Source organism: Hemitrygon akajei, chromosome 27 (genome assembly GCF_048418815.1).
Source record: "Hemitrygon akajei chromosome 27, sHemAka1.3, whole genome shotgun sequence".
NCBI classification, from domain to species: Eukaryota; Metazoa; Chordata; class Chondrichthyes; order Myliobatiformes; family Dasyatidae; genus Hemitrygon; species Hemitrygon akajei.
Genome location: NC_133150.1, coordinates 49,435,854 through 49,580,032, shown reverse-complemented (window position 1 = coordinate 49,580,032; position 144,179 = coordinate 49,435,854). Strand labels below are relative to the sequence as shown.

Sequence of the window (144,179 nt, the reverse complement as noted above, 5' to 3'; positions counted from 1 at the left end):
TATCTATTTTGCATGGACTGGAGTAGCAGCACAATCTTGGTGTCTTGAGCAATGGCAATAAAGTTCTGTTCTATTCTATTCTTAAATGCCCCTAATGTAGCTGCCTCTGCCACCACCCTGGCGTTACATTCCAGGTACCCACAACTCTGTAAACGTACCTCTGACATTCCCCTTGAACTTTCCACCAATCACCTTAAAATTAAGCCCTCCTCGTAATAGCCATTTCCACCCTGGGAAAAAGTAAAACGACAACACATGAAGGGTTTTGGCCCGAAACGTCGACAGCGCTTCTCCCTATAGTTAATAAGAAACCATCGTAGTGGTAAAGGAGCATTGAATGAACCTGTTTACTGCGAATCATTCCAAAAAACATTCCAGACGTTGAATATGAGGGGAATTCAGGGAATGTGAGAGAACATCTTCACTCGGAGGGTGATGCAAGTGTTGAGTGATGGAGGCGGTAGATGTGGGTTCAATAGTAGCAAGTCTGTAAGGAGTTCGTACGTTCTCCCCGTGACCGCATGGGTTGCTGCTCTGGTTTCCTCCTATAGTCGGAAGACCGGTTAGGGTTAGTAAATCGCAGGTGGGTTATGCCTGCGTCGGAAGTGTAGCGGTACTTACAGGCTGCCCCAGCATATTCCTGGACTGTGTTGGTCATTGACACAAGTGACACATTCACTACAAGTTTAGATGAAGGTGTGACAAGTAAAGCTCATCTCATTCAAGGAAGTTAGGACCGGTACATGGATGAGAGAGGTAAAGATGACAATGGTACAGGTGCAGGTAGATGGGAGATAGGCAAACAATGAGGCTGGACCAGATGGGCCGAGGGGCCTGTTTCTGAGTTGTATGACTCTATGAAGTGCCCTCCCTGTAGGTTGGAGGGAGGTCTGGCCCCTCTAGTGTTTTACTGAACACTGAGGAGCCAGCCCTGTGTTAAAGCCCCTTAAACACTGGACGGGTACTTTGTTTAAGAATAGTGATGATGCTTTGTACAGACTGTAGTGAAATGTTATTATGATCAACATAGGGAAAGATTGCCACAATTGTCTTTATGTAATATGAATAAGTTTACTTTTGAAATAAATAATGTTCTCAGATGTTCTTGAGCAAAGTGACCTGTAGAAAGGTGCAAGAGTAGGCCGTGCTCTCCTGCTCAGGGACACAACAGCCTCTGCTCCTCAGGAATGGAAGGGAGGAAATGGCCTGCCTACAGAAACAGTATTAATTATCTCACTTTAAGGACTCTTTATCTCATTCTGTCATGTTCTCGCTATTTGTTGCTATTTATTCATAGATGTAGTTGCATAAATAATTATAATAAGTAAATAAATGGACAATAAATGTCAAGAACATGAGATGAAGAGTCCTTCAACATGAGTCCATAGGCTATGGGAGCAGTTTGGTGAAAGGGCAAGTGAAGATGGGTGTAGTTATCCTCTTGTTTCAAGAGCCTGGTGGTTGAAGATTAATAACTGTACCTGGAGCTGATGGTGTGAGTCCTGAGGATCCTGCACCACCTTCCTGATGACAGCAGTGAGAAGGGAGCATGCCTGGGTGGTGGGGGTCTTTGATGGTTGATGCAGCTTTCTTGTGACAGTTCTTCATATAGATGTGCTCAGTGTTGGGAAGGGTTTTACCCGTGATGGGCTGGGCTGTCTCCATGGCTTGTTGGAGGATTTTCCGTTCAAGGGCAGTGGTATTTTCATAGCAGGTTGTGATGCAACCAGCCAATAAACTCTCCACCACACGTCTATGGAAACTTGTTAACATTTTAGATGTCATACCCAATCTTGGCAAACTTTACGGTAGTAGAGAGGCTGTTGTGCTTTGCTTGTCTAATTGCAGATACGTGCTGGACCCAGAACAGGTCCTCTGTAGTGATAACACAGTAGGATCTAAAGTTGCTGACCCTCTCCACCTGATTCCCCAATGGCTCATAGACCACTGGTTACCTCCTCCTGAAGTGAATAATCAGCTCCTTCATCTTGCTGTCATTGACTGAGAGGTTGTGTTGTGGCACCACGCAGCCAGATTTTCCGTCTCCCTCCCATATGCTGAGAACATGGATGGGAGGGCTATGGTCCAGATCAGGTCAACGGGACCAGGCAAAGTAACCGTCAGCTCGGAGTAGACGGGATGAAGCGACTGGTTCTGTGCAGAGGTCCTATGACTCTGCAGCTCAGTGGCTGAGAGGTGAGAGATGGGGGTAGGAGGGTGATCAGAGTGGAGGATAGGGAGAGGACTCAGGTGGGTGGAAGGTGTAGGGGGAGAGGTGGGAGTAGATCAGAGGAATGGTAGGGGTCATGAATGAGGCAGAGGTGGGTAGACAATCACAGCATGACATTGTGGTAGGAAGTCGAAAACTGATTGTGAGAGGTGGATGAATCTGATTTATTTATTGATTTAGAGGAGTGGGACAGGCCCTTCTGACCCAGACTGGCCGCATTAAATACTAATGCCAGTTAGACTGTATGGGAACCAGGGGCATTTATCAGCTCCAAGGATCGTTAGGAATGTCAGCTTAATCATCAGCACGCACAGAACGCTGGAGGAGCTCAGTATGTCAGGCAGCATCTGTGAAAGCGAGTAAACAGTCGACATTTTGCTTCTCAGCCTAAAACGTCGACTCTGCTCTTTTCCATAGATGCTGCCTGGCCTGCTGAGTTCCTCCAGCATTTTGTGTTTGTCCAGGATATGCGAATTTTCTCGTGTTGGTTAATTCTACTCAGATGGGTCTGTTTATTTATTTAGAGCTACAGAGTGAAAACGGTTCTACTGACCCAACGAGCCGCACCAGCCAGCAATGCACTGATTTAGCCCTGGCCAAACCGCAGGACAATTTACAGTGACCAATGAACCTACTAGCTGGCACGACTTTGGACTGTGGGAGGAAGCCAGAGTGGCCAGAGAAAACCCCCACGGTCACGGGGAGAACGTACGAACTCCTTGCGGACGGTGCAGGAATTGAACTCCGAACTCAGATGGCCAAAGCCGCAATAGCATTGTGCTAATCGCTGGGTTACCTTGGCAACGATGAAGAGCGATAACAGAAATGGCAGAACCAGACTGGATCCACAGCGGAAACCTGGGCAAGAACCGCCGTTGAAGGAATAAAGAAGGGGGTCATTACACTGAAACCGTCAGATTGAGCCCCTCACATGCACTGGAGTTTACAAGGCAACTGAATAACTTTGGCATGAATCTGATTGCAGACAAATTGCACTGAACAGGCAGTTCAGTTCACCGGTTGTCTTCCTGCAAGTGGTTACGACAAAAGATTTGGAACACAGTAAACGAAGATCATACAATCTGCTGGACATCTAGCAGAAGAGGAGAAACTGCTGAGATCATAGAGTAGGCCCAGCTGTTTGAGTATGGGAGGAGGAAGAGGAGAAGGCTTTTCAGCCTGAAGTGTTAACTCCCTCCCTCTTCCCATAGATGTGACCTCAGACACTGACTGTTTCCAGCATTGTTTGTCACTAGCCAAGTCATAGGCTTATAAAACACTTGGTAAAGCAGAATTCATTAACACACCCAAATATGATCATTTGTTTTCCATCCCAGTCAGCCCGGATTCAGTGGGAACAGTTCACTGCCATGTTCGATGTTTGAGCAGCTGTTGCTTTACAAAGTATCACTGCCCTCCCTCTTCAATGTTAACTCGACTAAACAAACTGCCTTTCCTCCCTGGAACAAGCTATCCAGCACTGTGATACAAATCACAAAGGGACTTGGGAATGTTGGTGCAGGATTCCCTGAAGGTTTATTTGCAGGTTGGGTTGGTGCTCATCGTCTTACACACCTCTATCAGGTCACCTCTCATCCTCCTTTGATCCAAGAAGAAAAGGTCGAGTTCTCCTAAGGCACACTCTCCAATCCAGGCAACATCCTTGTAAATCTCTTCTGTACTCTATAGTATCCACATCGTTCCCATAGTGAGGTAACCAGAATTGAACACAATTCTCCAAGTGGAGTCTGACCAATGTCTTTTTAGTTATAACATTACCACATGGTTTCTGAACTCAGTCCTACAGTTGATGAATGCTAACACACCATACGTGTTCTTAACAACACGATCAACCTGCACAGCAGCTTTGTATGTCCTATGGATATGGACCCCAAGATCCCTGTAACCTCCACACTGCCAAGTGTCTTACCATTAAAACTACACTCTTGTCTTCAAATTTGACCTACCAAAATGAGCCATTTCACACCTATCTGGGTTGAACTCCATCTGCCACTTCTCAGTCTAGTTCTGCATCCTGCTGCAGCCTCTGACAGCCCTCCAGACCATCTACTACACTCCCAACCTTTGTGTCATCAGCAAACTTACTAATCCACCCTTCTACTTCCTCATCCAGGTCATTTATAAAAGTTGCAAAGAGGAGGTGTCCCAGAACAGATCCCTGTGGAACACCACTGGTCACTGTGAATTCAATCAGGCTCGTAAGGCATGACCTGCTGTTACAAAGCCATGATAACGAGCCCTAATCAGATTATGTCTCTCCAAATGCTCATAAATCCTGTCTCTCAGGATCTTCTCCAACAACTTGCCCACCACTGAAGTAAGACTCACTGGTCAATGTTTCATGGGTTATCTTTACTCGCTTTCTTGAACAAGGGAACAACATTTGCAACCCTCCAATCCTCTGGTAGTTCTCCCATCTCTACTGATGATGCAAAGATCATCACCAGAGGCTCAGAAACCTCCTCCCTCACTTCCCACAGTAGCCTGGGGTACATCTCATCGAGTCCTGGCAACTTATCTAACTTTATGCTTTTCAAAAGCTCCAGCACATCCTTTCTCTTAATGTCTATATGCTCAAGCATTTCATTCCACTATACGTCATCCCCATAATTGCCAAGGTCCTTTTCCCTGGTGAATACTGAAGCAAAGTATTCATTAAGTTTTTCTGCTACCTCCGTGTACATGTTTCCATTATCGCACCTGACTGGTCCTATCTTTGCATGGCTCATCTTTTTGCTCTTCACATAGTCGTAGAATGCCTTGGGGTTTTCCTTAATCTTGTTCACCAAGGCCTTCTCATGGCCCCATCTAGCTCCTAATTTCATTTTTAAGCTCCTTCCTGGCACCATTGTAATTTTCTAGAGCTCTAACAGTATCTAGTTTCTTGAATCTTTCATAAGCTTTTCTTTTCTTCTTAACTAAATTTTCCACATCCTTTGTACAAGATGGTTCTTTTACCCTACCATCTTTTCCCTGCCTCAATGGAAAATACCTACGCAGTACGCCTGCAACACTTACACATTTCTGCCATGCATTTCCCTCAGAAAATCTGCTCCCAGTTTATGCTCCCAAGTTCCTGCCTCATATTATATTTCCCTCTACACCAATTAAAATGGGTTAGTGGGATTGGAGCAGGGGCAGGGATTCATTTTTCTGGATCATTGGGACCTCTTTTGGGGCAGGAGTGACCTGTACAAAAAGAACGGGTTGCACTTGAATCCCAGGGGGACCAACATCCTGGCAGGGAGGTTTGCTAAGGCTATTGGGGAGAGTTTAAACTAGAATTGCAAGAGTTACAGAGTTTGTCCAGGATGGATTCCTGTCACAGTATGTTGACAGGCCGACTAGGGGGAATTTCATACTAGATCTAGTATTAGGTAACAAACCGGGTCAGGTCACAGATCTGTCAGTGGGTGAGCATCTAGAGGACAGTGATCACCGCTCCCTGACCTTTAGCATTATCATGGAAAAGGATAGAATCAGAGAGGACAGGAAAATTTTTAATTGGGGAAGGGCAAATTATGAGGCTATAAGGCTAGAACTTGCGGGTGTGAATTGGGATGATGTTTTTGCAGGGAAATGTACTACGGACATGTGGTCGATGTTTAGGGATATCTTGCAGGATGTTAGGGATAAATTTGTCCCGGTGAGGAAAATAAAGAATTGTAGGGTGAAGGAACCATGGGTGACAAGTAAAGTGGAAAATCTAGTCAGGTGGAAGAAGGCAGGATACATGAAGTTTAGGAAGCAAAGATCAGATGAGTCTATTGAGGAATGTAGAGTAGCAAGAAAGGAGCTTAAGAAGGGGCTGAGGAGAGCAAGAAGGGGGCATGAGAAGGCCTAGGCGAGTAGGGTAAAGGAAAACCCCAAGGCATTCTTCAATTATGTGAAGAAAAAAAGGATGACAGGAGTGAAGGTAGGACTGATTAGAGATAAAGGTGGGAAGATGTGCCTGGAGGCTGTGGAAGTGAGCGAGGTCCTCAAAGAATACTTCTCTTCGGTATTCACCACTGAGAGGAAACTTGATGACAGTGAGGACAATATGAGTGAGGTTGATGTTCTGGAGCATGTTGATACTAAGGGAGAGGAGGTGTTGGAGTTGTTAAAATACATTAGGACGGATAAATCCCTGGGGCCTGATGGAATATTCCCCAGGCTGCTCCACGAGGCGAGGGAAGAGATTGCTGAGCCTCTGGCTACGATCTTTATGTCCTCGTTGTCCACGGGAATGGTACTGGAGGACTGGAGGGAGGCGAATGTTGTCCCCTTGTTCAAAAAAGGTAGTAGGGATAGTCCAGGTAATTATAGACCAGTGAGCCTTACGTCTGTGGTGGGAAAGCTGTTGGAAAAGATTCTTAGAGATAGGATTTATGGGCATTTAGAGAATCATGGTCTGATCAGGCTTTGTGAAGGGCAGATCGTGCCTAACAAGCCTGATAGAGTTCTTTGAGGAGGTGACCAGGCATATAGATGAGGGTAGTGCAGTGGATGTGATCTACATGGATTTTAGTAAGGCATTTGACAAGGTTCCACCCGGTAGGCTTATTCAGAAAGTCAGAAGGCATGGGATCCAGGGAAGTTTGACCAAGTGGATTCAGATTTGGCTTGCCTGCAGAAGGCAGAGGGTCGTGGTGGAGGGAGTACATTCAGCTTGGAGGGTTGTGACTAGTGGTGTCCCACAAGGATCTGTTCTGGGACCTCTACTTTTCGTGATTTTTATTAACAACCTGGATGTGGGGGTAGAAGGGTGGGTTGGCAAGTTTGCAGATGACACAAAGGTTGGTGGTGTTGTAGATAGTGTAGAGGATTGTCGAAGATTATAGAGAGACATTGATGGGATGCAGAAGTAGGCTGAGAAGTGGCAGATGGAGTTCAACCCAGAGAAGAGTACACATTGGAAGGACAAACTCCCAAGGCAGAGTACAAAGTAAATGGCAGGATACTTGGTCGTGTGGAGGAGCAGAGGGATCTGGGGTTACATGTCCACAGATCCCTGAAAGTTGCCTCACAGGTAGATAGGCTAGTTAAGAAAGCTTATGGGGTGTTAGCTTTCATAAGTCGAGGGATAGAGTTTAAGAGATGCGATGTAATGATGCAGCTCTATAAGACTCTAGTTAGGCCACACTTGGAGTACTGTGTCCAGTTCTGGTCACCTCACTATAGGAAGGATGTGGAAGCATTGGAAAGGGTACAGAGGAGATTTACCAGGATGCTGCCTGGTTTAGAGAGTATGGATTATGATCAGAGATTAAGGGAGCTAGGGCTTTACTCTCTGGAGAGAAGGAGAATGAGAGAAGACATGATAGAGGTGTACAAGATATTAAGAGGAATAGACAGAGTGGACATCCAGCGCATCTTCCCCAGGGCACCACTGCTCAGTACAAGAGGACATGGCTTTAAGGTAAGGGGAGGGAAGTTCAAGGGGGATATTAGAGGAAGGTTTTTCACTCAGAGAGTGGTTGGTGCGTGGAATGCACTGCCTGAGTCAGTGGTGGAGGCAGATACACTAGTGAAGTTTAAGAGACAACTAGACAGGTAAATGGAGGAACTTAAGGTCGGGTGTTCTATGGGAGGCAGGGTTTGAGGGTCGGCACAACATTGTGGGCTGAAGGGCCTGTAATGTGCTGTACCATTCTATGTTCTATGTTCTAAAATATAGAAAACCTACAGCACCTTATAGGCCCTTCGGCCCACAAAGTTGTGTCGAACATCTGACTATCTTAATGCAGTGCACATGAACTTCACTCAGCCTGTGATATTTCAAAGTTCAAAGTAACTCTGATTATCAGTGTACATATGTGTTACCATATACCACCCTGAGACTCATTTTCCTGTGCGCATCCTCAACAAATCTATAGAATAGTAACTATAACAGGATCAATGAAAGATCAACCAGAGTGCAGAAGTCAAAAAACTGTGCAAATACAAATATAAGTAGATAGCAATAGATAACGAGAACATGAGATAATGAGATGCAAGACCCTGCAGCAGATAGTGAGGTCAGCTGAGAAGATCATTGGGGTCTCTCTTCCCGCCATCACAGACATTTACACTAAACGTTGCATCCGCAAAGGAAACAGCATTATGAAGGAGCCCATGCACCCCTCATACAATCTCTTCTCCCTCCTGCCGTCTGGGAAAAGGCTCCGAAGCATTTGGGCTCTCACAACCAGATTATATAAGAGTTTCTTCCCCCTAGCTATCAGACTCCTCAATACCCGAAGCCTGGACTGACACCTTGCCCTACTGTCCTGTTTATTATTTATTGTAATGTCTGCACTGTTTTTGTGCACTTTATGCAGTCCAGTGTAGGTCTGTAGTCTAGTGTAGCTTTCTCTATGTTGTTTTTTTCTATTACGTAGTTCAGTCTAGTTTTTTTGTATTGTGTCATGTAAACCATGGTCCTGAAAAACGTTGTCTCATTTTTACTATGCACTGTACCAGCAGTTATGGTCGAAATGACAATAAAAGTTGACTTGACTTGACTTGAAGTGATCATTGGTTGTGGGAACATTTCAAGGATGGAACAAGTGAGTGTAGTTATCCCCTTCTATTCTAGAGTCTAATGGCTGAGGGGTCATAACTGTTCTTGAACCTGGAGGTGTGAGTCCTGAAGCTCCTGTACCTTCTAACTGATGGCAGCAGTGAGAAGAGAGCATGACCTGGGTGGTGGGGTTCTCTGATGATGGACACTGCTTTGCTAAAACAGTGTTTCATGTAGATGTACTTAATGGTTAGGAGGGATATACCTGTGAGTTAATGGGCCAAATACACTACCTTTTGTAGGATTTTCCATTCAAAGGCATTGGTGTTTCCATACTAGGCTATGATACAACCAGTCAGGACGAAGGGTCTTGGCCCGAAACGTCGACAGCGCTTCTCCTTATAGACGCTGCCTGGCCTGCTGTGTTCCACCAGCATTTTGTGTGTGTTGTTTGAATTTCCAGCATCTGCAGATTTCCTCGTGTTTAATGTATGATATGAGGGTTTCTAAAATTGTTGAAACTGATAGTGAAGGCGTTTGTGTTTTGTGCAGCCAACAACTGTGGTGTTCCACCAGACGTGGAGAATGCGAACTGTGATGTATCAGGCTACACAATTGGGAACTGGGCATACTACACCTGCGATGAAGGGTAAGCAGTGACTCTCCATTAGACCATATTACAACAGACGGCTGTTGAGATCGTGCCATTTGGTATATTTAAAGCAGTTCTTTTTTAGTCAGGTCATCAAAGGTTATGGGGAGAAGGCGGGAGAATGGGGTCGAGAGGGAAGAGCAGACTTGATGGGCTGAGTGGCCTAATTATGTTTCTATGTCTAAGTGTCTCAACACAAGTCTGACAAGACCTGCCTCGGGTTCTCCTACATCCAATGTTTAGCCAGCTATCTGCAAGGAGTGACCGTTGCAAAGAGAACTGGGAATGACGACTGGGCAGTGAACACTGAGGGTGATCACTGGGAGTGAACATTGGGGGATGACCGCTAAGGGTGTAACTGTGGTTAATTCCAGGTGGAGCCACTCCAAGCCGTCACTTCCTGGTGGAATATTAGAGTACAAAACAATAGAGCACAGGAACAATCCCTTCGGCCCATCATAGCTCTGCTGACCTAGATGTGAATTTAAACTAATGCCACCTGCCTACACATGGTCCATGTGTCTCCATTCCCTGCCTGTTGATGCGCCTGTCCAACTGCTCTTAAACTTTGTGGTTTTAACGACTAACACCATCTCCTCACACAGCATGTTCCGGGCAGCCTCCGCTCTGTGTAAAACAAAACTTGCCCCACGCAAGGGAAGAGTGGGCAATCTTGGGTTATTTTCTGTGCAGTATTGGAGGCTGAGGGGTGGCCTGATAGAGGTTCATAAGATTATGAGAGGCATTGATTCGGTAGGTGGAGTCTTTTTGGCCGGGTAGTGCATTGTTAATGGCTGGGGTCACCCGTCTTGTAAAGACACCGTCCAGAAGAAGGCAATGGCAACCATCTCTGTAGAACAATTTGTCAGGAACAATCATGGACGTGAGACCATGTTCGCCCACGTCATACAACATGGTATTTAATGATTATGAGAGAATCATGTAGTGGAGGACATGGGTGTAGGTGAGAGCAGAGGGTAATTCTTTTACAAAGAGACTGTCATGTGAATTCAACATGTGCTCATCGAGGAGCTAGAAGCAGATACAACAGCCATGTTTATGGAAGACAGGACCCTCCCCCCTCCCTCCTCTCACCCAGGTATGGGTTCTTCTCACTGCTACCATCAGCGAGGAGGTTCAGGAGGCTGAAGATCCACTCTCAGTGATTCAGGAACAGTTTCTTCCCCTTCCACCATTAGATTTCCGAATGGACGTTGAACCCACAAACATTGCCTCACTGCTTTATTTGCAGTACTTATTTATACAAACTTTAAAAATATACTAAATATGCTGACTGAAATTCAGTGAATTAACGTTATCTATTGCAATGTACTGCTGCAGCATAACAACAAATTTCACAACACATACCCAGTGATATTAAAGCTGATCCTGATTCTGAGTGGAGTTAGAGGGACTTATTGAGACTGGCATCGATATCAGCACAGAAGCGATGGGTTGAATGGCCTTTTCCTGTGCCGGCCTAGTTCCACACAATTGTCTCCAAAGCTGCCTCTACACACTCTTTTGGAGTTTAGAGTTTTGCTTCCTAATCTCCATTGGGAAAAATACCACCCATTTGAAAGGAATGGAAACCCATAGTAACTCAGTTAGTTTTGGTTTGTATGGGTGACACTGTGTGACCATCAAGATAGGTTTTTGATTAGCCGGGGCATGAAAGGGTATGTGAAGAAGGCAGGGGAGTTGGGATGAGTGGAAGAATTGGACCAGCCATGATTGACTGTCGGTGCAGAATCAGTGGGCTGAATGGCCTACTTCTGCTCCTCCATCTTCTGGTCTTATGGTCCAGTGTTGTTCTGCCGTGCACTCGGGTAAGCTATGCTGGCTCCGGAATGTGTGGCAACATTTGCTGGCCACCCCCAGCACAGTCTTAGATTTTGTTTGTTGTTAATGCCAATGATACCTTTACTGTATGTTTCTATGTATGCCTGATAAATAAATCTGAATCTTGAATCTTGTCCAGTTCATCTGAAGCCTTTTCTTTCAGCTATATTCTGTATGGGAGAAACAGGATACTGTGCACAAAAAATGGATGGAGCAAACCTTCTTTGTTTTGTCAGAGTAAGTGATGAATAGACCTTCTTCTCACTTGGTTGCTATGTTTTAAACCATTTCACTGTGAAACAATTGTAGAGAAAGTTAGATGTTGGCCTGTCAGGATAGTGGGGAGGGGAGATCTCTTCACTCAGACGCTTGACAGACCGTGATGAGCAAAATTCAAAGTAAACCTATTATCAAAATACATCAATGTCACCATATACAACCCTGAGTTCATTTTCTCATGGGCATTCACAGTAAAATGAGAAACACAGCAGAATCAATGAAAGACTGCACCCAACAGGGTGGGAAACAACCACTGTGCAAAAAGCAACAGAATTGCAAATACAAACAAGAAATGGAAACAAAGAAATAATAATACTAATAATAATAAATAAGCAATTAATATCGAGAACATGAGATGACGAGTCATTGAAAGGGAGTCCATAGGTTGTGGGAAAGTCTCAGAAATGGGGATGAGTTATCCCCTTTGGTCTAACAGCCTGATGATTGAGGGGTAGTAACTGTTTCTGCACCTGGTGGTGAGGTCCTGAGGCTCCTGTACCTTCTTTCTTCATTGTGGTGGGGGTCCCTCTTGTTGGATACTGCTTCCGATGCATTGTCTCAATTCATAATGGCAAGCATGCCGTAATCCTGCTTGAACTCCCTGTCAGCCTGTGTGGTCACTTTAAGGGAGCTATAGGCTTTGCACTGACATATCTCCGGTGACGAGGGCCATACCTTGAACAGTCAAGAGACCATTCACAGCATGGAATCCGGGGCCTGGAGTCACCCATCTCCAAATGGTACAGGTGATTGTCAAGGCTTTGTAGAGGAAGAAAGATCTCTGTAGCACACCTGGTCCAAGGCCACTGTCAGACTCTCTACACTAATCCCACTTGCTGACGTTCGGTCCGAATCCCTTTGATCTTATTGATCCCAGCACCTGTTGAAAAAGGAACAGATAGGAGTTGCTGGGAGTTGGGGGGAGGGATTGTAGCAGCTCCTGCAGCTGACAGGATACTCGAGGAGTGTCCTAAGTTTCTCAGGATCAAACTTGTATGCCAAGAGTTGTCTCGGTAATTGCTGGACATGATCATCAGAGTGACCACTGGGAATGTCCACTAGGAGTAACTGTTGGGAATGGTCTCCGGGAATGACTGCTGGGATTAACATCTGGGAATGACCACTGGAAGGGATAGCTGAGAGTGATTGGTGGAATTGACCTTGGGGCGTGACCACTGAGAGTGACCGGCTGGAATAAACACTCCAAGTGACCATCATAAATCAATTTGCTCTCGGTCAGTTTCAGGGTGGACGGAGACTTGTCTCACCTCCCTGCTCACTCCTGCCTGTAACCACTGGTGATGACAGTTCCACTCTCTGTTTTACAGAAATAAAGTGTGACCATCCACCGACAATCAGCAATGGCACGGTTACTCAGGGAGAGGAGTGGCCGTACAGGGCCAAGGCGAGTTATTACTGCGACGAGGGATATACCTTGACTGGTGAAGAGACCATTTCCTGCATGGATACCGGAGCCTGGAGTCACCCACCTCCAAACTGTACAGGTGATTGTCAAGGCTTTGTACAGGAAGAAAGGTCTCTGTAGCACACCTGGTCCAAGGCCACTGTCAGACTCTCTACACTGATCCCCATTGTTGAAGATCGGTCCGAATCCCTTCGATCTTCTTAATCCCAGCAACTGTTGAAAAGGGAATGGATAGGAGTTACTTGGAGTTGGGGAGAGGGATTGTAGCAGCTCCCTGCAGCTGACAGGATGCTTTGAGCAGTGTCCTAGGTTTCTCAGGATCAATCATGGATGTCAAGAGCTGTCTCGGTAATTGCTGGACATGACCATCAGAGTGACCACTGGGAGTGTCCACTAGGAGTAACTGTTGGGAATGGTCTCCGGGAGTGACTGCTGGGATTAACATCTGGGAATGACCACTGGAATGGATAGCTGAGAGTGATTGGTGGAATTGACCTTGGGGAGTGACCACTGAGAGTGACCGGCTGGAATAAACACTCCAAGTGACCATCATAAATCAGTTTGCTCTCGGTCAGTTTCAGGGTGGACGGAGACTTGTCTCAGCTCCCTGCTCACTCCTGCCTGTAACCACTGGTGATGACAGTTTCACTCTCTGTTTTACAGAAATAACGTGTCACCATCCACCGACAATCAGCCATGGAACAGTGACTCAGGGAGAGGAGTGGTCGTACGGGGCCAAGGCGAGTTATTACTGCGAGGAGGGATATACCTTGACTGGTGAAGAGACCATTTCCTGCATGGATACCGGAGCCTGGAGTCACCCACCTCCAAACTGTACAGGTGATTGTCAAGGCTTTGTACAGGAAGAAAGGTCTCTGTAGCACACCTGGTCCAAGGCCACTGTCAGACTCTCTACACTGATCCCCATTGTTGAAGATCGGTCCGAATCCCTTCGATCTTCTTAATCCCAGCAACTGTTGAAAAGGGAATGGATAGGAGTTACTTGGAGTTGGGGAGAGGGATTGTAGCAGCTCCCTGCAGCTGACAGGATGCTTTGAGCAGTGTCCTAGGTTTCTCAGGATCAATCATGGATGTCAAGAGCTGTCTCGGTAATTGCTGGACATGACCATCAGAGTGACCACTGGGAGTGTCCACTAGGAGTAACTGTTGGGAATGGTCTCCGGGAGTGACTGCTGGGATTAACATCTGGGAATGACCACTGGAATGGATAGCTGAGAGTGATTGGTGGAATTGACCTTGGGGAGTGACCACTGAGAGTGACCGGCTGGAATAAACACTCCAAGTGACCATCATAAATCAGTTTGCTCTCGGTCAGTTTCAGGGTGGACGGAGACTTGTCTCAGCTCCCTGCTCACTCCTGCCTGTAACCACTGGTGATGACAGTTTCACTCTCTGTTTTACAGAAATAACGTGTCACCATCCACCGACAATCAGCCATGGAACAGTGACTCAGGGAGAGGAGTGGTCATACGGGGCCAAGGCGAGTTATTACTGCGAGGAGGGATATACCTTGACTGGTGAAGAGACCATTTACTGCACGGATACCGGAGCCTGGAGTCACCCACCTCCAATCTGTACAGGTGATTATCAAGGCTTTGTACAGGTAGAAAGGTCTCTGTCGCACACCTGGTCCAAGGCCACTGTCAGACTCTCTACACTAATCCCACTTGCTGCTCTTCGGCCCAAATCTCAAGGACTTGCCTGATACCAGCACCTGTCCAAATGCCACAAGGCAGGAATTGCCTGGGGGTTGAGGGTGGCGATGGGGGTGTAGGACAGTGGAGGCTGTCTACACAGATTTTACTAATGCATTTGACAAAGTTCCTCATGGGAGGCTAATTGAGAAGGTTAATGGGGTCCATGGTTAATTGGAAGGTGGAGATTAACCCAGATAAATGTGAGGTGTTGCTCCTCAGGAAGGCAAATGCAAGGAGACAGTACAGTGTTAAGGACAAAATCCTTAACAGTTTTTCTGGGCAGAGAGATCTTGGGATCCAAGCTCATAGCTCCTTGAAAGTGGCTACTCAAGTAGATAGGGTGTTTAAGAAGGGTTTATGGAATGGTTGGTTTTATTAGTCAATGGATTCAGTTGAAAAATCTTCCAACTTTATAAAAGCCTGGTCAGGCCACATCTGGAATATTGCATGTGGTTCTGGTCACCCCATTATAGGAAGTATGTTGAGGCTTTGGAGAGAGTGCCAAAGAGGTTTATCAGGATGCTGTCTGGTTTACAGGGTGTGGCTATCGGGTGAGGCTTTCTTATTGGCCAATGTCAATTAGGTCAAAAACGTGCAAAATAATACTTAATACAGAGCACATGAACTTTAGGAGGGGGAAGGGGAAGAGTCAGGTATGAGAGAGTACCCCTGTGGCTGTACCCTTGACAATAAGTACTCCTGTTTGAGTTCTGTTTGGGGGGGACAGCCTACCTGGGGGAAGCTGCAGTGGCTGTGCCTCTGGCACAGAGTCTGTCCTGTGGCTCAGAAGCGTAGGGAAGGGAAGAGGAAGGAAGTAGTGATAGGGGACTCTATAGTCAGGGGGTCAGACACGCGATTCTGTGGACGCAGGAAAGAAATTCAGATGGTAGTTTCCCTCCCAGGTGCCAGGGTCTGGATGTTTCAGATCACGTCCAAGATATCCTGCAGTGGGAGGGAGAATACCTAGAGGTCATGGTACATATTGGTACCAATGACATCGGTAGGAAAAGGGTAGAGGTCCTGAAAAAAGATTACAGGGAGTTAGGAAGGAAGTTAAGAAACAGGACTGCAAAGGTAGTAATCTCGGGATTACTGCCTGTGCCATGTGACAGTGAGAATAGGAATAGGATGAGGTGGAGGATAAATGTCGTTGAGGGATTGGTGCAGGGGGCAGAGTTTCAGATTTCTGAATCATTGGGATCTCTTTTGGGGCAGGTGTGACCCGTACAATAAGGACGGATTGCACTTGAATCCCAGGGGGACTAATATCCTGGTGGGGAGGTTTGCTAGGGAGAGTTTAAACTACAATTGTTGGGGGGTAGGAACCAAACTGAAGAGACTGGAGAAGGGGAGGTTGGCTCAGAAATAGAGAAAGCTTGTAGGCAGTGCGAGAAGGAGGATAGGCAGGTGATAGAGAAGGGACGCACTCAGACCGAAGGCTTGAGATGTATCTTTTAATGCAAGGAGTATTGTGAACAAAGTGGATGAGCTTAGAGCATGGATCAGTACTTGGAGATATGATGTGGTGGCCATTACAGAGACTTAGATGGCCCAAGGACAGGAATGGTTACTTCAAGTGCTGGGATTTACATGTTTCATAAAGGAAGGGAGGCAGGCAGAAGAGGTGGGGGTGTGGCACTGTTGATCAGAGATAGTGTCACGGCTGCAGTAAAGGTGGACGCCATTGAGGGATTGTCTACGGAGTCTCTGTGGGTGGAGGTTAGGAACAGGAAGGGGTCAATAACTTTACTGGGTGTTTTTTATAGGCCGCCTGATAGTAACAGTGATATTGAGGAGCAGATAGGGAAACAGATCCTGGAAAGGTGTAATAATAACAGAGTGTTCGTGATGGTCCAAACCTTTTTTGTTTTGTCAGAGTAAGTGATGAATAGACCTTCTTCTCACTTGGTTGCTATGTTTTAAACCATTTCACTGTGAAACAATTGTAGAGAAAGTTAGATGTTGGCCTGTTAGGATAGTGGGGAGGGGAGATCTCTTCACTCAGGCGCTTGTCAGACCGTGATGAGCAAAGTTCAAAGTAAACTTATTATCAAAGTAGATAACTGTCACCATATACAACCCTGAGTTCATTTTCTCATGGGCATTCACAGTAAAATGAGAAACACAGCAGAATCAATGAAAGACTGCACCCAACAGGGTGGGAAACAACCACTGTGTAAAAAGCAACAGAGGTGCAAATACAAACAAGAAATGGGAAAAAAGAAATAATAATACTAATAATAATAAATAAGCAATTAATATCGAGAGCATGAGATGACGAGTCCTGGAAAGGGAGTCCATAGGTTGTGGGAAAGTCTCAGAAATGGGGATGAGTTATCCCCTCTGGTCTAAGAGCCTGATGATTGAGGGGTAGTAACTGTTTCTGCACCTGGTGGTGAGGTCCTGAGGCTCCTGTACCTTCTTTCTTCATTGTGGTGAGGATCCCTGTTGTTGGATACTGCTCCCGATGCATTGTCTCGATTAATAATGGCAAGCATGTTGTAATCCTGCTTGAACTCCCTGTCAGCCTGTGTGGTCACTTTAAGGGAGCTATAGGCTTTGCACTGACATCTCTCTGAATGTTAACACTGTTGAGGGTGCTGCTATTAACTGTGTACTGTCCCTTTACATTAAGTGGAAAACCACACTGTATGACAAGAGTTGATATTGTTCTAAAAATAGAGAGCCAGCTGATAGAAATGTGTCATGTCCAAGGCTCAGTCATTCTCAGCGCTAAACTGAACTGGCTCGGTGGCTGTCACTCCTGGATTGTTCTGAGGACTCGGAAGTTTAATGTCTAATAATCTGTGTGTTATTTGCTCGCTTTTTGCTGCTTGTGCTATTTGTTCATTTTTTGTACATTAGGTGTCTGATGTTTTCGTTAAACTGGTTCTATGGTCAGTGTTTCCCCTAATTTGTAAGGACCAGTGTGCACAAAAATCTTGTGCTGTGCAATATTTTGCCCAGTGACAACACCATGTGCACACTGAATAATTTCTTCAGTAAAAACAGTATAAATAAACCAGTTATAAATGCTGTAGACAAATCTTCAGAAACTCCACGTTGACAGCACCATCAGCATCAGATAGCGGAAAAGGAAATGTGATTGTCTGCAATCATGAAATATACTCAACATGCCATTGTGATGGAGGGTGACAAACCTTTTGTGTGCAGTTTAAATTCCTTTGTGCCCTATAGCAAAAGATGTGTGTGCGCGCACAGGCGCACTCTTCAGAGGGAACATTGTCCTTGGTGTTTCTGTGTTTCGTGACTGCCTGCGGGAGGATGAAACTCAGGTTGTATTCTGTATACATACTTTGAAACTTCGAGGCAGTGGGTGAGACATTGGACATCAAGAGAGTCCTGCCAAGTTGTATCTCTATCTGGTGTGGGAGCAGCTGAGCATCGGACTGGAAATCCCTACAAAGGACTGTGGAAATGGCTGAGAGGATCACAGAAGTCACCCTACCATCTATTGGGGCTTTTATCAGGAGCACTGAGTATGCAGGGCCCTTAGTATTATCAATGATCCCAGACACCCATCCAACATCCTCTTTGACTTCCTACATCAGAAAGGAGACCAATGCATAAAAACAAGAACAGTCAGGATGGGAAATAGTTTCTTCCCCAGGCCACTGGGCTTCTGATCTCCCCACCATATCGCATTCAAAGTGTGACTGGTTATTTTATTCCTTACCTTACAATATTTAATTTATACTCGTATGCAGGATTCTTTCCTTCTTTTTCAATCTTTTTATTAATATCAAAATAGTAGATACAACATATTAATGCAACACAATTATTGGGATTACATTGTTAATAGCTAATATTGGAGAATATGAATATTATGGAGTATAAAACTTAATGCTAAAAACTATGGTGTGTTGGTATATGCTAGGGAGAGGTGGCTGGGAGCGGTCGCCAGCTGTGAAGTTGCTGTGTAACCAAAACTGTGTGAAATGCTAAAGGACAATGATGTGTCAATATATGCTAATCAGGTATCCAATTGAATGTAGAGACAATATGTGTTAATGAAAAGTAACTCAGGGATATTTTGCTTTGAACTTGTCGGCTGTGTAACTAAAGCAATGTAGAGACAATATGTAGGGATATTTTGCTTTGAACTTGTCGGCTGTGTAACTAAAGCAATGTAGAGACAATATGTAGGGATATTTTGCTTTGAACATGTCTGCTGTGTAATTAAAACTATATAGTCGACTAGAACAAATAAGTCAATAGGTAAAAACAATAGTAACTGTGATATGCACCGCTTGGATATGTTAATGCAGCTAAACCAGGTTTGCTTTAAAAAGCGGCTGTATCCGAGAATCAGGAGGCAGTCAGCGACCAGCTCAATGACTGTCTCAGCTTTGATTTGCAAATTAAAGTTTAACCCTTCTTGAAGAATCTTCTGCGTCTCCTGGTCATTCGAAAAGCACGAAAAACCACGACATAATTGGCGTCACGAACAGGATCGGGCAGAGACCCGCGGAAGGGAAACGGCAGATTGGGAACGCTTCCCGGTCCTCTAGGGACCCCCACAAGGCTAACAGAATTATGGGTGCACCCAAAACAAAAGGAAAGCGCTTTTTTGCGACAATTTGGACTAAGAATTCTGTTGGCTTTGAGGAGGTCTTGGAGTCTCGGAAGTGTGGAACCACTGCCAAAGGGTCTCTCCGGTCCAAAGAATCTGGCAGAATTGGGGGTTAACGGAGGAGGCTCAGAGGATTGCTCAAGAACACTGCAGTGAGGGTAAGTACAAATAAGTTAATACGTTAAGAAAAAGTCCTCGCGGTTACCGCCTTGAGAGAAGGGTCTGCTCGGGCGAGGTGTTAGAATAGAGTTAGGGAAAAAAGTCCTCGCGGTTACCGCCGTGAGAGAAGGGTCTGCTCGGGCGAGGTGTTAGAATAGAGTTAGGGAAAAAAGTCCTCGCGGTTACCGCCTTGAGAGAAGGGTCTGCTCGGGCGAGGTGTTAGAATAGAGTTAGGGAAAAAAGTCCTCGCGGTTACCGCCTTGAGAGAAGGGTCTGCTCGGGCGAGGTGTTAGAATAGAGTTAGGGAAAAAAGTCCTCGCGGTTACCGCCTTGAGAGAAGGGTCTGCTCGGGCGAGGTGTTAGAATAGAATTAGGGAAAAAAGTCCTCGCGGTTACCGCCTTGAGAGAAGGGTCTGCTCGGGCGAGGTGTTAGAATAGAATTAGGGAAAAAAGTCCTCGCGGTTACCGCCTTGAGAGAAGGGTCTGCTCGGGCGAGGTGTTAGAATAGAGTTAGGGAAAAAAGTCCTCGCGGTTACCGCCTTGAGAGAAGGGTCTGCTCGGGCGAGGTGTTAGAATAGAATTAGGGGAAAAAAGTACATTAACAAGAGAGAATAACATGACAGGTAAAGGAACAGCAGTAGAGATTCTGAGCAAAAAATTCCCATTTTTTCAAAATGAGATCACAAAAACTTCAGAAAAATGGGAAAAAAGAACCAAAAACCTGGTCACAAAGTGGCCAAAAGAAGGAACATTTGATGTAAGTTTGTGCGAAGAAATGGAGGAACTAACTAAAGTACAAATCAAAAGATAAATCTAAGAAAAGGGAGCAAAAAAGAGAACAAGAAATGGAAGTGCTAAAACTCTTTAGAACGGAGGGAGAAAGGCTGAGGAGGACAGGTAGAATATTGATTGCAAGTGAGAAAGATACAGAGGTGCTGGAGAAAGTGTGTGTGTGTGTGTGTGTGTGTGTGTGTGTGTGTGTGTGTGTGTGTGTGTGTGTGTGTGTGTGTGTGTGTGTGTGTGTGTGTGTGTGTGTGTGTGTGTGTGTGTGTGTGTGTGTGTGTGTGTGTGTGAGAGAGAGAGAGAGAGAGAGAGAGAGAGAGAGATACGGTGAGAGGCTGGCAACAGAAAACCCCCCTCCCTATAATGAGGAAGGAACCCCTAAGCAGTGCCCCCTGCTAACGGGAACAGTAAACATGCAGGGAGAAGTACAGGTTTGGGATAATGAGGAGGAGAAAAAACAATATGAGAAGGAAAAAGCGGCGATATGGCAGGAGATGCAGGCAGAAAAGATAAAGATTGAACAGGTACAGAGAGAAATGCAAGAACAGATTGAACGGATGATATACTTGAGGGAGGCGAAGGAATATGAGGAGTACCGATTATACCATAGGAATAAACAGACTAGAGAAGGTGACTCATTTGAGGAGCAAGAGTTAAGTGGAGAGAGAGAGAGGGTGTGAGAATTTATGGGGAAGAGGTAGAGGGCAGAAGCCTAGAAGGACAGAAGGAGGCAGTAGGGGAGCGGCTTGCGGAAGTAGAGAGAGAGTCAGATAAGTTACAAAAATGGGATTACCAGGAGAGATGTGAAAATATTCAAGGGGCCCACCAGGCATTGAATCAAGACAGAAAGGAAGGACTCCACAGGGAGACCGAGGGAAGAGCAGAACCCCGGAGACATTTGTGTGGGAGGCAGTAAAGACATACCCAGAGACAGATGGGGAGTCAGGGGAGGAGGAAAGCCAGGGCAGGTGGGAAGGAGGAGGAAGAATGATGCCGTTGTGAGTTAAAGGATCAGGACAAGTGCAGTATATCCCTTGGGGATCCCAGGACCTAGAAGGGCTGAAAAACACTCTGCCCAAATTACATGAAGGAGCAGGGAAATGGATGAGAGCCTTTGAGGAAGAAACAGCAGGACGATTATTGGCTATGGGAGATTTGAAGGCACTGTTGATAAGGTTGATGGGAACCTCCAAATTTAACGAACTAATGGAAATGGCTGGCATAGTAAACTCGAACGACCCAAGAACTGATGGAGACGGGTTTGACAGAGTGAGGCAGAGGGTATGGCAGGCCCTCAGAAAGCTTTATCCGCCCAAAGTGGACCCCAAAGCCTTAAAAGGGGATCCACTGGGAGACACTGAAAACCCAGCAGCCTATGTAGAAAACCAGTTGAAAAGGTGGAGACTGGAGACTGAGCAAGAGGTGGAGAATAGCTTATTTATGACCTCACTGTTCCGACATAGCATTTTGGATGCAATGCCGCCACAAGTAAAATCCAAACTGGAGGAGGTGGTTGGGCTAACGTCAAAGACCCCACAAGAATTTAGAGACCACGTAGTCCATGCGGTTGAGAAATACCGGAAAGACAAACGAAGGTTGACTGAGCAGCAGGAAGAGGTGCAAAGAAAGTTAACACAAATGCAGCTCGAAGAACTCAAAAAGAAGGAAAAAGAGAAAAATAAAAAGATGCTGCCAACAACCACCGGTTCGAGTACAGCCATCGAACTGGACAAAACACTGCTATATGGAGGGGCCGATCATACTGTAAGACAAGGGCTGGAAAACCCCATGCCAATAATTAACTTTGAGGGAGCATCCCCACAAATGTTCTATCAGGAACAAACTAAATTCAAACAGCCCAGACAGGACTGGAAGTCCCAAGGAGGGGGACAGAGGAGCTATGGGCAAAGGAGACCAGTGAGAAGACAGTGGGAAAGAGAGGTAGAGAGATTGTGCTGGGAATGTAATCAGCCAGCCACAGTATGCCCTTCACCTTCCCATGTCAGGAAAGTTTATTAAGACGGTAGGGTTATCGGGAAAACACAGTTAACACAGTGCACGGCTCCAGTGCGGTTGAGAATGGGAAATAAAGGAATTGTTTTGCCGGTGCTAGTACTTAAAGGAACTCCGATTAATTTGTTAGGCAGAGATGCCTTGTTGAAACTGGAATTAAAATTAGAATGCACCAGAAATGGGCTGAGTGTGAAAAGAGCAGGGGTTCAATTGATAGTGCAAGAAGACAAGAAGGCTAATGCCTTTTGGATAGGAGACATTGCAGATCAGATTCAGGAAACCTGGGAAAAATGGAAAAAGGGCATGCAGGCTGTATTACCTAGGGCTGTAGTGCCCAAATCTGAGCTACGTTGTACAGTGATTTTTGACGAGACTCAGAACAGGGAGTTAGAGGAGAGATGGCACCTAGAGGTATGTACCCAGCAGCACCTGGAAGGGGAGGCTGTGATGATTGGAAAGCAAGGGGCAGCTCTACAAGTTAAGTGGAACACCTTTTTAGAAAAATGGTACAGGATACCGGAGGCTGCGCCCCACGTAACGTTGGTGATAAATAAGGGAGATCAGTCTAAAGACTTAGGACCTTTAGTTAAGAGTGCTGAAACTGTAACAGTGTGGAGGAAAATCACGCCAGAGGTGTGGATATCAGAAGACAACAATTGTATTAAAATAATGGTAAGTGTAGATATGGTAGGGACAGTGAGAGAGGTCGAAATAACTCCCCAACCACACATGCCCTTGCTGGGAAGAGGCCAGCAGAAAGATAAAAGGTTAGATGAGTTGCCCCCTATTCTGTGGTCACAGCATGACGCGGACGTAGGGAAAATAAAAACAGCTAGTCCGGTGGAAATAAAGCTAAAGAGAGGAGCAATTCCACCCAGGAGACCACGATACCCACTAAGACCAGAAAATAAAGAAGGAATAGCGTCGACAGTGCAGGGGTTGCTTAAATAGGAGTGCTTAGTATTTGTTTGCATTTACCTACAGAGGCGCCCAGTATACCTATACCAGAATGCCGCAAGGATTTAAACATTCACCACACATTTTTAATCAGGTATTGAAGGCAGACCTAGAGGGCATGCCGTTGGGAAGTACATTGTTACAATATGTGGATGACCTGTTGATTTGCTCCCACAGCGAGGAACAGTGTAAACAGGACACTGTAACTCTGTTAGAGAAGCTAGCGCACGGAGGACATAAAGTATCCAAAAAGAAACTGCAATTCTGCACGCAGCAAGTGGAGTACTTAGGCAGGGTAATATCCAAGGGAGTGAAGGCGATAGCACCAGATCAGATTGAGGCAATAGCTAAGGCCCCAAAACCCCAGACTGTAGGGCAGATGATGACATTTTTGGGAATGGCAGGGTACAGCTCAGATTGGATAGGAGAATATGCTGAGATTGTGGCACCTTTAAGAAAGATAATGAAAGAAGCAGGACATACTAATTTAAAGAACGGCTTACAGTGGAATGGAGAGGCGGAGATAGCTTTCAGTACTATTAAGCAGGAATTGCAGTCAGCACCACAAAGTAGCAGAATTGCTGGAAAGAGGGAAATTTGTGTTGACACCAGCCAGGATAGCAGCGTATCAGATGCTATTGACATTTCCTGACATAACTATACAGAGATGCACTACCAGTAATATAGCCGATTTTGTCCCTTTAGACTATGAAGGAGAACCCCATGATTGTGTAGGGAAGACGATGGCATTTGCCAAATTGAGAGCAGACTTACGGTCAGAACCACTAGAGGAGATAGATAAACAGGTTCTGTTTGTAGACGGCTCTTGTTATAGGGACTATGATGGAAATCACGCAGGATTCTCAGTGGTGCAACAGGATCAGTCAAGCTATAAGATTATTAGGATGGAGTCCTGTCCCCAACCGTGTTCCGCCCAACTAGCAGAACTCAAAGCTCTGACAGCTGCGTGTGAAATGATGGAAGGTGAGAAAGTAGACACCTATACTGATTCAGCATATGCTCACGGAGTATGCCATTTGTTCGGGGCAGTGTAGACGCAGAGAGGTTTTTAAAAAAAAAGTAGCGGAGCTCCCATACAACATTGTCAGCAAATTCTAGACTTAATAAAAGCCATAATGAAACCTAAAGCATTGGCTGTGGTCAAATGCCAGGCACATAAAAAGGGAAAAGATGTAATAACAAAGGGAAATCAAGCTGCAGACGAGGCAGCTAGAAAAGCGTCTGGATGTATGTCAGCCGTCATTGCCCCCCAGGTAAGCCTAACTCCAGAACCTGACGTGGAGGACCTAATTGAAATACAAGGTAAGGCAACTTTGGCAGAACAGACAATGTGGAGAAAAAGGGGGGCCAAGCAGAACCCGGAAGGCTTGTGGAGCATGGAAGACGGCTTGTTGGTAGCGCCCACCCCTCTACTGACGATTCTGATTTCAGAAGCGCATGGGATTGACCATTGTGCAAAGGGGGAAGTGATAAGGAAAATAAAGAAGGATGGTTTTTGGTCACCTTATTTACAGGCTTCAGTGGACTTTGTCTTATCACGGTGCGAGGTATGTGCACAAAATAATGTTCGGAAGGGAATTACAACCCCAATAGGCCACATTCCCGTACCTGAAGGACCATTTAAACATTTAATGATCGATTACGTAGACATGATAAAGACAGTGGTGAAATTCCTGACAAATGAAGTAATCCCCAGGTTTGGAATACCTACAGAAGTTAGCTCAGACAATGGTTCAGCTTTTATCCAGAAAGTGGTCAAACTGGTACTACAGGCGCTGAGGATAAAGCAAAGGTTTGGATGTGTATACCACCCTCAGTCGCAGGGCATGGTAGAGAGAATTAATGGAACCCTGAAAGCCAAATTAAACAAAATTTGTGCAGATACTAAACTTAATTGGGTCGATGCTTTACCATTAGCATTGATGAGTTACTGCATGCAAACTAATCGAGTGACATGCCTGACACCGCATGAGATGCTCACTGGGAAGCTATCATACCTGTGATAGGGGTAAGCAAAACTGTTGAATGGATAAACTATATATACTATAATCAACAGAGGTTCATCAACTACACCGATGATACACTGGAGGCCTTAAGGCAACAGCTAGCTGCAACTAGCAGGGTGGCGTGGCAAAACAGGTACTGGTTTGGCTTTTGGCAGAGAAAGGGGGTGTGTGTGTAATGTTTGGAGACCAATGCTGCACTTTCATACCGAACAATACTAGCCCAGAAGGGTCTTTCACCCGAGCAATGGATAAGTTAAGGAATCTGCGGACGGAGGTCCAACAGAATGCAGGGTTCGGACATCAGTTCTTTGATTGGTTAGAAAGTAGACTCGGAGGATGGGGAGCATGGATGACTAAAGTAGCAATAACAGTCAGTATTGTGTTGTTGCGCTGTGTGCTTGTGCTGTGCTGTTTTCTTCCTTGTCTCAAATCTTTTGTAGTGCGTGCTGCAACCAAACAGTTTCCGATGCTCGTGACGATTGCTGAAGCTGGCGTAGTGGAGACAGAAACACCGGAAATGTATCGTTACAGCCTACAACACCTGCAGGATGAACAGGAGCAGAACGACAGTGTGGGAGTAGATTGTAAGGGCTTTTGAGTCTTTTTTTCCCTGTCTCAGGTACAAAGGGACAGGTTTTTGGCTCAGCGGCCCAGGGTAACAGGGAGAGAATACTTTGAGGTCTTGGCGCAGGAAATTTTAGTTTAACCCGAGATTTGGGAATAAGTGCTTGAGTTTATTGGGGCTTTTGTGCGCAGACTCTTAGTCTTCTCTCTGTGTGAGTGTGAGACCCAGAGGGGTCTCAAAGGGGGAATATATTGGAGAATATGAATATTATGGAGTATAAAACTTTATGGAGTATAAAACTTAATGCTAAAAACTATGGTGTGTTGGTATATGCTAGGGAGAGGTGGCTGGGAGCGGTCGCCAGCTGTGAAGTTGCTGTGTAACCAAAACTGTGTGAAATGCTAAAGGACAATGATGTATCAATATATGCTAATCAGGTATCCAATTGAATGTAGAGACAATATGTAGGGATATTTTGCTTTGAACTTGTTGGCTGTGTAACTAAAGCAATGTAGAGACAATATGTAGGGATATTTTGCTTTGAACATGTCTGCTGTGTAATTAAAACTATATAGTTGACTAGAACAAATAAGTCAATAGGTAAAAACAATAGTAACTGTGATATGCACCGCTTGGATATGTTAATGCAGCTAAACCAGGTTTGCTTTAAAAAGCGGCTGTGTCCGAGAATCAGGAGGCAGTCAGCGACCAGCTCAACGACTGTCTCAGCTTTGATTTGCAAATTAAAGTTTAACCCTTCTTGAAGAATCTTCTGCGTCTCCTGGTCATTTGAAAAGCACGAAAAACCACGACACTAACATATATAAATATATATTCAGTTAATACAAAGGTAATAAACCTCCCAAAATTGTTCGAGTACAAATGTTGTATGCATAGAAGAAAGGATTAATATATCCAAAAAGAAATAAAAAGAGAAAAAAAATATACCCCTAAGAAAAAAAAGCTAATCTAAACAATAGAAAAAGGAAAAAAAGAAACATGGGCTGTATGTAACATCAAAAAAGAGAGAACCATTAGTGTCATTAACTCCAAACCTCTCTGCATATATTAAAACAAGAGAATAGGTTTGGAAAAAGGTCAAATCACATCAAATGAAAGTGTTGAATAAAAGGCCTCCAAGTCTTTTCAAATTTAATAGACGGATCATATATAACACTTCTGATTTTTTCTAAGTTTAAACATAACATAGTTTGAGAGAACCAGTGAAATGTGGTGGGAGGATTAATCTCTTTCCAATTCAGCAAAATAGATCTTTTAGCCATTCATCCGACGCGCTAAAGAGGTTAAATAATATGATTCTATCATTGGTAAACCAAAAATTGCAGTAGTAGGATGGGGTTGTAAATCAATATTCAATACAGTTGAAATAATATCAAAGATATCTTCCCAATATTTTTTCAAAGAAGAGTATGACCAATACATATGGGTTAAAGAGGCAGTCTCAGAATGACATCTATCACACACTGGACTTATATGAGAATATTAACAAGCTAATTTATCCTTAGACATCTGGGCCTGATGCACTACTTTAAACTGTATCAACGAATGTTTAGCGCATATAGAGGATGAGTTAACTAATTGAACAATTTTTTCCCATATTTCGGTAGGTAAAGTAAGCTTAAGTTCCCTTTCCCAATCATTTTTAATTTTATTAGATACATCTGAATGAATTTTCATAATTATATTGTAGATAGTTGCTATTGCACCTTTCTGTAAAGGATTTAAATCTAAAATTTTTTCCAAACTATCCATAGAATGTAGATTGGGGAAAGTAGGAAGGACAGTATTTAAAAACTTTCTAACCTGTAAATATCTAAAGTGGGATCTAGGTAAATTATATTTGTTAGATAATTGTTCAAAGGACATGAAACAATTATCCAAAAATAAATCAGAAAATCGTAATATACCTTTAGTTTTCCTAGTCAAAAAGGCTTGGTCCATTATAGAGGGATAGAAAAAAAAGTCATATATAATAGGACTTGCTAAAATAATTTGATTCAACCCAAAAAATTTCCGAAATTGAAACCATATTCGTAAAGTGTATTTAACTATTGGATTATCCAATTGTTTATACAATTTAGAAAGAGCAAAGGGAAGTGAGGTCCCTAAAATAGAACCCAATGAAAAGCCTTGTACAGATTTACATTCAAGATTTACCCAATGAGGGCTTGAAGTTGTATTCAAGTCCCATAGCTAAAATTTCAAATAGCAAATATTAATTGCCCAATAATAAAATCTAAGATTTGACAGTGCCAGACCAGCATCCTTTTTAGACTTCTGTAAGTATCTTTTACCTAGCCCAGGATTTTTATTCTGCCATATATTTGAAGAAATTTTAGAATCAACACTATCAAAAAAAGATTTTGGAATAAAAATTGGTACCGCTTGAAAAAAATATAAAAATTTAGGTAATATAATCTTGATAGCATTGATCCGACCTATCAATGACAAAGACATTGGTGACCAGTTAGTAAATAAATGTTTAATCTGATCAATTAAAGGTAAAAAAAAATTGGATACATGTGTTCATACTTTGGTTAACTCTTTATATACCAAAGGGTTGATTCTAGAAAAATGGCTCAAACCATTAATTTTGTCTCTTGGAATACTAATGGCTTAAACCATCCGATTAAACGGAAAAAGATTTTTAAAGTATTCCAAAGACTGAACGCGCATATTATTTTTGCACAAGAAACTCATGAAAGGAAAGAGACAACCAATTTTTTTTAGGTTTTGGAAGGGTCAACAGTACAATTCAAATTCGAATGCCAAAGTAAAAGGAGTTTCAATTTTTATTGACTCCTCTATTACATTTGTTCAACATGATATTATTTTGGATCTGAATGGTAGACTTTTCTTAATTACTGGGTTACTTTTTAATAATAAGGTTGCTATGGTTAATGTTTATGCTCCAAACTTGGATTATCCTGAATTCTTTAAGTCTTTACTTACTTCTCTACCTAATCTAAATGAATATATGTTAATAATGTGTGGTGACTTTAATTGTTGTTTAAATCCTCTGCTGGATAGATCTATATCCATTCAGACTTTACCAAATAAGTCGGCCACTTATATCAATTCTTTTTTGACTGACTCTGGAATTTTCAATATTTGGAGATTTCTACACCCTAAGGACAAAGAGTTTTTTTTCTCACATGCTTATCATTCTTACTTGAGAATTGACTACTTTTTCATTGACTCCCGTCTTATTCCATCTGTAATTGGTTGTAATTATGACATTATAGCCATCTCTGATCATGTTCCAATGAAACTCTCTATTAAATTAATGGACACAGCTCCCAGTATTAGGCAATGGTGATTTGATTCTACTCTACCTCAAGATCCAGATTTCATTAAATTTATGAAGGAACAGATTGATTTCTCCTTTTCAACTAATTTTATGGATGAAATTTCCTGCGGAACACTTTGGGACACTTTTAAAGCATATATACATGGACAGATTATCTCCTATTCTGTTGGTTTGAGGAAACGTATTAAGAATGAAACTCTTTTATTGGTTGATAAGATTAAAGAAACTGATAAGAAATATTTGATCACTGCTAGTAAGGAGCTCTATAAACAAAGAGTTGAGCTTCAGATGGAACACAGTTTATTACTTACATCTTCGATCGAAAATCAATTAATGAAAACCAGAAGTGAATTTTATATATACAGTGATAAATTAGGCACATTGTTAGCTAACCAATTGAAGAATGTTTCGGTTAAATGTCAAATTATTAAGATCTGTAAACAGAATGGTGAATTGACAGTCAATCATGATGAGATAAACAAATCTTTTCAAGATTTTTATATTTCTCTGTATCACTCTGAATTTCCTCATGATCTTAATACCATGTATGATTTTTTAGGGAAATTGACTTTTCCAAAATTTATCATCTGAAGAACAGTTAATATTAGAAACTCCTATTACGGATGCAGAAATTAAAGGTGTTATTTCCTCAATGAATTCCAGAAAAGCACCAGGTCCAGATGGGTATAGGGTGGAATTCTTCAAGTTTTTTTCTTCTACTCTTTCTCCTTGGTTATGTAGGGTTTTTGAAGAAGCAATTAGATTAGGTAAACGACCACAATCTTTTTATAGAGCTTCTATTTCTTTAATACTAAAAAAAGATAAAGACCCTACTGATTGTGCATCCTATAGACCGATATCCCTGTTGAACGTAGATTCTAAGATCTTTTCCAAGTTACTGGCGACCAGGCTGGAGAAGGTATTACCTCAAATTATCTTGGGGGATCAAAATGGATTTATTAAAAATCATTATTCTTTTTTTAATATTAGGACATTAATGAACATTGTTTATACTCCTTCACGCAGCACCTCAGAATGTGTCATTTCATTAGATGCTAAGAAAGCATTTGATAGAGTTGAATGGCCATATTTATTTACTGTGCTTGAGAAGTTTAACTTTAGTCTGACATTTATATCTTGGATTAAATTGATATATCATACTCCAATAGCCTCGGTTTTTACAAACAACCAAAGATTTCCCTTTTTTCGCTTATTTCGAAGTACCAGGCAAGGTTATCCTTTCAGTCCATTACTATTCGATATTGCCCTGGAACCTTTGGCAATTGTTATTAGAGAATCACCTAACATTTTTGGCATTACTCATGGGATGGATTTACATAAGTTATCATTATATGCAGACGACTTGTTATTATATATTCCTGTTCCTGAGAAATCCATTCCTGCAGTTATATCACTGTTGGCTCAGTTTAGTAATTTTTCCAGTTACAAATTGAATCTTAATAAGAGTGAACTGTTCCTCCTAAATAGGCAGGTTCCAATTTACGGAAATTTACCTTTTAGATTAGTTAATGATTATTTTACATACTTAGGGATTAAAATTACAAAAAAAATAAGGATTTATTTAAGGTTAATTTTTTTACCCTTGATCAGATTAACTGTTTGTTTACTAAATGGTCACCACTGTTTTTATCACTGATAGGTCGGATTAATGCTATTAAGATGATTATTTTACCTAAATTCTTTTATATATTTCAAGCGGTACCAATTTTTATTCCAAAATCCTTTTTTGACAATGTTAATTCAAAAATTTCTTCATACATATGGCAGAATAAAAATCCTAGGTTAGGTAAAATGATATTTACAGAAGTCAAAAAAGGAAGGTGGTTTGGCATTGCCAAATTTTAGATTTTATTACTGGGCAATTAATATCCGATATTTGAAATGTTGGTTATGGGATTTGAATTTATCTCTTAGCCCTCATTGGGTAAATTTGGAAACTAAATCTGTACAAGGATTTTCATTTTAGGGACTTCTCTTTAGGGTTCTATTTTAGGGACTTCTCTTCCCTTTGCTCTTTCTAAATTGCATAAACAGATTGACAATCCGATAGTTAAACACATTCTACATATATGGTTTCAATTTTGGAAATTTTTTGGGTTGAGTCAATTTCTTTTAGCAATTCCTATTGTATCCAATTTCTTTTTTCATCCCTCTATTATGGACCAAGCCTATTTAGCTTGGAAGGCTACGATTTTCTGATTTATTTTTGGATAATTGCTTCATGTCTTTTGAACAATTATCTAATAAATATAATTTGCCCAGATCTCATTTTTTTAGATATTTACAGATTAGGAACTTTTTAAACACTGTACTTTCTACCTTTCCAAATCTAGATTCTATGGGTATTTTGGAGAAATTGTTGGAATTAAATCCTTTTCAGAAAGGTGTAATATCAAATGTTTACAATATAATTATGAAAATACATTCAGAGGCTTTTTATAAGATTAAGAATGATTGGGAAAGGGAACTTAAGTTTACTATCCCTATTGAGAAATGGGATAAAATTCTTCATCTAGTTAATTCATCCTCTATATGTTCCAAACATTCATTGATACAGTTTAAAGTTGTGCACAGGGCTCATATGTCCAAGGATAAATTAGCTCATTTTTATTCCCATATAAATCCTATATGTGATAGATGTCATTCTGAGACAGCCTCTCTAACTCATATGTTTTGGTCATGTCCAACTTTGAAAAAATATTGGAAAGACATTTTTGATATTATTTCTACAGTACTGAGTATTGATTTACAACTTCATCCTATCACTACAATTTTTCGTTTACCAATGATGGAGTCAATTCATTTATCTCTTTCTGCTTGTTGGATGATTGTATTTCTTACATTAATGGCTAAAAGATCTATTTTGTTGAATTGGAAAGAGATTAATCCCCCTACCACATTTCATTGGCTTTCTCAAATTATGTTATGTTTAAATTTGTAAAAAATTAGAAGTGTCATATATGACCCTTCTATTAAATTTGAAAAGACTTGGAGGCCATTTATTCAATATTTTCATACGATGTAATTTGACCCTTTTCCAATCCTATTTTTTTCTGTTTCTGATTATATATACGTAGAGAGGATCAGAGTTGATGACACTGATGAGTCTTTGTCTTTTCTTAGATATTATAAACAGCCCATGTTTTATTCTCTTTTTCTTTTTTTTAGTTAGTGGTTAGTTTGTTAGATTAGTTCATGTTTTCTGGGGTAAATTTTTTTTCTTCTTCTGTTTTTTTTTTCATATTGATATACCTAGTTTGTTTGTTTTTGTCTTGTTCATATTATATTCATATCATGTATGATTTTGGGAGACTTAACTTTATTGTACTTATTGTTTATGTTCATTTTAATTTTGTAATCCCAATAATTATGTATCAATTTTTGATATCTCAGGATGTTGATATTAATAAAAATATTGAAAAATAAAAAAAAAAGCCTTAAATAAATCCTTAAGTTTTTTGTAACATGACACTCTTGAATTTTTGGCATGTCACTGGTGTTTACCCTGGATGTACTGATTTTCAGCTTTTTATCCACTCCATAATGTACTGGTTAGGCACAGGAGTACATTCAGCCAGAGACTCATTCCACCGAGATGCAACACTGAGCGTCATAGGAAGTCATTCCTGCCTGTGGCCATCAAACTTTACAACTCCTCCCTCGGAGTGTCAGACACCCTGTGCCAATAGGCTGGTCCTGGACTTATTTCCACTTGGCATAATTAATTTATTATTATGTAATTATTTAAGGTATTATATTGCTATATTTCTTCACTATTCTTGGTTGGTGTGGCTGTAACAAAACCCAATCTCCCTGGGGATCAATAAAGTATGTCTGTCTGGCTGTCTGTTATCTAATTTCCTGTATTCTCTCTTCAGGACCTCCTCCCATTTCCTACCTATGTCATTGGTATCATTATGTACCAGAACCTCTGGCTGCTCCCCCTCCCCGTTTAGAATGCTGTAGACCTGAATCGAGACATCCCTGACCCTGTTACCGAGGAGGCAAAGTACCAGCAGGTTTTTATTTTCACATCCATGGAATCTCCTGTCTTCTCCCCTAACTATTACTACTGCACTCCTCTTCTTCCCCCTTCCCTTCTGAGCCACAGAGCCATATTCAGTGCCAGAGACCTGCTCACTGTGGCTTCGCCCCCCACCCCCACCCCCCAACAGTATCCAAAGCAGAGTACTTATTATTGTGGGGAATGGCCACACAGGTTCTCCACGCTGGCTGCCTATTCCCTTTCCCTCTCCTAAAAGGTACCTGCCTCCTGCAAGTTAGAGGTGACTACCTCCCTGTAGCTCCTATCTATCACCTCCTCATTCTCCTGTTTGAGCTGAAGCTCATTAAGCTGCAGCTCCAGTTCCTTAATGCGGTCTCTAAGGAGCTGCAGCTCGATATACTTCATGCACATGTAGTTATCAGGGAGACTGGAGGTCTCCCAAAGTTCCCACATCTCACACAAGGAAGATACCACTATACCTGGATTCATCCCCAGAGCATTAGCTATGTATTAACAGAAAAAAATAGTAGAAACTTACATAGAGCCTGTGTCTGTGCTTGCCCATACCTGTTAGCCAAAGCTGGACCAGCCTAACACTGCTCCACTCACACAATGCCCGCTCCGCTTAAACCTCCTTTCTTTTTATTGGCTCAAATACAACACACTGCCACTGAGATTTGCTGTTTTCAAATGTTCATGGGTTCAATATCCATTTAAGAATTGGATGGCAGAGGGGGAGAAGCTGTTCCTTAATCACTGACTGTGCCTTCAGGCTTCAGTACCTCCTCCCTGATGGTAACAGTGAGAAGAGGGCATGAACTGGATGGTGGGGGTCCTTAATGATGGACGCGGCCTTTCTGAGTCACCGCTCCTTGAAGCTGTGTTGGATACTATGGAGGCTAGTACCCATGATGGATTGACTAATTTTACAATTTTCTGTAGCTTCTTTCAATCCTGTGCAGTAGCTTCCCTACCACCCCCATGGAGACAGTGATGCATCCTGTCAGATTGCTCTCCAAGGTACATGTGCAGAAGTTTTCAGGTGTTTTAGACGACAAACCAAATTTCCCCAAACTACTAATGAAATATAGCTGCTGTCTTGCCTTCTTTATAGCTGCATCAATATGTTGGGATCAGGTCAGGTCCTCAAAGATCTTGACACCCAGGAACTTGAAATTGCTCACTCTGTCCATTTCTGATCCCTCTATGAGGATTGGTGGGTGAGGGCCAGATGCTGCTGCTCTCTTTCATGTTCCTACAATGGGGGGGGGGGGGGAGAGGGGTTAGATCAGTGCCTCACATGTTTGAGCGCTGCTGCAGGGAAGTGCCGGAATAGCTGCTACCACTCCCTGGCCATCGACACGTAGGTTCTGTTCCTGTACTATGTTTTGTGCTCAGACGTTGTTTAAGTTTCAGAAATCATTACTTACGTTGTACTCATCCTCTCTGTCATCACCCTGAGCATAGCATGAGCTGGGATATAACTACAATTTGGTGCAGCCATTAAGGTATCCACGTTCCTGTTGAATACTTGTGGATTTGCACCTGCATCACAATCACTGGCTGCTCCACAGTTGGGCAGTGTGTTCCTCTAACCAGAGATCCCCAACCTGACCTTGACGGACTCCCCCAGCTTACGGCAGGGATCCATGGCATGAAGAAGATTGGGAACCCTTGCAAACCTTTCCTAAACTGTCCTATGGTAAAATATCATGACTCATGGACAGGTATATACATATACAGTGATGTTGGAAGCTGCTAACACTTACTTACACACTGCCTGTTATGCCACTGGTGTTTAGAGCAGTAATGAAGGTCCTCCATCTCTGCTGGTATTCAGGGCTTCCATCATCGTGTTGGTGGCTCGGTTTTGTGTCTACCTTAGAGCGTCAGAGAGCAGAAGTGTGTGAGGTTGCCATTACTGGAGAAAAGGTGTTTGGGAAACTGAAATGTCTGAAGTAGATAAGGCAGCTGGACCAGATGGCGTACACCTCAGGGTTCTGAAGGAGGTGGCTGAAGAGATTGTGGAGGCATTAATAATGATCTTTCAAGAGTCAGATCAATTGATTCTGACATGGTTCTGGAGGAATGGAAAGTTGCAAATGTCACTCCATTCCTTGAGAAGGGAGGGAGGAAGAAGAAAGGAAATAATCAGGTGGTTAGTCTGACTTCAGTGGTTGGGAAGATGTTGGAGTCGATTGTTAATGATGTGTTTCGGGGTACTTGGGGGCACATGATAAAATAGGCCATAGTCAGCATGGTTTCCTCAAGGGGAAATCTTCCCTGACAGATCTGAAGAAATTTTTTGAAGAAATAACAAACAGGATAGAGAACGGAGAATTGCAGAATGTTGTGGTTCTGAATTTTCAGATGGCCTTTGAAAAGGTACCACACGTGAGGCTGCTAAACAAGTTAAGAGTCCATGGTATTACAGGAAAGATACTAGCATGGGCAAAGTAGTGGCTGATTGGCAGGAGGCACAGAGTGGGAAAAAAAGGGAGCATTTTCTGATTGGCTGCCAATGACTAGTACTGTCCCACAGGGGTCTGCGTTGGGACCGATTCTTTTTACATTAAATGTCAGTGATTTGGATGATGGAATTGATGGCTTTGTTGCAAAGTTTGCAGGCGATATGAATATAGGCGGAGGAACAGGTAGTTTTGAGGAAGTAGAGAGGCTACAGAGGGACTTAGACAGATTAGGAGAATAGGCAAAGAAGTGGCAGATGGAATACAGTGTCAGGAAGTGTTTGGCAGAAGAAATGAAAGGGTAGACTATTTTCTAAATGGAGTGAAAATTCAAAAATCTGAGGTGCAAAGGGACTTAAGAGTCCTTGTGCAGTATCCCCTAAAGGTTAATTTGCAGGTTGAGTCTGTGGTGAGGAAGGCAAATGCAATGTTAGCATTTGTTTCAAGAGGACTAGAATATAAAAGCAAGGATGTAATGTTGAGGCTTTATAAAGTGCCGGTGAGGCCTCACTTGGAGTATTGTGGGACTTCAGGGTTCAAAGGTGGTTCATGAAAATGATTGCAGGGTTGAATGGCTTGTCACGTGAAGAGTGTTTGATGACTCTGGGCCATATTCACTGGAATCGAGAAGACTGAGGGATGACCTCATTGAAAAAACTATCAAAAGTAGAAAGGCCTTGGTAGAGTGGATGTAGAGAGGATGTTTCCCATGATGGGTGAGTCTAAAGCCAGAGGACTCAGCTTCAGAACAGAGGAGCATTCTTTTTGGATGGAGATGAGGAGGAAATTGTTTAGCCAGAGTGGCGAATCTGTGGAATTCTTTCCACAGGTGGCTATGGAAGCCAAGCGATTGGGTATATTTAAGGCAGAGGTTGATAGAATCTTGATTGGTCAAGGCATGTGGGGATACGGGAAAGGTCAGGAGACTGGGGCTGAGAAGGAAAATGGATCAGCCCTGATGAAATGGCAGAGCAGACTTGATGAGCCAAATGGCCTAATTCAGCTCCTATATCTTATGGTTGCATTGTTTACTGTGAGTCATGCAAGTCCCAGGTGGAGACTCAGGAATACCGTCGCACTCAGATGTAGAAGGATTCTTCATTGCTGTTTCCGTAACAGTTTTGTTTTACTTGTCAGGGTTGTTACCCCTGAACTTGGAGGACCGGTTGACCACTCTTAGTCTGGCCTCTACCCTTTGACCTGTTTGGCATGGGCGACCTTACCAAGAGCCAAAGGTTAAAGCTTTGACTCCAGCCAGCATAGTTCTCTGGGTCACTGAGGCACACAAGCCTCCAAACCTTGACAAGGTTCTGGTCCTCTTGGAGGACGAACTGCACTGTTAGAGTGGAAGTACAGGAGCTGTCTCCATTCTGAGTCCCTGTTACTGAACTGTCAGCATGATACTTTGCATTTCACAGTACCTTAGATAACACAGCTGTTCTTACAAGTTTAAAACTTCATCACATTCTACTTTGCAATTAATTTTTTTGCTTTTTTTCCATTTTAGATCCTATAGAGTAACATTGAATGATGAAGAAGCAGACTCACTGAGATAGTTAACGGTACATTAGTGATGAACTCCCACCCATGGGAACATTCCTGTCCTTGGCTCACCAGGTCTGGGTGACAATTTAGGAAACCAGAGAACAAATCTGGTATTGCATCCTCCAGCAGTTTTCTGCCTATAAATGTGAAAGAGTTGTACTTTGTTTACTAAAAATAAATTGTGAATAGGAATATTTTAAGAAAATTTCAAATCTTGTTCCAATGGCATATTGTAATGGACATAATGGGCAAATGGTCTCTCCCTGCACTGTAATCATTCCAGAATTCCAGTCTTGATCTCTTGTTCAACTGTCTAACTCTGGACACTCAATATCAATCTTCACCATCAGCCTATGATCTTTGGCCTGATTGCTCTTTACCTTTTCTGCACATTTATTTAATTTTTAAACTCATAAATTTGTAAGAATGAAGTTTTATTGCTTATCTCATTTCTTTTGGTAGTTATTTGTGAATTCTAAGTTGGTCATGATGGCAGAGCAGACGAAGGGCCGAATAGCCTAATTTGCTCCTGTGCCTTATGGAATTTTCTAAAGCCAGATTTCTTTACTTGTACAGCTGGAATGTGAGAGTTGGCTGTACTTGCTGAGGAGGAGTAGAGTAAAGGTTCACCAGACTAGTTTCTGAGATACTGCATGTGTCCAGTGTGGAATTGATTGGCAGGGGAGTGGGAGGGAATCTCACTGGAACATTAGATACTTGTTAATGTTCCCCTAGTTGAGGACTCTGAAACTAGAGGTCACAGTCTCAAACTGAAGAATTGGCCATTCAGGGCTGAGATGAGGAAAAATTTCTTCTATTTTTACTTCAGGTTTCCAGCATCTTGCCTTTGAGACCCTTCCGCATGGTCCACCACTCCTTAACTCAGGGGCGAGTCAGAATCCTGGGCTGATGATGGTGAGGAGTTCGGTGACTGTATAGCAAAGGGATCCGTTCCGAAAGGACAGTTTACACCTGAACTGGAGTGGTACTAACATTCTTGCAGGGAAGTTTGCTAGAGCTTCTTGGGGGAGTTTAAACTAAATTTGCAGGGGGCGGGGATCCAGAATGTGAGAGAGGATAGCGAGAAGAAGAATAAAGGACAGGTGGGGACTACACAGTTCTGGAATATTAAGTGTGTAGTAGAGGAAGGTGGGGCGGAACAAGTGATAAGGAGGACACATGTACAGAGGGATGGTCTGACGGAACATGGAGTTAAATGTGTTGGAAGAATAAGTAACTGTAGGAAGGACAACAAAATTCTAGGGGCGTATAGCCCGATGGGAGTTCGGGGAGTTGGGTTAAGCACAATAGGCAGCGATTCAGACAGAGAGAGGAGAAATGGGTTAAAAATTCTATATCTGAATGCACGAAGTGTCAGAAATAAGGCAGATGAGCTTGAAGCCCAGGTGCGAATGGGTAACTGTGATGTTGTTGGGATAACGGAGACATGGCTGCAGGGAGATCAGACCTGGGAAATGAATGTACAAGGGTATACGTGCTATCGTAGGGACAGAAATGTGGGCAGAGGGGGTGGGGTGGCCCTGTTGGTGAGGAATGAGATTCAGTCTTTTGCAAGGAGGGACATAGGGTCAGGGAAGTAGAGTCTGTGTGGATAGAACTGAGGAACAGTAAGGGCAAAAGGACCCAAATGGGTGTTGTCTACAGGCCACCAAACAGTAGCATGGATATTGGGTGCAAGTTGAATAGGGAGTTAACATTGGCATGTGGCAAAGGTAATGTCGCAGTAGTTATGGGGGATTTCAACATGCAGGTGAACTGGGAGAATCAGGTTGGTGCTGGACCACAGGATAGGGAGTTTGTAGAGTGCCTACGGGATGCATTCTTGGAACAGCTTGTACGAGAGCCAACCAGGGACAAGACTATTCTGGATTTAGTGTTATGTAATGAACAGGATTTGATAAGCGATCTCGCAGTAAAGGAGCCATTAGGAGGTAGTGATCACAATATGATAAGCTTTTATCTGCAATTTGAGAAGGATAAGGGCAGCTCGGAGGTGTCAGTGTTGCAGATGAACAGGGGAAACTATGGAGCCATGAGGGAGGAGCTGGCCAAAGTTGACTGGACGGATAGCCTAGCAGAAAAGACAGTGGAACAGCAATGGCAGGTATTCTTGGGAATAATGCACAAGGTGCAAAATCAGTTCATCCCCCAGAGAAGGAAGGATTCAAAGGGGGGAAAGGGGCCACAGTGGTTGACAAAGGAAGTCAGAGATTGCATAGCATTAAAAAAAAAAGGAAATATGACAGAGCTAAGGTGAGTGGGAGGACAGATGATAGGGAAGTTTGTAAGGAACAACAGAACTTAACTAAAAAGACAATACGAACGCAAGCTAGCCAGGAATATAAAGGAAGATAGCAAAAGCTTTTTTAGGTATGTGAAGAGAAAGAAGATAATTAAGAACAATGTTGGGCCCTTGAAGAATGAATTGGGTGAAATTGTTATGGGAAACAGAGAAATGGCAGAAGAATTTAATGAGTACTTTAGATCTGTTTTCACTAAGGAAGACACAAGCAATCTCCCAGATGTATGGATGGGCCAAGGACATAGGGTAACAGAGGAAATGAAACAGATTGACATTAGGAAGGAAATGGTGATGAGTAGACTGATGGGACTGAAGGCTGACAAATCCCCAGGTCCATATGGTCTGCACCCTAGGGTACTAAAGGAGGTGGCCCTGGAAATTGCGGATGCATTGGTAATCATTTTCCAATGTTTCTTAGATTCAGGATCAGTTCCTGAGGATTGGAGAATGGCTAATGTTATCCCACTTTTTAAGAAAGGAGGGAGGGAGAAAACAGAGAACTATCAACCTGTCAGCCTGACATCGGTGGTGGGAAAGATGCTAGAGTCCATTATTAAGGATGAAATAGTGGCATATCTAGATAGCAGTGATAGGATTGGGCCGAGCCAGCATGGATTTACCAAGGGTAAATCATGCTTGACTAATCTGTTGGAGTTTTTCGAGGATGTAACCAGGAAGTTAGACAGGGGAGATCCAGTGGATGTAGTGTACCTCGATTTTCAGAAGGCATTTGATAAGGTCCCACATAGAAGATTGGTGGGTAAAATCAAAGCTCAGGGCATCGGGGGGAAGGCATTGACATGGATAGAAAACTGGTTGGCAGATAGAAAGCAAAGGGTAACAGTGAATGGGTGTTTCTCGGAATGGCAGGTGGTGACTAGTGGGGTGCCACAGGGCTCGGTATTGGGACCACAGCTGTTTACCATTTACGTTAACGATTTGGATGAAGGCATTGAGAATAACATCAGCAAATTTGCTGATGATACTAAGCTGGGTGGCAGTGTGACATGTGATGAGGATGTTAGGAGAATTCAGGGTGGCTTGGATAGGCTGGGTGAGCGGGCAGATACTTGGCAGATGGCGTTTAATGTGAATAAGTGTGAGGTTATCCACTTTGGGAGTAAGAACAGGAAGGCAGATTATTATCTGAACGGTGAAGAGTTAGGTAAGGGAGAAATACAAAGAGATCTCGGAGTCCTTGTTCATCAGTCACTGAAGGTGAATGAGCAAGTGCAGCAGGCAGTGAAGAAGGTTAATGGAATGTTGGCCTTTATTACAAAGGGAATTGAGTACAAGAGCAAGGAAATCCTCTTGCATTTGTACAGGGCCCTGGTGAGACCACACCTGAAGTATTGTGTACAGTTTTGGTCTCCAGGATTAAGGAAGGACATCCTGGCTGTAGAGGAAGTGCAGCGTAGATTCACGAGGTTAATTCCTGGGATGTCTGGACTGTCTTACGCAGAGAGGTTAGAGAGACTGGGCTTGTACACACTGGAATTAAGGAGATTGAGAGGGGATCTGATTGAAACATATAAGATTATTAAGGGATTGGACAAGATAGAGGCAGGAAATATGTTCCAGATGCTGGGAGAGTCCAGTACCAGAGGGCATGGTTTGAGAATAAGGGGTAGGTAATTTAGGACAGAGTTAAGGAAAAACTTCGTCTCCCAGAGAGTTGTGGGGGTCTGGAATGCACTGCCTCGGAAGGTAGTGGAGGCCAATTCTCTGGATGCTTTCAAGAAGGAGCTTAGATAGGTATCTTATGGATAGGGCAATCAAGGGATATGGGGACAAGGCAGGAACCGGGTATTGATAGTAATTGATCAGCCATGATCTCAAAATGGCGGTGCAGGCTCGAAGGGCCGAATGGTCTACTTCTGCACCTATTGTCTATTGTCTATTGATATCAGTGGTAGGTGGATACATTGTCCCCTACAGGAGATGATAGCTGCCTGGTACTCATGTGGAACAGAAGTTGTTTCCTGTTTGTCATCTGATGGCTGCTTATTCTCAAATAATTCTATCTCCTTTACAACAGCATTGGAGAGAGATAGGAACAGACAATTTAGAAAAGCGTTTAATTGGAGTAAGGGGAATTATGAGGCTATCAGGCAGGAAATTGGATGCTTAAATTGGGAACAAATGTTCTCAGGGAAAAGTACGGAAGAAATGTGGCAAATGCTCAGGGGATATTTGTGTGGAGTTCTGCAAAGGTATGTTCCAATGAGACAATGAGATAGCATGGTACAGGAACTGTGGTGTACAAAGGCCGTAATAAATCTAGTCAAGAAGAAAAGAAAAGCTTACAAAAGGTTCAGAGAGTTACGTAATCTTAGGGATCTAGAAGATTATAAGGCTAATAGGAAGGAGCTTAAAATGGAAATTAGGAGAGCCAGAAGAGGCCATGAGAAGGCCTTAGTGGGCAGGATTAAGGAAACCCCAAGGCATTCCAGAAGTATGTGAAGAGCATGAGGATAAGACATGAAAGAATAGGACCTATCAAGTGTGACAGTGGGAAAGTGTGTATGGAACAGGAGGAAATAGCAGGGGTACTTAATGAATACTCTACTTCAGTATTTAATATGGAAAAGGATCTTTGTAGTGCAGACTGAAAAGCTTGAGCATGTAGATATTAAGAAAGATGATGTGCTGGAGCTTTTGGAAAGAATCAAGTTCAATAAGTTGCCAGGACCAGATGAGATGTACCCCAGGCTACTGTGGGAGGTGAGGGAGGAGACTGCTGAACCTCTGGTGATGACCTTTGCATCATCAATGGGGACAGGAGAGGTTCCGGAGGATTAGAGGGTTGCTGATGTTATTCTCTTATATAAGAAAGGGAGTAGAGATAGCTCAGGAAATTATAGACCAGTGAGTTTTATTTCAGTGACTGGTAAGCTGATGGAGAAGATCCTGAGAGACAGGATTTATGAACATTTGGAGAGGTATAATATGATTAGGAGTAGTCAGCATGGCTTTGTGAAGGGCAGGTCGTGCCTTACAAGGCTGATTGAATTTTTTTGAGGATGTGACTAAACACATTGATGAATGAAGAGCAAGAGATGTAGTGTATATGGATTTTAGCAAGGCATTTGATAAGGTACCCCATACAAGGCTTATTGAGAAAGTAAGGAGGCATGGGATCCAAGGGGTTATTGCTTTGTGGATCCAGAACTGGCATGCCCACAGGAAGTAAAGAGTTGTTCTAGTTGGGTCATATTCTGCATGGAGGCCGGTGACCAGTGGTGTGCCTCAGGGATATGTTCTAGAACCCTTACTCTTCATGATTTTTATAAATGACCTGCATGAGGAAGTGGAGGGATGAGTTAGTAAGTTTGCTGATGACACAGAAGTTGGAGGTGTTGTGGATAGTGTGGAGGGCCGTCAGAGTTTACAGCCGGACATAGGATGCAAAACTGGGCTGAGAAGTGGCAGATGGAGTTCAACCCAGATACGTGTGAACTGGTTCATTTTGGTAGGTCAAATATGATGGCAGAATATAGTATTAATGTTAAGACTTTTGGCAGTGTGGAGGATCAAAGGGATCTTGGGCTCCGAGTCCATAGGACGCTCAAAGCAGCGGCGCAGGTTGACTCTGTGGTTAAGAAGGCATATGGTGTATTGGCCTTCATTAATCATGGAATTGAATTTAGGAGCCGAGAGGTAGTGCTGCAGCTATATAGGATCCTGGTCAGACCCCACTTGGAGTACTGTGCTTAGTTCTGGTCTCCTCACTACAGGAAGGATGTGAAAGCCATAGAAAAGGTGCAGAGGAGATTTACAAGGATTTTGCCTGGATTGGGAAGCATGCCTTATGAAAACAGGTTGAGCGAACTCGGCCTTTTCCCCTTGGAGCAACAGAAGATGAGAAGTGACCTGATAGAGGTGTATAAAATGATGAGAGGCATTGATCGTGTGGATAGTCAGAGGATTTCCCCAGGGCTGAAATGGTTGCCACAAGAGGACACAGGTTTAAGGTGCTGGGGAATAGGTACAGAGGTGATGTCAGGGGTAAGTTTTTTACTCAAAGTAGTGAGTGCGTGGAATGGGCTGCCAGCAACAATGGTGGAGGCGGATACAATGGGGTATTTTAAGAGACTTTTGGCTAGGTACATGGAGCTTAGAAAAATAGAGGGCTATGGGGAAGTCTAATCATTTCTAAGGTAGGAACATGTTCAGCACAACTTTGTGGGCCGAAGGGCCTGTATTGTGCTGTAGGTTTTCTATGTTTCTAAATATAAATTTATTAATCAAATGTTTTGCATACATTTCTGGTTTCCCTACTATAGGAAGGATGCTGACGCTTTGGAAACGGTGCAGGAGAGGTTTATCAGTATGCTGTCTGGTTTATGCTATCATGCGATACTGGATAAACTTGGGTTGTTTTCTCTGGAGTGGCAGAGGCTGAGAGGAGATCTGATAGAGGTTTACAAGATTATGAGAGACAGAGTTAGAGTAGACAGGGAGTATCTTTTTCCCAGTTTGAAGTGTCTAGTACCAGAATATAAGAAAGAGGATTAGAAGTAGGCTACCTGGCTCGTCAAGTATGCTCTACCATTCAATAAGATCATGGCTGATCTGGCTATAGACTCATCTCCACCTACGTGCCTTTTCCCCATAACCCTTAATATACATTGAGTGGGGGCTGGTTCAAAGGGGATGTGAGGGGTAGGTTTTTTACTCAGAGAATGGTGCCTGGAATACCCTTCCAGGTATGTTGGTAGAGGCAAATACATTAGAGGCTTTTAAGAGGCATTTGAATAGGCACTTGGATGTAAGGAAGATGGAGGGATATGGACGTGGTGGAGGTAGGAGGGATTAGTGTTTGGGTGTTTTTGATTTGCTTTTTAGCTGGTTTGGCACAACATTGTGGGCCGAATGGCCTGTACTGTTCTATGTACATAGAAACATATACTATTATCCAAAGTCTTAGGCACGTGTAAAAAAAATTCTGCAAAGCGAAGATGCTTTCAAAAATAATGAAATGAAAAGTTTCTAACAATAAAAAATGACTATAAAGAGCAGCAAACAATAGAAAACTAAATCAAAACAATATTTGGTGTGACCACCCTTTGTCTTTAAAACTGCATCAATTCCCTTAGGTATGCTGTCATGCAGTTTTATAAGAAAGTTGGCTGGTGGGTTGTTCCAAGCATCTTGGAAACTTGTCACAGTTCTTCTGCAGGCTTTGGCTGTCTCGCTTGCTTCTGTTTCTCCAGGTAATGCCAGACAGCCCCCATGATGTTGAGATCATGGTTTTGTGCCATTTGATCTAAAACCATATAATACAGGGTATAACAACCTGGGCTCCATGGCATTAAAAAAAGTTGGGAACCCTGATATAAAAAATCTGGGGTACCTAAGAGATTTGAACAGTGAAATGTGCTGTTTGCATTAACAACTAACACACCCAGTGATGTGCTGGGGACAACCTGCAAGTGTCACCATACATTCCAGTGCGACATAGCATGCCCACAGTGCTCAGCAAAACTACAGAACACACCAAGCAACAGAACGACAACAGCAAAAGAAGCCTCGTGCCTCCTTCCCACCCACCCGTACAAAATCCGATAATCTTGCTGCCTCTTTGGCCCCTGGCCTCCAGTGGACTCGTGGATTTGCAGAGATTACACCTTCAACTTTCACAGTGGACTCGCAGAGATTCGCAGACTTGGGGCTGTGGCCGTTGGGCCTCCATTTCTGAACTTCTGATCAACCTTCAGGCTTCGACCTTCGCTTTTGACCCAGCACTTTCCGATGACGATGAATTAAGACTCTCGGTGATGATCCAAAATCTAGGCCTCAAGCTCTTGGCTTGCCAACAATGACAAGGAACACTAGGCCTTGAAATCCACTCTCATGATTTGCATACCTAGGGGATCAGGACCCTCGTTTCTCCTGGCCACACGGGACACTGATCCCAGAATACAGTGATGACTCCAGCAGTTGTCCGTCCTGGTCTGTGGGTTCAACACCTGAACATTCTGAACACAGAGGCTTAGAATCTGGCCTGTTCTATAATTCTCCCACATTTCTGTCACTAAACACAAAGCTGCTCTCTAACCCTCTCCCCTCAAACCATCTATGAACCTAAAATACAACTAATTCTGAGTTGTGACCTGAATGGAGACTGCAGCTTGACACCATATTGAAGATGCCATTGGGTTAGGGTTTGCCAGTCATTTACCCCTGACAGATGTCTGGATGTGTGAGTATCGAGGATGTGGAGATGGAACAGGATATTGAATCCTGAGGGAAAACAGCCGATACAATCTTGTTACCTGTGCTCATCTTGATTGGTCCCCACAGGTCCTAAAATCTGCTGATTTTTGCCCTGTAAACAGATATTGACTGAGCCTCTCTGTGGGGAGAGGTTTACAATGGTTCAAAGCCCTCCAAGAAAAGAAACTTCTGTTCATCTTGGTTTTGAATGGCCAACCCCTCGAGAATGTGATCCCAGGTTTGAGACTGCCCATCCTGGGGAAATATCCTGATACTGGGGAGCCAGAAAATATTCCATAAAATTCATTTGAAAATGCTTGGAAAAAAATAATAATGCTAGTTTAAAAAAATTCCTTAATGCTGGGGAAGAACTTGGGTTGCTCGTTGTTACGATGGAAATATTAGCTCATTGGGAGGTTTTAAAAATATCAAAAATATAACACAAATTTAAGTTCATTATTAAAAATATTACAAGCCTAGTAAAGTGGTTGGCTGTTTTAAATTTAATGATAACTTACTTTTTAATTTCTATGGGCAGCACTGTTTCACCTAATCTGTGCTGCTGCGAAGAAACTGAAATGCTCCCACGCACATAGCCTTTGTTACCATGCAGATGGAATGTTCTTTTTTTGAACATTTAAAGCGCCACGCAGTTTTTAGGCCATGTAAAAATTTCCTGCTCAGAGCAATGGTTGGTCTGTGCAGTTGGTAAAAAAAAACTTGGAGGGAATGTTAATGGGCAGCTGGGTTGGAATGGACTGTATGGGCTGAAGGGACTCTTTCTGTGCTGTTTGAGTCTGTGCAGCTGTGAAGCCCTGGAACACCCCTACCCCAGATGGACACATGAAATCATTCTCCAAACAGTCCTTTAGTGGTTAGATAATATCGTCAGTCTGTGTCAAAGTTTCCCATCCAGCAGGCAGGTCGTTTGATTTCAGAGCACAGACTCAAAATACCAACCCCATAAAGAGCTGAGGAGATGAGATTAAATGTTACTTGTTTTTCTATCTATCTATTCATGGTAACTATAAGACCATAAGATACAGGGGCAGAATTAGGCCATTTGGCCCATCGAGTCTGCTTCACCATTTCATCATGGCTGATCCATTATTCCTCTCAGCCCCAATATCCTGCCTTCTCCCTGTATCTCTTCATGTTTTGACTAATCTACTAATCTATCTACTTGTGCCTTAAATATACATAAAGATTTGGCCACAACAGCTGCTTGTGGCAATGAATTCCACAGATTCACCACTCTCTGGCTAAAGAAATTCCTCTGTTTTAAATGGACGCCCTTCTATTCTGATGCTGTGTCCTCTGGTCCTAGACTCTCCTGCCATAGAAACATCCGCTCCACATCCACTCTATCAAGGCCATTTGATGTTTCATTCTTCTGAATGGTAACAGGTCCTTTCAGCCCAACGAACCCATAGTGCCCAATTACACCCATGTAACCAATTAACCTACTAACCCGTACATCTCTGAAATGTGGGAGGAAACCAGAGCACCCGGAGGAAACCCACATGGTCGCGTGGAGAATGTACAAACTCCTTACAGGCAGCAGTGGGAATTGAACCCGGTTCACTGGCACTGCAATAGTGTTACGCTAAACGCTATGCTACCGTACCACCTCAAAAATTTGTTTCGATTTCGAGAGCAAGTGAAGGTCCAATGGATTAAAGAGCTGAAATAAAGAGAACTTGTCATCTGTCTGATGGGGTCAGAAATTCATGTCCTTAACTCCCCGACCATGTTCAGCAGCTCAGATAACATCTGTGGGGTAGAGTAACAGACATAATGTTTCAGGTTGAAGACAGGGGAAGAAAGCAAAAGAATCTTGTTCAGCTTCAGGCTGGGGGTCAGGTGGAGGGGATTATCTCTGATGGGGTAAAACTTGGTGACCGCCATCTGTTGGAGTAAATTCAATTCAAGTTTAATAATCATTCAACCATACATGAATACTCATGAATACAGCCAAATGAGACAGCATTTCTCCAGGACCAAGGTATAAAACACAATACCAGCAATCACACACAGCACAAAAACACACATAGCATCTACAAGATAGCAAGCACATAAAGATATCAGTAAGATACAGCCACGCAATTAGAAGTCCTGACATGAGCCGTAGAAATCTGAAGTAGTCTGCAGTCCACCACAGTACAGCTAGCGGATTGTCGAAGTGGGTTAAAGCTCCTCATCAGGGCTGTAGCCAACAGGATGTCGAAGTTGCAAAACAGAGAGCAGGGGCACACCCAGCAGGTTCATGTGGGCATGTCCTTCATTCCCAGAGGACAAAAAAAAACAAGTACAGAAAACAAAAACATCTGAAATGAGCCAACGTCACAGATAGACGACTGATACGGACAGATATCAGTCACCTGAAGTTGTAGATTTCAAGTTCCAATTTTTTTCCCCTGATATACTTCCTCTGACTAGTTCTCTAATCTCACAAACCTGACCCCAGTGACTCCTTACCCACTACAGGAAAGCAGCCTTGTCAGTCATCGCAGAATGTTATAACTCCGACAAAGAGTTTTTTTTACATCTGTGCTAAAAGGACTGACCAGAATACTGACTGGATTTGAGGCCTGAGCTTCAAGGAGAGGTCATGTGGATGAGGACTTTACTCCCTGGAATGGATGAGATTGATGATCTCAGAGGGGCCCAGACAGGGTGGAGGCACATTGTCGTTTTCTCAGGGAGGGGGTGCTGAAAATCAGAATCAGAATCAAATTCAGAATCAGGTTTAATATCACCGTCATATGTTGTGAAATTTGTTGTCTTTGCAGTAGCAGTACATTGTAATACATAAGAATAATAAAAAGTGTATTACAGTAAGAATATATATATTTTTAAATTGTTAAGTTAAATAAGTAGTGCAAAAATGGAAATAAACACAGTAGTGAGGTAGTGTTCCTGGGGTCAATATCCATTCAGAAATCGAATGTCAGTGGGGATGATGCTGTTCCTGAATCGGAGTGTGTGCCTTCAGGTTTCTGTACCTCCTCTCTGATGGTAACAGCGAGAAGAGGGCATGTCCTGGGTGATGGGGTCCTTAATGATGGATGCTGCCTTTTTGAGCCATCATCCCTTGAAGACATGCTGGATGCTGGGGAGACTAGAACGCATGATGGAGTCCGCTGAGTTTACAACTTTCTGCAGCAAAGTTCAATCCTGTGCAGTGCCCCCCACCCCCACATACCAGACAGCAATACAGCCAGTTAGAATGCTCTCCACAGTACACCTGTAGAAATTTATGAGTCTTTGGTGATACATCAAAGCTCCTCAGACTCTGAATGAAATATAGCTGTTACTTACTGTGCCTTCTCTGTAGCTACAGCGATACGTTGGACCAATATTGCCCCGGGAACTTGAAATTGTTCACTCGCTCCACTTCTGATCCCTCTCTGAGGACTGGTGTGTGTTCCCTCACCTTACCCTTTCTGAAGTCCACAATCAGTTCCTTGGTCTTACCGATGTTGAGTGCCAGGTTGTTGCTGTGATACCTTGTTCCTGTGTGCCCTCTCGTCACCGTCTTAAAATTCACTCAACCAGCTGATACATTGCCTCCTTGTGGGAAATATGCTGAGGCTTTGGAGACGGTGAAGAAGAGGTTTACCAGATGCTGCCTGGTTTAGAGGGCCTGTGTCTTCATGAGAGGCTGGATAAACATTGATCGTTTTCCCTGGAACGGCGGAGACTGAATGGAGATCTGATAGAGGTTTATAGGTGTGGTGAACTACATATACCTGTCTGGACATGCCCCCGATGACTGCTCCTGTGGCTCCTCCCACAGACCCCTGTATAAAGGTGATGGAGGTCTGAGCCCGGCCTCTCAGTCTCCAGGATGTAGTATGGTGGTCACTCACTGCTCGTTCCTTCTTCCAGTCAATAAAAGCCGATACCTCGCTTTTACGTCTCAGAGTGAGTTATTGATGGTGCATCAATAGGATGATAAGAGGCATGGAGTGAGTGTACAGCGAGTATCTGTTTCCCAGGGTTGAAATGTCTAAAACCAGAAGGCATGCATTGGAGGTGAAAGGGGGTAGATTCAAGGGGGGAATGTGTGGGGTAAGTTTTTTTTTTAACTCAGCGAATGGGGGATGCCTGGAATGTGCTACCTGGTATAGTGCTAGAGGCAAATACGTTTGTACATGCGAGGCTTTTAAGAGATGTATAGATAGGCACATGAAAATGGAAGGATGTGGACATTGTGTAGGCAGGTGGGATTAGTGTTTTGGATGTTTTTGATTTGCTTTTTATCTGGTTCAGCACAACTTTGAGGGCCGAATGGCCTGTTCCTATGCTGAGTGTTCTACATTCGACCTCACTCCTGCATACTCTCTCGTCACCACTTAAACTCATTTAGATAAGCACAAGAATAAGAGAAGTTTAGAGGACATCTTCAAAGGGAGATGTCTCAGAAAGGTGGCATCCATCATTAAGGACCCATCACCCAGGACAAGCCCTCTGCTTTTCTCATTGCTACCATCAGGGAGGAGGTACAGAATCTGAAGACCCACACTCAACAATTCAGGAACAGCTTCTTCCCCTCTCCCATTAGATTTCTGAATGGACAATGAACCCATGAACACCACCTCACTGTTTTTATTTCTTTTTTTAACCTCTTTTTGCACCATTTATTTAAAGAACTGAGCAAATGTCTTGGGGTGCCGAGGACATTTGCACGGTACTGTACTTGTCAGCGTGGAGTGGAGAGCGAGTGTGTAAATCTGGCAGGAGCAAAGAATGTTGGGAATGGGTAGAGTGGAGCGCCATGGGAGGGGTGTGGGGCAGGTGGCAGAGAAGGAGTACCAGGAGTGCGGGGTGTGTGGGTACAGACTCACCCAGCCCTGAGACACCAGACAAAGTAATTTGATTCCAAACAATTGATTTACTGATCATTACAGAATGTCTCTCTGGTGCTTCCCACTCCCTTCCCTTTTTCCCAACCATGATTCCCCTCACCCTGCCCCCTTCCCACTCTCAGTCCGCAATGAAGACACATATCAGAATCAGGTTTATCATCTCTCACAGATGTCATGATTTTGTTTTTGCGACAGCAGTACAATGCAATACATAAAATTAGTACAGTACTCTGCAAAGTCTTAGGCATCCTAGCTATACGTATGTCACGCACACACACACACACGCACGGCTGAGGAAGTGTTACAGGGGGAAGGGGTTCAGATTTATGGATCATTGGGATCTCTTCTGGGGAAGGTATGACCTTTACAGAAGGGATGGGTTACACCTGAACCCGAGGGTGTTCAATATCATTGTGGGCAGGTTGGGTAGAGTTGTTCAGGGGGGTTTAAACTAATTTGGCAGTGGGGGGTGGGAACTGGAGTGATAGTGCTGAAGATGAGGCAGTTGGTTTACAAACAGAGGCAAGGAGAAGCTGATAGGCCAAAATTTCAGTCAGCAGGATGAGTTGCAATGTAAAAGGCAGACAAAATCAAAAAGGCCGAATACAGGACTGAAGGCGTTATATTTGAATGCACACCGTATATGGAATAAGGCAGATGAACTTGTACACAGTGACAGACTGGCAAGTATGATGTTGTGGGCATCACTGAATCATGGCAAAAAGAATATTATTGCTGGGAGTTTAATGACCAAGGATACATGATGTATCGAAAGGACAGGCAGGAATGCAGAGGGAGCGGAAAATATTGGTAAAATATTAAATCAGATCATTAGAAAGAGGGGACATAGGGCTGGAAAGTGCCAAATCATTGTGGATAGAGTTAAGGAACTGCAAGGGTAAAATGACTCTGATGGGAGTTTATACAGACCCCCAAATAATAGTAAGGATGTGATCGACAAATTACAATGGGAGATAGAAAATGCTTGCCAAAAAGGCAAATTTACAATAATCATGGGGGACTTCAATATGCAGGTAGATTGTGTAAATCAGATTGGTGCTGGATTCCTTCCTAGAGTGACCATGAGATGACTTTTTAGAGCAGCTCGTGGTTGAGCTCACTTGGGGTTCAATTATTCTGGACTGGGTGTGTGCAATGATGCGGAATTGATGAGAGAGCTTAAGCTAAAAGAACCTGTAGGGAAATTAAATCGTAATATGACTGAATTCACTTTGAATTTTGAGAAGCAGATGATAAAGTCAGATGTATTAGTATCACAGTGGAGTAAAGGGAATTACGGAGGCGTGAGAGAGGAGCTGGCCAGAATTGATTGGAAAAGAACACTGGCAGGGATGATGGCAGAGCAGCAATGGCTGGAATTTCTAGAAGCAATTTGGAAGACACGAGATATATGCATCCCAAAGAGGAACAATTATTCTGAAGACAAGATGATACAACCATGGCTAATATGAGAAGTCAAAACCAACGTAAAAGGCAAAAGGAGGGCATATAATATAGCCAAAATTAGTGGGAAGTTAGAGAATTGGGAAGCTTTCAAATACCATCAGAAGGCAACTAAAAAAGTTATTAGCAAGGTTAAGATGGAATGCGAAAGTAGGCTAGCCAATAATATTTAAGAGGATGCCAAAAGTTTCTTGAGATATATAAAGTGTACAAGTCTAAGGTGTGTCTCATAAAAGAGAGGTGAGAGTGGATATCGGACCACTGGAAAATGATGCTGGAGAGGTAGTAATATGACAAGGAAATGGTGGAGGAATTGAATAAGTATTTTGCATCTGTCTTCATTGTGGAAGACACTAGCAGTATGGTGAACTCCAGGTGTCAGGAGTCATGAAGTGTGTTAAGTTACCATTATTTGGGTAAAGTTTCTAAGGAAATTGAAAAGTCTGAAGGTAGGTAAGTCACTTGGACCAGATGGTGTACACCCTCAGGGTTCTGTAAGAGGTGGCTAAAGAAATTATGGAGGCATCAGAAATGACCTTTCAAGAATCACTAGATGTTGGAATGGTTCCAGAAGACTGGAAAATTGCAAATGTCACTCCACTCTTCAAGAAGGGAGAGTGCAAGATAGACAAAGGAGAATTGGTTGATGTTGTGTATTTGGATTTTCAGAAGGCCTTTGACGAGGTGCCAAACATGAGGCTGCTTAACAAGCTATGAGCCCATGGTACTACAGGAAATATTCCAGCATGGATAAAGCAGTGGCAAAGAGTGGAAATAAAGGGAGAATTTTCTGGTTGGCTGCCAAAGACTAGAAGTGTCCACAAGGATATATGTTAGGACTGATTCTTTTTTACATTATATGTTAATGATTTGGATGATGGAAGTGATGGCTTTGTTGCAAAATTTGCAGATGATAAGAAGAGAGGTGGAGGGGCAGGTAGTTTTGAGGAAGTAGAGAGGCTCTAGAAGGACTTAGATTAGGAGAATGGATAAAGAAGCAGGAGATGAAGTACAGTGTCAGGAAATGTATGGTCATGCACTTTGGTAGAAGAAATGAAAGGGCTGACTATTTTCTAACTGGAGAGAAAATACAAAAAGCTGAGGTGCAAAGGGACTTTGTGGTCCTTGTGCAGGACTTTCTAAAGGTTAATTTGCAGGTTGAGTCTCTGGTGAGGAAGGCAAATGCAATGTCAGCATTCACTTCTAGAAGACTAGAATATACAAGCAAGGATGTAATGTTGAGACTTTATAAAGCACTGTTGAGGCCTCACGGAGTATTGTGAGCAGTTTTGGGCCCCTTAACTTCGAAAGGATGTGCTGACACTGGAGAAGGTTCACAAAAACGATTCCAGGTTTGAACGGCTTGTCATATGAAGAGCTTTTCTGGGTTCTGGGCCTGTATTCACTGGAATTCAGAAGAATGAGGGGTGACTTTTTTGAAACCTATTGAATGGTGAAGAGGGTGTTTCCTTCAGTGGGAGAGTCTAAGAGCAGAAGACTCAGCTTCAGAATAGAGGGGCATCCTTTTCGAACCCAGATGAGAAGGAATTTCATTAGCCAGAGGGTGGTGAATCTGTGGAATTCTTTGCCACAGGCAGCCATGGAGGATAATTCTGTATGTGTCTATGTTATACATATAGTACATTTCACTATTTTTATCATTATGTATTTCAACATGCTCCTGCTGCAAAACAACAGATTTTACAATGTATGCCAGTGATAGTAAAGCTGATGCTGATGGGCAGATGGGACCAGCTCTGTGGGCGATGGTCAGCATTGATGTGTTGGGCTGAATGGCCTGTGCTTTATGACTCTTTTACTCATTGCTGTCATCCTGGTAATGACCAATAAAATCAAAGTAGACCCTTTTTGCCGAACTTTATTTCAGAAGAAAAAAATTTATGCCCACAGTTACGTCAATAGAATCAACTTGTGGAGTTGTCAGTAAAACACATTTGCATTAACAACTAAGCAGAACTCTAGGCTGCTTTGGGGATGCTTGTTCTGTTAAGAAGTATTTCAAGATTTTGGACAATAGCTTGGTACTTTAAAAGGATACTTTCTTCCTTCTGAAGAAGTCGATGCTCCATTTGGATAATATCTTTTTTCACATTAATTATCTCCTGGCTCCACAGAATGATGGTGTTTATCTCACCATGGGCTGTTTTTGAAATGGTCCATTCAGAATTGTCTGGAGTAGAAAATAGAAATCATATTTTGAGATCTTTGCTCTCTCACCTGAGGGGAATGTCATGGAACTGAGGTCAGGGCATGCTGTCTGATGAACTGCCTGTAGACAGTGTGAAGTGATCATGAGTGTGTTTCTCCAAAAGCTACAATATAATACCTTGGTATCCCAAGAACCCATTGAGTCTGCTCCACCATTCCACCATGGCTGATAGATTTACCCGCTCAACTCCATTCACCTGACTTCTCCCCGTAGCTTTGATATGCTTACTAACCAAAAACATACTTTAAATATACCCAATGACTTGGTTTCCACAGTCATCTGCGACAACAGATTCCATAGATTCACCATCCTCTGGCTAAAGAAATTCCTCCTCATCTCTGTTCTAAAGGGGTGCTCTTGTATTAGAACATAGAACAGTACAGCACAGGAACAAACCAGTCAGCCCACAATGTTGTGCTAAATCTGCAAAAATGCAAATCGAATCTACCCTCTCTTACCTTCAGTGCATGCCCTCTGACATTAGACATTCAACCCTGGGAAACAGATACTCCCTGTCCACTCTATCGACGTCCCTCATAATCTTATAAACCTCTCTCAGATCTCCCCTCAGCCTCTGGCGCTCCAGAGAAAACAACCTGTTTATCCAGGCTCCTGTGATATCTCATGCCCTCTGAACCAGGCAGCCCTACCAGGGAAGGAACCATATCTGAACTGTTTCTGAGAGGTTCCTGAATTATCCCAGGAATGACAGGGTTAACATATGAGGAGTGTTTGATGACCGAGTCTATATTCACTGGAGTTCAGAAGAATGGGGGGGGGGGGGGGGATCTTATTGAAACCTATTAGTATTGAAATACTAAGATAGAGTGGATGTGGTGAGGAAGTTTACCACAGGGAGAGTCTAGGACCAGAGGGAAGAGTTTCAGAACACTGTAACTAGTGGAGGTCCACTACGGGGATGTGAGGGGTAAGTTTTTTACTCAAGAGTGCTGGATGCCTGGACTACGCTGCCTGCTGTAGTGGTAGAGCCAAATACATTCGAGACTTTAAGAGATATTTGGATCGGTACATGAATGTCAGGAAGATGGAGGGATATGGACATGGTGTAGGTGGGAAGGATTAGTGTTTGGGTGTTTATGATTTGTTTTTTAACTGTTTCAGCACATCACTGCCTGCTGAAGGGCCTATTCCTGTGCTGTACTGTCCCATGTTCTATATTCTATGTTCATACTGCTTCACAAAACTCCTGTGCAATTGCATTTTACAACTAACTCCCACCTAAGCCCCCTAATTTAAAACTTCTGGGTGATTTGTATGTTTTCTGTGGGGGGAGGAGGTGTTTGATGTTTTTCTTTGTTCTGTGGCTATCCAGAGAAGACGAGTCTCAGAGGTGCATACTGCATACATACTTCGATAATAAATTATCCTTTGAACCTTTGCATGGAGGCAATTCCAGTCCGTTCCGGGATGGTTAAAATTTCCCCACTTCCATAACCCTATTATTTTTACACTCTTCTGCATTCGATCCAAATGACCCTTTCAGATGCCCACTGACTAGTTAAGGATCAAAGATTAACTTTATTCGCTGTATACACTGACATGTATTAGGAATTTGCAGTGGTGTGTTGGTCAGGGCTTGGCATGTAACAAAAAACCAACATTCAACAATGGCAAAGAATAAAGAATTATACAGAAATAAGTTAAAGTATGGATATGAAAAATAATGTGCATGGGGGGGGGGCTGCACTTTACAGAACAGGCGACCTGGGTTCAATGGCTGCCGTTGACTGTAAGCAGTTTGTATGTTCTCCCCGTGGATGAGCGAGTTTCCTCCGGGTGCTCTGGTTTCCTCCCACAGTCCAAAGACATACTAGATAGTAGATTAATTGGTCATTGTAAATTACCCCTTGGTTAGGCAAGGATTAAATCGGGGGATTGCTGGGTGGCACGGCTTGAAAGGCTGGAAGTGCCTATTCCACCATGTATCTCAATAAATCAATTTAAAATAAATAACTAAATGCCTACTGTATATACCAGCATGTATTTACAATGTAAACAACATTATAAACAGTGGTGTAAAGTGTTTACAGTGCAGTGATGTGGGTTATAGATAGAGGGCGGTAGGAGCTAACTGGAATTGTTGATCAGATTCACTGCCTGGGTGGAAGAATCTTAAAAGCTGGCATGAAGTTTTTGTTTTCCTAGTCCTATAGTGCCATCCAGAAGGGTGTTTTTGGAAAAAAGAGTTTGCAGAGTGGGTGCTGTCCTCAGTGATTTTCCTGGTTCTTTCTTCTGGGAGGATTGCAGTAAACTCCCAACAAATAATCACCCCTTTCTACCCCTGCACCCTCACTAGCCAGCCCCTGAGCACTGCTGTAATATTCTGATTGATTAGCCCCTCCCTTTTCATACCCCCCCCCACCTTCTGTCACAGATAGAACTGCGATATCCCAGCATTCTTGTCACTCTCTTAACTGTGTTTCTGTTATTACAATATCACTATCCCGTAGAGACACAAGTGAGTGGAAATACTTGAACCTGGAGCTAGAGGAACTCAGTTTGTCCAGCAGCTTCTGTGGGGGGGGGGGGGGGGGAGTGCTGATCACATGAAGCAAATGGGCAAATGGATCCAAATCACATGCGTTGATCCACACTCTCAGATCACCCGTGAGCCCCCTTACGTTAAGACTCAAAATTGTTTATTGTCATTCTTCAGTGCACAAGTGTAAAAGAGAACGAAATGATTGCTACTCTGTGTTTGAGCTTTTATATTGAAATATATATGTATATAGAATATAGAGCAATATAGCACATGAACAGGTCATTCAGCCCGCAATGTTGTGCTAAACCAGCTAAAAAGCAAATCAAAACCACCAAACACTAATTCCTCCTACCTACACCATAACCATATCCCTCCATGTGTTTGTCTAAATGTCTCTTAAAAACCTCTAATGTGTTTGTCTCTCCATATATAGCCCTGCTGACTTTAATTCTGATGGTGCTGACGCCTTTAAATTTGAAATGCAGTTTGACCATGTGAGGAGAGAAGTGTTTTTTTCAGACTGAAGCACTGTTACACAATCCTGAGTTTCTCCCTATGTTTGCGCCAGCAAAATCATCATCGTCAGATTTGGCATAGTTCATAAAGGAGAATGCTATCTGAGCAATATTTTGTGTTATTCATGATTATTGTTATTAATGCTTACATGATATTAATCTTTAAAACTTTGTTCACTCATGATGTGTATAATTGCAGATATTTTATATGTAAGTCTAGCTTCAAATATCCTTAATTTCTTGTGAATCTGTGACTTAATCGTTAAGTTTGCTGCATTAAGTACTTACAATATTTTTCTGGTTTGTTCTCAGTTTAAATTTCACTCAGTTGTATGTGTGTGTGCTGCCCAAATAAATCATCCAGACTTTGAATCCAGTGTTCAGTTGACTGCAGTTTGGCTTGCTGATGAATTGTTTATTCATTTAAAAAAACAGCGCAGAACACACTCTTACGGACCTTCGAGCCGCACCCCCAGCAATCCCCTGTTTTAACCCTACCCTAATCGCAGGACAATTTACAGTGATCAATTAACCCTCCAACCAGTATGTTTTTAGATTGTGGGAGGAAACCAGAGCACCAGGAGGAAACCCACATGGTCACGGAGAGAACGTACAAACGCCCTAGAGACAGCAGCAGGAATTGCTAAACACTACACTACCATTCTTCATACACAAAAAGAACAGTACATTCCGATCTGAGGCACATAAAAAAGACAAAAAGCATAAAGAACACTGAAAACACTAAATATAAATATATTTACGGTGTTTTTGTTTCCTTTTTGAGTTCTTTATGCTTATTGAGTTGTTTCTATGCTGCATTGGATATAGAATACAATTAACCTAGTGTCCCTCCCACACTTCCTGTTCTGACCCTGCATATACTCACATCTCCTCACCAACTCTGATCGGCTCAACTCAACCCAGCTCAGCCCCATCGCAGCCCAGCCCGACCCAGTCTCAGTTCATCCAAACCCCAACCCAACCCAATCCTTGTGTCCGACCCAGTCCCAGTTCATCCAAACCCCAACAAAACCAAACCCCAGTCCAACTCAATCCCAGTTCATCCAAACTCCAACAAAACTAAACCCCAGTCCGACCCAATCCCAGTACCTGACCCAGTCCCAGTTTATCCAAATCCCAGCAAAACCCAATCCCAGTCCATCCTAGCCCAACTCATTCCCAGTCCTTTCTAGCCCAGCCCAGCCCAGCCCAGACTTGCAGGTGCCTCTGGACAGTGCAACCTCATTGGCACCTGACAATTGCAGCTCGCGAGAGTATTTACATTTCATTCTGTCTTCAGATTTAGTAGCAACTCCTTACCTTTCTTGCAGGTAGGTGGGGGAGGGTCAAAGCTGCCTCTTCCTACACACAAACTCCTAATGCTCCCCGTCGGTATATATCCAGGATGACAGCTGAAGGTAACATACTCTTCATAATAATAGATGTGGTGATCTGGTTGAATGTTTGCATTGTTCAAGTTTCTGGGTCGTTCACATTGCACTGCAGAAGATGAACAGATTGGTCTTCACTCAGGGCTAGTGCGAAGCTTTGATAGATAACAAGAAAATCCCTAAACACAAGATGCTGGAAATCCAGACCAACAAACACAAAATGCTGGAGAAACTCAACAGGTCAGGCAGCATCTGTGGAGAGGAATAACCAACTGACAAAATAAACCCTGTCCTTTATTTGTAACAAAGGAAGATATTAATGGTGATATTTTTAATCAGATGGAAGAAACCAGCCTAGTCCCAGTCTCAAATCGTGTGCTCAGTTCAGTCTTTATGCACGTCAACAGCCGATTCACCTTTCTTTTGGAAACTCCTCCTTATTGGAAATTACCAAACATGACAGGAAGTAGCCCTTTCTTTTTTTGGGTGATTAATAATTAAGGACCTTTGCCACCCAGAACATGCCCCCTTCTCCTTGCTACCATTAAGGAGGAGGGACAAGAGCCGGAAGACACATGCTCAACATTTTAGGAACAGCTTCTTCCCCTCTGCCATCAGATTTCTGAATAGTCCATGAACTCATGAACGAGATTAGAGAACTCCAGTTAATTGGGACGCATCGGGACCAGTACATTTTGGCCCAATTAAGCAGCTGTTTGAATTAGCTGAACTTCCAAGGAAATAGTATAAGAAAGACAAACTACTGTATAACTGAGTAACAAATTGTGTAGTTAAATGCAATGTGCAACAAATTAGAACACTATTAATACTACTAAATTACTGTAAAGCTGTGTATTTGTTCCTAACAGTTATCGATTTAAGAGTCCACGCTGTGTTCTTTCGATTGACTGTAAATGAACAAAATTAGTGCAGACACCTAGTTAGATAATGGACGACTTTTATACAATGCTTTTGATGAATACATACCCTAACCCTTCAGTTGCATTGTAATATTTAAGATGATTGTTGATAACTTTAATTTTTTTTTGCAGTTCCTACCTAACTTGAAGTAGTGAAATTGCTTAATTTTCACGCCCGGCCATTTCTGGCAATTCCAATCCTGAATGCTGGAAACCTCAGTGATTAAAACAGTTCTGAATTGTCTTGCTGCTTATTTTTCGCCAATGATTAGTGACAAGCGTCACTGTTTTTTGACCGTAATCATATGCAACTGATGCCATTTAAAAACTGATCACTCTAAGTATGGTTTACTGTCTAATGGCTGTATGTGACTGACACGAGTTAGAAACAGTTCAACAACAGTCTACTGATCCTATTAAGTGGCATATAGTCCAAAATAAATGATGGGAATCCCAGTTACTTTCTTGATTCGTTTTTAAGAGTTGGCCCAAATAAACGACTGCCCCATTAACTGATGGCCCAATTAACCCATTGATCCATTGTATTATATTTTTTCTTTCTTTCTCTCTCTCTCTCTCTCTCTTTGAATATATATATTCGAAGTAAAAGTTTATTATCAGAGTACATACAAGTCACCACATGCAACCCTGAGTTTCCTTTTTTCTCTGGGCGTACTTAGCAAATTCATAAAGTGCGTGGCCTGGGTGGTGAGGATCTTTGATGATGGATGCTGCTTTTCTACGGCAACATTTCATGTAGATGTGCTCAATGCATGGGAAGGGTTTACTTGTGATGTAATGGGCCGGATCCACTACCTTCTGTAGGATTTTCCATTCAAAGGCATTGGTGTTCCCACACCAGGACGTAATGGAGCCAGTCAGCACACTTTCCACCACACATCTATAGAAGCTTGGCAAGGTTTTTGATGAGACGCCAAACCTCTGCAGACACCTGAGGTGCTGTTGTGGTTTCTTTACAATTATATTTATATGCTGGGTCCAGGACAGGCCCTCTGAGATAGTGACAGCCAGGAATTTAATGTTACTGGCCCTCTCCACCTCTGATGGTTAATGGCTCATGGACCTCTGGTTTCCCTCTCCTGAACTCTATATTGAGTGAGAAGCTGTTGATATTACACCACTCAGTCAATTTTCAATTTCCTTCCTGTATGCTGATTCATCATCACCACCACTGATATGGCCCACAACAGTGGTGTCATCGGCAAACTTGTAAACAAATAAAATATCTCGCTCTCTCTTTCTCACTCACTCTCTCTCACTCTCACTCCCTAACTATCTCTCTCTCTGTCTGTCTCTATCTCTATTTTGGAGAACTGTCCAGGACCCAGCACCTAAGTCAATTCCAAAGTAAGCACAGCAGTGCCACTACTTTTTCAGAAGTCTGCGGAGACTCAGCATGACATCTAAAACTTTGACAACCTTTGAGAGATGTGTAGTGGAAAGAATATTCATTGGCTGCACCACAGCCTGGTAGTGGAAGCAGCAATGCCTTTGACCAGAAAATCCTACAATAGGTGGTAGATTCAGCCCAGTCCATCACAGGTAAAGCCATCCCAACCATTCAGCACATCCACATGAAATGCTGTTGTAGGATAGTCATGTCCATCATCAGAGATCAGAGTTTCAGGACTGACACCATCAGGTTCAGGAACAGTTACCATCCCTAAACCATCGGGCTCTTAAACAGAAGGAGGTAACTACACTCACTTCCCAATCATTGAAATATTCCTACAGCCGATCCTCTCACTTTAAGGACTTTATCTCATTATCTCATGCTCTCATTATTCATTGCTATTTATTTATATTTGTATTTGCACAGTTTTTTTGACTTCTGCACTCTGGTGGATCTTTCACAGATCCTGTTATAGTAACTATTCTATCGATTTGCTGAGTATGCCCACAGGAAAATGAATCTCAGGCTTGTATATGGTGACCTACTGTACAAGTACTTTCATAACACCGACAACAAAAATCCTAAATACCTTTGAGTGTGCCTTGTGGATTTTGGGCTGCTGATCATGAAAATCACTATGAAATTTCCTTAGCACACATCATTCTTTTGAAATCACCTGTATTTGTCCTTTCAATTCATAAGTCAAGCCAGAATAATTTATGCCAAGATTAAGGAAGGCATTTTTGTTGGTCCTCAAATCAAACAGGTCATCAATGATGGGCAATTCTAGTGGAACCAGAGAGAATCCCATGGAAGTCATTCAAGAATGTCGTTGAAAATTTTCTTGGCAACTACAGAGCACCAAACTACGTCTAGTTTGTTGACAACGTGCTTCAATCATGCAAACCGTGAAGTGCAACGTGTCACTAAAGATTCATTTTCTGCATTCCTGTTTAGAATTCCTCCCTGCAAATCTTGGCACTGTCAGTGATGAGCACGGTGAAAGGTTTCACCAGGACATTGCGGTCATGGAGAAACGGTATCAGGGCAACTGGAATCCATCAATGTCGGCTGATTATTGTTGGACACTTAAGTGCAAAGCCTCAGACACTGAGTACAAATGAAAATCATCAACAAAACAGTTTTAGCTTAGCTGAACTATTGTGAAGTGTATTTATATTTGTGTGTATATTTTCTTACTGTAATTTTTAGTATATTTTATGAATTTGCACTGTACTGCTGCTGCAAAACAACAAATTTCATGACATGTCAGTGATAATAAACCTGATTCTAATGTCGAATGAGATGGAATTGTTCACCAAATGTAAATTTAATGAACAATTTAAGGTTCACTAACCTTAAATTTAACCCGCTGGACACAGGTAAGTGAAACAGGAAGGGCTGGACATTCTCAGTCAATCAGTCAGGGTCTGTGGGGAGAGAGACAGTGTCACTGGCCATCCAGCAGCACTGCTTTGAGGAGAGGGTCACCAGGGTGAATGATTGGCTCGCTCTGCCAACATCTACCTGTTGAGAGTGTCTAGCACCGTCTATTCACTTCAGGCTTTGATCAGCTACGGCACCAGGCTTTAGAATAGGTTCTCATGAACAGGAGACAGGATTCAGTAACTACATTGAATTTCCTTGACTCAGGGTTGCTGCCCTCGGAGGGGCCACTGGTGAGATTTACGGATTGGACTGTAGTCCAAACGAACTGTACTTCATATTGACCTCTTTCAGTTCTATGTTTTTTTTTTGTGTTCTTGCCTGTTCTTTCTTATTGCTGATTGGTGGGCTGGAGGTTTAGGGTTTGATGTTCTTGTTGCTGATTGGTGGGCTGTGGGTTTAAGGTTTGATGTTCTTGTTGCTGATTGGTGGGCTGGTTGGTTTGGGGTTTGATGTTCTTGTTGCTGATTGGTGGGCTGGGGGTTTAGGGTTTGATGTTCTTGTTGCTGATTGGTGGGATGGGAGTTAGGAGTTTGATGTCCTTGTTCTTTCCCCATGTTGATGATGTGTTGTTTTTTGTGCGAGAGACTGACTGGGGTGAGGTTTGTGAGTTTTTGTTTCTTTTTCTTTTCATGCCTTGGATTGATGTCTTTCTGTCAACTGCTTCTATAGTTTTCAATAATTCATGGCTATCTGGGGAAGACAAATCTCAGAGTTGTATTCGGCATACATACTTTGACAGCGTTGTTGTCTTGGTTTAAAGTATCCATTGTTGGGCATGGTGGGTGAATAACAATCCACTGTTGGAGAGGAACAGGTGGTATGTCACTCAGGTGTTGTGGAAAAAGAAACTGCACCTGGGTAGTCTACACTCAAATGGCGTAGAGTTGAGGCATCGTGGAACACAAGCCCTTTTGCCAACCAATCCATGCTGAACATGCTGCTCACTCAATGTTCTCTGTTCAGCCCAGATCCCTCCAGGTCACGGGTCTCCAACCATTTTATGCCATGGAGACTCTCCATTAACCAAGGGGTCTGTGAGCCTCGGGTTAGAAACCCCTTCTCTAGGCCTTGCCCCTCCATGTACCTGTCCAAGTGGCTCTTAAATGATACGATTGTAACTGCCTCAACCACTTCCTCAGGCAGCCCGTTCCATACACTCACCACCCTCTGCGTGAAAACGTTTCCCCCGTGGTGCCTTTTAACTCTGATTAAACATAGTGGATTCATATCCAGGTCATTTCTATAAATGACAAATAACAAGGGTCTCAACACTGACTCCAGTGGCACGTCACGAGTTAATTGCCTCCATTCTGAGAAACAAGCTCTGCTTCCTACCTCCGAGCTAACCTTGAATCCACCTAACTTGTTCTTCCTGGATTCCAGACCGGCTAGCCATGTGGACAGGGGCTTGTGAAGGTTGAATTCTCCAGTTTCAGGTAGGCTGTTTCCCTCCCCCCACCCCATCCCACTTTCCTTTATCTTGCCAGCCAAAGGACGTAGGTTTCAGTGGCAGGTTTAAAGGTGAACTGCAGTAAATATGCTTCTTGCAGAGGGTGTGGTGAGGGGCTGGAGACTATGTTGGGGAACCAGAGTCTCATGAATAAGTCCATGAAGAACCATGACTGCTGAGGTAAACATTGAGAGCTGGGAAGTGGAAATCACGTCAGTAGGTTTGCAGTACAAGGCATGGACACAACTTCTGTGCAGCATTGTGTGGGGAAGTGCAGGGTGTAGATCATATTGAGAAAGTGGATCAGAATCCCAAGCACTGATCCACATTCTGCTCATGTGTGAGGCCCCTTTCATTAATGTAAATACAGTGACCCTCTGCTTACACTCACGTCTCCCTATCTATTCTGAGCAATCCATCTCAATCCTGTAAGACCATCAGACATTTTCGCACACTTAGACCATTCAGCCCATTGAACACTACCTGCCCCTCTACCTATGTTTCTATTGATTGCAAATCTGGCCACAAAACCATCAATTCTATCATCCAAAACGTTGACATATAACATGAAAGAGAGTGGTCCCAATACTGACCACTGCAGAATAGCAGTAGTCACTGGCAGCTAACCAGAAAAGGCCCCCTTTATTCCTACTGTTTATATTCTGCTGTCAACTAAGCTTCTATCCATGCTAGAATCTTTCCTGTAGTTCAATGGGCGATTATCTTGTTAAACAGCCTCAAGTGCAGCACCTTGTCAAAAGCTTTCTCAAAATCCACATAAACATCCACCTACTCTCCTTTGTCTGTACTGCCTGTTATTTCCTCAAGGAATTCAGATTTGTCAGGCAAGATTTCCCCTTAAGGAAACCATGCTGACTTTGGTCTACTTGGGTACTCAAAGTACAGTACCCTGAAAACTCATCCTTAATAATAGACTCCAACATCTTCCTGAAGTCAGGCTAAATGACATATAATTTCCTTTCTTCTTTCTTTCTCCCTTCCTAAACAGTGGAGCGACTTTTGTAATTCTCTAGTCCTCCAAAACCATTCCAGAGTCTAGTGAATCTTGAAACATCATTAATAATGCCTCCACAATCTTTTCAGTTACCTTTTTCAGAACCCTGGGGTGTATTCCAAATAGACTAGGTAATTTATCTACCCTCAGACCTTTCAGCTTCCTCAGCACTTCCTCCTCCGTAATAGTAACTACACTCAGTTCTGTCTCCTGACACACTCGAATTTCTCACACACTGCTAGTGTCTTCCATAGTGAAGACTGGCACAAAATACTTTGTCTGCTATTACTTTGTCCTTCATTAATACCTCTCCAGCATCATTTTCCAACAGTTCAATATCCATTTTTGCCTCTCTTTTACTCTCATATATCTGAAAAATACTTTTTGCGTGCTCTTTGATATTATTGGCTAGCTTACCTTCATATTTCATCTTTTCTCTCCTTCTGGAATTTTTAGTTGCCTTTAGTTTTTAAAATCTTCCCAATTCTCTAACTTCCCACTAATTTTTGGTATATATTGTACCCTCTCTATTGCTTTTATACTATTTTGACCCCCTGATATTGTCCTCTTCATTAACTTGTATGCCTTTGTATTTCCCTTTATTCCACTGTAGTATGATACATCCGACTTTACCTTTTCCCTCTCAAACTGCAGGGTGAATTATATCATATTACGATAACTGCTTCCTAAGGGTTCCTTTACCTTAAGCTCCCTAATCAAACCCTATCCAGAACTGCCTTTCTCTTAGTGGGCTCAACCACAAGTTGCTCTAAAAAGCCATCTCATAGGTACCCTACAAATTCCCTCTCTTGGATTCCAACACCAACCTGAATTTTCCAATCTACCTACACATTGAAATCCCCCATGTCTATCATACCGTTGTCCTTCTCATATGCATCTTCTGTCCCCCATTGTAATTTATATTCCACATCCAAGCTACTGTGCAGAGGCCTATATGTAATTTCCCCCCCCCCCCCATTCCTGATGAAGGGTCACGGCCCGAAAAGTTGGCTACTCTTTTCTCACGGATGCTGCCTGACCTGCTGAGTTCTTCTAGCATTGTGTACGTATTCGTTGATCCACAGCATCTGCAGTTGTACTTTTGTGTATGTAATTCCCACTGGGTCTTTTCACCTTTGCAGTTTCTTAACTCAACTCGTAAGGATTCTACACCTTCCAATCCTATGTCACCGCTTTCTAATGATTTAACTTCGTTTTTATTAACAGAGCCAATCCGACCACTCTGCCTACTTGTGTGTCTTTTTAAAACAGTGTGTATACTTGGATGTTAAGCTCTCAACTTTGATCTTCTTTCAGTGATTCCTACAACCTCTTACCTGCCAATCACTAACTGTGCTACAAGATCATCTGTATTATTCTGCAAAGCGTGCATTCAAATATAACACATTCAGTCCTGTATCCATCACCCATTTCAATTTTACTCCCATGTTACACTTTCACTCATCTCACTGACTGCAACTTTGCCCTATCACCTGCCTCAGGATCTCACTACACACTGCATCAACTTGTACAGCAGCTGTCTCATCCTCAGCCCTATCACTCTGGTCCCCATCCCCTGTCAAATTAGTTTAAACCCGCCCCAACAACTCCCGCAAACCTGCCCACGTGGATACTGATCCCCGTCAGGTCCTCTTTGTACAGGTTATACCTACCCCAGAAGAGATCTCAATGATCCAGAAATCTGAACCCCATCCCCATCCATCTGTACTATCATCATATTCCTGCTCTGAACAGCACGTGGTACTGGAGTAATCCAGAAATTACTACCTTGGAGGTGCTGCTCTACAGTCTCTTTCCTAACTCCCTATATTAACTGCACGGCAACACTTCCCCTTTTCTACCTACAGTGCCCATTAAAAGTATTCATCCCCCTTGGAAGTTTTCATATTTTATTGTTTTACAACATTGATGGTGCTAAACGGCAACTCCTTTGCTTGCATCTTTGGAAACAGCTCTATTTCCATCTTTAATATCTCTATTTTTCCCTTTCAGGGTTTTATTGAAGACTCTGACCTGGAGTTACACGCTGACTTTGGTTTGTTGCGGGAATGGGACCTGCTCTCGGGGTTTCACAACTGGCTGTTATCTGACGTGCCAAGGACGTGGTCTAAGAGCTCAGCACGCCTTTGGAGGCCTGGGATCTCGTGGCTCTGGGGACAGGTGGATCGAAGCTCGGTGTCCCGACAGGAGATCAGTGTGTTGTGGGAATTGTAAGATCTTTGGCTGTGTGCTCAGAGATCTTTGGGTGCAGAGCTCGGAAGGGGGTGAGTAATTATGCAATCAATTATATTGTGTTGAATAATTGCAATAAATTCAGACTAATTTGTTTTCACTTTGACACAAAAGAGTCTTTTCTGTTGATTGGTTTCAAAAAAGCCAAATTAAATCCACTGTGACTCAGTTTTGTAAATCAGTAAAACATGAAAACTTCCAATACTCTGGTGGTGAATACTTTTTATAGGCGATGTATATATGTCATTGACACCTTTGTACAGCATGATCTCTGGCTGATCACCCTCCCTCTTGATAATATTCTCCAGCTGCTCTGAGTGATCCTGGACCCTGGCACCTGGGAGGCAACTCTTCACCCTGCTGTATTTTTTGTAGCCACAGAATCTGCTGTTTCCTGCTTCCCCTAACCATCCAGTCTCCTATAACTTTCTCTCTCTCTCTCTGACTTTACCCTTCTCTGCTGGGCCTCAGTGCCCAGCCATAGTGCCACTGGCCTGGCTGCTGATAGTCCACCCCATCCCCCCAAACCCCAAGCAGTACCCAAAAGGGTATACTTATTGCTGAAGGGAACAGCCACAGGGGAAACCTACACTGACTGAGTACTCCCTTTACTTCACCCATGTACGACCTGAAGTTCCACTCTGGGTTTGACAACCTCAGGGGGTATTCAGCCTCCTGGGTGGCCCTGAGTGCATCCAGCTCCAACTCCAGGTCCAGTTCCTTGACCTTAGCAGTTAGGATTTGCAGTTGGATGCACTTCCTACAGATGTAGACATCAGGGAGATTGTCAAGTTTCCACATCTCACAGGAGGAGCATTCAACTGCCAGAACTACCGACCTGCCTACACTTGTAACATCTCTAACGACTCAAGCTTAAATTCTAGTCTGTGCCTCTTCTCACCTGTTAAGCCAAAGCCTGGCCGTTCCAACAATGGGCACTACCACAATGGCTGCTCCGCTTACAACTTGCTTCTTTTATTGGTCCCTGCTGAATGCTTAATAGATCATTATGATGGCAGTCCACTGAAAAGTTCCAAAAGCCCCCAGCAGATATTTTAAAAACTTGTACTACCTCACCAACAAATGACTTCTTGTGATGTTTGCAAGCCCCTGAACACAACAATCCCAGCCCTACCCAATTCCAGTCCACCCCATTTCCAGACCAACCCAATCCCAGCCCAACCCAAAACCATTCCAGCCCAATCCCAATCTCACTCCAGACCAATCCCAATCCCAGTCCGGCCCAATCCCAATCCTACTCTGACCCAATCCCAATCTCACTCCACTCCAATCCCAATCCCACTCCAGCCCAATCCCAATCCTACTCTGGCCCAATCCCAATCTCACTCCAGCCCAATTCTAACTGTGTCACAACCCAAAACCATTCCACCCCAATCCCAATCTCACTCCAGACCAATCCCAATCTCACTCCAGACCAATCCCAATCCCACTCCACTCCAATCCCACTCCGGCCCAATCCCAATCCTACTCTGGCCCAATCCCAATCTCACTCCAGCCCAATTCCAACCGTGTCACAAACCAAAATCATTCCACCCCAATCCCAATCTCACTCCAGACCAATCCCAATCCCACTCCACTCCACTCCAATCCCACTCCGGCCCAATCCCAATACTACTCTGGCCCAATCCCAATCTCACTCCAGCCCAATTCTAACCGTGTCACAACCCAAAACCATTCCACCCCAATCCCAATCTCACTCCAGACCAATCCCAATCCCACTTCGGCCCAATCCCAATCCTGTCACAACCCAAAACCATTCCACCCCAGTCCCAGTCCTATCCCATCCCAGATCAATCCATTCTCAGCCCAACCAAATCCTAGACCACCAGAATCCTATTCCATCCTAATCCATCCTAGACCCACAGAATTGCAATGAAAACAATCACAACACAACCAAATCCCAGTCCATCCCAGCCCAAACCAATTCCAGTCAAACACAACCCCAACCCCAGTCTATCCCAACCATGCAGGTACCTCTGCCCTGTGAGCTGAGGGAGATGGTTTAACCTCAGAGAAACCAGAAAATTTCAGCTCTGAGGAACATTTAACTTTCATTCTGTCTTTAGACTTCAGTAGTGGGGCCTTACCTCTTCTGCAGGTCGGAGGGTGAGGGTTAAAGACGCCGTTATCTCCACATCTACTCTCACTGGAACCCTCAAGTTTAAATCCTTTATTACAGGTGAATGTAATAACATCTCCATAGTTATAAAATGATCCAGTGGAATATCGTCGTGCATAACCTCCATTCGGAATTGGCGAGGGTGATTGGCAACGTACTGCAGGAAAGGAACAGGTTAGTCTCTTAGAGGATTACGATAACTGCTTCCTAAGGGTTCCTTTACCTTAAGCTCCCTAATCAAACCCTGTCCAGAACTGCCTTTCTCTTAGTGGGCTCAACCACAAGTTGCTCTAAAAAGCCATCTCATAGGTACCCTACAAATTCCCTCTCTTGGAATCCAACACCAACCTGAATTTTCCAATCTACCTACACATTGAAATCCCCCATGTCTATCATACCGTTGTCCTTCTCATATGCATCTTCTGTCCCCCATTGTAATTTATATTCCACATCCAAGCTACTGTGCAGAGGCCTATATGTAATTCCCCCCCTCGCCCATTCCTGATGAAGGGTCTCGGCCCAAAACGTTGGCTACTCTTTTCTCACAGATGCTGCCTGACCTGCTGAGTTCTTCTAGCATTGTGTACGTATTCTTTGATCCACAGCATCTGCAGTTGTACTTTTGTGTATGTAATTCCCACTGGGTCTTTTCATCTTTGCAGTTTCTTAACTCAACTCGTAAGGATTCTACACCTTCCAATCCTATGTCACCGCTTTCTAATGACTTAACTTCGTTTTTATTAACAGAGCCAATCCGACCACTCTGCCTACTTGTGTGTCTTTTTAAAACAGTGTGTATACTTGGATGTTAAGCTCTCAACTTTGATCTTCTTTCAGTGATTCCTACAACCTCTTACCTGCCAATCACTAACTGTGCTACAAGATCATCTGTATTATTCTGCAAAGCGTGCATTCAAATATAACACATTCAGTCCTGTATCCATCACCCATTTCAATTTTACTCCCATGTTACACTTTCACTCATCTCACTGACTGCAACTTTGCCCTATCACCTGCCTCAGGATCTCACTACACACTGCATCAACTTGTACAGCAGCTGTCTCATCCTCAGCCCTATCACTCTGGTCCCCATCCCCTGTCAAATTAGTTTAAACCCGCCCCAACAACTCCCGCAAACCTGCCCACGTGGATACTGATCCCCGTCAGGTCCTCTTTGTACAGGTTATACCTACCCCAGAAGAGATCTCAATGATCCAGAAATCTGAACCCCATCCCCATCCATCTGTACTATCATCATATTCCTGCTCTGAACAGCACGTGGTACTGGAGTAATCCAGAAATTACTACCTTGGAGGTGCTGCTCTACAGTCTCTTTCCTAACTCCCTATATTAACTGCACGGCAACACTTCCCCTTTTCTACCTACAGTGCCCATTAAAAGTATTCATCCCCCTTGGAAGTTTTCATATTTTATTGTTTTACAACATTGATGGTGCTAAACAGCAACTCCTTTGCTTGCATCTTTGGAAACAGCTCTATTTCCATCTTTAATATCTCTATTTTTCCCTTTCAGGGTTTTATTGAAGACTCTGACCTGGAGTTACACGCTGACTTTGGTTTGTTGCGGGAATGGGACCTGCTCTCGGGGTTTCACAACTGGCTGTTATCTGACGTGCCAAGGACGTGGTCTAAGAGCTCAGCACGCCTTTGGAGGCCTGGGATCTCGTGGCTCTGGGGACAGGTGGATCGAAGCTCGGTGTCCCGACAGGAGATCAGTGTGTTGTGGGAATTGTAAGATCTTTGGCTGTGTGCTCAGAGATCTTTGGGTGCAGAGCTCGGAAGGGGGTGAGTAATTATGCAATCAATTATATTGTGTTGAATAATTGCAATAAATTCAGACTAATTTGTTTTCACTTTGACACAAAAGAGTCTTTTCTGTTGATTGGTTTCAAAAAAGCCAAATTAAATCCACTGTGACTCAGTTTTGTAAATCAGTAAAACATGAAAACTTCCAATACTCTGGTGGTGAATACTTTTTATAGGCGATGTATATATGTCATTGACACCTTTGTACAGCATGATCTCTGGCTGATCACCCTCCCTCTTGATAATATTCTCCAGCTGCTCTGAGTGATCCTGGACCCTGGCACCTGGGAGGCAACTCTTCACCCTGCTGTATTTTTTGTAGCCACAGAATCTGCTATCTGTTTCCTGCTTCCCCTAACCATCCAGTCTCCTATAACTTTCTCTCTCTCTCTCTGACTTTACCCTTCTCTGCTGGGCCTCAGTGCCCAGCCATAGTGCCACTGGCCTGGCTGCTGATAATCCACCCCATCCCCCCAAACCCCAAACAGTATCCAAAAGGGTATACTTATTGCTGAAGGGAACAGCCACAGGGGAAACCTACACTGACTGAGTACTCCCTTTACTTCACCCATGTACGACCTGAAGTTCCACTCTGGGTTTGACAACCTCAGGGGGTATTCAGCCTCCTGGGTGGCCCTGAGATAGATAGATAGATAGATAGATAGATAGATACTTTATTCATCCCCATGGGGAAATTCAACTTTTTTTCCAATGTCCCATACACTTGTTGTAGCACAACTAATTACATACAATACTTAACTCAGTAAAAAATATGATATGCATCTAAATCACTATCTCAAAAAGCATTAATAATAGCTTTTAAAAAGTTCTTAAGTCCTGGCGGTAGAATTGTAAAGCCTAATGGCATTGGGGAGTATTGACCTCTTCATCCTGTCTGAGGAGCATTGCATCGATAGTAACCTGTCGCTGAAACTGCTTCTCTGTCTCTGGATGGTGCTATGTAGAGGATGTTCAGAGTTATCTATAATTGACCGTAGCCTACTCAGCGCCCTTCGCTCAGCTACCGATGTTAAACTCTCCAGTACTTTGCCCACGACAGAGCCCGCCTTCCTTACCAGCTTATTAAGACGTGAGGCGTCCCTCTTCTTAATGCTTCCTCCCCAACACGCCACCACAAAGAAGAGGGCGCTCTCCACAACTGACCTATAGAACATCTTCAGCATCTCACTACAGACATTGAATGACGCCAACCTTCTTAGGAAGTACAGTCGACTCTGTGCCTTCCTGCACAAGGCATCTGTGTTGGCAGTCCAGTCTAGCTTCTCGTCTAACTGTACTCCCAGATACTTGTAGGTCTTAACCTGCTCCACACATTCTCCATTAATGATCACTGGCTCCATATGAGGCCTAGATCTCCTAAAGTCCACCACCATCTCCTTGGTCTTGGTGATATTGAGACGCAGGTAGTTTGAGTTGCACCATATCACAAAGTCCTGTATCAGTTTCCTATACTCCTCCTCCTGTCCATTCCTGACACATCCCACTATGGCCGTGTCATCAGCGAACTTCTGCACATGGCAGGACTCCGAGTTATATTGGAAGTCTGATGTGTACAGGGTGAACAGGACCAGAGAGAGTACGGTTCCCTGCGGCGCCCCTGTGCTGCTGACCACCGTGTCAGACCTACAGACCTGAGTGTATCCAGCTCCAACTCCAGGTCCAGTTCCTTGACCTTAGCAGTTAGGATTTGCAGTTGGATGCACTTCCTACAGATGTAGACATCAGGGAGATTGTCAAGTTTCCACATCTCACAGGAGGAGCATTCGACTGCCAGAACTACCGACCTGCCTACACTTGTAACATCTCTAACAACTCAAGCTTAAATTCTAGTCTGTGCCTCTTCTCACCTGTTAAGCCAAAGCCTGGCCGTTCCAACAATGGGCACTACCACAATGGCTGCTCTGCTTACAACTTGCTTCTTTTATTGGTCCCTGCTGAATGCTTAATAGATCATTATGATGGCAGTCCACTGAAAAGTTCCAAAAGCCCCCAGCTGATATTTTAAAAACTTGTACTACCTCACCAACAAATGACTTCTTGTGATGTTTGCAAGCCCCTGAACACAACAATCCCAGCCCTACCCAATTCCAGTCCACCCCATTTCCAGACCAACCCAATCCCAGCCCAACCCCAAACTCACTCCAGCCCAATTCCAACCATGTCACAACCCAAAACCATTCCACCCCAATCCCAATCTCACTCCAGACCAATCCCAATCCCACTTCGGCCTAATCCCAATCCTACTCTGGCCCAATCCCAATCTCACTCCAGCCCAATTCCAACTGTGTCACAACCCAAAACCATTCCACCCCAACCCCAATCTCACTCCAGACCAATCCCAATCCCACTCCAGCCCAATCCCAATCTCACTCCAGCCCAATTCCAACCGTGTCACAACCCAAAACCATTCCACCCCAACCCCAATCTCACTCCAGACCAATCCCAATCCCACTCCAGACCAATCCCAATCCCACTTCGGCCCAATCCCAATCCTGTCACAACCCAAAACCATTCCACCCCAGTCCCAGTTCTATCCCATCCCAGATCAATCCATTCTCAGCCCAACCAAATCCTAGACCACCAGAATCCTATTCCATCCTAATCCCAGTTCATCCTAGACCCACAGAATTGCAATGAAAACAATCACAACACAACCCCATCCCGGCCAAACCCCCCATCCCAGCCCAACCAAATCCCAGTCAATCCCAGCACAAACCAATTCCAGTCAAACTCAACCCCAAACACAGTCTATCCCAGCCATGCAGGTACCTCTGCCCTGTGAGCTGAGGGAGATGGTTTAACCTCAGAGAAACCAGAAAATTTCAGCTCTGAGGAACATTTAACGTTCATTCTGTCTTTAGACTTCAGTAGTGGGGCCTTACCTCTTCTGCAGGTCGGAGGGTGAGGGTTAAAGACACCGTTATCTCCACATCTACTCTTACTGGAACCCTCAAGTTTAAATCCTTTATTACAGGTGAATGTAATAACATCTCCATAGTAATAAAATGATCTAGTGGAATATGGTCGTGCATAACCTCCATTCGGAATTGGCGAGGGTAATTGGCAACGTACTGCAGGAAAGGAACAGGTTAGTCATCACTCAAGAGCGATATGAAAGACCAGGAGATTCACAAAGTAACATAGAGCATAGAATCTGGAACAGTAGAGCTCATAAATGGGCCCTGCATCCCACAATGTTGTTTTGGATTAATTAAACATTTTTACATGTAAAACATTACAGGACTCTCCTTGAAAAATAGAATTAAGGTAATGTTATGGCCCAATCTTTGCCCTCCTGATTTCTCCTGTTCTTTTCTTGTACTCTTTAAACCTCAGTGACTTGTTTGATAACAATTTCCTATGCCTGACATGCATTCCTTCAATATCCTCTGCCTTCTCTGGAAGGACTGTTTATGTCCTGGATGGTGGTGGAGGAGAAAGCGTGGGGTCGGGTGTTACACCTTCAACAGTTGCAGGGGACATTGCTTGGGGAGGAGCTAAGTAAACAGCGGGTCAGAGAGGGAGTGGTTTCTGGAACGGGTGGGAAAATGGAATTGGTGGTGGGATCACATTGTAGCTGGTGAATGCGATCCCACCATGTGATAAGGACTGTTGTATGATTTCTTACGGAAACGTGACTCCAGGACAACATCCCAGGCACCATCAGTCTACAGGTCATTTCACGCAGGAACTTGGGCTGCATTGTTTTATCGTCATTGTGCCACATGTACTTTGTGCCGTTTGTGACTGTCGGTAGTGTGTTTTGCACCCTGGCTCCGGAGGACCACTGTTTTGTTTAGCTGTGTTCACATCTATGGTTGAATGACAATCGAACTTGAAATTTCGAAGAATGTTCTGCAGGATGTGGATGTTGGTTTGGTGATAGGTGAGGACCAAGCAAATACTTTCTGGGAGACATAGTGTGAGAGCAGATGTCCACAAAATGAAGGAGATGCTGAGTAACATATTCAAAGCATCGAGCAAAGAAGCATATTCACAGAAATAAACATATATAGTCCAAGACCCTGAAAGACAATGTCCGGCAATCAATGGTACAGTCTGCTGGCAGTGTACAGACGCGTGCAGTTCAGCCTGTCATTCCACCGCTCGAACACAAGAGGACAACACCGACCGGACAGACCAGGCCGCAGTCAAGCTCACCACGCTGTAGCGCTTTTGAATCGCTCTCCTGGTCTGCAGCAGCAAGCAAGCCTGAGGCTTAAGGCCTAGTTCTCGCTATATCTGAGGCTATGCAGCTCCCATGTTGACTGTGATGTGAACTCCCAGGTGCATGTAACTCTCACTATGGATGAGCCTTGTATTCACAGAGCGGATGGTTCATCTGCACCTTCCTGACGTCCACAGTGATTTCCTTGGTCTTCTCCACATTCAGGCTTAGGGTGTTGCCATACCAATCAATCAGCTGCTTCACTTCCTCTCTGTACTCCATCTCGCCATCATCCTTGATGCCCTACTCCAATTTAAAACTACTCCCACAAGGACCTATCCTTGTCTGTAGCTATCCTGACAGTTGAGGAGTTGTTGTTACTGTTTCCTAAGTGTTTACCAACTGAAAGGTCAGTCACCTGGAAGGAACCTTGGATTAAAAACATCAGAATCCAACAAGCTTGAGGACATAGCATTGTACTTCACATTCGTAAAACAAAGCTTGATCAAATGCATACTTACTCGCACGACATTCAGGTGAGGGTTTGTCATACTCATTGTACCCCCTACAATGAAGGGTCTCACTGCCAATCAGCTTATAACCACTTCTGCAGGTAAATGTGACGGTCTCATGTTTTGTATATATTTCCTTATCACTCTTGATCAATCCATTAGCAATACTTTGGGGTTTTTTACATCCATCTGCCAAGATGACAACACAATAACCTCAGCTGGAAAAAGAATTATATCTGGGATAAAGGTATCAACACTCACATCAGATGATGGAGGTAGCGGAAACACAAGTATAAACAGGAAAAAGTCTGGAGTTGCTGGAAATCCAAAGCAAAGAACACAACATACCGGAGGAACTCAGCAGGTCAGGTAGCATCTACAGAGGCAGATAGATAGTTGACATTTCAGGCCGAGACCCTTCCTCAGGATTGAAAAGGAAGGGGGAAGATCCCAGGAAAAAAAGGTGGGGGAGGGGAAGGAGGATTGCTAGAAGGTGATAGGTGACGCCAGGTGGGTGGGAAGGGTCACGGGTGGAGAAGTAGGAATCTGATAGGAGAGGAGAGTGGGCCATAGGAGAAAGAAGGAGGAGGGGACTCAGGGGGAGGCGATAGGCAGTTGAGAAGAGATGAAAGGTCAGAGTGAGGAATGGAAGGAGGGGGGAATTTGGTTACAAGAAGGAGAAATTGATATTCATGCTATCAGGTTTGGAGGGTACCCAGATGGAATATAAGGTGTTAATCCTCCAGTACTGTGCAAAGGCTTTATATATATATATATATACACACACACACACACACACATGTATATATATATATATAGAGAGAGAGAGAGAGAGAGAGAGAGAGAGAGAGAGAGAGAGAGAGAGAGAGAGAGAGAGAGAGAGAGAGAGAGAGAGAGAGAGAGAGTGCGCTAGGGTTCCTAGGACTTCTGCACACTACTGTAGTAATTTTATGTATTGCACTGTATTGCTGCCATAAAAAGGGCAAATTTCATGACATATAAACATAGAAATAGGAGGAGGAGTAGGCCTCTGGCCCATCAAGCCTGCTCCTCCATTCAACAGGTTCATAGTTGATCATCTGCACCTACCTGTCTTTTCCCCATAACCTTTAATTCCCCTGCTATGCAAAACTCCATTTAACTTCATCTTAAATATATTTACTGAGAGAGCCTCCACTGCTTCATTGGGCAGAGAATTCCACAGATTCACCACCCTCTGGGAAAAGCAGTTCCTCCTCATCTCCATCCTAAATTTACTCCTACGAATCTTGAGACTAAGTCCCCTAGTTCTAGTCTGACCTGCCAGTGAAAACAATTTTCCTGCTTCTACCTTATCTATCACTTTCATAATTGTATATGTTTTTATAAGATCTCCTCTCATCCTTCTGAATCTCAGTGAGTACAATCCAAGGAGACTCAATCTCTCCTTATGGTTTAACCTCCTCATCTCTGGAATCAACCAGGTGAACCTCCTCTGCACTGCCTCCAAAGCCAGTATATCCTTCCTCAAGTAAGGAGACCAGAACTGCATGCAGTACTCCAGGAGTTGCCTCACCAGTACCCTGTACAGTTGCAGCATAACCTCCCTACTCTTAAATTCAATCCTTCTAACAATGAAGGCTAACATTCCATTTGCCTTCTTTATAGCCTGCTGCACCTGCAAACCAACCTTTTGCGATTCATGCACAAGCACTCCCACATCCTTCTGCACAGAAGCATGCTGCAAACTTTTACTATTTAAATAATAATCTGATCTTCCATTTTTCCTTCCAAAGCGGATGACCTCGCATTCACCAACATTGTACTCCATCTGCCAAACCACTTAACCCATCTATACCTCTCTGCAGTCTCTCCATATCATCTGCACGGTTTGCTTTTCCATTCAATGTAGTGTCATCAGCAAATTTAGATAGACTATACTCATGAGCCCTCTTCCAGATCATTAATGTATATCCTGAACAGTTGTGAGCCCAGTACTGACCTCTGCGGCACACCACTCACCACTGATTGCCAACCAGAGTAACAGCCATGCATCCCAACTCTCTGCTTTCTAATGGTTAACCAATCCTCTCTCCATGCTAATACATCACCCCCAACTCTATGCATCCTTATCTCATGGATAAGTCTTTTATGGGGTACCTGATCGAATGCCTTCTGGAAATCCATGTAAATATCATCCATCTGTTTCCCTGTATCCACTGCGCTCGTTACATCCTCAAAGAACTCCAACAGGTTTGTCAAACAGGACCTGCCTTTACTGAATCCATGCTGCGTCTGCCTGATGGATCCATTTCTTTCCAGATGTCTTGCTATTTCTTCTTTTATGATATGTGAGTGATGATAAACCTGATTCCGATAGGGGTCTCTATTGTGGACCGAGAGTAGTAAGGAGACAGGGAGAGGGGAATCATGGTTGGTAAAAGGGAAAGGGAGAAGGGAGGGAGGGGGAAGCACCAGAGAGACATTCTGTAATGATCAATCAACCAATTATTTGGAATCAAATAACCTTGTCTGGTGTTTCAGCGCTGGGTGTGTCTGCACCTGTCCTTCCCCCTGCCCTCAGCACTCCTTCTCTGCCACCAGTCCCACACTACACCTGTGACACTCCACCCTCACTATTCCCATTCGCAAAGGGTTTGCTTCAATCACATTTACAAACTCTCTCTCAACTCCACGTTGACAGGTACAGTACTGTGCAAAAATCTTAAGAAACCCTAGCTCTATCTATCACTCTCTCTCTCTGCAAAAGGAGACAAACTGTGCAAGTAACAAAAATTTTAGAGATACTATACAATATGGAGTATGATAGCAACATATAAGAGACATTTAAACAGACAGGTGAATGGAGGGGCAAGGACCATGTGCAGGCATAAACAGAAGGGATTAGCTTAGATTTTTCTGTGGTTTGCACAATGCTTTACATTCACCAGACCTTCCAGGTATGCACATCACATCACATACATCACTGTGCAGTGACACACATGGACACAGTGGCCACTCTGGCCCCAGCTTGAACTTGAACTTGAGCGAGTGGGCCAAAGGGCCTGCATGGCCCTTTGACTCTATGAAGGCATCCGCTTCACACCAGGGGAATTTACAACAGCCAATTAATCCACCAAACTATACATTCTTGGGATGTGGGAGAAGCTGGAGCACCGGGAGAGCTTGCAAACTCCACACCGACAGCATCCGAGATCAGGATTGGTGCTGAGAGGTAGCATCTCTAGGCACCATTGTAAAACTTTCTCCAAGATAAAAACCTATCAACAGATATTGTTTGTGCTTTATTGCAAACTTTGGAAGAGCGTTACTCACTAAACCGACAGGTTGGTGGATCATCGCTGAATTGACTGTTCTCATTGCACTTGATAAGGTTGCTGCCAACAATTTCAAAACCGCGATCACATTCGAACAGTACTTCCTCCTCGTATCTCAGTACATTCCGAGGACTCGATCTGATGCGGCCATTTATAGGAGCGTCCGGAATGAAACATCTTACATCTGCTCGGAGAAAGTAATGAATGAGTCTCATCCAGGAGTAGTGGGTTTGTAAGCTTCTGCATCTTCTCCCTACCTGATGCTAGTGCACTGAATACATAAAGATGGTCAGAAATTTGATTGGACATTTAGATACACTGGAGAGATTTGATTGGTAGAAGTGTGCAGACCCAGTAGCTCGTCATTGCATAAGGCTTCTGGGAAAGTTCTGAGATAAAAGGAAGACACTGCCTAGTGGAGTGGTCGTCAAAGGAGCAGTCGTTGGAGTAGCATGAGTCAGAGTAGTAAGGCTTTGGCTCATCAGGGCTTCAGCGAGGATGGGCCTAGGCAAGGTAAGGAGGTAAGTTACTTTCATATCTCTCTTCTTTTCTCTAGCTTAAGAATAGTGGGTATGACTGCAAGGCCAGTTTTCTGCTCTGGGTGTCAGATGTGGGCTATCTGGGAGACATCTAACCTCCCTGTTGCCACATCTGCACTGTATCGAGTATCAGCTCCTTACAGACTGAGTTAGGGAACTGGAGCTGCAGCTCGATGACCTTCGCCTTGTTAGGGAAAGTGAGGAGGTGATCAATAGGAGCTACAGGCAGGCAGTTACACTGGGGCCACAGGAGACAGAGAAGTGGGTGACTGTCAAGAGAAGGAAGGGAAAACATCAGGTAGTGGAGAGCAACCCAGTGGCCATCCCCCTTAACGATAAGTACTCTATTTTGAGTACTGTTGGTGGGGATGACCTACCTGGGGGAAGAAACAGCAGCCGTGCCTCTGGCACGGAGTCTGGCCCTGTGGCTCAGAAGGGTAGGGAACTGAAGAGGTTAGCAGTGGTAATAGAGGACACTATAGTTAGGGGACAGATAGGTGATTCTGTAGGCGTGAAAAAGAAACACAGATGGTAGTTTACCTCCCAGGTGTTAGGGTTTGTGATGTTTCTGACCGCATCCACAATATCCTGAAATGGGAGGGTGAGCAGCCAGAGGCTGTGGTACATATTGGTACCAACGACATAGGGAGAAAAACAGAGGAGGTCCTGAAAGCGGAAATCAAGGAGTTAGGAAGGAAGCTGAGAAGCAGGACTTCAAGGGTAGTAATCTCGGGATTGTCACCTCTGCCACATGACAGTGAGTATAGGAATAGGATGAGGTGGTGGATAAATGCGCAGCTGATGAATTGGAGCAAGAGGCAGGGATTCAGATTTCTGGATCATTGGGACTTCTACTGGGGCAGTTGCGACCTGTACAAAAATAAGGGGTTGCACTTGAATCCGAGGGGGACCAATATCCTGGCGGGGAGGTTTGCCATTGCTATTGGGGAGGATTTAAACTAGATTTGCGGGGGGGGGGTGGGAACCAAAGTGAAGAGGCAGAGAATGGGAAAGTTGGAGCACAAGTAGAGACCGCTGGTAGGGAGTTTGTGAGGAAGAATAGGCAGATGTTTGAGCAAAGATGCACTCAGCCTGATGGTTTGAGATGTATCGATTTTAATGCAAGTGGTGTTATAACCAAGGTGGATGATCTTAGAGTGTAGATCAATACGTGGAACTATGATAAAGTGGCCATTACAGAGACTTAGATGTGTCAGGGCTGCTGAGTGCCAGTCTTTAGATGTTTCAAAAAGGACAGGAAGGAGGCAAAAGAGGTGGGGGTGTGGCATTGCTATTCAGAGATACTGTCACGGCTGCAGAAAAGGAGGAGGGGATTATCCATTAAATCAGTGCGGGTGGAAGTCAGAAACAGGAAAGGGACAATATCTCTACAGGGTGTTTTTTATAGACCCTTCCCCAATGGTTACAGGGACGTTGAGGAGCAGGTAGAGATTCTGGAATGGTGCAATAATAATAGGATTGTTATGATGGGAGATTTTAACTTTCTTAATGTAAACTGGCATCTCCTTAGAGCAAGGGGTTTAGATGGGGTGGAGTTTGTTAGGTGTGTTCGGGAAGGTTTTCCTGGCACAGTATGCAGAAAAGTCAACTAGATGAGAGGCTGTACTTGATCTGGTATTGGGAAATGAACCTGGTCAGGTGTCAGATCTCTTGGTGCGAGAACATTTTGGAGGTAGTGATCATAACTTTATCTCCTTTACCATAGAGGTGGAGAGGGATAGGAACAGACAAATTGGGAAAACATTTAGAACATAGAAATCCTACAGCACAATACAGGCCCTTTGGCCCACAAAGCTATGCTGAACATATACTTGCCATAGAAATTACCTAGGGTTACTCATAGCCCTCTATTTTTCTAAGCTCCATGTACCTATCCAGGAGTCTCTTAAAAGACCCACCATCACCACAGGCAGCCCATTCCACACACTCACCACTCTCTGTGTAAAAAAACTTAGCCCTGATATCTCCTCTGTACCTACTTCCAAGCACCTTAAAATTATGCCCTCTCATGCTAGCCACTTCAGCCCTGGGAAAAAGCCTCTGACTATCCACACGATCAATGCCTCTCATCATCTTGTACACCTCTATCAGGTCACCTCTCATCCTCCGTCACTCCAAGGAGAAAAGGCAAAGTTCACTCAACCTATTCTCATAAAGCATGCTCACCAGTCCAGGCAACATCCTTGTACATTTCCTCTGCACCCTTTCCACATCCTTCCTATAGTGAGGTGACCAGAAGTGAGCACAGTACTCCAAGTGGGGTCTGACCAGGGTCCTATATGGCTGCAACATTATTTCTCAGCTCTTAAACTCAATACCACGATTGATGAATGCCTTCTTAACTATAGAATCAACCCGTGCAACAGCTTTGAGTGCTCTATGAACTCAGACCCCAAGATCCCTCTGATCCTCCACACTGCCTAGAGTCTTACCATTAATGCTATATTTTGCCATCATATTTGACCTACCAAAATGAAACACTTCACACTTACCTGGGTTGAACTCCATCTGCCACTTCTCAGCCCAGTTTTGCATCCTATCAATGTCCTGCTGTAACCTCTGACAGCCCTCCACACTATCCACAACACCTCCAACCTTAGTGTCATCAGCAAATTTACTAACGCATCCCTCCATTTCCTCATCCAGGTCATTTATAAAAATCATGAAGAGTAAGTGTCCCAGAACAGATCCCTGAGGCACACCACTGGTCACTGACCTCCATGCAGAATATGACCCATTTACAACCACTCTTTGCCTTCTGTAGGCAAGCCAGTTCTGGATCCACAAAGCAATGTCCCCTTGGACCCCATGCCTCCTTACTTTCTCAATAAGCCTTGCATTGGGTAATTTATCAAATGCCTTGCTGAAATCCATACACGCTACATCTACAGCTCTACCTTCATCAATGTCTTTAGTCACATCCTCAAAAATTCCAATCAGGCTCATAAGGCACGACCTGCCTTTGACAAAGCCATGCTGACTATTCATAATCATATTATGCCTCTCTAAATGTTCATAAATCTTGCCTCCCAGGATCTTCTCCATCAACTTACCAACCACTGGTTTTTAATTTCCTAGGCTATCTCTACTCTCTGTCTTGAATAAGGGAGCAACATCCGCAACCCTCCAATCCTCTGGAACCTCTCCCGTCCCCATTGATGATGCAAAGGTCATCACCAGAAGCTCAGCAATCTCCTCCCCCGTTTCTCATATTAGCCTGGGGTACATTCTGTCTGGTCCTAATGACTTATCCAACTTGATGCCTTCCAAAAGCTCCAGCACTTCTTCCTTATTATCTACATGCTCAAGCTTTTCAGTCTGCTGTAGGTCATCCCTACAATCGCCAAGATCCTTTTTGTAGTGAATACTGAAGCAAATTATTCATTAAGTACCTCTGCTATCTCCTCCGGTTCCATACACACTTGATTGGTCCTATTCTCCCATGTCTTATTCTCTTGCTCTTCACATATTTGTAGAATGCCTTGGGGTTTTCCTTAATCCTGTCCACCAAGGCCTTCACATGGCCCTTTCTGTCTCAACTAATTTCATTCTTAAGCCCATTCCTGCAAGCCTTATAATCTTCTAGATCTCTATCATTACCTAGCTTATTGAATCTTTCATAAGCTCTTCTTTCCTTCTTGACTAGATTTTCAACAGCCTTTGTACACCATGGTTTCTGTACCCTACCATCCTTCCCCTGTCTCTTTGGAACGTACCTATGTAGAGCCCCACACAAATATCCCCTGAACATTTGTCCCATTTTTTCTGTATGATTCCCTGAGAACATCTGTTTCCAATTTATGCTTCCAAGTTCCTGCCTGATAGTCTCATATTTCTCTTACTTCAATTAAACATTTCCCTAACTTGTCTGTTCCTATCCTCTCCAATGCTATGGTAAAGGAGATAGAATTGTGACCACTATCTCCAAAATGCTCTTCCATTGAGAGACCCAACACATTCATTTCCCAATACCAGATCAAGTGTAGTCTCTCCTCTTGTCAGCTTATCTACATATTGTGCCAAGAAATTTTCCTGAACACACCTAACAAACTCCACTCCATCTAAACTACAGCTATGTGAAGAGCTAAAAGATGAGTCATGTGAAGATAGGACAAGTCAGGTGAGATAATGGAAACATATACATGGAGTCAGAGGAGGTAGCAGAGAAACTTAAAGTATACCTTGCTTCTGTATTCACCAGGGAAAAGGACCTTGGAAATTGTGGGGATGACTTACAGTGGAATGAAATGCTTGAGCATATAGACATTAAGAAAGAGGATGTGCTGGAGCTTTTGAAAAGCATAAAGTCAGATAAGTTGCCAGGATTGGAGGAAATATACCCCAGGCAACTGTGGGGTGAGGGAGGAGATTGCTGAGCCTCTGGTGATGATCTTAGAGCTGGGAGAACTACCAGAGGATTGGAGGGTTGCAAATGTTGTTCCCTTGTTCCAGAAAGGGAGTAGAGATAACCCAGTAAATATAGACCAGTGAGTCTTACTTCAGTGGTGGGCAAGTCGTTGGAGAAGATCCTGAGAGACAGGAGTTATGAGTATTTGGAGAGACATAAGCTGATTAGGGCTAGTTAGCATGGCTTTGTAAGGACAGGTCATGCCTTACGAGCCTGATTGAATTCTCAGTAACCAGTGGTGCTGCACAGGGATTTGTTCCGGGACCCTCTCTTTGCAACTTTTATAAATGATCTGAATGAGGAAGTAGAAGGGCGGGTTAGTAAGTTTGCTAATGACACAAAGGTTGGGAGTGTAGTGGATAGCCTGGAAGGGCTGTCAGAGGCTGCAGCAGGATGCAGAACTGGGCTGAGAACTGGCAGATGGAGTTCAACCCAGATAGGTGTGAAATGATTCATTTTGGTAAGTCAAATTTGAAGACAGAATATAGTTTTTAATGGTAAGACACTTGGCAGTGTGGAGGTTCACAGAGATCTTGGGGTCCATATCCATAGGACACACAAAGCTGCTGTGCAGGTTGACAGTGTTGTTAAGAAGACGTATGGTGTGTTGGCATTCATCAACTGTAGGACTGAGTTCAAAAGCCATGTGGTAATGTTATAGCTAAAAAGACCCTGGTCAGACCCCACTTGGAAGATTGTGTTCAGTTCTGGTCACCTCACTACGGGAAGAATGTGGATACTATAGAGAGACTACAGAGGATATTTACAAGGATGTTGCCTGGATTGGAGAGTGTGACTTATGAGAATAGATTGAGTGAACTTGACCTTTTCTCCTTGGAGTGATGGAGGATGAGAGGTGACCTGATAGAGGTGTATAAGATGATGAGAGACATTGATCATGTGGATAGCCAAAGACTTTTTCCTAGGGCTGAAATAGCTAACATGAGGGAGCATAGTTTTAAGGGGCTTGGAAGGGGATGTCAGGAGTAAGTTTTTCAACAGAGAATGGTGGGTATGTGGAATGCACTGTTGACGACTGTGATGGAGGCAGATACAATAGGGTCTTTTAAGAGACTCTCAGATAGGTATATGGAGCTTAGAGAAATAGAGGGCAATGTGATAGGGAAATTCTAGGCAGTTCCTAGAGTAGGTTACTTGGTCAGTATAGCATCGTGGGCCGAAGGGCCTGCAATGTGCTGCAGGTTTCTATGTTTTATGTTCTATGTTCTATGAATTGTACAAGTAAGAAGACAGTACATATGCTTTTTTTGTTACATAGCGAGATTCAAGATTCAAGATTGTTTAATGTCATTTCCAACACAAGGAGAATGAAATGGTTGTTACTCTGGACCTGAGGAAGCACAACAGATAAATAATATAATAATTTTTAAAAATTATAAATATAAATAGTAATATAATTATATAAAAATAATAAGCAGTAATATGATTTCTGAACGTTGTTTTAGCCAGTGGTGGTAGTGAGAATGAGCACCACTGCCAATTAAATTTTCCCAATGGCATGCGTCTCAAATGGCCTCTGACAACCAAGTCTAGTTTCTGGTCTTCACATGTGGCTTAGCTACTAAGCCTGGTGAAACCATTTCTACTGACTGAGAAATGTTTCTTCTGACAGCAGAAAGGGCAAAGGTGAGTTACTGGTGCCTTAAATATAGTCATTTCGGGTAGATGGAACTTGTCAGCCTTGGTTGGCAGCTCATCTGGAAGGAAAACTCTGATCTCGAACCCCCACTGCCTTGCAGCTGTACCCACTCATGGGGAAGGCTTCGGAGTAAACCGCGAGGAAAAAATTGTAGCTGCTGTCCTACGTTGACTGGCAACTCAGGTGATGCCGCTGGTGCCAAACTGTATCGGTCTCTGCTGTTCCTTTGGTTTGATCAGACAGGTGGAGAAGGGCAGCATGCTACATGGAAACAGCTTGCTCTCCACATCGTACCAGCTGGCTTGTGTATCATGTAGACAGCTAGGATGCAACGTCCATGGTTGATCCCGACCAATGGAGAGCCTCAAGTATAAATACACAAGATAACTTATATACATAGATCAATTGTTGATGCTGGCACTGGAGTTTACTCAGCTAACAGGTAGTCCCCAAAACTTAATGTAATTTACAGAGGGCAAAATTACATGTTAATTATCCTTCTTTTATGTAACATGTGACTGAATTATTGCTGCTCAGTTATATAGTCAGTGGCCACTTTATTAGGTCAGGAGTGTCGCTGTCTAGAATTGACCCTTGTATTCACTCAAGGGTTCAACTGCAAGGCCCACAAGGCTCACACTCCTTCAGAGGCTGATCTGACCTGAAGTCATTTTCCTGAAGTGAGTTATCGGGGATGATTAGAGCAGATACATGCCAGGTGGACCTCCCAGCCTAGAGCCACACACTAACTGCTGGAGAACCTCAGCAGGTCAAGCAACCTGGAGGGAATAAACAGTTAATGTTTTGGGCCAAGAAATTTATTCCCCTTTATAGTGCTATGAAGAAAATGATATTAGCTATAAACACCCTTATAAATGACTTAAGTAAAGCAGTTTTAAAAAGTAACAGCCTTCTCTAATTTTGTAGCCTTTGATATATCAGTGGGTGAGGGGGAGGTACAAGAGCCAAGACCTTCGGCCCAACAGATCGGTGCTGACCGTACTGAAGAATGAGGGGCAGTCTCACAGAATACCGGATATTGAAAGGCCTCGATAGAGTGGACATGGAGAGGAAGTTTCCTATAGGATACCCCTTTAGACAGAGAAGAAGAATTTCTTTAGCTAGAGGGTGGTGAATCTGTGGTAATCATTGCCACAGATGGTTTTAGAGGCCAAGTCATTGGCTATATTTAAAGCTGAGGTTGATAGATTATTGATTCATAAGGGCGTCAAAGACTATGGGGAGAAGGCAGGAGAAAGGGATTGAGAGGAAAATAAATCAGCTAATACAGAAAGGTGGAGAAGACTCGATAGACCAAATGGCCTGATTCTGTTCCTATGGCTTATGGTTTGTTGGCCTTCATTAAATACCTAGCGTCTATTATGAATCAATGTGGTCAATGGGGTTGCAAGGTTTGGATCACTTTTTTTAATTATTCTGTGATTAATATTTTAAACCACTTAAACATTGATATTAGATGGAAAATGGTGGGACATGGAGAGATCAGCTGGAATGAGTTTTGATCACCTCTGCATGTCGGGGGGTCATCACTCCATCGCCCAGAAGATAAACAAATAAGTGACTTTGCACCGATCAACGAGTAGTCACCAATACATGAAAACTTGGCCACTGATCCAGATTCCCAGTACTCGCCGTAGGGTGGAGTTGGTTCAAATCCATTGGCAATTGATGGAAGATCTGCACATGTGACAGCTGGCAAAATAAGACATGGTGGGCTTCGTTAGACTGATTTCAGAGCAGGTTAAAAGATTGGCATAATATTTTGGACCGAAGGGCCTAACTGTGCTGTAATGATATTAGCTATAAACACACTTATAAACAACTTAAGTAAAGTAGTTTTAAAAAGTAACAGCCTTCTTTAACTTTGTAGCCTTTGATATATCAGTGGGTGAGGGGGAGGTACAAGAGCCAAGACCTTCGGCCCAACAGATCGGTGCAGACCATGCTGAAGAATGAGGGGCAGTCTCACAGAATACCAGATATTGAAAGGCCTCGATAGAGTGGACATGGAGAGGAAGTTTCCTATAGGATACCCCTTTAGACAGAGAAGAAGAAGAATTTCTTTAGCCAGATGGTGGTGAATCTGTGTTCTACGTTCTCTGTTCATTGGGTGAGGATCTGGAAAAGGATGTTGGTTACAGAAGGTTTCTGGGGGAAATAGTTGACATTTCAGATCGAGATCCTTCACCTGCCCATCCTCTCACCAATGGCATAGTATGGTGAGTCACTTCCTTCAACTACCAAGTAACACACACAAAATTCTGGAGGAAATCAGCAGGTTAGGCAGCCTCTATGGAGAGGAGAAAAGAGGTAGCATTTCAGGATGAGATGCTTCATCAGGAGTGGAAAGGAAGGGGAAGGAGTAGAATTTGCTTTTTTGTTGAATAAATTGAGATACAATACAGAATATGCCCTTCTGGCCCTTCAAGCTGTGCCGCTGAGCAATCTCAGCCAAATCATGGGACAATTTACAATCACTAATTAATCTACCAACTGGTACATCATTGGACTGTGGGAGGAAACCGGAGCACCCAGAGGAAGCCCACATGTTCACCGGGAGAACATACAAACTCCTTACGGACAGCGGGAAGGATTGAACCCGAGCCGCCTGTACTGTAAAGTGCTGTGCTAACCTCTACGCTACCGCGTTTGTCCCAAAGCTAGAAGCTGATTGGTGAGACCAAGTGAGGGGGAAGGTAGGCGGTTGGGGAGGGGAAAATAAAGTGCAAAGTGAAAAAGGTAAGGGCTGAAGGAGAAGGAATCAGGTAGGAGAGGAGAGTGGACTATGAGAATAGTCCTTCGACTACTGTTCTCTCTGTGCTGAGGGCGAGAGGGTGATTGTTGGTCATTTTCAGAGAGCAGGTCTTCTCTGTTTTTCAAGTCACATTTAGTCCATTCTGGGTCAGACATATCTCAATGGTTTTATTAAAAAAATTGATAACTTCAAGCTCACCATTGCTATTGAGACGGATTTCATCAACAATTGGAGCTCCCCTTCTACTGTGACACTGTCACTAATAGACCACGTCTCTGGATTTGAACTACATTATCATGATATTGCACTTTTGTAGAATAGAAATCCAGGTATTCATCGCCACCCTCATCAACTCTAATCTAAAGTGGAGGTTGACTGGCAAGGGCATCGATGATTATGGGGAGAAGGCAAGGAAATGAGATTGAAAGGGAAAATAAATCAGCCATGATGGAATAGTGGAGTAGACTCGATGACTGAATGGCCTAATTCTGCTCCTATGTCTTATGGTCAAACAGAAGTAATATTTTCATAAACTGGCCAAATGTTTCTCAAAGAGCAGTCAAGTGTGACTTACGCTGACAGCTTGGGACATCTCCTGACCATCCATCAACGTCACACAGCCGGGAACCTCTACCAACAATCTGATACCTAGACAGAAACACAACTCTGTTAGTGAGAGAAGAGTCAGCTATTGATGGCTAATGAGCTGGTGACAGATAGGGAGGGAAGGAGAGAGGGAGCTGCTGACAGAAGTGTCTGAGGATAATAAAATCATCAGCTTCCAAAGGATAAAGTGTTGTGTATACAGAAAACAATTCTTTTCTATTCTCACTTTTTAACAAACCTTTTCATATTTCCTTCTCTCTTTAGCTGGTTGTATGCTTCAGAGGTACCTTTTCCTTTTACATTCAAATTGGTAAATCGGTTGATTATTTTCATATCTCCTGAGGTACAGCGAAAGAGTTTGTTTTACACTGGACACTAATACAGACCCTTTTGTTACACGGTACTGAGCTAGTACAAGGGAAAATAGTAACAGAATGCTGATTAAAGTGTGACAGTTACAGAGAAAAGGCATTGTAGGCAACATTAAGGTGCAAGGGCCACAACAGGGTAGATTGTGAGGTCAAGGGTCCATCTTATCATACTAGGGAACTGTTCAATAGGCTTGGAAGCTGGTGGTACATGCTTTCAGGCTTTTGTATCTTCTGCCTGATGGGATGGTGTGCTGGGGCTTAGAGAAGACAGAATGTCTGTGGTGCACTCAGCTTTAACAATTTGTGGAGTGCTGTTTCTGACTTTTTAATGTGGAATGATTTTGTTGGCTGCTGCTGTAAATATTGTCCATGGCTGCTTTAACATCACCCGATCATGATTTCCTATTTCTTCCAATTCTATCACAGCAACTCCAACTTTTTCTCCCAACTTGTCGCTTCTGTCTTTATTTGACACTTTGTCTTTTGACCGATATGACCTTGATGTGCAAGAACGTTTAAGAAGATCTAAGAACACTAAAGGCCCCTCGCCCCACAATGTTTTAGCTGACTCCAAGATCAGCCTACTTGCTTCCTTCCTGTATAGTGCCCCCTCCCCTATTTTTTTCATCCATGTGCCTATCTAAGAGTTTCTCAAAAGCCTTTACTGTCCCTGCCTCTGCCACCACCCCTTGGCAGGGTGTAACATGCACCCACCACCTCTCGGTGTGAAAACATACCTCTGACATTTCCCCAAACTTTCCTTCAATAACCTTAAAGTTGTATCCTCTCTCAGTAGCCTTTTGTAAAAAGTGCTGGCTGTCAATTGTCAATGCCTATTATCATTTTATACAGGAAATAGAAAAGGTGAGTCAAAAGGGCAATGTTGTTGTAGTCATGGGAGATTTTAACATGCAGGTCAATTGGGAAATTCAGGTTGAAGTGGATTTCAAGTGGGTGAGTTTATTGAATGCCTAAGAGATAGCTTTTTAGAGCAGTTTGTCATTGAGTCTACTAGGAGATCAGCTATACTGGATCGGGTGTTATGTAATGAACCGGAGGCGATTAGAGAGCTTAAGGTAAAAGAACCCTTAGGAACCAATGATCACAATACGATTGAGCTCAATTTGAAATTTGATAGGGAGAAAGTAAAGTCTGATGTAGCAGTATTTCGGTGGAGTAAGGGAAATTACAGTGGTATGAGAGCGGAGTTGGCCAAAGTAAATTGGAGGGAGCTGCTGGCAGGGATGACAGCAGAGCAGCAATGGTGTGTGTTTCTGGGGGAAATGAGGAAGGTGCAGGATGCGTATATTCCAAAAATGAAGAAATACTCAAATGATAAAATAGTACAACCATGGATGACAAGGGAAATCAAAGCTATTGTAAAAGCAAAAGAAGAAAAATAGTGGGAAGATAGAGGATTGGGAAGTTTTTAAAAACCTACAGAGAGCAACTAAAAACTCATTAGAAGGGAAAAGATGAAATATGAAAGCAAGCTAGCAAATAGTATCAAAGTGGATAGTGAAAACTTTTTCATGTATGTTAAAAATAAAAGAGAAATGCGGGTGGATATAGCACCACTAGAAAATGAGGCAGGAGAAATAATAACGGGGACAAGGAGATGGCTGATGAACTAAATGAGTATTTTGCATCAGTTTTCGCTGTGGAAGACACTAGCAGTGTGCCTGATGCTGTAGTGTGTGAAGGAAGAGAAGTGGGTACAGTTACTATTACAAGAGAAGGTGCTCAAAAAGCTGAAAGACCTAAAGTTACGTAAGTCACCCGGACCAGAGGAACTGCACCCTGGAGTTCTGAAAGAGGTAGTGTTAGAGATTGCAGAGGCATTAGTAATGATCTTTCAAAAATCATTGGACTCTGGCATGGTGCCAGAGGACTGGAAAATTGCAAATGTCACTCCACTCTTTGAGAAAGAAGGAAGGCAGCAGAAAGGAAATTATAGACCAGTTAACCTGACCTCAGTGGCTGGGAAGATGCTGGAGTCAATTGTTAAGGATGAGTTGATGGAGTACTTGGTGACACAGGACAAGTACAAAGTCAACATGGTTTCCTTCAGGGAAAATCCTGCCTGATGAACCTGTTGGAATATTTGAGGAGATCACAAGTAGGATAGGTAACGGGGATGCAGTGGATGTTGTATATTTGGACTTTCAGAGGACCTTTGACAAGGTGCCACACATGAGGCAGCTTACCAAGTTAAGAGCCCATGGTATTACAGGAAAGTTCTAACCTGGTTAGAGCATTGGCTGATATGTAGAAGGCAGCGAGTGGGAATAAAAGGATCCTTTTCTGTTTGGGTGCCAGTGACCAGTGGTGTTCCACAGGGGTCAATGTTGGGACCACTTCTTCTTATGCTGTATACGAATGATTTAGATGATGGAATAGATGGCTTTGTTACCAAGTTTGCGGATGATATGAAGATTGGTGGAGGGGCAGGTAGTGTTGAGCAAACAGGTAGGATGCAGAAGGACTTAAACAGATTAGGAGAATGAGCAAGAAAGTGACAAATGAAATACAATGTTGAAAAATGCATAGTCATGCACTTTGGTAGTAGAAGTAAATGTGTGGAGTATTTTCTAGATGGGGAGAAAATCCAAAACTTTGAGATGTAAAGGGACTTGGGTGTCCTTGTGTAGAACACCCCGAAGACTAACTTGCAGGTTGAGTCGGTGGTGAGGAAGGCAAATGCAATGTTAGCATTCATTTCAAGAGGTCTAGAATACAAGAGCAGGGAGGTGATGCTGAGTTTTTATAAGGCATTGGTGAGGCCTCACCTTGAGTATTGTGAACAGTTTTGGGCCCCTCATCTTAGAAAAGATGTGCTGGCATTGGAGAGGGTCAGAGGAGGTTCACAAGGATGATTCCAGGAATGAAAGGGTTTTCATACAAGGAATGGTTGTGGCTCTGGGTCTGTACTCGCTGAAGTTCAGAAGGATGACAGAGGACCTCACTGAAACTTTCCGAATGTTGAAAGGCCTAGGCAGAGTAGATGTGGAAAGGATGTTTCCCATGGTGGGAGAGTCTAGGACAAGAGGGCACAACCTCAGGATAGAGGAGCAACCTTTCAAAACCATAGAACACTACAGCACAGAAAACAGGCCATTTGGCCCTTCTAGTCTGTGCTGAAACTTTATTCCACTAGTCCCATTCACCTGCACCCTCCAGACCTTCCAGACCTCTCCCATCCATGTATCTATCCAATTTAGTCTTAAAACTTAAGAGTGAGCCAGCATTTACCACATCAGATGGCAGCTTGTTCCACACCCCCACCACTCTCTGAGTGAAGAAGTCCCCCCTAATGTTCCCCCTAAACCTTTCCCCTTTCACCCTGAAGCCATGTCCTCTCATATTTATCCCTCCTAATCTAAGTGGAAAGAGCGTACTCGCATTAACTCTGTCTATACCCCTCATAATTTTGTAAACCTTTATCAAATCTCCCCTCATTCTTCTAGGCTCCAAGGAATAAAGTCCTAACTTGTTCAATCTTTCAACTCCTGAAGACCCAGCAACATCCTAGTAAATCTTCTTGCACTCTTTCAATCTTACTGATACCCTTCCTATAGTTAGGTGACCAGAACTGCACACAATACTCCAAATTTGGCCTCATCAATGCGTTATACAACCTCATCATAACATCCCAATTCCAATACTCAATATTTTGATTTATGAATGCCAGGATGCCAAAAGCCTTCTTTACAACACTGTGATGCCACTTTCAGGGAATTATGTATCTGAACTCCCAGATCCCTTTGTTCCTCCACACTCCTCAGTGCCCTACCATTTACTGTGTATGTCCTACCTTGATTTGTCCTTCCAAAATGCAACACTTCACACTTGTCTGTAATAAATTCCATCTGCTATTTTCTGGCCCATTTTTCCAGTTGGTCCAGATCCATCTGCAAGCTTTGAAAGCCTTCCTCGCTGTCCACAACAACTCCAAACTTAGTGTCATCAGCAAACTTGCTGATCCAATTTACCACATTATCATCTAGATCATTGATATAGACAACAAACAACAATGGTCCCAACACAGATCCCTGAGGCACACCACTCATCACAGGCCTCCAGTCTGAGAGGCAATCATCCACTACCACTCTCTGTCTTCTCCCACAGAGCCAATTTCAAATCCAGTTTACAACCTCTCCATGGATACCTCGTGTCTGAACCTTCTGAACTAACCTCCCATGTGGGATCTTGTCAAAGGCCTTACTAAAGTCCATGTAGACAACATCCACAGCCTTTCCTTCATCTTCTTTCTTGGTAAACCTCCTCAAAAAACTCTACAAGATTCGTTAAACACGATCTACCATGCACAAAGCCTTGCTAACTATCCTTAATCAGCCCTTGGCTGTCCAAATGCTTGTAAATCCGATCTCTCAGAACACCTTCCAATAATTTACGTACTACTGATGTCAGGCTCACTGGCCTGTAATTACCTGGTTTACTTTTGGAGCCTTTTTTAAACAATGGAACAACATGAGCTACCCTCCAATCCTCCGGCACCACACCTGTGGCTAAGGACATTTTAAATATTTCTGCCAGGGCCCCTGCAATTTCCACACGAGTCTCTCTCAAAGTCCGAGGAAATATCATGTCAGGTCCGGGGGATTTATCTACCTTTATTCACTGTAAGGCAGCAAGCACCTCCTCCTCTTTAATCTCTATATATTCCATGACACTACTGCTTGTTTCCCTTCCTTACACATACGCTATGCCAGTTTCCTGAGTGAATACTGATGCAAAAAATCTGTTTAAGATCTCCCTCATCTCATGAGGCTCCACACATAGACGACCACTCTGATCTTCTAGGGGAACAATTTTGTCCTTTACTATCCTTTTACTCTTAATATACTTATAGAAACCCTTCGGGTTTACCTTCACATTATCTGCCAAAGCAACCTCATGTCTTCTTTTTGCCTTCCTGATTTCCTTCTTTACTATTTTCTTACATTTTCTATACTCTTCAAGTACCTCATTTGTTCCTTGTTGCCTATACCTGCTATACGCCCCTCTCTTTTTCTTAACAAGATCATCAACATCCCTTGAAAACCAAGGTTCCCTATGCCTGTTGACTTTGCCTTCCTGGCAAGAACATGCAAACTCTGCACTCTCACAATTTCACCTTTGAAGGCCTTCCACTTACTGAACACATCCTTGCCAGAAAATAACTTATCCCAATCCACTCTTCCTAGATCCTTTCTCATTTCCACAAAATTGGCCTTTCTCCAATTTAGAACCTCAACTCAAGGACCAGACCTATCCTTACCCATAATTAACTTGAAACTAATGACATTTTGGTCACTGGACCCAAAATATTTGCCTACACATACTTCTGTCACCTGACCTGTCTGGTTCCCTAATAGATCAAGTATTGCATCCTCTCTTGTAGGTACCTCTATATATTGATCTAGAAAACGTTCCTGAATACATTTGACAAACTCCAAGCCATGTAGTCCTTTCACAGTGTGGGAGTCCCAGACAATATGTGGAAAGTTAAAATTCCCTACTATTACAACTTTTTGTTTCTTACGTCTCGGTGCCAGAGACGTGACCACTACAACTTGTCCCTGGTAGGTCGTCCTCACCAACAGTATCCAAAACATTATACTTACTGTTGATGTGAACAGCCACAGGGGTGCTCTGCTCTTCCTGTCTATTCCCCTTCCCTCTCCTGACACTCACCCAGCTACCTGCCTCCTGACTTTTAGGGGTGACTGTCTCCCTGAAACTCCTGTCTATTTCTGCCTCTGCTCATGAATGATCTGAAGTTCATCCAGCTCCAGCTCCCTATCTCGGTTTGTCAAGAGCTGCAGCTGGATGCACCTTTTGCAGGTGTAGTCATCAGGGACAATTGTGCTGTCCCCTGACTTCCCACATCCTGCTTACGGAGAACTCGACTGCCCTAACTGCTGCCTCCATTACCTACTCCTAAGTTAATTAGATTAATTAAAGAAACTTTCCCAGCCTTACAACAGCCCTCCATATCGCTCTGACTCACTTAGAGGAACCGAGCACTAATGTGAGTGTTAGTTGTGGACTTCAGTTCTGCATTTAACACAGTCACCCCCCATAAACTGGTCAGCAAACTGAACTCTCTTGGCCTTGGCTCCTCCCTGTGCTCATGGGTCATGGACTTTCTCACAGACCGACCACAGCAAGTCAGAGTTGGTAAGCACACCTCCACTACCCTCATCTTAACAACAGGCAGCCCTATGCGCTACACACTCTTCACACATGACTGCACTCCCATCTACACCTCCAACTCCATAATTAAATTTGCGGACAATATCACAGTGGTTGGCCTGATTTCAGACGAGGATGAAACAGCCTATAGGCTCCAAGTGGATCATCTGACAGAGTGGTGTAAGGACAACGACCTGGTCCTTAACACTTGTAAAACAAAAGAGATGATCATTGACTTCAGGAGATTAAAGGACAGAGTACACCCCCCCCCCTCCATATACATGGAGAGGTAGTGGAAAGTGTGGAAAACCTAAAGTTCCTTGGAGTTATGTTATCAAAACAGCTGACATGGACCACCAACACCTCGCTGCTTGTAAAAAAGTCATAACAAAGACTCTTCTTCCTCAGAAAGCTGAAACAGGCCAAACTCCCACAAAAGCTGTTGCTTAACTTCTACAGAAGCATAATTGAAACCATCCTGACCAACAGTGCCACAGTGTGGTATGCCAGCTGCACAGCCGCTGAGCGAGAAGATCAGCATCGCGTGGTGAAGGCGGCCCAGTGAATTGTCAGGATGGAGCTCCCAGGACTGGACACCATCTATTCCAGCAACTCAGGAGGAAAGCAATCAGCATAACCAGCGACACCACACACCCCGGCCACTCCCTGTTTGACCCGCTGCCATCCAGCAAAAGGTTCAGGACACTAAAAGCCAGAACAAATAGACTGAAGAACAGCTTCTACCCCAGAGCTGTGGCCTCCATCACACCACTCCCACAGAACAATGACTGAAACTGTGAGCACACACAAGGACTCAAATACTTGCACTAATGGCACTTTGTGCATTACTGGGATATTCTGGTGCTGCTGCAAATTATTTTCTGCTACTTATCTATTTAATACTGTTTTTCTATTACTGTCTTGTTTTTATCTACCGCTTTATTTAATTACCTGAGAGGAAGCCAAACAGAGTTTCATTGTATCTATGTATAATGACAATAAAGATCATTCATTCATTCATTACCTCACTGGGAGCAAGCTCGTCCTCAGCCTCTGCTTGTTGAAGCCTCTCGAGCCAAAGCCTCAAAGCTCCACTCCTACCCTGAGCCACTCACACACTGGCCACTCTTCTTCACTTACCCCTCCTTTAATTTGTCCCTGCCAATTGTCTCACACTTTTCCGGATTGAACTCCATCTGCCACTTCTCAGCCTGGCTCTGCATCCCTTCAAAACAGAGATGCAGAGAAATTTCTTTGGCGAAAGGGTGGTGAATTTATGGAAATTGTTGCCACATGCAGCTGTGGAGGCCAGGTTATTGTGTGTATTTAAGGCAGAGATTGATAGATTCTTGATTGGACATGGCATCAAAGGTTACGGAGAGAAGGCTGGGAACTGGGGCTGAGGAAGAGAAATAAACATCAGCCATGATTGAATAGCAGAGCAGACTTGATGGGCCAAATGGCCTAATTCTGCTCCTATGTCTTATGGTCTATACAGCTCTATGAAGTCACCTCTCATCTTCCTTCACTCTAAAAAGGAAAGCCCTTGCTCACTCAAGCTTTCCTCATAAGACGTACTCTCTAATCCAGGCAGTATCCTGGTAAATCTCCCCTCTGAGGTTTCCACATCTTTCCTATAATGAGGCAATTAAAACACACAATATTCCAAATGTGGTCCAATCAAAGTCATAGAGCCACAACATTAGCTCACAGCTCTTGAACACAGTCCCTCAGCTGATGAAGGCCAACACACTGCACACCTTCTTAACCAATCTAATCAACATGTATGACAACTTTGAGGAATTTATGGATATGGACCTCTGATTCTCCACACTGCCGAGAATCCTGCCTTTAACCCTGTACTGGCAGGATTGGCCATCCTGCCCTCAAGCTCAACCTTCCAAAGTGAATCATGTCACACTTCTCCAGATTGAACGCCATCTGCCACTTCTCAGCCTGGCTCTGCATCCCTTCCAAGTTTACATTGCTTGTATTGCTCGGCTCATCTCCCATTGCTCACGTCATTCTGATTTCTTTTCTCATATAAGTTTCTGGCATACTGGGTGACAGAGAAATCATTCATACCATGTCAGTATGTGTGAAGTACCTTGAGAGATACTCCGTGGCACAGAGATTTGGCCAGTGATTGTGTATCTGTGCTGGAGACCAGGGTTCATTTGGCTAAAAGTACCTATGATGGATGTATTACATCTACTGAATGTAATGGTCTGCTAGTAATGAGGAGAATTCTGATCCACGGCCAAGGCTGATGCCAAAGCTTATTACACGGTGACTGTAGCTGACCACAGCAAAGAGGCCAGTTAAAATTCTCATGTTCTCAGTATTGTTTTGTTTGCACATTGGTTCTTTGGCAGTCTTTGTTGAAACTGTCATAGTGTCATAGATCAGTACAGCACAGAAACAGACCCTTTTGGCCCATATAGTCTGACTAGTCCTATCGATGTATAACCCTCCATACCCCTCCAATCCATGTACTTATCCAAACTCCTCTTAAATGGTGAGATCAAACCCACGTCCTCTGGCAGCTCGTTCCACACTCTCACAACCCTCTGAGTGAAGAAGTTTCCCCTCATGTTCCCCCTAAACATTTCACCTTTCACCCTTAACCCATAGCATCTAGTTCTAGTCTCACCAAAACTCAGTGGAAAGTATATTTATGTAGAGTTTTCATAAAATTCTATTGTATTTCTTTTTACCTGTAAATGCCAGCAAGAACCTAAATCTCAAGGTAGGATCTGGTGTCATATCCATACTTTGATAATACATTTACATTGAACATTGAACTTACAAATTATTGCCGACCTGCACTGCACTTTCCCTCTCTATCTTTCTAGCTATCTATTTATTTATTGCGACACAGCACAGATAAAGGTCTTTCACCCCTTTGAGCCATGCCACCAACAACTCCCGATTTAACCTTAACCTAATCACGGGACAATTTTCAATGACCAATTAGCAGCTGGTAACACTTTAGATTATGGGCGGAAACTGGATCACCTGGAGAAAACGCACAAATTTTTCCACGGGGTTGACACACAGGCTCCTCACAGATGACATCGGAATTGAACTCTGTACTCCAACACCCTGTGCAGTGCTAGCTTTGCACTAACCGCTAAGTAACCCATGGTAACTATAACTTTATTCTGCACTTCCTTATTGTTTTGCCTTGTACTCTATGCACTGTGTAATGGACTGACATAGAGTGTAGAACAGTACAGCTTGGCAACAGGCCATTCGACCCTCAATGTTGTGCTGAACCAGCTAAAGAGCAAATCAAAGACACTCAAACAATAATCCCTCCTACCTACACCATGTCCATTATTCTTCCATATTCCTCACATCCATGTGCCTATCCAAACATCTCTTAAAAGCCTCTAATGTATTTGCCTCACCACTATGCCAGGCAGCATGTTCCAGGCATCTACCACTCTCTGAGCAAAAAAACTTCCTCCTCACATCCCCTTTGAACCTACCTCTTCTCACCATCAATGCATACCCTCTGGTATTAGGAATTTCAACCTGCGAAATAGTTACTCTCTCTCTACTCTATCTATGCCTCTCATAATCTTGTAAACCTCTATCAGAGCTTCCTTCAGCTTCCGACGCTCCAAAAAACACCAACCCAAGTTCATCCAGCATCTCATGATCACACATGTTCTCTAAATCTGGCAGCATCCTGGTGAAACTCTTCTGCATCCTCTCCAAAACCTCAACATCCTTCCTGTAGTGGGGCAACCAGAACTGTATACAATATCCTGGTGTGGCCAAACCAGAGCTTTATATAAGACCATAAGATATAGGAGCAGAAGTAGGCCATTTGGCCCATCGAGTCTGCTCCACCATTCAATCATGGGCTGATCCAATTCTTCCAGTCATCCCCACTCCCCTGCTTTCACCCCATACCCTTTAATGCCCTGGTTAATCAAGAACCTATCTATCTCTGCCTTAAATGCACCCAATGACTTGGCCCCCACAGCCACTCGTGGCAACAAATTCCACAGATTTACCACCCTCTGACTAAAGTAATTTCTCTGCATCTCTGTTCTAAATGGACGTCCTTCAACCCTGAAGTCGTGCCCTCTTGTCCTGGACTCTCCTACCATGGGAAATAACTTTGCCATATCTAATCTGTTCAGGCCCTTTAACATTCGGAATGTTTCTATGAGAACCCCCTCATTCTCCTGAATTCCAGGGAATACAGCTCAAGAGCTGCCAGACATTCCTCATACAGTAACCCTTTCATTCCTGGAATCATTCTCGTGAATCTTCTCTGAACTCTCTCCAATATTAGTATATCCTTTTTAAAACAAGGAGCCCAAAACTGCACACAAAATTCCAAGTGTGGTCTCACGAGTGTCTTAAAGAGCCTCAACATCACATCCCTGCTCTTATATGGTGTGGTTTAAGTTCGATGGGAGTGGGCAGTTTAAATGGTTTGGCGATGACTAGATGGGCTAAAGAACCTGTTTCTGTGCTGTTTTTCTCCCCCTCTGATGCTATATGCCAGTGATATTAAACCCGATTCTGAAACTGAACGGAGTGGGAGATTGTTGAAAAAAAACACATAGAATGACACTGGGACCAGAGTTATATCTTAAATTCTGGCTCTGGAGTGAAGCTTTTGGTAGCAGTATCATTATTAATGTCCAATGATAAGAATGCTGCTTTGGCTAAGACGATGTGCACTTGCAGACGGCTGAACCCACAGGTGTGGAGGATCAGAGTCCTTGTGTTTGTGGAGAATGCTTTGTCTCGTGGTGTTGCTCTGTCGGTATTCCTATGCCTGACCTCTTGTTTCCAGCTTTTCATTAGCAGTTCGCATTCCTCTTCCCTTGGGTTCAGTCATTCCCAGCGTTCACCGTGAGACAGTCTGCCATTCCTCAGCACCCGAGTCCAGTCCTGCCAGGAACCACCATGACGGTTTTGGACAAATACTTTCTGTAATGTTTATCATCAGTCTACAGCACACTTACCCTTCGTCACAGTAAAATGTGACTACGGCTCCAAACGTATTGCCTGTCGCATTGTACCGTCCGTTCAAAATCTCTCCTGGACTTCCACAAGATTTTTCTAAGAAAGGAAAACGGCAGATTTCATTAAATACCAGCCTCGGCTTTTACCATAATCTTCAGCAGAACAGCACAAGCTGCAGAAACAAAATGAGGTAGGAACAGGGAAGCTACCTCTTTCCCATCCCTACCACCCACTCACACACCCAGACGGACATCCAACGCCAGGACAGGCTGCCTCCATTGCTGTGTTGTAAGTCGTGCTGATATTATGTTGAACAAGGTTGAGCATGCTATGTTGTAGTGTGTTACACCCAGGCAACAGTTGTACGTGCAGTCTCTCCCATTGCAGCCACTGAAGCCTGTAACTCCTCCAGATCAAACTCCTCTTTGTGGCCTCCCTCACTTGTCCCTTTCTTGCACGGTTTCAGTTTTTGAGGACGGCCTGCTCTAGGCAGATTTATAGTTTTTTCCATTTTTGAAGATTGACGTAACTGTATCTAGGGGATGTTCGGTGACTTGGAAATTTCCTTGCATCTATCTCCTGACTTCTGCTTTTCAATAGCCTTTTTGCGGAGCTGATTGGAGTGTTCTTTTGTCTTCATGGTGTAGTTTTTGCCAGGATACTGACTCACCAGCAGTTGGACCTTCCAGATACAGGTGTATTTTTACTACAATCAACTGGAACACCTTGACTCCACACAGTGATCCTCATTTAACTAATTATGTGACTTCTAAAACCAATTAGCTGCACCAGTGATGATCTGGCATGCCATATTAAAGGAAGTGAATACTTATGCAATCAATTATTCTGTGTTTTATATTTTTAATTAATTTGTATCACTTTGTAGAAATCTGTTTTCACTTTGACATAACAGAATCTTTTTCAGTTGATCAGTGTCAAAAAAAGCCAAATTCAATCCAAAGATGATTCAATGTTTTTAAAAATTCATTTAAACTTTCAAGGGGGCTGAATACATTTTTATAGACACTGTGTGTTATATGTTTTTCTCTGTGATCTAACTTTGTCTGTGTGGGACAGATGGTGGGGAACTGGAACCAGTTGGAGGGGAAAATCACCAAAAGTTTCAGATCTCAAACCATTCAATACCATCACTAAATGTTCTCTATGTACAATAGAAACAAGAAAATTGGCTCAATGCTTTAACGTATAACATTAAAGGAGCAGGGAAAGTGAAAAGACTAATGTATGAAGTTGTAGAGAGGGTGGGAAGAACAGAGGAAGTATGTGAGGTGAAGGATTTACAATTGGTCTTGTCTTAGCTTTCCTATCAGTAAAACGGAGTTGAGATTAGGAAGGAAATGTTACGGCTCGACTGTGTCACTTTAAGGCGAGTGGAAATAATTTGAAAGATGCAGAACTCTACAAGAGACCATAAGACATAGGAGCAGAATTAGGCCATTCGGCCCATCAAGTCTCCTCTGCCATTCAATTGTGGCTGATTTATTTTTGCTCTCAACCTCATTCTCTTGCTTTCTTCCTGTAACCTTTGACATCCTGACTAATCATCAATTTTCACTTTAAATACACCCAGTGACTTGACCTCCTCCGCTGAGTGAGGCAATGAATTCTACAGATTTACCAGTTGCTGGCTAAAGAAATTCCTCCTCATCTCTGTTCTAAAGGGGCATCCTTGTGTTCTGAGGGTTTTGCTCTCTGGTCCTCTCCTCCACTATAGGATACCACCTCTCCACATCCACTCTGTCTAGGCCTTCCAGTATTTGATAGGTTTCAATGAAATTCCCCCCTCATTCTTCTACACTCCAGCAAGTACAGGTCCAGAGACATCAAGCATCCTCATATGTTAACCCTTTCATTATCGGGATAATTCTTGTGAACCTTCTCTGGACCCTCTCCAATGCCAGCACGTCCTTTGTTGGAACATTGGCACAGATGATGGCAGAGGAGCAATGTCTGCCCTTTCTGGAAGCAATTTGGAAGATATTGCAAAATATATATGTCCCGGAGAAGAAGAAATTTTCTAAAGGCAAGATGACACAACCGTGGCTAACAAGAGAAGTCAAAGCCTGTACAAAAACCAAAGAGAGGGCATATAATAGAGCAAGAATTAGTGGGAAAGTAGAGGATTAGGAAGCTTATGAATACCAACAGAAGGCAACCAAAAAAGTCATTAAGGCAAAGATGGAATACAAAAGTAAACTAGCCAATAACATTGGAGGATACCAAAAGCTCCTTCAGATTCATAAAGTGTAAGAGTACCCACCCTTGTCTATAAAGAGTTTGCACGTTCTCCCTGTGTTTCCTCCGGGTGCTCTGGTTTCCTCCATCATTTCAAACACCTACAGGTTCATAGCTTTGGTCACATGGGTGTAATTAGGCAGTGTTGACCCAAAGGGCCAGAAGGGCCTGTTACTGTGTTGTTTCTTTAAATGCAGAGAAAAAATAATCTTATCCCCTTCGGTTCTAAATTCTAACACAACTGGGAATGTGTGCATGTTGCTGCAGGTAACAATTTCATTTAAATTGCATAAGTATCATTTGTGCATTTAGACTCTCACACACACACACACACACACAGATTGGGGCTGAGCCATGATGGAATGGCACAGCAGACTTGATGGGCCAAATGGCCTAATCCTGCTCCTATATCTGATGGTCTTATGTAGACTCCTGTACAGGACATGCATGATCTGCCAGACCAGCTCACATGCTACCGGCTGATATCCAACATTCACAGTTGTTGAGAGTCATTCCTCAGTGCATGAGAGTAGAGAACAAAATAATTATTACTCTGCATCTGAGGCAGCATTAAAAAGCACAACAAACATAATAAACACAATAAATATAAATAGAAAACCAGTCCTTTAAGACAATGTACGTGTAACTATTTGAGATGAGCTTATTTACAGTCTGATTGTATGGACTGTACATCACTCCAGACGTGTTTATTGAGTTCTGTGCACTTTTTCACCACTGACTTTATTAAGATTATTTTGGCTGCAGATGAACTTATCCTTTCTGTTTCCAGAAAAGATAAACACATAATTATAAAGAACTGGATTTGGATAATCAGGAGCGAGGGAGCTTCTGACCACATTCCACCCTGTTCCTGGATTATTTGTATCTGTGTGACCAACAGGAAACTGTTACTCCCAAGGACCTGGAAAGCTGGTGTGGAACAGCACAGAGGTGAGGTAGGATCTACCTCTGGGACCACCAGGCTGGTCCACCATCAAAGCTTTGAAATGAGGACTTACCAGTGCACCGAGGTTTTTCCTTAGTCCAGACTCCATCAGTACATGTCAGGATTGTATGGCCACTTAATACATACCTGCAAATGACAGGAAAAAAAATTGGAGAAAAGAGTCAGACTGTATGATCATAGACACAAGAGATTCTGCAGATGTTAGAAATTTTGAGCAACAGACTAAAATTGATGGAGGAACAGAGCAGGTCAGGCAGCATCAGTGGAGAGGAATAAACCGCCGATGTTTCAGGCTCAGGCCCTTCATCAGGACTGGAAAGGAAGGGCGCAGAAGCCAGAACGAGAAGGTTGGAGGTGGGAAAGGAGTACAAGTTGACAGGTGATTGGTGAAGCCAGGTAGGTGGGATGAAGTGAGAAGCTAGGAGGTGATAGGTGGAAGAGGTAAAAGGCTGAAAAAGGAAAGATCTGATAGGAGAGGAAAGTGGACCATGGGAAAAATGGAAAGAAGATGAGCACCAGAAGGAGGTGATGAGCAGGTGAGCAGAAGAGAAGTCTAAGAGGGGAACAAGAATGGAGAATTTAAAAAGGGAGGTGGAAGCAGGGAGAATTTACTAGTGTTGGCCAAGGAGTAATTAAAATATGTAAGAAAACGTCAAGCTTGAATGAGTCAATGACAGTGGAAGCAGTCAAACCAATTGTGTTTGTTCTTGCCCTGAGGTTGAAGGAATGGAGGCTGCCATTTTGTGAAGCTGCTCTGAATCCTCCATTTTGTGAACTGAAGTTGCTTAGCTTTCAGGTCTTTAAGGTAGACACAATGATGTTCCAAGTAATCCTGTGGACTAGAGATCATTTCCAAATAAGAGGTTATTTGTAAGGTGTTCTTTGGTTGGATATAACATACAAGTTTGTGAATGTTGGGGTCTACGTCTGCACTGAGAGATTCAGCTGGTTGCTGGTTTGGTAAGTGTTTTAAAACAAAGAGCCATAAATTACGTACCACTTGTCATTTGCATTTGGTGAATAAATGGAAACTGGCTTGGACTTGAGCCAATAAGAGAGTTTTAAAGGTCAGTCAGATGACCCATAGCCAACAGCACAAATGCAACATTTGAACTGGTAAGGAATGAATGTAAGTGTTTTGAATACAAGTTAGCAATAACCGGAGATTCACTATTGCAAGGAAAAACCCCTATACCAGGTCTGGAAGAAGAAGGATTGCTCATCTGGCCAACAGTGATCCCCTACTTTGGTGTTATAAATTGGGAAAATGGTCTGAGTGAGTATTGGTACAGAGAGAACAGTAGAATTCATGTTCTAAGTAGTTATGTTGTTGTTTGTGCAGAGACGATAAAGTACGGGGTTTGATTAATTACAAGTTGCATCGTGAGTTTCCAGGGTGGGGCTTTCCGAGTCCCACTAAAGCATGCTTCTCTCCGGCACATTCTCTTCTCGAATCATTCCTTCACCATGGCCCCATCATGGTGACCGTGACTGGCAGTTTGTCTCCCTCACCAGCAGCAGCCATACCCAGACTCTGCGACCTGTTACAAGCTGATGGATTTCCTCAGCTGATACACTGATCCCCCTACAAGGCTTTCCAAGTTGCCTTCATTGGTCCTTTTTTCATTCACTCAACTTCAGTACCCCATCTCTGAACCATTCCCACAACTTATGGACTCACTTTCAAGGATTCGACATCTCATGTCATTAATATTTATTATTTATTTGTTTATTATCATTATTTTGCTTGTTTGTAGTTGTACAATTTGTTGTCTTTTGCACATTTGTTGTTTGTCTGCCCTGTTGGGTACAGTTTTTCATTGATTCTGTTATGGTTCGAGGATTTACTGGGAACATCCGAAAAAAAATACCAGCGTGCCATATGGTGAGATAGATATATATATATACACACACACACACACACGGTGCCCGGTTGTATAACATGGCCGACCATGGTGACTATTATTGCTTTTGGCAGATTTTTCTACAGAAGTGGTTTGCCATTGCCTCCTTCTGGGCAGTGTCTTTACAAGACGGGTGACCTCAGCCATTATCAATGCTCTTCAGAGATTGTCAGCCTGGTGTCAGTGGTCACATAACCAGCATTTGTGATCTGCACCGGCTGCTCAAACGACCATCCACCACCTGCCCCCATGGCTTCATGTGACCCTGATTGGGGGGCTAAGCATGTGCTACACCTTGCCCAAGGGTGACCCGTAGGTGAGCGGGGGGAAGGAGTACCTACACCCCTCCCACACCTGAAACCACTAAGGTGGCTTCACAGCTGAACAGGTGAGAAGACAGCTGAAACGTCTCCACCCAAGCAAGGCTACAGGCCCGGATGGTGTCAGCCCCAGGGTGCTCAAAGCCTGTGCCCCCCAGCTATGTGGAGTACTTCACCATGTCTTCAACCTGAACCTGAGTCTCCAGAGGGTTCCTGTGCTGTGGAAGACGCCGCACCCCAGTGGCTCCAATGACTACAGACTGGTGGCATTGACCTCCCATATCATGAAGACACTGGAAAGACTTGTTCTAGAGCAGCTCTGGCCTATGGTTAGGCCACACTTAGACCCCCTCCAGTTCACCTACCAGCCCCGACTAGGAGTTGAGGATGCCATCATCTACCTGCTGAACCATGTCTATGCCCACGTGGACAAGCTGGCGAGCACTGTGAGGGTCATGTTTTTTAACTTCTCCAGTGCGTTCAACACCATCCGCCCTGCTCTGCTGGGTGAGAAGCTGACAGTGATGCAGGTGGATGCTTCTCTGGTGTCAGGATTATTGATTACCTGACTGGCAGACCACAGTACATGCGCTTGCAACACTGTGTGTCAGACAGAGTGGTCAGCAGCACTGGGGCTCCACAGGGGACTGTCCTGTCTCTCTTTCTCTTCACCATCTACACCTCGGACTTCAACTACAACACAGAGTCTTGCCATCTTCAGAAGTTTTCTGATGACTCTGCCATAGTTGGATGCATCAGCAAGGGAGATGAGGCGGAGTACAGGGCTACGGTGGGAAACTTTGTCACATGGTGCGAGCAGAATCATCTGCAGCTTAATGTGAAAAAGACTAAGGAGCTGGTGGTGGAGCTGAGGAGGATTAAGGCACCAGTGACCTGTTTCCATCCAAGGGGTCAGTGTGGACATGGTGGAGGATTACAAATACCTGGGGATACGAATGGACAATAAACTGGACTGGTCAAAGAACACTGAGGCTGACTACAAGAAGGGTCAGAGCCATCTCTATTTCCTGAGGAGAATGAGGTCTTTTAACATCTGCCGGACGATGCTGAGGATGTTCTACAAGTCTGGTGGCCAGTGCTATCATGTTTGCTGTTGTGTGCTGGGCCAGCAGGCTGAGGGTAACAGACACCAACAGAATCAACAAACTCATTCGTAAGGCCAGTGATGTTGTGGGGGTGGAACTGGACTCTCTGACAGTGGTGTCTGAAAAGAGGATGCTGTCCAAGTTGCATGCCATCTTGGACAATGACTCCCACCCACTCCATAATGTACTGGTTAGGCACAGGAGTACATTCAGCCAGAGACTCATTCCACCGAGATGTAACACTGAACGTCATAGGAAGTCATTCCTACCTGTGGCCATCAAACTTTACAACTCCTCCCTCGGAGTATCAGACACCCTGAGCCAATAGGCTAGTCCTGGACTTATTTTCTCCACTTGGCATGATTAACTTATTATTATTTAATTATTTATGGTTTTATATTGCAATATTTCTTCACTATTCTTGGTGGTACGGCTGTAACGAAACTCAATTTCCCGCGGAATCAATAAAGTATGTCTGTCTGTCTGTCTTTGGTAGAGTTGTATCCACGCTGCCACTTTCAACTAGGGTTTGACAGAACACTCAAGCATGTCAGCTGTCAAGCTCTCTTCTCCCTTTTGGATTAAGGATAAGATGTCCCATCAGTCCCACCAGCCTCCACATTTAACAGGTCATCCTCCAGAGATTTTGGCATCTGCACCACTCACAACCTCTCCCTTCCCCAGTCCAGATGGATCTGTTCACTTCACTGACCACAGTGTCTCATTTCCTCATCACGTTAGCAAGGCCTCATTTGGAATGCCGGGTTCAGCCTTGGTCAACTTCCTATAGGAAAGAGGCCTTTACACTGGAAAGAATGCAGGGAAGATTTATGAGGGTGTTGCTGGCACTGAACTACAAGACCATAACGCCATAAGGTATAGGAGCAGAATCAGGCCATTTGGCCCATCAAATCTGCTCTGCCATTTCATCATGGCTGATCCATTTTCCCTCTCAGCCCAATCTCAGGCCTTCTCCATTCTTACTCTGACCAATCAAGAATCTATCACCCTTTGTCTTAAATATACCCCATGAAAGCTTCCACAGCCATCTGTGGCAAAGAATCACACAGATTCACCACTCTCTGGCTAAAGAAATTCCTCTTCATCTTCATTCTAAAAGGACACCCCTAAACTCTGAGGCTGTGTCCTCCAGTCTTAGACAACCCCACTATTGGAAACATTTTCTCCACATCAACTCTAACAAGGCCTTTTTCCATTCGATAGGTTTCAATGAGATCACTCCTCATTCTTCTGAATCCTAGTGAGTTGAGGCCCAGAGCTGTCAAACACTCTTCATATGACAAGTCTTTCAATCCCAGAATCATTTTTGTGAACTTCCTATGAACCATCTCCAACATCAGCACACCCTTTCTTAGATAAAGGGCCCAAAACTGCTCACGATACTCCAAGCAGAGTGAGGTGGAACAGGTTGGAACTCTATTCATTGTTGGAGATTGAGGTGACGTTACAGAGGTGTATAAAATTATGAGGGGCACTGAGGGTTTAAGGTGTGAGATTTAATAGGATTCTTACCGGCAACTGTTTCACACAGAACATGGTGAGCATATGGAATGAGCTGCCAGTGGAAGAGTTGAAACAGGTACATTTAAAAAGCCATTTGATTTGGGCAGGTACATGGATAGGCAAAGATTTAGAGCAAGGGTTTCCAACCTTTCTTATGCCAAGTACCAATACCATTGAGCAAAGTGATTGTGGACCCCAGGTTGGGAACTCCTCATTTAGATGGACTACCGGGGATGGGAATCCTGATCTGCATGAGCCAGTTGAGCCAAAGGACCTGGTTCCCTGAAGTGTGACTCTGTGACTCCATTCCTATGCAATACCCGGTACAATCCTGGAACAGGCTGTACAGCCCACCACAGCTGTGCTGACCAAGTCTATGCATTCATTGTCTGCATCCATTCATTGCCCATCCATTCACATGCTGATCTAAATGTCTCTTTAACAATGCCACCCTTTTACCTCTTCTCTTTCCACCTTCCAAGGACCCAGACTGCCCCCCCCCCCAGGAAGTGCACCGATTCCTGTGGTGGGGTGGCTGCCTTTTGTGCTCCCTCCACAGTGGAGAAACCATGTCTGTTGGGCAGCAGGGAGAAGCCAGGGAGATACAGGATTCTGCGTCCATCATCAGTCGTTACATTATTGGGAACATTCTGAGGAGAGACAGGGACTGACCAAAGGCGGTCAGCATGACTTTGTTAAGAGGAGGTCCCGTGTGAACAATTTGATTGAATTTTTCAGGAAAATGGCAAAATGTGTTGGTACTCTACGTGGACATATAGGTTAAGGTAAGAAGGGAACTTGAGAGGCAGCTTGTTGAAAGGAGAGCAGCGTCCATAATCAGAGTCACACACCACCCAGGTCATACTCTTTTCTTGCTGCTGCCATCAGAAGAAGGTATGGGAGCCTCAGGACTCGCACCACCAGGTTCAGGAACAGTTATTACCCCTCATCCAAAAGGCTGTTGAACAGAGTGGAGAACTTCACTGTACTTCACTTGCCCCATCATTGAAATGTTCCCACAATCTGTATGTAGGCAGCTGTTGATCCCAGGGGACCATGGCTTTGTGACTCTGGTGGACTGTGTCCTCTCCAGGGAGCAAGCCTGGGTGGGAAGATTTGAAGAACCGGCTGTTGCCCATACAGCGGGTTCACCACCTCCATGTCACTGATGTAGTCCAAGCTCGGCACCAGTGTCATCGCAGAGGCTGCCAGAGTGAAGTTGTAAACAACATCAAACTGCCTTTGGGACCCCGGTTCTGGATTTCTTCCTCGGGGTTTACTCCCAAAGCCTTTCCCATGGGTGGGTATGTCCACAAGGCAGCGGAGGTTCCCACAAACTACAGACTCACTTTTTAGGGCTCTTCATCTGATGTTTGCAATATTTATTGCTTATTTATATTTTATTATTATTTCTTCTTTTGTGTTTGCACAGTTGAAACTCTGGTTGAACGGCATTGATTCTGTAATGATTGTTATTCTGTAGATTTATTGAGTATGCCCACATGAAAATGAATCTCAGGGTTGTAGCTGGTGGCAGGTATACTTTGATAGTAAATTCACTTTGAACTTTACACAAAGGGTGGTATTTATGTGGAATCACCTGCCAGAGGAAGTGGTTAAGGCAGGTACAATAAACACTTTTAAAAGACAGTTGGATGGGTACATGGATTGGAAAGGGTTAGAGCAGGGTTTCCCAACCTGGGGTCCGCAGACCCCTCAGTTAGTGGTATTGGTTGGGAGCCCCTGGTCTGGAGTGATATGGGTCAAATACTGGTGAATGTGACTATTGTTACAAGGATCACTCCTAATCGTGACGATCAGAGAGCACAGAAGGAATCTGTGCTCACCAACAAGTACCTTTATTATCTAAACTAACAAGCAGGTGAACTCATATCCACTAGATTTTCCTGACTCTCCTGAATAGTCCAAGAATAGAAAAGGTAATACCTGGGTAAAGGAGTTCTACGCTGGCCAGGTGTTCCTCATAGTCCTGATCCACTCTCCACGTGTTCCACGTAGGGTCGCTCATATTTGATTCTGTGATGGTTAATCATCGAAATCATCGCTGCTTCTCATTTGAATCCTCTGCTTTTATTGATATTTGTTACCATTTCAAATGTTGCATTTCAGTGTTATTGGCCTATGGGTCATCTGACTGACCTATAACCCCTTCTTATTGGCTCTGGTCAAGGCGTGCACAACTTTATGCCTTAGGTGACTATTTTGATTCTTTTCGACTCTGGTTTAAACCAATTAAACCAGGTCACTCAGGTTCTGGACTAAAATAATGAGATTACCTCTGCAAACCTATCATTGTACACAATACATAGCTTATCTGAGAATGATTTCAGTTTTAGCAGGTCAATAGTAAAAACTCCTTGTGTCCACATTCAATTGCTCTATTTAGCTTATCCCAGAGCAAGAACCAGTTCTCAAGCAGTTCACAAAATAGAGGTTACAGAACAGCTCCACAAAATGGCAGCCTCCATTCCTTCGATCTCGTGGCAAGAACAGATATAATGAGTCTGCCTGCTTCCACTGTCCTTGATTCATTCAAACTCACTGTAAGTTACAGTTCTTTCTGGCCGACAGTAGCTAGGATGAGGCATCTTTGTCAGCATAGACCAGTTGGGCAGAAGGGCCTGCATCTGTGCAGAATGACATTAATGTGGCCTTTGACAAGGGCTCATATAGGAGAACAATCCAACAGGTTAAAGCCAATGGGTTCAAGGGCAATTGGTCTGAGGACAGAGGAAAAGAGAGAAGCTCAAGAGTTATTTTTAAACTTGGAAGTCTGTGATTAGTAGTGTACCTCAGATTTCAATATTTGTTATGCAGGTTAATGATATGGATGTGAATGTAGGAGGTATAATCAGTTAATTCCTAAGTTATAGAAATAAGTAACAGTGCTGATATTGGGGAGAGTAGTTTTCAGGTACTGGTATTGGTTTAACGTAGTCATAAGTACCAAGATTGGGTGAAAAACGTGTCTCTCAGCCCATTCATACAGATCCCTCATTACACAACGTGTTGTGGCAGGACAAGATAAACAGTAACAGGCATGGAATGAAGTGTGCAACCTACAGAGAAAATGTAGTTAAAAAAATAAGATGCAAGTTTTCAGTCGAACCTGCATCCATCATTTGTGCTGGCAGCTCATTTCATAATCTCACCACCCTCTGAGTGACAAGGTTCCCCCTTAAATATTTCACCTTTGCCCCACAAAAGGGAGAGGATTCAAACACAGTACATTGTGGGCAAAGCCCTCTCAACCATTGGGCACGTGAAATGCTGTCATAGGAAAGCAGCGTCCATCATCAGAGACACCCACCACCCAGGCCATTCTCTCTTCTCACCGCCGTCATCAGACAGAAGGTAAAAGAACCTCCGGACTTGCACCACCAGGTTCAAGAATAGTTACTACCCCTCAGCCATCAGGCTCTTGAACAAAGGAGGTAACTACACTCACTTGTCCATCACTGAGATGTTCCTACAACCGATAATCTCACTTTAAGGACTCCTTATCTCTTTATCACGTTTTCATTATTTGTTGCTATATATTTATTTTTCTATTTGTGCAGCTTTGTCTTCTCCACTCCGGTTGATCTTTCATTGATCCTGTTATAGTTACTATTCTATAGATTTGTCGAGTATGTCTGCAGGAAAATGAATCTCAGGGTTGTTTATGATGATATATATGTAATTTCATAATAAAACTTACTTTGAACTCACACCTATGACCTCTAGTTCTAGTCTCACTCAACCTAAAGGGAAAAAGTCTGCAAGCATTCACCCGCTCTATATCCCTCATAATTTTGAATATCTCTGTAAGATCTCTCCTCATTCCCTTATGCTCCAGGAAATAAAGTCCTAACCTTCTCAACATTTCCTTGTAATTTGTGCTCACGTCCAGACAACATCCTTGTAAATGTTCTATTTTAATTCTATGTCTGTCTATCTGTCTGTCTATGTTTCCACTAGATAGGTAATCAGTACTGCACACGATATTCCAAATTTAGCCTCACTGTTTTACTGCACTCCTCAATGCCCTACCGTTCACTGTGTAAGTCCTATCCTGGTTTGTCCTCCCATAGTGCAACACCTCACATTCATCTGCACTAGATTCCACCTGCCATTTTTCTGCCCACTTTTTACCAGCTGGTCCAGATCCTGCTGCAAATTTTGAAAGTCTTCCTGGCTGTCCACTACTGCCCCAGCCTTGCTGCCAACCACAAATTTGCTCATCTAGTTAACCACATTATCTTCTAGATCGCTGATACAGATGACAAACAAAAAGATGTTGTCCTCTTGATAACAGTTAATTTCTGAGAATCTGCAATTCATTTACAGAACTTTGGCTCATCCTGTCAAGTTCAAGTTTTAAAGAGTAGCAATAGGAATGGAGTCAAAGATGTGGGCCAATTGGAGGATGCCATATAAACTTTCCAATAGAGTCTAAAACAATAGGATTTTCTTCAGAAACACCAGAAACTGAAGTTGCTGGATTTTGGAGCAATGGAGGAACTCAACCTCTGCTTAAACATACTCAATGAGTTGGCCTCCACAGCCGCCTGTAACAACAGATTCCACAATTTCACCACTCTCTGGTTAAAGAAATTCCTCCTCATCTCCATCTTCCCCTCTATTCTGAGACTGTGCCTCTGGTCTTAGGATCCCCCACCACAAGAAACATCTTCTCCACATCCACTCTAACGAGACCCTTCAATATTTTAAAAGTTTCAATGAGTTCCCTTATCATTCTCCTGAGTTCCAGTGAGTACAATATTATTTTATAACCAAAGCCTCGGTGTATTAGGGCAAGCATGTTGAACAAAGCCACACACACAAAAAAGCTGGAGGAACTCAGCAGGTCGGGCAGAATCTATGGAAATGTACAGACAGTTGACATTTTGGGCTGAGACCCTGCAAAGGAAGCGGAATGATGCCAGAATGAAAAGGTGGGGAGAGGGGAGGGGAAGGAGGAAAGCTGGACGGTGATATTTATAGCCAGGTGGGTGGGAAAGATAAAGGGCTGGAGGAGAAACAATCTGACAGGAGAGGAGAGTGGACCATTGGAGAAAGGGAAGGAAGAGGGGACCCGGGGGGAATGATAGGCAGGTAAGAAGAGGTAAACGATCAATGTGGGGAATAGAGGGGAGAGGTAATTTGTTTGCCGGAAGGAGAAATTGACATTCATGTCAGCAGGTTGCAGGGTACGCAGATGGAATATAAGGTGTTGCTCCTCCACCCCGAGGGTGACCTCATCTTGGCACTCATTGGAATGGGAATGGAAATGGGGATTAAAATGTTTGGCCACTAGGAATTTCTGCTTGCAGTGGATCGAGCGGAAGTGCCCGATGAAGTGGTCCCCCGATTTACCACGGGTCTCACTAATGTAGAGGAGACCACAGGACTGCCTAGAGCAGTTGAACACCTTCTCCACTACCCTATCTACTTGTGTTGGCACATCCCGGGAGCTCTGAGCCTCCCTCCCCAAGATCCTTCTGCTCACCTACACTGCTGAGGGTCCTGCCGTTCACTATGTGCTTCGCTCTAACACTTGACCTCCCAAAGTGTAGCACCTCACACTTGTCTGGATTAAATTCCATCTACCATGTCTTTATCCACATTTCCAGCTGGTCTACCTCCTATTCTATCCGGGACAATCTTCCTTGCTATCTGCAACTCAACCAATTTCCATGCTTTCCACAAACATACCACCTGCATTTTGTGCAAATCACATTTATTATTAAAGTATTTATATGTCATCTTATTTATTTATCTATCTACAAGATTGATAAATTTGTGGCCTAAGGTAGAAGGAGATGAGTTATACAGCTCTCGTTACATGCACGTGCAGTTCAACTCTTTGAGTGATTGTGCAGAAAGTTTGAAGTTAATAACTTTTGTGGTATTTCTGTTTCAGCTAATTGAAAATTGAAAGTATGGGCAGGATGATTGATAAGTTCATGGCCTAAGATAGAAGGAGCCAATTTCAGAAAACCTAGCACATTTATTTTACAATATAGTCTCCTCCTACATTTACATATTTAGTCCAGCGGTCGTGATGCATACAGACCTCTTCTTTGTAGAAGTCGGCATCTTGGACCTCCAGAAAGTGGTCCACAGCAGCGATGACGTAATCATCAGTGTCAAAATGGCGACTACTAAACTCCTCCATCTTGGGGAACAGGTAGTTGTCCAAGGATGCCAAATAAGGTGAATAGGGAGCAGATGACTGCCGATGTTGTCCATTTCCTCAGAGAGTGCTTACTTGCTGAGTTATTAACTTCAAACTTTCTGCATAATTACTGAAAGAGTTGAACTGCATGTGCATGTAACGAGAGCTGTATAACTCATCTCCTTCCACCTTAGGCCATAAACTTATCAATCACCCGTCATATTTATTTATGCATTTATCTATCTATCTTTATTTATTTATTGAGAGACAGTGGGGAGTAGATCCTTCTGGCTTTTTGATCTGTACTGTCCAGTAACCCCCAATTTAACCCTAGCCTAAACACAGGGCAATTTACAATGACCCATTAATCTGGAGGAAACCCAGATGGTCACAGAGAGAACGTGAAAACTCCTTACAGGCAGCGGCGGGAATTGACCCCGGGTCGCTGGCAACGTAAAGCGCCGTGCTCACCACAACGCTACCGGGAGGCCCTGAGGTATGCTTTCTTGCAGGCATTCACAGTAAGTACAAAGGAACATAACAGAATCAATGAAAGACTGTACACAGAAAAAACCACATGACAAGCAACGTGGAAAAGATAACAACTTACACAAACACAAAAGAAAACAAGGTAATAATGATAATAATTGACAAGCAATAAATACTGAGGAGATGAGTTGTAGAGCTGGCCCTCAGCAGACTGTTTCTCTAGGTTTTGTGATTGATTTGTATTTTAGACACTGAACTTTAAATGGAGTCCAACCAATGGCAAGTCCAGCGGCAACATGCCGTCACACCTCTTACACTCAATGCCTCACCCGCCGAAGACAATTGTACTGAACAGCTGCTTCACTACCGAGTAATGTCAAAGTAAATTTATTGCTGCCATGAATTACCCTGAGATTCACTTTCTTGAAGGCATTTACAGGAAAATAAAGAAATACAATAGGATTTATAAAAAAAATGTACATGAACAAACAAGGCAAATTGTGCAAATAAGTGAACAAATAATAGTGAGAACACGAATTGTAGGGTCCTTGAAAGTGAGTCTGTAGGTTATGGAATCAGTTCAGAGTTTTGGTGAGCGAAGTTATCCATGGCCATCTTGGGTCCACCACTTTCAGAAAGCTGTCAGCTTGGACGCCAAGGTCTCTCTGTACATCGATGCTTCTACCGGCCCTGCCTTTTGCTGACCACTCGCATTTGTCAACCCCCAGGCTTCTGATATTTACCGTAAATGTCCTGTCAGCATTTGGTTTCCCAAAATAGATAACCCTACGCTCATCAGTATTAAATTCCACTGTCAGCACTTCAACCAACTTTCCCGCTGATTCATGTCCCTCTGCATCATTTTGTAACTATGTCGTCAGTAAACCCATATCCTCCCCTTTCCTTTTTTTCCATTGTCTTCTGTCCTCTCCTATCAGGTTCACCTTTCACCAACTCCTTATTTCTTTCACCAATCAACTTCCCAGCTCTTTACCCCCCTCATTCCCCCTCTACTGATTTCACATTTTACCTACCACTTTGTAATTCTTCCTCCCCTCACCCCACCTTCTTACTCCAAATTCTCTTTCTTTCCGGTCCTAATGAAGGGTCTCAGCCCAGGACACCGACTGCTTACTGTTCTCCATTGACGCTGCCTGACCTGCTGAGCTCCCCCCGCGTCCTGTGCGTTGCCTTCGATCTCCAGCATCTACAGATTTTCTTGTGTTTGAGATTCTCATCCAAATCATTTATTTTTATGTGGTTATATACCCCTAGGGTTAATGTTTTCTGTGGACTATCACTTCAAAATGCCTAGAGAATGAGACTGACTTTTGGACACTTGGATTTCTGCTGACTGCAGAGTTGCTTGGTTGCTATGGTGAGAGGTGGAGTTATTTGATGGAAAATCAAATGTTTATGGTTTCTCGTGGCTTGTTTTGAATATACAAGGACACGCAGACACACATGCTCAGAGTCAAAATGGATTCGGTCAATGGAAGACACCAGGGAGTCGGTCGCTGGTTTAAACTCTCAGTAGCCAAAAGGGGTGAGTAGAGATCGATCCAGAGTATTGATAAATGACTCTCACAAGTGCAGCAACTAGAAGAAGTTTGCAGAGAGGAGAGGAGAGGAATGTTTGGAACAGAAGAAACCTAGTGACAAAGAGATCACTATTTCGACTCTCTCTCTCTCTAAGTAGCCCATGAGGGTGAGTTTGATTCCATTCGGATACGAAAGTGTGATTGTCACATAGTTATCCACAGGAGTGGGTTCTCTCATGAGGGGAAAACCTTTGTGAATACCACGTGTGTGTTTTCCCTTTATCTGGGTGTGGTAGTTCACTAAAGAAAGGCACCCCCTGCGGCAAAGTTATTTCGTATGCCGTGGAACTGGATAAGTGGCTATCACGTTGTGTGAGATTGGGGTAATATTGTGGAATCTATCGGTATGTCGACCCTTGCCTGGGTGACGGTTCCCTTGAAGATGATCCCCTTTGTGATAAGCAACTGTTGGTGATATTTCGTGTGAGGATTCGGAAGACAACGGGAAGATCGATGACACCTGTTTGTTTGGATTACAAATATCTCACATTAATTAACTTGAGGATTAAACTGAATTTCCTTACCACATCATCGTAAGACTATATAACTTACCACCTAAGCTTGAAGAAGTTTGGGGATCTATATATCTACACCCATATATGCATAACACCATTAACTCTTGATTCGCCTGGTTTAAGTCACTATATTACGTAGTTACTAATAAAATAGTGTTTTGTTAACAGCAAAACCAGACTCCAGGCGTGTTCTGTTGCTGCTGATAGCGTTACAGGGTTGTGTGTATGTGACAACACACACACACGAGGGGTGAATGTTAAGCTTGTGGCCTAAGATAAAAGGAGTCAATTTTAGGAAACCTAGCACATTTACCTTTCAACATAGTCCCCTCCTACATGTATACACTTAGCCCAGCGGATCCCTTCTTTGTAGGAGTGGTCCACAGCAGGGGTGATTGTTATGCTTGTGGCCTAAGGTAGGAGATGAGTTATTAAATTCATACTTGCTGTATTATCACTCAAGGAGTTGAACTGCACGTGCATGTAATGAGAGCTGTATAACTCATCTGCTTCCAGCTTAGGCCATGAACTTATCAATCACCCCTCATATATAAAGCAAACAATAGTACTAAGAACAGTCCCTGCAATTCCCCACTGTTTACAGTCCGAAAAACAATTCCCACCCCCCCCCCCCCCACCACCACCACAACAGACACATCTGCAGAATTTCTTGTGTCTGTAATTTACCGCTCTACCATTACCATCTGACCCCTATCATCGGCTGCAGTGGCTTCTCGTCTGTTGTCCTGCGATGTTTAGTCGCCTCTGCAGTGAACTGAGGCTGTGGTCTGCTCCATCTGTAGCGATGGCTGGCTTCACGTCTTTTGTTAAACTCCAGCTCTGAATGCATTTTGCCGACTTCCAATGCTTGAAAGATTTGTTTTCTCTATTTAAAAGTCTTTTTTTTAAATGAGTTCTATTGGGTTTGTTTGTTTTGTGGCCACTTATAAGGAGACAAATCTCAAGGTTGTATAATATATACATAATTTGATAATAAATGTACTTTGAACGTAGAACTTTGAATTTACAACGCGCAAGATGCTGTGAGAGCTCAGTGAGTCAGACAGCATCTGCGGAAGGAATTGGCCAAGTTGATATTGCAGGTCGAGTCTCTTCTTCACGACCGTACACTTTTCTCCACAGATGCTGCCTGGCCCGCTGAATTCCTCCAGCATCTCAAAGTTCAGAGTGCATTGCTTATCGAAGTATATTTGCAGTGTACAACCCTGAGATTCGCATTCCAGATTTGAGCATCTGCAGCCCCTTGCATCTCTGCTTTGGATCCAGTTTGCCAACGTGCCTGCGGCCCCCTGGGCTTTAACTCTCTGAACCAGCCTGATGTCTGGGACCCTGTCAGAATCTGTACTGACGTTCATGTAAACCATGTGAACTGCCCTGCCTTCGTCGTGTCACAGTTACCTCCTCAAGACTCTGTCACATCCGTGTCTTGATGTCCCCTGCACAAAACCTCCAACCAGGCCCTGCACTCAAATCAAGTCTAGTTATCCATCAACCATATGTGGGTACAGTCAAACGAGACAGCGTTCCTCTGGGGCCGAGGAGCGCAATGAGACAGAAAAATCAAACATCGTTACACACGAGAATGCACATATAGCACAGGACCCAGAGTGACATGTCGCAGAACTCGATGGGACCGCTCCCCGCAACCCAGCCTGTCGTTCCATCGACGGGAGAGGCCAGCCCCCAACTGAGAATGGAGGCCACGCCACTCTGCCTCCGGCCTCTGCTCACTCCCTCAGACAGGCTACTTCACTCCTCCTCTAGGCTCCAACTTTACCCCCACCTCCCCAAGGATCACTCGCGGCACAGAATTCCAGGCGTGGGAAGTTATAAAATGCGAGTCAGACCACACTGTGACAAGGGCCTCCGGGGAGGGAGGTGGCAAATACACTGGGGAGGGTGCAAAGGAAGTTCCCCAGGGTGTGCACTGGAATAGGCGAGCTCAGTTAGAACTTTGACCCCAGCCTCTCCCCTGAGGAGGATCACAACAGCCCCACCCCTGGGGTTAGACTCCAGCCCTGCCCTTGGGTCAGACTCGCTCCTCCCTCAGGGGACAGACTCGAGGATTTCCTCCTGGAGCAAGACAATCCCCAGGTTCAGACCCTACCCCCTGTCACTTGCTCCTTCCCTGTGGTAAAACTCCAGTCGTGCCATGGGGACCTCCCTCGCATTTCAACACTACTCCCCCCACCCCGGGTCAGACTAGACCCTCTTCCTGGGGGTTGGACCAGCCTCCCCCTCTGGGTCAAAGTGGCCACTGACACCCCCCCCCCACCCCACACTGAGAAGGGTCAGCTGTCTCCTGTGTGGGCAGTGTCCATTGTGTTGGGTACTTACCCTGGATGGCAGGAATAGCGGGCTTTGCTCCCCCAGGAAGTGGACTCAGTGGTAACTTCTGCATTGCTTATATGAGGTGCAGTTGAACAGTCCTCTGAAATAAACAGCAAAAGGGAGGGTGTTACTGAACAGAATTCTCCAACGTCGAGCCTGCAGCAAGGGCTGTTGCCCAGGCGTTGAAGGTGTGACCTATGAGGAGGGTTCACAACTTTAAGAAGACTGTTAGAGTATTCAAGATTCAAGTTGTTTATTGTCCTTCTCCAGTACACAAGTGTGAAGCAGTGACATGTGAAATTACCCATTATTTACACCCTCAGATTCAGATCTACATATCACATATAATTCCAAAAATACATTAACAACTAACACAGCCCAAGGATGTGGTTGGGACAGCCCACAAGTTTGTCGCCATAAATTATAGCGCCACAATAACAAGCCGACAAAGCTTTGCAGAACAACAAAAAACACACAAGCGTCATAACAACAACAGCAAAATAAGCCCTGCTTCATGTCTTCAGGCCTCTAAGCCTTCAGTCTCCAGTCTCCAGGGCTTCATGTCTCCAGGCCTCCAGCCAGCAGGCTTTGATTTCCGATTGACTCTGGGCTCTGATCTTTGTTGTTGAGCCTCAGACTGGTTCATAATGGGATCGTGCAGTTGGAATTTCAAGAATGCTGACTGACTGACTGATGCACCATCAATAACTCACTCCGAGACGTAAAAGCGAGGTATCGGCTTTTATTGACCGGAAGAAGGAACGAGCAGTGAGTGACCACCATACTACATCCTGGAGACTGAGAGGCCGGGCTCAGACCTCCATCACCTTTATCCAGGGGTCTGTGGGAGGAGCCACAGGAGCAGTCATCAGGGGGCGTGTCCAGACAGGTATAAGTAGTTCACCACATTGACCCTCAAGCTTCTTACCACCTCCTGCACACACAGACATGCACTGACCTGGAACAGGCCAACAACAGATGTCCATTTTCCCCCTGCCCACAGTGCTGGCCTTTTGAGTGAGGAGCATTGGCCAGAACTCTGAAGGTCTCGACTCCAGGGTGGCTGTACCGAAGGTTGCGTGCAGAGCAAAGATTGCTTTGTGCTGCTTTATTTAAGAATTTAATGGTTCCGGCATTGGTGACTGGTCCTCGCTCTGGAAGCTCCTCCTTCTGACGAATCTGGAATCAAGGATGACCGTCTTATGGCAGGGGATTGGCCATTCAGGACTGAGATGATGAGGAGGGGTTCTTCTTAAGCCCATCACTCCCACTGGGGCATGGGCCACCGACAGCAGATCACCAGAGTCCTCTGTCCACTGCCAGTCTTTCAACTTGTACCTACCTTCAAAGATCCTTCCTCTCCCAGGGATTCTTTTACTGGATGGGGTTAGTAACTGCATGTCCAATCCTCCTCCTTTCAGCCAAGCTTGGGACCATCCACGGTGGAGTTGATGTGGAGAGAATTCTGAAAGAACCTGATAGAAGAGGAAAGTGGACAATAGGAGAAAGGCTAGAGGAGGAGATAAAGTGTTGGATGTGGAGGCTGATGGGGTGGTAGGTTAGGACAAGAGGGGCTCTATCACTATTACGATGGTGGGAAGATAGAGTGAGTGCAGATGTATGGGATGTGGGAGAGGGCAGCATCAATAACAGAGAGAGGGAAACCCCATTCTTTAAAGAAGAACATCTGTTGTCCATCAATGGAAAGCTGCCCTTTTCAATGGGAACAGATGCAGTGGAAGTGAAGAAACTGAGAAAAGGGAATAGCATTTTCCCAGGGGATAGGGTGGGAAGAGGAATGCAGTAGTCGAGGAAACTATGGGAATCAGCAGATTAACACTGAAAAAGGTTTAGACAAGAAGATATAGGAGCAGAAGCAGGCCATTTGGCCCATCGAGTCTGGTCCATCATTCCAAAATGGCTGATCCAGTTTACCTCTCAGCCCCAATCTCCCGCCTTCTTCCTGTATTCCTTCATGCCCCGAACAATCAAGAATCTATCCAATTCTGCCTTCTGCCTGTGGCAACAAATTCCACGATTCACTACCCTGGCTAAAGAAATTCTATAAGGACGCCCCTTTATTCTGAGGTTGTGTCCTCGGTCTTAGCCTCTCCCACCATAGGAAACATCCTCTCCACATCCACTCTTTCAAGGCCTTGCAACATTCGATAGGCTTCAATGAGGTCACCCCTCATTCTTCTGAATTCCAGTGAATACAGGCCCAGAGCCATCATATGCTCTTCATATTACAAGTCGTTCGATCCCGGAATCATTTTCCTGAACCTCCTTTGAACCCTCTCCAATGTCAGCGCATTCTTTCTAAGATAAGGGGCTCAAAGCTGCTCACAATACGACAGGTGAGGCCTCACTAGTGCTCTATAACGTTTCAACATTACATCCTTGCTTTTATGTTCTAGTCCTCTTCAAATGAATGGGAACGTCACATCTGCCTTCCTCAGCACCAACCCAACCTGCGAATGAACCTTCAGGGAATCCTGCACCAGCATTCCCAAGTCCCTTTGTGATTTGTATCACAGTGCTGGATAGCTTGTTCCAGGGAGGAAAGGCAGTTTGTTTAGTCGAGTTAACATTGAAGAGGGAGGGCAGTGATACTTTGTAAAGCAACAGCTGTTCAAACATCGAACATGGCAGTGAACTGTTCCCACTGAATCCGGGCTGACTGGGATGGAAAACAAATGATCATATTTGGGTGTGTTAATGAATTCTGCTTTACCAAGTGTTTTATAAGCCTATGACTTGGCTAGTGACAAACAATGCTGGAAACAGTCAGTGTCTGAGGTCACATCTATGGGAAGAGGGAGGGAGTTAACACTTCAGGCTGAAAAGCCTTCTCCTCTTCCTCCTCCCATACTCAAACAGCTGGGCCTACTCTATGATCTCAGCAGTTTCTCCTCTTCTGCTAGATGTCCAGCAGATTGTATGATCTTCGTTTACTGTGTTCCAAATCTTTTGTCGTAACCACTTGCAGGAAGACAACCGGTGAACTGAACTGCCTGTTCAGTGCAATTTGTCTGCAATCAGATTCATGCCAAAGTTATTCAGTTGCCTTGTAAACTCCAGTGCATGTGAGGGGCTCAATCTGACGGTTTCAGTGTAATGACCCCCTTCTTTATTCCTTCAACGGCGGTTCTTGCCCAGGTTTCCGCTGTGGATCCAGTCTGGTTCTGCCATTTCTGTTATCGCTCTTCATCGTTGCCACGGTAACCCAGCGATTAGCACAATGCTATTGCGGCTTTGGCCATCTGAGTTCGGAGTTCAATTCCTGCACCGTCCGCAAGGAGTTCGTACCTTCTCCCCGTGACCGTGGGGGTTTTCTCTGGCCACTCTGGCTTCCTCCCACAGTCCAAAGTCGTGCCAGCTAGTAGGTTCATTGGTCACTGTAAATTGTCCTGCGGTTTGGCCAGGGCTAAATCAGTGCATTGCTGGCTGGTGCGGCTCGTTGGGTCAGTAGAACCGTTTTCACTCTGTATCTCTAAATAAATAAACAGACCCATCTGAGTAGAATTAACCAACACGAGAAAATTCGCATATCCTGGACACACACAAAATGCTGGAGGAACTCAGCAGGCCAGGCAGCATCTATGGAAAAGAGCAGAGTCGACGTTTTAGGCTGAGAAGCAAAATGTCGACTGTTTACTCGCTTTCACAGATGCTGCCTGACATGCTGAGCTCCTCCAGCGTTCTGTGTGTGCTGATGATTAAGCTGACATTCCTAACGATCCTTGGAGCTGATAAATGCCCCTGGTTCCCATACAGTCTAACTGGCATTAGTATTAAATGCGGCCAGTCTGGGTCAGAAGGGCCTGTCCCACTCCTCTAAATCAATAAATAAATCAGATTCATCCACCTCTCACAATCAGTTTTCGACTTCCTACCACAATGTCATGCTGTGATTGTCTACCCACCTCTGCCTCATTCATGACCCCTACCATTCCTCTGATCTACTCCCACCTCTCCCCCTACACCTTCCACCCACCTGAGTCCTCTCCCTATCCTCCACTCTGATCACCCTCCTACCCCCATCTCTCACCTCTCAGCCACTGAGCCGCAGAGTCATAGGACCTCTGCACAGAACCAGTCGCTTCATCCCGTCTACTCCGAGCTGACGGTTACTTTGCCTGGTCCCGTTGACCTGATCTGGACCATAGCCCTCCCATCCATATTCTCAGCATATGGGAGGGAGACGGAAAATCTGGCTGCGTGGTGCCACAACACAACCTCTCAGTCAATGACAGCAAGATGAAGGAGCTGATTATTCACTTCAGGAGGAGGTAACCAGTGGTCTATGAGCCATTGGGGAATCAGGTGGAGAGGGTCAGCAACTTTAGATCCTTCTGTGTTATCACTACAGAGGACCTGTTCTGGGTCCAGCACGTATCTGCAATTAGACAAGCAAAGCACAACAGCCTCTCTACTTCCGTAAAGTTTGCCAAGATTGGGTATGACATCTAAAATGTTAACAAGTTTCCATAGACGTGTGGTGGAGAGTTTATTGGCTGGTTGCATCACAACCTGCTATGAAAATACCACTGCCCTTGAACGGAAAATCCTCCAACAAGCCATGGAGACAGCCCAGCCCATCACGGGTAAAACCCTTCCCAACACTGAGCACATCTATATGAAGAACTGTCACAAGAAAGCTGCATCAACCATCAAAGACCCCCACCACCCAGGCAAGCTCCCTTCTCACTGCTGCCATCAGGAAGGTGGTGCAGGATCCTCAGGACTCACACCACCAGCTCCAGGTACAGTTATTAATCTTCAACCTCCAGGCTCTTGAAACAAGAGGATAACTACACCCATCTTCACTTGCCCTTTCACCAAGCTGCTCCCATAGCCTATGGACTCATGTTGAAGGACTCTTCATCTCATGTTCTTGACATTTATTGTCTATTTATTTACTTATTATAATTATTTATGCAACTACAACTATGAATAAATAGCAACAAATAGTGAGAACATGACAGAATGAGATAAAGAGTCCTTAAAGTGAGATAATTAATACTGTTTCTGTAGGCAGGCCATTTCCTCCCTTCCATTCCTGAGGAGCAGAGGCTGTTGTGTCCCTGAGCAGGAGAGCACGGCCTACTCTTACATCTTTCTACAGGTCACTTTGCTCAAGAACATCTGAGAACATTATTTATTTCAAAAGTAAACTTATTCATATTACATAAAGACAATTGTGGCAATCTTTCCCTATGTTGATCATACTAACATTTCACTACAGTCTGTACAAAGCATCATCACTATTCTTAAACAAAGTACCCGTCCAGTGTTTAAGGGGCTTTAACACAGGGCTGGCTCCTCAGTGTTCAGTAAAACACTGGAGGGGCCAGACCTCCCTCCAACCTACAGGGAGGGCACTTCATAGAGTCATACAACTCAGAAACAGGCCCCTCGGCCCATCTGGTCCAGCCTCGTTTTTTGCCTATCTCCCATCTACCTGCACCTGTACCATTGTCATCTTTACCTCTCTCATCCATGTACCGGTCCTAACTTCCTTTAATGAGATGAGCTTTACTTGTCACACCTTCATCTAAACTTATAGTGAATGTGTCACTTGTGTCAATAACCAACACAGTCCAGGAATATGCTGGGGCAGCCTGTAAGTACCGCTACACTTCCGACGCAGGCATAACCCACCTGCGATTTACTAACCCTAACCGGTCTTCTGACTATAGGAGGAAACCAGAGCAGCAACCCATGCGGTCACGGGGAGAACATACGAACTCCTTACAGACTTGCTACTATTGAACCCACATCTACCGCCTCCATCACTCAACACCTGCATCACCCTCCGAGTGAAGATGTTCTCTCACATTCCCTGAATTCCCCTCATATTCAACGTCTGGAATGTTTTTTGGAATGATTTGCAGTAAACAGGTTCATTCAATGCTCCTTTACCACTACGATGGTTTCTTATTAACTATAGGGAGAAGCGCTGTCGACGTTTCGGGCCAAAACCCTTCATGTGTTGTTGTTTTACTTTTTCCCAGGGTGGAAATGGCTATTACGAGGGGGGCTTAATTTTAAGGTGATTGGTGGAAAGTTCAAGGGGAATGTCAGAGGTACGTTTACAGAGTTGTGGGTGACTGGAATGTAGCGCCAGGGTGGTGGCAGAGGCAGCTACATTAGGGGCATTTAAGAATAGAATAGAACAGAACTTTATTGCCATTGCTCAAGACACCAAGATTGTGCTGCTACTCCAGTCCATGCAAAATAGATACTTACAATACATTTACACGTTGTTTACTCAGAGAGTGGTGGATGCCTGAAATGTGTTGCCTGATAACACCTAGAGGCAAATACATCAGAGGCTTTTAAGAGATTGGATGTGAGGAAGATGGAGGGATATGGACATTGCATAAACTGGAGGGATTAGCTTTTGATTTACTTTTTAGCTGGTTCTGCACAGCATTGTGGGTCGAAGGGCCATTTCCTGTGTTGTCCTGTTCTATCTTTTAAGTTCTATGCATGTGTCACAGACTAGCTTTTTAAAAAAAATCCCATAGGTACATGCACCAAGTGATTTTGATAGTCCATAGCACTCAAAGGCCAATGGCAAGCTGGGGTGCAACATTATTCAGGAAGAAGCTGTTTTTCAGTTTTACTGTCTTGGCTAAAATGTTTCTGTACCTTCTACCAGATGGCAGGAAATTGTCCGAGATGGGATGGGTCTTTAATAATGTTACCAATGTACTGTCGGCATTGAAATCTGAAGATTGTCCTCAGGTCCGGTAGTTGAGTCCCAATGATGTACTGAGCCTTCCCAATCACCTGTGCTTTGTGATCTGTCTTGCTGCAACTAGAGTGTCGCATTGTCGCTCCGTATGTCAGTATGCTCTCTATCACACATCAAGCTCTTAGAAAGGCAAATGGATCGCAGAAAAATGGAGGGTTATGTGGGAGGGAAGGGTTAGATTGACTTTGGAGTAGGTTAGAAGGCTGGCATAACATTGCGGGCTGAAGGGCCTGTACAGTGTCGTAGAGTTCTATGTTTTATAAATGAGTACATTCCTGCTTCGTCTGTACAGGCTCGCCAGGAGGAATAAAATCATGTATCTAACTCAACGATAAAAACCAAACAATAAAAGCAAAGGAAGACTTTTCATCTCTTACCAAGAGTAGGGCAGATTTGTAGCACAAAGAGAAGTGCCAGTTTTAATGCAGCTTTCAGAAACATTTCCGTCCGTCTCTCCTTCTCCCGCTAGCTTTTCGACTTGCAGTCCCTCTGGATTCTGGATTCAAATTGATTTTAAGTAATCTCTTTGTATGCTCGCTTTGGGTGGTATTGACTTTGGAGAGGGCAGCTTTGTTTAGAAGTGGTTATGTCCACAGGAATCTAAGTGGCATTTTTGGGAAATAGCTATCAAATAAAAAATTAACAGTGAACTAGGTTCAAGGACAACATTTCACAACCAGAATAAGCACAAGAGATTCTGCAGCTGCTGGAAATCCAGAGCAACGCATCAGAATTCTGGAGAAACTCAGCAAGTCAGACAGCATCTACAGAGGAGAGGGAACAGTCGGCATTTTGAGCTGAGACCCTTCATCAGGACTGGAAAGGAATGCGGTTGAAATCAGTGCCAGCGAGGTGGGGCGTGCAGAATAGAAATGCAAGCTGGCACATTGTGGGCATTTCTTAATAGTGTCAATATTTTCCACAGTGGCATCAACTGCTGGGAGGAACATGGGAATCATGGTAATCTTTCATAAAGAGCTCTCAAATTTGAAAAAAACTGGGCTTGTAAATTCCCAATCCCTATTTACTCATTAGAGATAAACAAAAACATCAATTGGGTCAATTATTCTAAGAAAGTTTTAAATCTGATTGAGGCCTCTGGCCACACAAAAACAAACTTCCAGGGATGCTTTATACACGTACTTTACACAGAGAATGGTGGGTGTCTAGAACTTGCTGCCAGGGGATGTGGTGGTAACAGGTAACATCAGACCATAAGATATAGGAGTAGAATTAGGCCATCCACCCCATCGAGCTTGCTCTGCCATTTCATCATGGCTGATCCATTTCCCTCTCAGCCCCAATCTCCTGGCCTTCTCCCCGTATCCCTTCATGCTCTGACTAATCAAGAATCTATCAGCCTCTGCCTTAAATATACATAAAGACAGCCTCCACAGCCGCCTGTGGCAATGAATTCCACATTCACCGCTATCTGACTAGCAGTCATTCTAAATGACCCCCATCATTCTAAATGGACACCCTTCTATTCTGAATCTGTGTCCTTTGGTCACGATGGTTTCCTTTAAGAGAATTTTAGATACAATCAGAATCAGGTTTATTTTCATTGACATATGTCATGAACTGTGTTGTTTTGCAGCAGCAGTACAGTGCTATACATAAAATATTGCCATAAATAACAATGAATATATAGAAAATGAGTAAATCATGGTTTTAGAAAACTACAGCCCAGAAACAGGCCCTTTGGCCCATTTAGTCCATGTCAAACCATTTAAACTGCCTAGTCCCATTGACTGTTACCTGGTCCATAGCCCTCCATACCCCTCCCATCCATGTATCTATCCAAACTCCTCTTTAATGTTGAAATCGAGCTCACATACACCACTTTTTCTGGCAGCTCATTCCATACTCTCACCACCCTCTGAGTGAAGAAGTTTCCCCTCTTTTTCCTCTTAATCATTTCACCTTTCATCCTTAACGTATGACATCTAGTTGTAATCTCATTAACTTAGAGAAAAAAGCCTGCTTGTTTTACCCTATCTATACCCCTCATAATTTTTGTATACGTCAATCAAATCTCCCCTCACTCTTCAATGTTCTAGGGAATAAAGTTATAACCTATTCAAACTTTCCTTATAACTCAGGTCCTCCAGATCTAGCAACATCCTTGTAAATTTTCTCTGTACTCTTTCAACCTTATTTACCTCTTTCCTTTACGTAGGTGACCGAAACGGCACACGATACTCCAAATTAGACCTCAGCAAGGTCTTATACAACTTCAACATAACATCCCATCTCCTGTACTCAATATTTTGATTTATGAAGACCATTAATGTGCCAAAAGCCTTCTTTATAACCCTTCCTACCTGTGATGCCATTTTCAATGAATTATGGACCTGTATTCCCAGAATCCCTTTGTTCCACCACACTCCTCAGTGCCCCCGTTCACTGTGTTAGACCTACCCTGGTTGGTCCTCCTACAGTGCAAAACCACTCACTTGACTGCATTAAATTCCAGAGGGAAAGGATCTGTTTCTAAAACATTGAGCATGTGCCTTCAGGCTCCTCTATCTTCTCCCTGATGGTTGCATTGTGCAGAGGCCATATCCTGGATGGCAAGGGCCCTTTAGGATGGATATCAGCTTCTGGAGGCCTCACCTTTTGAAGATGACAGGAACAGGGCAGGGCCTGCAGGAATATGGACAATATGTGGGCAGATAGGTTTAGTTAGATTGAATTTGTGGTCAGCATAGAAATAGCAGGCTGACGGGCCTTATCTGTTCTGTACTGTTTGATTTTCACTGTGTAATGAGCTGGGTCAAGTACAATCTGAGGACCAGAGCAAAAAGTACAAACAAACAACGAGATGAGGGTGGGGGTGGGGGTGGGGTGGCACAAATGGTGGTCCAGATACAAAGAGGAAGAGAAAGCAAGGGACCTGGAGATGTAGAACACAGACCATCTCTGGACAAAACAGAAGGTGCGGCTTGTGTTGGACGTCACTGGAACTGGGATGGGGAGTTAAAGTCTTTCCTATATTACTGCATAGGGATGAATCATCGACTCCTACAGCAGGCACTTGAAAGCTCTGTAATAATACCATCAAAGATCCTTACGAAAGATTTTGAGGATCAGCTGGAAGGACCGATGTACTAACACCAGCATACTGGAGGAGGCCAACTGTCATAAGGTGGGCACTGAGAACGGACCCAAATGCAAGACACAGACACTGACACTGAAGTACTAGGAACTGGACTGGACTAGAGTTAGGGACCGGACCGGACACAGACTAGGATCTGGGACAGGAACACAGACTTGGGCTAGAACTTTGGCTAGGAAAGTGGGACCAGGACAAGGAACTGGGAACTAGGAGCCTGTGTTTGGACTCCAAGCCAGAGACTGGACAAGGACCCAGAACCTGGGACTTGACTTGGGCTCAGACCCCAGAATTAGGCAAGGACATGACATGGCTACAAGACTAGACATGGCTTGGTTTCTTCAAGGCTTGGCTGCAGGACTAGACATGGAACTCCTGCACAGGTCAAGGCACATGGATGGGACAAGAACCCAAAGCCTTGACTCAATCTTGGGACACCTGAACCAGAGCCTTGGCCTTGAGAGAACAGGAACACAGGGACGTAGAACACAGAGCCAGGACTCCTCCTTAGGAACAGGACTTGGGGCCAGGGTCTACACAGAGTCAGGACCCCTCCTGGGGAGCAGGATGTAGGGCCAGGACTCGTACACAGAACACAGAGACAGTTCCCAACTCAAGGTAGCAGCAAACAGCCAGACCTACTTAGCGAAGGCATGGACACAGAGACAGTTCCAAACAACGATAGACAGTTCCTTATCCAGACACAGCAAGGCTCCAGTCTTGCTCCGGCCGTAGAACTTGACAGCAATACAGGCAAGCCTTCAGGAAGAAGGTGAAGGAAACAGTCCAGAAAATAAAAATCAATCTCCCTCTCTCTCCCTCTCCCTCTCTCTCCCTCCCTCCCCCATCTTGTTTTACGGCGGTTGGCACCCAGCTTAATGGTGCATTACTGCCTCCTTCTGCTCCGGAGTGTACAATAGGCTCACATTCAAAATCCCTTCACCCAATCTCACACACGCACATACTCTAACCTACACTTTATCCTCCCATCTTTGGCCATCCTAGTACCCTATTCCTGTTTATTCATCATATCCTATTAAAAAACCCTGTACCCATTAAGAAAGCTAAAAATACCCTAACTTGTGTTCTCTCACCCATGCCCAGCAACCCTTTTAATGTGAATTCCTGCACCCCCAATTCCCTTAGATTAATTCTCATCATCTCTCTCTGTATCCCATACTTCCTTCAACTCAGAACTACATGTTCTACTGACTCCTCTTCCTGACATTCCTCACACAGTCCTGTCTGGTGTTTCCCTATCAATTTCAATATTTGGTTTAGTGCACAGTGCCCCAGCCTTAACCTAGTCCACACAATTTCCTCTCTTCTGTATCTACTACTACCCTAGTACCTGCAACACATTTTTGTATTTGATATAAATGCCTCCCTTTCCCCTCCCTGTCCCATCTTTCTTGCCACATTTGGTTGATTTTTTCCCAGATTACACACTTAAGTACTGCTTTACTGATAATAATGTGCATTTCTATATTTTCTTTCTTTAATGCCCTCTTTGCCAACTCATCCACCCTTTCACTCCCCTTCGCCCCTACATGAGCTGGAACCCATAGAAATTTAACCTGACCTCCCTGATTTGCAACTCTTGTGATTGACTGAAGGACTTCATGAAGTACATCTTGCTGGCTATTTGAGTGAGAAGACCTTAAACTTGCTAGAACTGAAGATGAATCTGAGCATATCAACGCTTTGACTAGTTTAGTTTTCTCCACCCAATGCAACCAACACTGCCATCATCTCCACTGTATACACCGCTAACTTATCAGATTGGTCTGCTGATCAAACACTCCACATGATCTAGCAATATCATTCCCTATCTGACTAAAGTTTTCCCTCTGAAACCTCCCATTTTCCCAGGACTCCAACACTCCTTTAGCAGGGTGAGAATCATTGTGTCCCTGCAAATTAGCCCAGTAGTTTGCCATCAATTGCATCCTTCTTAATTCCAAAGGCATTATTCCCATTTCTACCTGCAGGGCTGATACTGGTGATGTTTTAAAAGCCCCACTGCACACTCTCAAAACCTGAGCCTGAATCACATCCAGTTTCCTTATAAGAGACCTAGCTGCTGATCTATATGCTCCACTTCCATAATCCAACACAGATCTTACTAAAGCCACATACATTCTCTTCAATGCTGAACAACTTGCTCCCCATTCCCTACCAGTCAAACATCTCATCACGTTTATTACTTTTTTACATTTCTCCTCAACTTTTCTGATATGGTCTGCCCATGTTAATCGTGAATCAAATATAACTCCCAGAAATTTAAATGATCCAACCCTTTCTAATTCAATCCCATACATCCTTACCTTCTTCCTTACTTCAATTATTTTCCTAGTGAAAAATACAGTTTGAGTTTTTTCTACTGAAAATCTACATCCCCAATCATAACCCCTCCACCACTTCATCAATTGCTCCTTGTAGTTTCCTGATTATATGCTCCGTGTTCCTGCCTCTTTTCCACAAGGCCCCATCATCCACAAACAGTGACCTACCTATATCCACTGGTACCTTTGTGAAGACATCATTGATCATAATGATGAAAAGTAACGGGCTAATCACACTACCCTGAGGTGTGCCATTTCCCACTATGTACTGTTTTGATCATTCTGATCCAATCCGAACTTGAATTTTTCTAACAAACAAAAAATCTTTAATCCAATTAAAAACTCTCCCCCCAACCCCCATCTTGTGGAATTTAGTTAATAATCCTTCCTTCCATATCATATCATAGGCTTTTTCAATGTCAAAAAACACTGCAGCTACTGACTCTTTATTTGCCTGGGCCTTTCTTATTTCAGTCTCTAACCTTATCACTGAGTCCATGGAATTCCTTCCCTTCCTAAAACCACTCTGATAACTTGCCAGCATTCCTCTCTTCTCAAGATCATATGATAACCTTTCAGTTATCATCATTTCCATTACCTTACATATATTTGATGTTAGTGCTATTGGCCTGTAGCTAGTGGGTTTGACGGATCCTTGCCAGGTTTCCTTATTGGAATTACTACTGTTTCTTTCCATGCACTTGGTAATCTTCCCTCCTCCCACACTCTGTTATAAAAATGCAGTAACTTCAAGAGCGCTCCTTCTCCTAGATTTTTTAGCATAACATAGCATATTAGATCTTTCCCTGGGGAGGTTGGTCTCGTTCTCTTTATTACACTCACCATTTCTGCCAAAGTAAATGGATCATCAATTATATCATCTGTTTCTTTCCTCCTGTTTAACACACCTGGGTATTGACTCATTGTTATTTCCCTTCTCCCTTCTTCAGACAAATTTTCTGAATTATGTATCTTTACAAATGACTTGGCCATGATCTCAGCCTTATCCCTGCTGGAGACTGCTGTTTCCTCCTCAGATATCATTACTGGATACTCCCAATCCCTTCTATCTCCCCCCATCCTCTTAATCATTCCCCACGCCTCTCCCACAGGTGTTGTTCTTCCTATTTTGTTGCAAAAACGCCTCCAACTTACCCTTTTAGCTTGACGTATAGTTCTTCTCACCACTGCCTGTGCCTTCTTATATTGAATCAAATGCTGCATATTATGGGTTCTTTTAACTAGCCTGAATGCTCTATTTCTGTTTTTTTACAGCCTGACAACATTCCTCTGTCCACCATGGCACTAGTTTTCTATTCATCCTATTTTTACTTCTGGGTATAGATCCTTCTGCTGCCATAATAATTGCTGAAGTCACCTGACTGTTTAATTCATCTATATTTCCAGAAATGTCAATCTTTGTCAATGCTTCTTCACTTAATTTCTGGAACTTACACCAATCTGCTTTTCCAAACACCCACTTTGGGACTCCCCCACCTGGTCTTACTTCAACTCTTTCACCCACTGAACATAAAACTGGGTAGTGATCACTGCCTACTGTTGAAGCAGTCCAAACTCCCTAGTTACTGATGCTAGCCAAGATATTAGACACTAACATAATACCTAATACCAACTCAGTTCCTGTTGTTATGTTTATTCTTGTTCCTTTACCATCATTCATACACACCAAATCCCTTTCTTCCATCAAATCTTCAATTACCTTTCCATTTGAATCTGTCATCGGATCCCCCCATATTGTGCTGTGAGCATTGAAATCTGCACACCACACTACTTTATGTCTGTTTTGTCCTTGTATCCTTAATAGGCTGTCCAAATCTAACCTTTTACATGGATTGTAGTAGTTAATTATAACCACTCCCTCCTCTCTCTCCCACATTTCCACCACTATGTATTCCTGATCGTCTCCTTTTTCCAGTACCCTATATGATATACCTTGCTTGATTAACATAGTACAACCCCTCCTCCCTCTAGATTTCTATCTTTCCTTATCATTATATACCCATATACCACAAAGTGTAAAGCTAGTTTCAACCAAGTTTCCTGAATACACACTACATCCAGTTTTACAACCATTTCCTTAATAAAGTCCTTAAATTCCTGGCCATTGGCCAGTAAACTCCTTGCATTCCATTGCAAAAGGATCACCATAATGAGTACTAACCAACCTATGACACTTCCTGGCTTGACTGATTAGTGAGGTTCTCCCTCACTTCTTCCCATGTCAGTCCTACTAACCCTAAATGGTTTACTGCTGCTTTGACCACCAGCTGAATTTTGTCACTTTTTGAATTTACCTCAGCCATAGTATCAATCACTCCTGCAATGAATGTTACTAGAGCTTTTTCTTCTACATAAATCCTGTCATTTACTCTTTGCTGCGTCTCTCGCAACCCTATTGCTCCCTGTTCATTAGGAGCATTATTCTGTTCTCTTGACATTCTTACAGCTTCTGCATAAGTGATCTTTCTTTTCACTCTTATTTCTTGAATTTTATTCTGCCGTCTCATAACCTCACACCCACTATACGCCACATTATGAGCTCCTCCACAATTACAGCATTTTGGTTGCACTCCTGTTCCACACTTTCCATATTCATGATCACCCCCACATCTAGCACATCTCCTCTGCCTTTTACAGTTTTTAGCTATGTGTCCAAACCTTCGACTATTATAGCACCTCAATGGCTTTGGCACATATACCCTTACTGGGTAACTCATGAAACCCAGGAACACTTTCCTTGGCAATCTTTCTTCTTCAAATTTAATCAATACTGTTTCACTTTCCTTTTTCATTCCCTCCTTTGCTGTTTTCAGTCTTAGAATATTACCGGTAATTACTTTCCCCCCTTTGATATTCCTCATCAACTCCTCCATGTTTATATTCAATGGTACACCCGTGATCAGTCCTTTACAACCAGCATTTCATGCTCCCACCCTCCCTGTATATTCCACCTTGCATTTTCCTATCTCTTTTAGCTTGAGTGCTTTCTCAAGTTGTTCCTCATTCGCACATTTTACCAATAGATTGCCATCATTAAGGACTTTTGCAAATACTATCTCCCCTATCTTATTTGCCAGAGTTGTTGTTAGCACAAACAGGTTAATTTTCTTCATGTGTCCTTGTGCCTTCTCATTAAACCTAATTACAACACCTCCTCTCTGATCTTGTTCATCTTCCTCACTTTCAGAGCTCTCTCCACTGTCATTTCTTATTCTTTTATTCCCTTTGTCTCAGTTTTCATTCATCCATCCCTTCACTATCTCCTCATTCCCGTTATTTCTCCCTTCACAATAATCCATTTCTCCCCAGCTGCCTACCTCTGATCCCAAATCCCTATCCCGCTCCTTCTCCACTCTCTTTCCCTCAGCCCCTCCTCTCACCTTGTCTGCCATTACCAGACCCGGGCAACCCCCTCCCAGCAATTCCCACTCCTTCTCCATTCTCCTTCCCTCAGCAAGTTCCAAACCACATTCACTCATGCACCCAAAAATGAAACTGAACCCAGGAGCTATTTATGTAGCCACCACAAAATGAGAATCAGGTGCTTCAATTAGAGCTCCCAACAGAACAAGGGAAAACCGGAAAACCTGGAATAAGGAATATTGGACCAGACCGTGAACTGGAATGCAGACTTTACGGACCGGACCATGACACCAACATGAACATAATTTTTTTCTGTGAGGGGGTTGGGGGTTGTTATTGACACTGTTTGTTTCTGTGGGGGATTTTGGGGTCTGCAAGTTTTGTATCTTTTCTTTACCTTGTCGAGGAAGGGGTGAGATTGATGGCTTTTCTTTCATCACTCCCCCCCCCCCCCCCACCCTACCCATGGCCTTTCTGTATTTCATGGCTGTCTGGAGAAGAGAAATATCAGAGTGGTGTTGCCAATGCAAACTTCGACAATGAACCTTTGAACTGCGTCTCCACTATGATAAAGCAGCACCAACTCAGGTGGGTCGGTCATTCTGGCAAGGCTCCCAGAAGGTTAAGTTACAGGGTGACTCTGTGGTAAAGAACGCAGATGCGATGTTGGCATTTATTTCAAGGGGAATAGAATATAAAAGCAAGGATATGGTAGCTAGTCAGACTGCACTTAGAGTATCATCAACAGTTTTGGGCCACATAACTCCGAAAGGAAGTGTTGTCATTGAAGAGAGTACAGAGGAGGTTCACAAGGATGTCTGGGGATGAAGGAGTTAATATATGAGGAGCGTTTGGCAGCTTTGGACCTGTACTCGCTGGAATTTAGAAGAACACGGGGGGGGGGGGGGGTGGGGGAGGAATCTCATTAAAACCTACCGAATGTTGAAAGGACTAGATAGATAGATAGATAGATGTGGAGAAGACGTTTCCTATGGTGAGGGTATCCAGAACTAGAGGGCACAGTCTCAAAATTGAGGGGCAACCCTTTTGAACAGAGGTAAGGAGGAATTTTTTTAGCCAGAGAGCAATAAATCTGTGGAACGCTCTGCCGCAGTCTGCGGTGGAGGTCAAGTCAGTGATTATATTTAGGGCGGAAGTTGATAGATTCCCAATCGGTTTGGGCATTAAAGGATATGGTGAGAAGGCAGATACATGGGGTTGAGTGGGATCCTGGTCAGCCAAGGTGGAATAGTGCAGCAGACTTAATGGGCTGAATGGCCTAATTCTGCTCCTATGCCTTATGGTTTTATGGCCTTATGTTATCCAGATACCTAACTCACGTCTCCCCCAAACAGATCCTTTACTCCCAGTTGAAGGAAGGTCAGCGATGCCCTGATGGGCAAAGGAAATGCTTCAAACACAACATCACAATCAACCCGAAGAAATTCAGCGTTACATCTAAAAACTGAAGATATTGCCCTCAGTAGACACACCTGGAGGAGATCTACTCAAGAGGGAGCCGTGCAACATGAGAGTCCTTCGCTGTGCCACAGAGAACAATCGTCAGCTGTGAAAGGAGAGACTGAGTAAGGACAGCCACCACTTCCTCTCACCGCACTAAACCAGAATACGTGGATCCCAGATCAGTCTCTACAGCCACCTGAGGACCCACCAATAGACAACCCCTTAGGAGAGCATCGTGCTCGACTCGAGTGATCTACTACAGCCACGGGCAGGTCACGGTCCCCCCTGGGGACTGCACACTGGAGTTCACCCAGTCTCTGTTTGGTTTCGGCAGTGTCGAGGAGACCTCATGCTGAACGCTGACTGGGTTGGAAGAAGTGCACGTGCATCACAGCTACACCAGGACGGACTGTTTCGATCCCAGGGTGGTGGGGAGGGAAGGGAGGTACGGGACAGGGCTCTCTACACTTCTCCCTGCCTGGTAAAGCACCCACCCTGGAGATTCTCTCTTCTCCGCTCTCCCATCAGGCAGATGATATAAAAGCCTGGAAGTACGTACTACCGGACTCAAGGACAACCTCTACCCCACTGTTTAAAGACTATTGAATGATCCCCCAGTACGATTCTGGGCTGGCATGGTGCAGTAGCAGTTAGCGCCACTCTTAACAGTGGCAGCTGTAGGGTTGGGGTTTGATTCTCTCTGCTACCTGTAAGGAACTTGTACATTCTCCCTGTGACCACGTGTGTTTCCTCCGGGTGCTCTGGTTTCCTCCCGCACTCCAAAGATGAATGGGCCAGGGTTAATGAGTTGTGGGGATGCCACGTTGGTGCTGGAAGTGTGGCGGCACTTGCGGGCTGCCTTTTCTGCTCGCTGTGACCGTCAAGACATGGAGGCACCTTCAAGAACTGCCAGAACCCCGGATGACCCTGTGATGACAGACTCTGAGGAGGGTGAATCCATAGAAGGCATCTAACCTAGATTGTGTACCTGTTGAGTACTGAAGACCTATGCTAATCAACTGCTTGGAGTGTTCACTGAGATCTTTAACCTCTCACTTCGGCAGGCTGAGTTACACATCTGCTTCAAACAGGCTTCAACTATACTGGGGTCTGAGAAGAACATGGTAACCTGACTCAATGACTTACATCCACTGTGATGAAGTGTTGGTGATGAATCCTTACAGCTCCTGCCTGGGGAATATCTTGGATCCACTCCAAGTAAACACAAAGTACACTGCAGATGCTGTGGTCAAATCAAGATGTACAAACAAGCTGGATGAGCTCAGCAGGTCCGAGGATGCTGCCCAACCTGCTGAGTTCATCCAGCTTGTTTGTATGTGTTGGATCTGCTCCAATTTGCCTACTGTCACAAAAGATCAACAGCAGATGCCACTTCATTGGCTATTCACTCAACCCTGGAACAGCTGGGCAGCAAAGATGCACAAATCAGAATGCTCTTCGTCAACTAAAACTCTGCATTCAAAACCTCAAAACTAATCAATCAGCTCCAAGACCTAGCTCTCAATACGTCCTTATACAATTGGATCCTGGATTTTGTCACTTGTAGACCCCAGACATTTGGATTGCCAACAATATCTCCTCCACAATGTCCGTCAGCATAGGTGCACCACAAGGCTGTGTAGTTAGACCCCTGCTCTGTACCTGTGATGATGAGGCCAAGCACAGCTCCAGTACGTGTTTAAGCTTGCTGACACCACTGTCATGGGATAAATCAAGAGGTATGGCAGTGCCTCTACTTCCTTAGAAGTTGGTGGAGATTTGGCATGTCAGCTAAAAATTTGACGAACTTCTATAAGTGCATGGTGGAGAGTATATTCACTGGTTGCATCACAACCAGTGAGGGTTTGAATATATAGGCAAGAATGTGGCAATGTTGAGGCTTTGTAAAGCACTGGTGAGGCCTCACATGAAGTATTGTGAACCGTTTTGGGCTCCTTATCCAGGAAAGAATGTGCTGACATTGGAGACGGTTGAAAGGATGTTCATGGATATGATTCTGGGGTTGAATGGTTTGTCATACGAACAGCATTTGATAGCTCTGGGCCTGTACTCACTGGAATTCAGAAGAATGAGAGGTGACCTCATTGAAACCTATCGAATGTTGAAGGCCTCTATAGACTGGATGTGGAGAGGATATTTCCTATAGAGGGGGAGTCTAAGACTAGAGTACACAGCCTCAGAATAAAGGGGCATCCTTTTAGAATAGAGATGAGGAGGAATTTCTTTAGCCAGAGAGTGGTGAATCCGTGGAATTTGTGCCAGAAGTGGCTGTGGAGGCCAAGCCACTTGGTATACTTAAGGAAGAGGTTAATAGGTTCTTGATTAGTCAGGGCATGAAGGGATACGGGGAGAAGGCAGAAGATTGTGGCTGAGAGGAAAATAAATCAGCCATGATGAAATGACAGAGCAAACTCAATGGGCCAAATGGCCTAATTCTGCTTCTCTATCTTATGGCCTGGCATGGAAATGCCAATGCTCTTGAATGGAAAAGCGTGGAAAAAGTAGTGGGTACACCCTAAATTCCTCTTCACCATTGAGCACATCTACAAGGAGCACTGTCACAGGTGTTACGTACCCGTGACACGTGACAGTGGTGTACTTGTCACGTGACTGGGGTTGAAGCTATATTGGACTTGAGGTAATGGTCTTGTGACGTCATTTTCCCGCCAGTAGAGGTCATGTGACAGGTTTTTTTTAACAGGGTATTAAAGGAGGACCCCTCCCTGTGAGGAGGGGCAGTTTGTGGCTGGATTTGCCATGTTGACTTCATGCCACTGCGTGATTTAATGTTATGATGCAGTGTGGTTGAAAGATGGAGTTTTATCTAATGCCTAAAGTTTAAAAGGTCATTGCCAGCAGTTTCTTTATAATACTGCTAGTTGAGAATCAGTGGAGAGTGAAGATCGGAGTTCAGGAGCTGAAAGATCAAGGAAAGTCGATTTTGACGGTGAAACAGGTTATAGACAATAGACAATAGGTGCAGAAGTAGACCATTCGGCCCTTCGAGCCTGCACCGCCATTTTGAGATCATGGCTGATCAATTCCTATCAATACCCAGTTCCTGCCTTGTCCCCATATCCCTTGATTCCCCTATCCATAAGATACCTATCTAGCTCCTCATTCAACCTTGTTTGATCCTCATTCGGAAGGAATTCACTGACTGTGCTTGTGTTAATCCCTGTGAAATAGCAGAAAGGATTGAGTACAGTGTTGTAAAGGAAAGGTCAGTGCCTTTAAGCCGTTTCATTTTCCATCTTTGTAAACTCTTCGTGGGAAAAGTAGTTCGACTGGGAATCGCAACAACACGACGTGAAAGAGAATTTAAATCGTCTTAAAAAGTCTCTCCCTTAAATGGACTGTAAGCATTTTTGAACTTTTGCAATACTGCTTTGAAGAACTGTTTTTGCGACATCACTTTAAGAACTGTTTAAGCTTCATTGCTTTAAGAACTGTTTAAGCTGCCACCCAGCAGCTGATTTCCGGTTACGTGAGTGGTTTGTTTACTTTTGGGGGTTTGTTTTTCAGTGTTTAATAAATGTGTTATCTGTTATGAAAACCCCTGCCTCACTCATATATTTATTGTTGCTGAATCCGTAACACAGGAAAGCAGCATCCATCATCAAGGACCCCACTATCCAGGCCATCTTCTCTTCTTCTTGTTCCCAAGAAGGAGGTACAGGAGCCTTAGGTCCTACGTTACCAGGTTCTGGAACAGTTATTACCCCTGGACTGTCAGTCTCCTGAAACAGAGTCCATCATTGATTCTATTGAGTTTCTTTGTATTTACTGTGAATGTCCACAAGAAAGCGATTCTCAGTGTATAGGATACGGTGACAGGTGTACATTGGTAATAAAACTGACTTTGAACTTTGGTGTGTAGGGTCAGATTGAGGGGCTTTTGTGTTGAGGCAGGATTGGGGTGTGGTGTAGTGGGCAGAACTGAGGGTAGGTTCTGGGGTTCAGTTGTGACGGGTGTTGTGTAGGGTTAGACTCAGGGTGAGCTGTTGAGTTGTGATGTGAATGTGGAAGTTTGTGGTGTTGACACAGAATCTGCAGCCCTGCTGTTACCACATTCAGGGCGTGCCTGTTGCTGTTTTATTTTCACATCAATATTTCCTGACTTGCTATTAGATCAGCTTTAGCTGTGACTAACTTGGCCCAACCCTTTCCTGATAATGGTTGGAAAATAACTTTCAGTGAGCAGAAGTCAGAGACTGCAAAGTTCATATCATTCACACACCAAGCCTTCCCTCTGCTTTCATTGAGGACCTTGGGATTCCACTCTAGGTCTTCTCCATGCTCACCACAGCCGATACAGACTTCCCCACACAAACCACAGATGCTTATCATTAACGGAAACACTATTTTCCAAATGTGAGTAATCTTGTCCTTTAGAATCTTCTCCACTGATTACTGTCTCACTGACACAAGGGTCACTGGATTATAAATTACTGGTTTATCTTGGTTTTCCTTGCTGAACAACACTGGATATTGTCCAGTCTTCTGGCACCTTGCTCGTGATCAAAGAGGATAACAAGATCTCCATTAAGGTCCTGACAACCTCCTACCTTGATTCCCTCAGTATCCTTAGATAGATAGATAGATAGATAGATAGATACTTTATTCATCCCCATGGGGAAATTCAACTTTTTTTCCAATGTCCCATACACTTGCTGTAGCAAAACTAATTACATACAATACTTAACTCAGTAAAAAAAAAATATGATATGCATCTAAATCACCGTCTCAAAAAGCATTAATAGCTTTTAAAAAGTTCTTAAGTCCTGGAGGTAGAATTGTAAAGCCTAATGGCATTGGGGAGTATTGACCTCTTCATCCTGTCTGAGGAGCATTGCATCGATAGTAACCTGTCACTGAAACTGCTTCTCTGTCTCTGGATGGTGCTATGTAGAGGATGTTCAGAGTTTTCCATAATTGACCGTAGCCTACTCAGCGCCCTTCGCTCAGCTCTCCAGTCCTTTGCCCACGACAGAGCCCGCCTTCCTTACCAGCTTATTAAGACGTGAGGCGTCACTCTTCTTAATGCTTCCTCCCCAACACGCCACCACAAAGAAGAGGGCGCTCTCCACAACTGACCTATAGAACATCTTCAGCATTTCACTGCAGACATTGAATGACGCCAACCTTCTTAGGAAGTACATTCGACTCTGTGCCTTCCTGCACAAGGCATCTGTGTTGGCAGTCCAGTCAAGCTTCTCGTCTAACTGTACTCCCAGATACTTGTAGGTCTTAACCTGCTCCACACGTTCTCCATTAATGATCACTGGCTCCATATGAGGCCTAGACCTCCTAAAGTCCACCACCATCTCCTTGGTCTTGGTGATATTGAGACGCAGGTAGTTTGAGTTGCACCATATCACAAAGTCCTGTATCAGTTTCCTATACTCCTCCTCCTGTCCATTCCTGACACACCCCACTATGGCCGTGTCATCAGCGAACTTCTGCACATGGCAGGACTCTGAGTCATATTGGAAGTCTGATATGTACAGGGTGAACAGGACCGGAGAGAGTACGGTTCCCTGCGGCGCCCCTGTGCTGCTGACCACCGTGTCAGACCTACAGTCTCCCAACCGCACATACTGAGGTCTATCTGTCAAGTAGTCCACTATCCAATCCACCATGTGAGAGTCTACTCCCATCTCCGTTAGTTTGTGCCTTAAGATCTTGGGCTGGATGGTGTTAAAGGCACTAGAGAAGTCAAGGAATGTAATCCTCACAGCACAACTGACCCCCTCTAGGTGAGAGAGTGATTTATGCAGCAAATACGTGATAGCATCCTCCACTCCCACCTTCTCCTTATATGCAAACTGAAGAGGATCCTGGGCGTGCCTGGTTTGTGGCCTCAGATTCTGTATTATCAGCCGCTCCATGGTCTTCATCACGTGCGACGTCAAGGCAACAGGTCTGAAGTCATTCAACTCCTTTGGTTGTGGTTTCTTCGGTACCGGGACAATACAGGATGTCTTCCACTGTCTGGGTACTCTTCTCTGCTCCAGGCTCATGTTAAAGATACGCTGTAGTGGTTCTCCCAGCTCAGTCGCACAGGCCCTCAGTAATCGTGGGGAAACTCCATCCGGTCCAGCCGCCTTGCTGGTACAGATCTTCCTCAGTTGACCTACCACCTGTGCAGCCGTAATCCTGGGCGTGGGCAAGGTCTCCTGTGAGTGGCTATTTTCCTGTGAGGGAAGTAAGCCTGGTGTGGATTTCTGCGGTGAGGATGAGATTGAGCTGTCGAACCTGTTGAAGAAGTTGTTCAGCTGGTTCGCTTTCTCCACATCTCCACTTATGTTCGCCCTCCGCTTTGCACCGCATCCGGTGATGATCTTCATCCCATTCCACACCTCCTTCATGCTTTTTTTTCTGCAGCTTTAGTTCTAGCTTCCTCCTATACTGCTCCTTTGCCCCCCTCATCTGTACTCTGAGTTCCTTCTGAACTCTTTTAAGCTCCAACCGATCACCATCTTTAAAGGCCCTCTTCTTCTGGTTTAGGAGGCCTTTGATGTGACTAGTGATCCAGGGCTTATTATTGGGATAGCAGCGAACAGTTCTAACTGGACAACTGCATCCACACAAAAGTTAATATAGTCCGTTGTGCATTCAGTGACCTCCTCAACGCCCCCACAAAGCCCCCCTTGCAGTACATCCCAGTTAGTAGTACCGAAGCAGTCTCTCAGGGCCTGTTCAGATCCAGAGGCTTTGTGGATGCATCCACCTTAAAGTTCATGAAGACCCCCCCCCCCCCAATACCTTCTCCTCTCTCAATACCTATTTATTTAACCTTACTTTTAACTGCCATCTTTTTGTCTATTCATGTTTGCACTTTATCCCATTGTAAAGCACTTTGATTACATCATCTGTATGAAAAGTGCTCTGTAAATAACTCATCATTATTATTACACACTGTACCAGAATCAGGTTATTATCACTGACATGTTGACATTCCTTTGGATTCATCAGCTGCGTGGAGAGGGGGTGCCTGCTGCATGCATTAGGGTTAGGGTTGTATTAGGTTTCATGTTGTATTAGGGTTAGGGTTGTACTGGGCCGGGGTTGTACTAAGGTAGGCATTGTTTTTGAATTAGGAATGTATTAGGGTTAGGTTTGTATTTGGTTTCATGTTGTATTAGGGTTAGGGTTGTATTAGGATTAGGGTTG

General features: G+C 43.9%; 2 protein-coding genes across 3 annotated transcripts in view; one reads left to right on the top strand and one right to left on the bottom strand.

Annotated features, from left to right (window-relative positions):
* The window catches only part of LOC140717389 (C4b-binding protein alpha chain-like), a 27,556-nt gene extending 1,038 nt beyond the window's left edge, over positions 1-26,518 (top strand). Inside the window, exons 2-7 of the mRNA XM_073030935.1 lie at positions 9,288-9,384; positions 11,393-11,466; positions 12,837-13,013; positions 13,598-13,774; positions 14,359-14,535; positions 25,626-26,518. Coding sequence (XP_072887036.1) covers positions 9,288-9,384; positions 11,393-11,466; positions 12,837-13,013; positions 13,598-13,774; positions 14,359-14,535; positions 25,626-25,783 — 860 coding nt within the window. The 3' untranslated portion in view covers positions 25,784-26,518. The remainder of the gene's footprint in view (positions 1-9,287; positions 9,385-11,392; positions 11,467-12,836; positions 13,014-13,597; positions 13,775-14,358; positions 14,536-25,625) is intronic.
* A 21,876-nt stretch (positions 26,519-48,394) lies between these two features.
* LOC140717388 (complement component receptor 1-like protein) lies at positions 48,395-127,210 on the bottom strand. 2 transcript variants are annotated; one of them, XM_073030933.1, is made up of 12 exons: positions 127,052-127,210; positions 119,918-120,011; positions 103,972-104,045; positions 100,696-100,792; positions 89,101-89,174; positions 87,278-87,463; positions 79,121-79,306; positions 75,815-75,994; positions 74,008-74,196; positions 69,247-69,435; positions 58,567-58,746; positions 48,395-54,189 (listed from the first exon to the last, which is right to left on the bottom strand). In XM_073030933.1, exons 1-12 carry the CDS (start codon positions 127,113-127,115, stop codon positions 53,978-53,980), a joined length of 1,725 nt encoding a protein of 574 aa, XP_072887034.1. In that variant the 5' UTR covers positions 127,116-127,210; the 3' UTR covers positions 48,395-53,977. The 2 variants fall into 2 exon arrangements, with proteins under 2 accessions (XP_072887034.1, XP_072887035.1); XM_073030934.1 differs by lacking the exon at positions 74,008-74,196.
* Positions 127,211-144,179: the final 16,969 nt, after the last annotated feature.

What these genes read in the sequence shown, in the direction of transcription:
- LOC140717388 (XM_073030933.1), bottom strand. Translation starts at nt 127,115, where the DNA reads ATGTTTCTGAAAGCTGCATTAAAACTGGCACTTCTCTTTGTGCTACAA. An exon ending in ACAAATCTGCCCTACTCTTG is followed by an intron (nt 120,012 to 127,051) that starts GTAAGAGATGAA and finishes TGTTTATTTCAG; the next exon opens with AGGACTGTTCAACTGCACCT. An exon ending in ACATTTTACTGTGACGAAGG is followed by an intron (nt 89,175 to 100,695) that starts GTAAGTGTGCTG and finishes GTTTCTGTCTAG; the next exon opens with GTATCAGATTGTTGGTAGAG.